The sequence below is a fragment of the Rissa tridactyla genome, chromosome 8 (genome assembly GCF_028500815.1).
Source record: "Rissa tridactyla isolate bRisTri1 chromosome 8, bRisTri1.patW.cur.20221130, whole genome shotgun sequence".
NCBI lineage: Eukaryota > Metazoa > Chordata > Aves > Charadriiformes > Laridae > Rissa > Rissa tridactyla.
In genome coordinates this window covers 1,343,080-1,479,392 of record NC_071473.1, presented here as the reverse complement: position 1 = coordinate 1,479,392, position 136,313 = coordinate 1,343,080, and the positions used below count along the sequence as shown (strand labels likewise).

The 136,313-nt window shown below is 46.2% G+C and overlaps 1 long non-coding RNA gene across 1 annotated transcript; it reads left to right on the top strand.

The window, feature by feature from the left end:
- Nucleotides 1-41,092: 41,092 nt before the first annotated feature.
- On the top strand, nucleotides 41,093-134,360 carry LOC128913934 (uncharacterized). The gene is made up of 6 exons (XR_008468122.1): nucleotides 41,093-41,183; nucleotides 119,710-119,759; nucleotides 123,539-123,745; nucleotides 124,096-124,209; nucleotides 129,903-131,107; nucleotides 131,932-134,360. It is a non-coding gene; the product is annotated as an uncharacterized LOC128913934 (long non-coding RNA).
- The last annotated feature ends 1,953 nt before the right edge of the window (nucleotides 134,361-136,313 follow it).

The window sequence follows — 136,313 nt, the reverse complement described above, 5'->3', positions numbered from 1 at the left end:
TGGGCATGCTTTAGGTGCAGAGTTTTCCGCAACCAGCTCTACCAGTATTATTAATATATTAAAAAGAACCTTTTTCCAGAATATCCCTCAGGAGAGCCTGGGGAAGATCAGGGATTGGGAGGGCAGTTCTTGCATGTTCATCCATGTGCCTGTGCTCCCTGTTATCCCGAAGGACCTCGGGAGGCTGCGCGATGCGTCCCTGTCTCCCCGCGGCGCTGGTGACGCTCCGTCCCGACAGGTGACACCCCCGGCGTGGGGCTGGCTCCGGTTACCCCCCCCGCCCAGAGGCTCCGTCCAGTTGTCACCACTTGTCACCGGTCAGGACCCAGCAGTTCACGGGCGGCACGAAGATATCTGCGTGATACAGAATTTGGCATGTTTAGAAGGGAACTGGGTGACTGCGATTATTAAGGTGAAATCAAATGCATTAAGGCAACTATTTCCCTCACCGTTCGTAATGAGGAACCTGGCAATATAATCTTCCCTTCATTCTCCTGTTTCACTGCTGTGCTGAGACATGAAATGAAAGCTATCAGGAGCTCCAGGAGCCTTTTTGCACCATGTATTTTTGTTGTCATAAAAATCATAAAATAAGTACTTCTGTCGTGTAATTTTAGTTAAAAATTTTCCTGGAGAAAATCTTTCCTTTATCAGAGCTGCTAAGTGTTCCCATAAATGAGAATTAGGCTCTTAATTCATCAAGGTGCTTTGAGAACTCGCCCTGAAACCTCTCATGCAATACGTACGTTTCCTTCTCAGGTAGGCTGCTTCCCTTTCACTTTCCTATACGGTCTATTTATTTGTTTACTAAAGCTCATATAATTTATTTTAAATCCTCCCAAAGAGCTAAGGGATTAGGAAATTATGGGTTATAGCAAAAAGTTTAGATCATATTTAATATCTTAAATACTTTCCCACTACAGCAGGTTAAATAGTCACCAGCCTTTACCTTATAAAGCCTCATTTAAACCTAATGCTCAAAGATAAACGTTGTAGAAATTACCGTTTAACACTTTTGTTTGACATGGGCTTACGCTGTTTTCTCAGCTGAGGAAAACGAGGAAAACCGAGTTGAAACGGTTGAATTCCATTATCTGTGATTCTGCTCTTTTTTAAAAACTGATGATCTTTTCACAGTTTGTCTAATGACTCCCTTGAGTTTGTTAACCTTTGTAATTATTCCATTTAATTTTTCATCTATCTCTTAAATCAATTTATATAGTAGATTCAAGACAATTTTTTCATATTCTAGATGAAGCTCCCTGTTCCCACTAGAACCTGGAAGTTCTAATTAAACCTCCAAGGTTGAGGTCTTCTGCCGTGCTTTGCCAACGCTGGTCCTAGACCGATTTAACTGCGATAACCCCAACTGGCAATGTCCGCTGGGACACTTCAGAGGTAAACTGGGGGGTCTCAAAGGTACTTTGGTCAAGCAGAAGTATACTTTTGTTCTCACTTTCCAAAGAGAGAAGTGAATGAAAGGGAGGTGAAGTGACTTGGGTGAGATAACAGGGGCGATCCAGAAGTCTCCTTGTGAATGGTGGGGCCTCATTCACTTCAGGGGTTTTGGAGCTCATCTTCTGAGTCAGGGCAAACGCGGCTCGGTGGCTGTATCTCCAGCGCCGGCGGAGGATGTGTACGAGCCTTTTCTCTAGCTTAGTTTGCCCGCTCTTCACACCGCTTGTGTGCGTGCAGGTGCTCAGCCAGGCGAGGTGAGCCTGCTCCAAGGGGAGACCCACCTTCTGTGTCCTGGGGGAATGAGATCCGAGTTTTGCCTCTACTTCTCTAGTTGGTTAGAAACGGAAGAATGAAAAGAAACCTGGAGCTGTGAGGTGTCCTGGGGTCTGACCTCTGAAACAACTAATCCGATGAACCATAGCTGAAAATGAGGGAATAAGAGCTTTATGATTGAGAAACCTGGGAGGAAAATTCAGGTGATGAAGTGAATGACAGTTTCTTCAAGTCAGACTTTTCACTGACTTCAGTGAAATCCCGCAGTGGGGCTGCAGAATGAGGTATTTTCAAAAACAGATCTCAAATGGCTTTGTCAGGAATTGGACACGCACGTGACACCACCATCTCTCTCCACTTCATGTCACAAGGCAACTGTGAAATCCGGTTCTACAAACAAGTCTAAAATAAGGTATTTTCATAATTGTGTGGAGTGCTATAATACGTGAAGCCTGGATTAAGACAACCTTGTGCTACACCACTAGGGACGTGGGTGATTTTGCTAAATCACTTCATGGTGTTTACTATCAGAGTAGTTGCATCTACGCTGTTATTAAAGGAGCTTCACTTCCAGCGGGGAAGTGTCTTCAGAAACATGAGTGGGACACGAAAGGATTCTCATGGGAATAAAATCTGAGTTCACTAAGTGGTAGAGACGTTAAATCTCCTAGCTTTTGAGTCCCGTTTTTTCTGCGAGCTCGCGTGCCCTGGCAGAGCAATGCAGCACCCGGGTGCCCCAATGGGTTAGTGCCGGATCCTCCGCTGGTGTCCCAGCCCCTGCCCCCAGCCCCTGCCCGGCTCCGGCTCTGGCAGCAGACGGCCTTCCCCCGGCTGCGGCGATGCGCAAGCACAGGGCAAAAGAAGTTGTATAGCACCTGCTTTTTTGACAGTTATTTCTCAATTGCCTTTGAGTAAATGTAGAAACAGTGGAAAGAGCTGGAAAAAGGTGGAGTATGGAAACATTGTTGCGTTGTGGTTTTTGTTTATTTTTTTTAGAGACTGATGAAGTGATCTCTGGTTAAGGCGGCTGAACTGGTCCCCGGGGTGAATACACAAAGCTAGGTTTGCGCTGGGCTTGTTAATGCTGTGAGGAAAACTGCTGTAAAAGATGCTTTTTGGCTGAATGAGGAAAGTCCTTGAGATACAACCAGGCTGCTACTGCTGTGCTGCTTTAGCCCGCTTTGCGCCCACCCCGGCAAGGATTTCTCATGGCGCCTCTGCCAAAGCAAAGGCTTGTAACCCTTAGGAACACGCTCTGTATTGCAGTGCTTTTATGGGCTCTCAGTTCATCCGTTTCTCTTCTCATCTGGCAAGGTGAGAGCGTGGTTTCCACTCCTCCAACGGGCGCATCCCGCCTGTGTGCGCAGCACGCAATATGCTAAAGCCCTTTATTCAAGGACAAGCCAGTGTCTTTCCTGCGGCGCGTTGCTTTGGACCTGCATGCCGAGAGTCCCCAAAGCTGCCAGCATCTCTTTGATGAAATGCCGAGCTCCTGTTAGCCTGGGGAAGAGCCCTGACTTCTCTCACTAATCCCTCCTGAGGTGATGCCACGCTCAAAAAGAAACATATGGAAATAGGGCTGTTCCCGGCAGCTCCCTCGCTGCTGCCTTTCTGCTGGTGCCAGGTTCAGTGGCGGGGAGACCTTGCTCATCTCCCCGCCGCCATCTCCTGTGTCTGTGGAGCTGTCAGTGTGGCTCCTCCAAGCAAATCATCTGTGTTTCCAGAGACAGATCCAGCTTCACTCTCCAGCAACAGTCAGGACTTGGAAACGAGTTGGCTGGTCCTTGAGATGATAAAGTCCCTCCATGTGTGATGTGCAGGGGCTGGGGATGCATTTGCCCCCAGCTCCCAGGGGTCACGTCACCGCAGAGCTGTCGCTCCTCGCGTGGTTTTCTGTCCCTCCGGAGTTGAGAGAAGCTGCCCCAGGTTTCCTCTCCAGTCCTTCCTGGGGCAGTGCTTTGCATCTTCCCGGCCAGACCAGTATCCCCCTCATCTCTCCTGTTTTGCACCTCACCTCTGCTATGGCTGACGCCGCTTGCCTGCCCACGGGCCCTTGGAGCTGCTCCAGAGGCGGGGTGGGAATTGCAAAGGGAATTTTTTTTTTTGGCAGAAGGCACCCTAACTGTGCCCTACAACAGAAGCAGAAAGTAATGTAGGCTCCAAGTCCATATCGCTTGATCCCTGCCTTTGGTTCCCAGCGCAGGGAAGAGCTTTCTCAGGGCCAGGACTGTCCTGTGCCGTCAGCCGGTGCCTGGAGGGCTGTACAGGAGTCGCGGCCGCCTCCTCTCGGTGCTGGACTAGGCAATGGGCTTTGCCCAGACTTTTTCTGCTTTACTCTTCTCCCCAAAACCCAAATTGCCAGCTCTGCTTCTGGAAGGAGAGCAAAAGAAAGGTGCTTTTAATTAATTGTTGCATAAAAAATCAGCAGCAGCGCTGCTAGGACGAATTTATCTTCCAGCTCTTCAGCCTGTACTTTAGTCATACTTTGTCAACCAGACAAAGCTCATCACTTATATATAAAACCCTTCTAGAGAATATACAAGTAAGGAGAATACTTGTATAATGAAATAACAAGTCTTGGCATTTCCTACAGAAGCAGCCAAACATTCAGCTGTGATCAGTTTTATTAAGAGGAGAAACTGCTAGAAACAATAGTGGCCCAAATAATTGATGAGAGAAGAATCTGATCTCTGGCTGGTGGCTGTAATAAATTTCTCTTGTCAGCTCAGCTCATTTTCTGCAGGTAGAAGCCCTGTGCAGTGATTAAAGAAGCAAAATATTTTAGGCACAACAGACTGTAACAATTCTCCCCGAGAACTGGACAAAAATAGCTGGGTGGGTAGATAAATGGAAGAGGAGGTGCTTTTATTTGAAGTCCATATTATATCAGGGAGCAGTTATTTTTATTCCTCACCCCTTGCAGGTGACAGTGAAGCAAAATGATATTTCTGGGACTTTTGCCTTGTAGAGAATATGTCCAGCCTTTTCATTAGCACCTCGGGAAGTGAGGCAGGGGAATGGAGACGCCTCTCCTTGGTGCGATCACCACGTGGGGAGGTGATTTGGGGCAGGAGGAGAGGGAAGGCCGGGCATTGCGGCAGAGGAGGGCAGGGAGACCTCACGAACGCTCCTGTTCTGGTTTGCTTTAACTACGGGTGGGCTTGGTGGCCTGGATCTCCTCCTCCTCCCCGCGCACGGGGCTGAAGGGCAGAGACGGGGACCAGGCAGGGCACGGGAGGACCCTGCCCAGGGAGGGGTCGGGTGCCCACGCGGCCCCGAACCTTGCGTGCCCTCCTCGAGCGCTTGAGGGCCTGTCGTCCCTGCCCGGGGGCTTGGAGCTCGGTGGTCCCCCAGGTCCCTTCCAACTCTAACCGCTCGATATCAGTGCTCTGTTTTAGATGCGAAGCTGCGTTTTGTGAGGGCGTTTGGGTGGCCTGGGCAGGAGCCACAGATTTTAATGAGTATTAGACCCGGGCAGAGAAAGCCCCCTTGCTTTTCATCAGGGAGATAAAAGACCAGCGAGCACCATCGGGCCTACAGACAGCCGCACTTGTGAATAACTCATTTAATCTGTGCAAGAAAATGAGTAAATAACAACACTGTCCTAAGAAAGAGTTATGTTTAATGTTTCATTAACGCTTCATGAATGCTGATGATTTTTTTTAATATAATCTGGCATGCTGGGGTCTTCCATCCCTGGAGTTCTTTCCAGATGGGATAGCGAGCGGGAAGGAAAACTGTCATGGCCATCAGCGCGTCGTTAGTGTTAATGCAGGAGTTGTCAAATGATGTCTGTTTGCTGCCGAAAAGCTCGGTATTGGCACGAGGCTGCAAAACTGTAACATTTATCACCAGCGAGTATTATTTGAAAAGATCACTTAGTATCTGTCAGAGCTGCTGTAATATTTTTTTTGCCCGAAGAATTTAAGTAGGAAGATGTGTGTGTGCGCGCCTGCACTTCTGATTAATTGTAATTGTAATCTCACATAATGCACTCCTCAGCTTGACATTTTTAAAGTAAGGGTAGGTTGGTTGATTCCTGAAATTAATTATAATTCAGATTTTGAGAGTGTGAAACAGATAGAGAGCTTTCTGTAAACCCTTTAGACACAGCTAGAATTTGGACTGACTTATTATGCGCTTCTATGCTCTGCTGCTCGTGTCATGAAATCTTTAGGAATTTATTGCAAGAAAATGGCTCCTTTTCACAAACTTGATGCAAGAAGAAGATGGAATCGGTATTTTAATTACATTTTGATAAAGGAAAACAAAGCCAGCATGTGCTGTGGCCCTCGGAACACCTGATGAACTGATTCTCCGGTGTCCCTAATTCGGAAAGCGTAAGAAAAAACTTACATCTGCATGAATCCATGTGTGAAACTTTTAAAAAGCTAAGATATGCCGGGGTAGCTTACTTGCCTTCCCTTGCAGGAATACATTAGCAAAGTCAAAATGCTTCCTAGCGCTTCATCAGGAATAGTCTTTCAGTGGTGGTTCTTTAGGTGTTAAATGTATCGATGCGTTTCTTTGGAAAGATTAAATTGTCTCCAAGTTCTCCTGAAACTGTGGCAGCAGAGATATTAACTTCCGAATTGGACGAATGCCCCACGTAAAGGTCTTGCCGTGGAGAGGATGTTCTGGAATGACAGCTGGCTGCACAAGGAGTTCCCGAGAAACAGCCAGGGCAGCGCGGGGGCTGCTGTCTGAATCGCAGTCACCTCTCACGTGTAAACATGGTGGACTTCGTCGTGCTGAACAATCCTCAAAATTAGCGAAGAAACTTTCCAGCTAAAGATTACAGCATAGTAATACCTGCGTGCTCAGAGGCCCCAAGGATGGAGGAAAACCATAGTGAAATGCTGTCTGGGCTCTTTAGAGTAACTCGGGTGTGTGATACAGATCTAAGAAACGTTTGTAGCCCTGTGATGGGTATCAGTGTATCTCCGTCGGGTGTCTCTATCTCTGTCCCTCGCTGGGAGCTGCAAGCAGATTGTTACAGAAGAACAATAGGATTTTTTTCATTAAGCTCTTCCCTGTTGGCTAAGAAAGATAAGGAAGCCTCCTCCCCTACTTGACTCATGCAGTAGATAAGATAAAGATCTCTCTATATAAAGATAAAACTTAAGTGCAGCAGAACTTGGAAGTGCCATTTTCTGGGAGACAAACCTTAGCAGGCGTCAGTTTGAAAAAGAAAATAGACATTGATTTATACTGTGTTATAGAGGAATTATGTTTCTGGTAGTAAAAGCAAATCCCAGTTGTTGGCTCCAGATGTACTTTCTGTCGGAGACTGCGGGCCGTAACAAAGGCATCGTCTGCAGGTTGTAATTCTCCCCTCGGAGGCTGGGGAAGTTTGGTGGCTTGCTCTGAGATAGCCTTCATGCCGTGTTAACATGCGTGGCAATCATTCGCAAAAATTGCTGACCTTAGCAGGCTGCGAGGCTTGTGTCGTACGTGGGTGAGCATTTCTTGAATTTCTGCTTTGTGGTGAGGCCAAAAAGACCTTTTGTGGATTTATTGTTCTTCAGCCTTACCAAATCACTGTATTGACGACATCCCCAGTCGTTAGGGTAACCCAAAACCCGGCAGGAGGGTTTTCTTTTCTTGGAACGCTCCTTCAAAACAGTGACAGAGCAAGAGAGATTGTCTGTTTTTCTCCCTCGCTGAACTTATCTGCCTTTTCCTCTTCATTATCTGCATTGCTGGTCTCTGTGTATTATCTACCTCGCTTGCTCTCGTGAATGTAGATTCTAGGGATTGTGTAACACATTTCCCTTGCCTTCAGAAATCCCATTGGTGCTGTGTGTAATATGGGTCAGATCGCATCCTGAGTTCGCGTGATGAGCCCTGACTGAAGTCTCGAGGGACAAATAAGCCAAATCCAGGCCCATATTCCTCTAGGAACTTGGTTGTAATACACTGCTCATTACGTGACTGCTTGAGTAACCTATACTTTCATGGTTAATGTTATGCAAAATATAATTTAGGTGTTCCACTGTCTGCTGTATCAGGGAATATTTCCCTTCTAGGTGAATAAATTCTTTTGTCTCTAACTTGAGTAATGCAGTTGCGATTTTCGCATTATCCAAATTCTTGGAGGTTTCTCCACCACCCTCCCCTTCATTTAGGCACTCTGCAGATTCTCTAGAGAATGAGAATTGCACCCTGAAACCCAGAGCAAGTTTCAGAGGAAAAGCACGTTAATATTAACTAGACTTAATCAGAATATGGAAACACATACAAAACTCTCTATTAAGCAGCCATATATTGAGACCTTGTCAAAAAATGCCCAAAGAGCCTTTAATGGAGAGGAGGAGATGAACCGAAGGGGCCTTGTATGCAGTGCAACGCTTGACCGAGGCGGAGACTGGGGTAGGAAAGGCATTTGCTCTTGGTGGGATGGGGTGGGATGCGCCGCGCTGCAGAGGTGTCACCACGCTGGAGCCCCCATGGTGGCAGAGCCGGGCTGGGGGCAGCTGTTGGGGCCATCCCTTCGTGGGAAATGGGACACGCGCCCTCCGCGTGCGCTCAGAGCAGAGAATTAATCAGAAAGGAAAGGTGCTCAGGTACGGTCATCAGGTATCTCCCCAAATGGGTTGTAATAGCAAGTGGCAGAATACGCTGGCAACAAAATCCAGAGATAAGTGCGTTCATTTTATCAATTAACATTGATTGGTGGAATCAAAGGCCCTGTATTGGTTGCAACTAATGCAGACTTTAAAGCGTTTTATCACTGGTAATTAAAAAATTGGCTAGATTTCCTATTTCAAATCTGTGTCCTGTATTTGTAATAAGCATTGTAAATAATAAAATAATAGTAGTAGGAGTTAATATTTATCACCCATCTTTCTTAGTTGCTTGGGTAAAATTGTACCGTACTTAAACAGGAGTTTTCCTCTCTAATTCTAAATAGCCAGTTTCTACCACCTTTTTGCGACCGCTCTTTAAAACTGTTTCATAACAGTATCCACCCACGACTTCTTTCAATGAAGTGAAAAATGATCAGGATTATATAGGTTTCCTTCTAAAAAAAAAAAAAAGGTTTTCTCAAATGCTGACCCTCGCTTTACTTCTCCAGAGAAACACAAAAAACTCCACGTTTTTTTAATTTTGGAGAAAAGCCTTAATGGAGACACATTTATTTATACAGCAACAACATCCTTTGCTGTAACGGCTTGTTTGCTCCGAGAACCAACTGAAGCTATCCTGACAAATGAACTCTTTTATGGGCGTGAGCTGTATTTCCCTTAGGGGTGTGTGTGGCCGAGTCGTACCAGCTCATCCTTCCCAACGCAGACCAGTCCCGCGCTGGGAGGTTCTGCTGGTGCGAGGGCTGGGCGGCGCGGGGCTGCTGCCGGCTCCAAGGATGCCTCACGGTGAGCGGCTCCCTCCTCTCCTCAACGCCCCGTGAAAGCATTTCCCATCTTTCTGGCAGTATCAAATAAGAAAAGTTTGGGTCACAGAGAAAGACGTTTTCAAATGACTCTTGGCTTTCAAACCTGGGCACCACCCTGTTCCAAGGGTGCTGATTTAAATGCAAATACGAAATTGTACTGGATGCAGCTGAAAAAATACGGGTGGCTTCTCAGCTGGAGCAAACCTGCACCAGCAGTGCTCCCCGCAGGCCTCTTCCCCTTGTCGCCTCCAAGGGGCAAATGTTTCTGCTCCTGAGCGTTGTTTGTTCCCAGCCCACAAATGTATGGTGGACACGATGATCTCAAAGGTCCTTTCCAACCATGAAGATTCTATGATTCTATGTGGAAAAAGCAGCTGCTTTTTCCTGCGCGTTGGCTGGGAAGGACTGTTCAACGCGTGGGTCCCCAAAGAATCGCTCTGAGATGGGCTGGTACCACTTGTCCCCCCATGTGCCACGTGCTGAGGTGACGCTCTGGTCTCTGCCAAAACGAACTGGACCAGGAAAGGAGCTAATTGTTGTACAGCCTCCACCTTGCCCACGGAGAAAGCAGCAGTGCTGCACGCTACCTTATTTTCTGAGCTCTTCACATACAATTTTTGTTTTTTATGTAGGTGTTGTCTTTTTGCGTTTGCTGTTTCCTTGGGTCCTGATACTCTGAGGGTAGGAATCTGCCTCCCGCCTTTGACTGCTGGGTGGCACCGGCGGAGCTTTACCCTCAGCCGGTGCGTCCAGCAGAAGCCACTGTGGAAATCAAGCTGTCAGCCGCAGAGCACGGCGCGGCCAGAACTGCGGCCCTGGCTTTTTCTCTCTGGTGTTGAGAGTTGAGCACTCGGTCTCGCAGCCTGCTCGGAGGAAAGTTTGCTGAGGTTGAGCACCCAAACCACAGGAACCTGGCTCCTGTCTTCCATAACGCAGCATCGTGCCTGACAAGTTGCAGACCATCACTGTGAGATTGTGAGAGAAGCTATTCTCCCCCTTTCTGCAAAAAAATATAATCCATAAAACAAAGTTTCCTCCACCCACCCAAACTGATAAAACAACAAACCACAAAAACTTGTAAATAAAACATGAGGCAGAGGAATTTTCAATGGCTTTGGGGGAAGGAAGAGACAATAGCAAAATATGTGGCAGCCTACAGCAAAACACCACATGGGCAGCAACGCGGACTTGATGCACAGCAGCAATTAAAATCCCCAAGGCGGCTCGTGAGTTCTGTGAAACCCCGCTGCAGGGCGGAGGTAACAATTTTGACGGGCCTTTCTTCCTAAAGAGCTTTCTTCTGCTCCTCTCCAAACAGTCAATTTAAACTATGTCGGCTTCGTGTTACAGCAGATACTTCTCGTTCTCCACCTGAGAAGCCCAGCACTTCTAGGATCCTGCTGAGCCGCAGCTCGACCGACTCAGGCCTTACGTCCACCTCTGATATGGAAAACGCAGGAAAGATGTGTTGATGGAGATGGAAGGGAAAAAAAAAACAGATGGGGGAGAGAGGCAGTGGTCCGGCAGCACCCCGCGCTTGGGCAGCACACGCATCTGCAGCCACAAGGCAGAGCAGAACCTGCCTGTTCAGCTGCGGCCGTTCCATTGAGCGGTACCTCCGACAACACGCCAGAGCTGCTCATAGGGATGCTCACTGAGTATCTTTCCATCAGGGACCGAATTCCATCAGAATCAAAACTATTTGTGAAATCATGGTGTTTAGTCAAGTTGGTTTCTTGGTGCGGGGAGAGAAGGGGAAATAGACAAGAAAACGACAGCAGCGTCAAAATGGTCCATGTCTGCAGTAGTAAAACAAGAAACTTCAATTACCCCTTGGAGAATTTAAAATTATATTTTTCCTTCCGCCATAGAAACTGTCGAAAATGAAAATAAGTAATTCATGCAGAAGCCAAATGTTTTGATAAATCCAAAGCAACTATTTCCTCCAAAATTTCTGTTGCAAGGAATTTTGAAATGTTGATGTTTTGTGTTGACGTGGAGCAGAAATTCACCTGAACGTATCCTCCATGAAACAAGGTGTCCACTTGTGACCCAGGGCTGCAATGAAATGGTCTTACAGATAAAATTTGAGTGGTCTGAGCACTATTGAGGATTTGGTGGGTATCACTTTAAGTCTTTTCATTAACACAGACTTTCTTATATTGAAGTAGTTCAGTCTTTCTGCAGCTCGTTTATCTATGCAGAAATGACCAGGACTATGTAGATCATAGAGCTCTAGATGAAAATCCTGAGAGGATCTAAAGATTTCAGGTAGAGTTGAATTACAAGAGAAGTAATTCTATAAAAGCAGGGTGAAATCTCGGTTCTGGGAAGCAAGGCTAGACATGGGCGTTTGGGTGGTTTTTCTGGGGGGCGGTCATGGTTCAGCACAGGTAGAAAAAGTCTCAATAGTTGGGTGGGCATCTTTATCTTAACTGTAAAAAGTGGGGAGAGGGAAAATCCAAGGCATTAAGAAAGGCTCATGTGTCTAAAACATGCACTGGATAAAATCCTAATCTGTCTTGTTGATGGGTATGAACACGTTCTCTCATTTTCCTCTTTCGTCTGTGTTGAAAAAAGATGTGTCCTTCTACCTTTCAAGAAGCACATACAGTAATCAGGATTATGTTGTTTTCATGCAAACATGGAAATGAAACGAAGTATTCCTCCTCTTTGTTCTGTTTCTGCAAGAAAGACAAAGCACATTGTGCTGTAGCGTCCTCCTTGTAGTACCTGCCGCGTGCAAGCGCAGCCCGGGGGTGTGTGAACGTCTCTGCATACCCTCCACCGACAGGGACAGTCCTTGGTGCGTGTTCTCTGACCGACCGCGGTGCACCGCTGACCCTTCGTGTGGTCTCCAAGCCTACAACTAGACTCCGAATCTCATCCCACCGAAGTCGATGGGATGGCAGGCTTTGCTGGGAATTACCTTCATTTCCCAGACCGGTATTTCTGAGCATCTCGGTGCTTCTCTCAGGCAGCACCTTGGACCGGGGAAGCTGCGTACAGGAGCGGGGTGCAGTTGGGGTGTCCCTGGGCATGTCCCACCAGCTGGGTATGGCTGGCAGACGCCCCGGAGGAGCCCAGCACTGACTCGATTCCTTTCTTTCCCCTAAGTGTCATCTTGAAAAGGGGCAGGTGTCTTACGCTTGGGGTCTCTCAACTTTAAGCTGCCCCCTCTCATGGTGTTTTTCCACAGCAAATAGCAAATCCTAGTAAAATGGAGAGAATATTTAACCAGATTGTTCCAGATTTGATTACGACGTGATCTATTCTGGGAACAACGACCATCATTTTAGTACATATTTATGAGGATGGCGAGGGGCCCAACAGGAAGCATGACGTGATTCCCAAAAGCAGGGCAGCTCTCCAACTTAGTTTATATTAACTCACGTACAGCGTGGAGAGGAATGGGGCGGTCGGAGTGAATGGATACACGTGGGAGAGAGGTAATTTTCCACTCCCACTGCTGCGTCCCTTCTGGCTCCAGGCTGGAGCTCGGCAGCCCTGTTTGTCCAGACACGTCCCAGGTCGGGTGTTTGAGGATGAGCAGCAGCAGGGCGACCGTCCCCGCTGGCAGGGCTGCCCGCACACAGCGCACCTCGGTGCCGGCAGCTCCGGGGATGCACTGCCCGAGTCCCCGCGGGGGTTTGTCTGATGCTGATCCCTTGGGCAGATTGTGGCTGTGCTCTGCGCTCTAACCTGCTTGTGTGCTCTACCCAAAAAGTCTGATTTCCGCCCGCCCCCCCCCCCTCCTAAAAATGCTGGGTAGAAATATCATAGAATCACAGAACGGTTTGGGTTGGGAGAGACCTTAGAGGTGGCTGCTGCGTGCGAGGTAGGGACGGGCGAGCGCTCGGCCGCTCCATCTCCCCGGTGACTGCAAGCGGGGCCGCGGTCCCGAAAGACGCGTCAAGGCCTGCAGCGAGAGCGCTGGTCTGCGTCCTGCCCGAAACCAGGCTCTGGACCTTGCTCAGAGAAGCTGTTGTTTATGAGGACTGTGTTTATAAACACAGCGTTTAGAAAATCTGTGGCAAGTTTAAGAAGAACGTGGAGATGTTTGCCAATATTTGTGAAATGTCAGAGTTTCAGGGGCAGTTTTACGACTGCTTTCAATATTGTTTTTATCCCATTTTATAGTAAAAGCAGGGTTACCGTGTCACCTTATAAAATAAGTAGAGGCATCAGTAGACATTAAACAAAGAAGGAGTGCTTTTACTGGCGCAGGTAAGTCTCGAATCTCAAATAGGAAACAACATTCATTCTCAGTGCAATAAACAAGCAAGCAATAGAATGAGTGCAAAGTTGCACCTATTTTTTTCAAGTACTGGCCCGTTCTTTTAAAGGCAGTTCCAGGCAAACACAACCTGGGAATTCCCACATGCCTAAAGTAAGAGAGAACGGTGTTAAGTGTGGTGAAGATGTGGGAAACAGCCTAAGGCCCAATTGAAAAGAAGAAACCGCACGCTACGGTTATTGTCTGTCCTGGGATGTTCTGCTCTTTTCTCTGCTGCGATATCCAAATGAAAGCATTTGCTCGTAACCTGCAGCACTGCGCGTCTGACTCTGCTTTCGCTCATGTCTGCGGCAAGAGTGCATTAACAAAATATGGCTCCTCTCCATAGATCGGATCCTCCAAGCGCTCGCCTCCCCGAAAGGCAGGGAAAAGCAGAGTAGCCTCGTAGGCTCCGGTGACCCCTCTCCAGCAGAAAGCCTAATGCAATTAGTCTGCACCGGTGGCTGTTACAGTGAAGTCTTCCTGCCAATACAGTGCTCCGAATGGACGGGAGCCAGCGGGGATGCCTGGCTTGCCCTGCTGTCTCGGAGAGGACAAGTGGTGCTTAGGATACATCTGTACTGTGGGTTAACGTAGCCCGGGCAAACAGAAGTGGCTTTAAGGTAATGAAGTTGGCTACTACAGTCACAGGGATGGCTCCGAGTAGTTTTCGAGGACTTTGCCAACAGCACATCCAGCATGGACTTACCTATGGCTGGTCTCGGATAGCCCTTCCTCGCGCGACAGGAGGCGGGCTGCAGCCGGGGCACGGCGCGGTGCTGAGCTCCCGCCTCTGCCAGCACCGGCAGCGCTCGGGGGGGCGCCCAGACCAGGCGGGGAGGCTGGAAGGGACGAGGGTCTCTGTCAGCCACGCACACGTTTCCCCACGGCTCTCAGATGCTTTTCTGATCCTCCCCAGATCTTCCTTCGTGCTCCCAAATCCCACCGATGCCACTGGAGGAAGACGAGTCCCCGGGAAAGGCCTCCAACAGCGGCACAAATTATGCAAGGACTCAGACAAGTCCTAACCTGACATTTTTCAAAGTGAAATGCAAGACCCGCTGCTTGCTGATTGCTTTTGCCCTGTAACAGCAACTGAAGCGCAAACAACACCATTTGCCAGGGATGACGACAAGGAGAGAAATAGAGGGATGGGGAAGGAGTGAGAAAAAAGAAGTACTGAATCACATTATGGAGGAAAACAAGCTTCTCCATAGGCAATTTTGATGAAACTATTAATTTTGTGTGTAGTGCTTAGAAATTAGCATGATCTATCCACTGTCCGTGCCAGAGCTAGAGAGCTAATTACATGAGATACAGAGGAAGATGTAATTATCTCCCCCTCCTCAGCAGGGCTGGTGGCTGCCACCAGTGCAGGACAACGTGAGGGCCTCCAGCAGCCCACGGCAACGGAGGAGGCCGACAGGAGCCCCCGGGATGCTCCAGGCTGGGATGCTCGGGGCTGTCTCCCGCAGAGAGGTTTGGGCAAACGGGGTCCAGTTTATATAGCCCATCAAGGACTTTTCCCCTCCTTCCCCCAGCGGGCTCTGGAAGGTTATTCCTGGTGAGACTGAACCTGCAATTAGGTGAGGGTTTCTCACAGAGGTGACGCACCTCCAAGCATCACCCAAACCTTGCAAAATTAACTTCTGCAGAAAAGCTGTAAGAGTAGAGAGAGGGGGGGAAACCCCCCAAGATTGCATTCCAATGGAGCCGAAGACCATGGCCTCTTTAAATGTTATTAAGTCAATAATTAAGTGAATTTGGAGTGTGAACTGTGTATCCACTTTAAATGGATTAATGATATGAGAATTCATACAAAATTGCTGTGTTGATTTTATGTTAATGGCTGTTTGAATATAAGCTGAACTATTAACCAAGGATAAGTGGAACTAATGTGCCAGCATTACTATAGAAATATAATTGAAAGGATGGTCTGCAATTTGCCGAGGGCCTCGTTTCTCTGGAGTGGGTCGGGGGAACAAAGGCTCCCTTGGACAGACTGGAAGGGTGGCAGTTAGGGCGGGAGGGCCATGAAGGGAGGGATGCTTAAAGGAAGGCTGAATGGCTTAAATAAAAGCAGGAGGGAGGGGTATAATTCATCTGTCAATAGCGACACGGGAGACACCCAGCAGGGCGGGGGATCTCGTTAAGATCACCAGTTGGTGCTTTAAACCTCTCTGGACATTCCCAAGACTGCTGTGTTTTATGCCAGCAGCCGAGGAGCAAATATTCCCAAGATCTTGGAGATAAATTTGTGCTTAAAGCTGCATTTCACATGAGGCGACCTTTCCCCTCGCTCCGTCCCGCCCCCAGTGCAGCACGGCAGGGACAGGGAAGCTGCTCCAAAAGCGCAGGAGAAGTTGCGCTGGTTGGTAGAAGGAGGCACGGCAAGGAGGAATGGCATGAAAATGAGCAGAAGGAAACGTAAGCTGGCTGGCAGCGTGTTTTTCCAAACAGCAAAGTCTGGTCGATCGTGGAATCCCCATTACTCGAATCATTTAAATATAAGCTGGATAAAAGCCCTCAAGAAAATACTCCGGAGCGTATTCCTGCTTTGGCAGGCGGTTGACTAGGATGACCTCATAAGTCTTTCCAGCTCTTCGTTCTTGGGGGCTGCAGTTAAAATAAAGATAGGATTGAAACAGCTGCTGAATGACCTGCTTTGTTCTCAGCCTTTGCTTTCCCCTCCCCTCTCCGGCAGCATCCCAGGTGCTGAGCGGGCAGCCCCCGGCGCGGCAGCTCCGCGGTACCCGCGGGGGATCTTCAAGCCTTCCGTCTCCCTTCACCTCTGGCTTTTTTATGTGTTGGTGCGGTCCCTCTCGGTTTGTGTGAGTGGGGGTAAAATCAGGCTTTGGGTGCTGATAATTTGACATAACACTGTGATGATATCACGGGAGTCCTCTGCCATCAGTTGACTTCGGAGGTGCAAAAGTGTGGGTCTAAGGGAACTGCAGCAGACTTGCTAGCCGGGGGGAAGACGGGGAATAGTTTTCTGCCGGATTAGTGCGTGGAAATGGCGCAGTGGGTGTCTGCCGGGGACAGGCTGGGCGAGGGGGACGCTGGAGCCGGGGGCCGAGGGGAGGAAGGAGCAGCGATGGCGAAGGGAGCGGGATTCCCACATTCAGCAGCGGTAAGTGATGGGTCTGCTGAGGCGTGCCGTGCAGCATCATCCTTAGTTTGCCTATCTGAAACGTAGGGATAAAGACGCTTCCTCCGTACGCTGATTGTGGAGCTGCTGCTAAAAGGCCACCCAGCAGAGAGGGCTGCTCTTTGCAGGGGCGAGCGCGGTCCCCTCGGCCTCGCCACGGACTGGCTCTGGAACGGGAGACTCAACACGGCTCGAGATTTGGAGATCACAGAATCATCGAATTGCCCAGGTTGGAAGGGACCTTTCAGACCACAAAGCTGCAAGTTCTCTGTTGCTCCTTTGTGATCGCCGGTGATTGCAAAGACACCAAAGGGACCTGGTTGAACGCCCAGATGTCTGCAAGAGCCATTGATTCTTGACTCTAATGAGGGTTAAATCAGGCTCCGCAGATTTGCACATAAACCAGCAATACTCTGTCAAAAAAACCCCAAAAAACGGGTGCTCAGAATTTATGGGCAACATTATAAACACAGAATTGGGTAGGTGATTAAAAGCGTCGTTCATAATATGATGGTGCTGATATTTAAAGAAAATGTAAATAAATCCTTAATCATGTTTTTCATCCTTTTGAGGCTTGTCTGCCAGAACTACAAACAAACAAACAAACAATAGCAGCATATAGATGTTTGGGAAATAAGCTGCGTGATTAGCTAATCTCATCTAACCGAGGCATAATGATAAACTGGATCATACGTATTTTGTAGTTTATTACTATTAGTACGACTGTGTTTCAAGGTCAGAATTTTTATCCCTCTAAGTTAATAAAAATGCATGCTTGGAAGAAATTATTTTGTATTATAGTTTGTAGGAAATACCAATATTCATCTCTTAGGGGCATGAAAACTACAGCACATCTTACAGTTTTCGGTGAAGCTCTTCCATTATTGGTTTGGGTCTGGCTACGAAAACACCAAATCTTGATTTTTTTCACTCCGAAAGAGCCAAATCTCCACACTCCCAGAAGATTCAGTACACTTAGAAAACTACATCTTTGTGTGCAAATTTACATTTGCAAATTTACAAATGCAGGTTTGCGTATTTACATGTCCAATTTGTCAAAACCCTTCTCCCAGTAATACTGTCTACATGACGAAGCTATAAGGCTTTCGCCCGCCGGGTCTCTCCCCTCCTCTCTGGGGCAAAGCTCGGTGCAGCGGAGCAGCATTCCCCATTTGCGCCGGGATGAATGCTTCCTTCGCGCCGCGGTTTGACACGTTTACTCATCTTCCTTGAATATCACGTTATTTCGCTGCTAGTCCGATCTCGTAACGGACATACCAGTAACCCGTTCTGCACTTACAGAGCAAGATACCGCTTGTCAGATGGGAAGATCCGCGAGCAGTTATTCCCGAAGGAGGGGAGGAATGGCTGCAGGTCAGCCCAGCGGCAGAAGTGGGAGCCTCCGCCTGGGCGAGGAGCTTGGCAGGGTGGGATCGCTCGGGAAGAGCCTGGGAACAGCTTACTCTTGCAAGTCTTTATTTCTTTCACAGTACCAGAGCTACGTCTCCTTTCACTGCCAGACATATGGGCAGCCCCTAATGAGGCTTACATTATTGCTACTTAATATGCAAGTTGTTTTAAAGCAAGTGAAACTTGCAATGGTAATGAACACTTAAGCAAAACACATTTTTCTTCACTGGCCCATTACTATCCAGAGATAGCTAATATCTGCTAAATGATTTTTCTCCCAAAGATAATGCCCAGATAAGCCGTTAATTCCTCCTCCTGTGCAAAAAATGATGTCAGGTCCTCTCAAAGTAGGAGGTTGACTTTAAGACCACAGTATCCGAAAGCAAAATACAAAGTCTGGCAACCTTTCCCCTTGCCTTTGGTGCCTACAGGGGATGCCCGGGTTATGTTTTTGAGGTTTTATCCAAAGTCATCAGAGCTAAACAGTTGCTTTTTGTTTTGTTTTGTTCGTTCTGAAGGTTAAAAATTATCGGTTAATTAAATGCTTTCAGCAGGTAACACTTTCAGAGAGATGCCAAGTATAACAGGACTCCCGTTGTGGCCACCAGCTAGTGACGGTGCCGCAGCTGGGCCAGGGAACAGACACCCACACAACATTCTGTCGCGATGCTTTTGGGCAGGGGCACCTCCTTTAGGAGCGACAGTCCCCATTGCCTAACCGGTGTCAAAGCAGCTCTTCTTAGAGAGGACAAGGCGATTTATGCCTTTCCTGCTTACCCCTGAAAAACACAGCGGCTCTGATGGTCATATGGCTCTTCAAGGTCAAAACCGGGTGTCCCTAACAAAGCTCCCCTTTATGGGAGCTTGGCTGCTGCATTAACGACACAGAGATTTTGGCCCCGTCAGCCCCCAGTCACAATGGACCTCAGCAAAACCCTTTCTGAATGCCCGAGAATTAAAGCCCCCCGTTTATTTGCAAGCCTTTGTGTTTGGAAGAGCGGCGATGCTGCGGATGCACCCACCAGTGTGCCCAGCCCCTGGAAAGGCAAAGGAGAAGCCCAGCGTGGGAGCTGGGTGTCTGCAAGAATATGTATAATTTGCCCCCCCGGGTTCCAAGCTGGTTAAATACAGGCTCCTCTTTGCCCCAAGAACGGTATTTCCGTGACTCCGAGCTAGCTGTAGCTGCAGCCCTGAGGAGAGCAGAGGACACGCAGACTCAGCCGTGCGCGTGGGGACCCGACCTGCAGAAGGTCTTCTGAGAGGGGGCTTCTCGCCAGTCCCCCGTGTCTTGCCCTGGAGGAAGCAGCCGCAGAGGCTGCCCTGCCTGCCGGAGGCTCTGCGGAGGCGCAAATTCACCTTCTCTTTCTCTCTCTGCCTTTCCAGTTAGGACCAAGCTCCTTCCCTTCTCCTCCCCACCATCCCGATGGCCTCGTTCCTCGTCCTGTACCGACAAGCCCTTTGCGCGCACCTGAAAAAAATGACTCGTTTTGCTGTTCTGCTTCCAGATACAGGGAGCTTGTACGCCCCGTTTCTTTAATAACCTAGATGGTTAAATTAAAATAATATTAAGGGGCAGTTTAGTGAGGATGAAAAGGAAACGGTGCTGCCAACTGCAATAGAAAAATATCTTGAGTCAGGTTTTCATAAATTACACAGTAATCTTAAAAATCACAGTTAAAATGGCTAAATTGGCCCCTTTTTCCTTTGCATTCTGATTTCTGGGTCTTTAGGGTACAATCATAAAGTCTAGAAAATGACTATTAATAAAAATTAAGAGAGGAGCTAGCTGAGTTTCTCATGTCATCGCACGCTTCTGGCAGCCAAAGCTGAGGAACGCTCAAAAATCATAAGACTGAGATAAAAATCATGTGAGTTGGCAACGCTGACTCCAAGTCTCGCCGAGAGAGCCTGCACCTCCTTCAGCGAGGGTAACTGTGCTTTTGAAATTACACCATTGCAAAATTAATCAGGGGAGAGGATCAGACGGAATAAATGGAAGGGAGTTTTGCAATGGCGTAGATTTACGGCCGGGGGAGGCTGACTCATGCCTCGCCGCAGCTCTGGTGCCCGTCCCGTCATGCTGCTTCGTGCGGGGCTCCGGACACGTCTGAGGCAAAAGCACGTTGCACGTCGTGGCTTCCTTCGGGGGGTCGGCAGAGTCGGTGTTCCCTGGGTCAAGGAGATTAAAGAGTTCCTTATCGGGAGAGCGGCGCAGCAGCAGGGAGGTGAAATCTCTACGTGACCACAGCACGGGAAATGGTTGTTTTCTTCCCTCAATAAAGGAAAAGGCCAATTTTCTTCTTCATCCAGCCTAGGTAATATTTCTGAAGTTAGTTAAACTCACGTTTGTGGCCGCAGAGTTATACTTAGTCTGTCAGACCCTATTGATTTCCAAGTATCAACATTTTGTTGCAATATTGTTAAGTATATTATAGCTGTTCAAACAGTACTTTCCAAGGCTCTGTTCTCTGCTTGATCTGTGAATGATTTACAAACTGCTGCTGGTTTTGAGCTTACCATTAGGTGCTGGGTCATGGAGTTATTTGGAAATGTGTATGATTCAAGCAAATCATTGACAGCACACGTACAAAGGGAGGTGTTCAAAAGCACAAAGGATATGCCAGTGACAAACAAGCCTTGAAGGACCGGAAAAGCATGGCTTCCATGTCCTATGTGTGCCATCTTCTAGGTGATTTGCTTACTTATTATTTGTGGGCTGTAATCAGCCACATTGTTTTTCACTTTGTAATTTGATGGTCGCAACCATCCCCCAACAGGAAGGTGATGGGGAGCGAAGAACAGATGGCGAGTCGCAGCACTGCAGCCGGGCAAAGCCCGTGGCTTGCTCCTTGGGGGCCCGGTTTGAGTTTTTCCATAATTATGACTGATGCTTCGACCAGGAATGTGGAATGAGTTTTGACTGTCATCAGCAAAACCAAGGGGCTGTGAGCTCCCCGTGGGTGGAGGAGATGTTTCCAAGCGTTTTAAGCGCTTCTTCACATGTCTGTAGTAAAGGAGCCTGAAATACAGACTTGGCTATTGAACACATTATCTTCTCAAAGTTGGCAGGTGGGGAAAATCTAGTGAAGGTGCCCAAGGTGATTCCGTGATTCTAAGGTTACTCCAAACTGACGCCTCGGGTGTAATTTGGCCCCCTGACTCCTTCAGTTCATTTGGAGGAAGGTTGGTATGAAGCGTGCGGCCCTGACTGCGACTCTGCCGTGTGCTTTGTTACAAATATACCTTAAGCAAATGCATGGAGCAGGATTGGTTTTCTTCTCCCTTTGTGACTAGAGTGCTAGAAAGACAAAGAGAGTAGCTGTAAATGCCTGGCGTGGGTGGGAGATGGATGGGGCGCACCACGCTCATATTTGTTAGGGAAGAGTTTTGGAAACAGAGTGCACCTAATTCTCATTTCGTTGACATTGAACCATTCAGGAATAACTCCATTTCAATCGGCAGAGCACTGAGAGGAAAACCAAGTGGAAAATCTCTTGCCAAAAAAAAAAAAGGCCTTTCTTGGCAGACGCATACCAGCTGCGGCCTGTAGGTCGCAGCAGAGCGTATGCTTTTCATTAGGAAATACCACTTCGTCCTTTGTTTTCCCAAAGTGGAATTCCCCAGTGAGATAAACCAACTTGTATTTGGCCTCACCGCTAAAAAAAGACAGCCTTGACCTTGCCGGCGAGACAAAAGGACGTTGTTTCTTTTGGGTTTTGTGACATGGGTGTGAGCGATGGTCCAGCCACGCAGCGCCTTCCCATCACGGTGGGAAAACGATGGGAAGGACTCGGACGTACCGTAAGCAATGCTCAGAAAAACTGGTCCTGGAGGTCCCATCCTGTTAGGTAAATTAAATGTCTCCATTTTCTTTCATGGACTTTGGATCCAAAGTTTGCACAAATCCACGTAGTTGTCTGTTAAGCTAATGTAGCATATGGCAATGGAGGTATGCAAAAAATGTGACACCACGTACGGTGCTGCGGTGAGAAAGCGCTCCACGTTAATATGATCCCGTCACGTGCTACAGAAATGAAAAACTTTAGCAGATGTCACCGATGTAACTCTGGCTGCAAAGATAGGAATAACCAATGACTTCATACGTCAAGTCCATTCACTTCATTGATACTCACAAAATATTAAATACAGGAAATAACAAAAATACGAAACAAAATTGTACAGACCTTTCAATGACAAAGCATTCTGGTTTTCACCAGGAAATGCTGGGAGGAATCCAGCACTTTGTAAAGCCAGCCATAAACATATAAAAATACATGAATGCCAATGGAAATTATTGACTGAACAATCTCCTTTTTGGTGGGAAATATGTTTTATCAATATTTATACTGATCTTGAAATATGCAAGGCAGAATGGGAAAACCAGTCAAAACTGTGAAAAATGTAAAGCATGTTTTCCACTGGCTGAAAACCAGTGCCATTTTTTTAAAGAAAATGTAGTCTCTGTTTTTTCAGAGATTCATTTGGCTTAAGGCCAGAAAGGACCAATAGATCATTTACTTTGACATTTTGTTTAATGGAGGCCAGTTACCCCTATATTTAGACTGAAAACTTATATTTGGTTAATTTTTTTTTCCCAGAAAAGCAACTAGCATCTAGTTTTGATTTGCTGAGAACTGCAAACCCACCATTCCCTCAGTATTTTCTGCAAGCGATTTGTAACTTTCTCTATTAAAATGTGTTCTGAATTGCTCACTTCAAATTGCGTGGCTTCACATTTCAGACCTTGCTTCTTGTTATGCTTTGCTCTTTTAGATGAAAGGGTCCTTTGATACCCAGTGTTTTCCTCTTTTGTGTGTACAAACGCACTGCAACCAAGTCACCTTTCCATTGTCCCGCTGGTTAATGAAACTGATTGAATTCCATAAATATATAATGCGTAAAACATTTTACTGAATTATTTTAGACTCTTTCTTTACTCCAGTTTTGAGCAGCCTTAAAAAATGCAAGTGCTAAAACAGGATAGTGTTGCTGGTGCTGTGTGCTGAGGTAAAAATCCACCCCCTGATTCTCTTCTTTAAATGTATCCAAAGGTCAAATTTGCTTATTTGCTTTTTTTCTTCTTTTCCTAGAATGAGAGCTCATACTCATTTGCTTAACTCTGTCCCAACTCGGTGCTTTCCACGTAGGCCTCCTTGCTGCAGGTATGGCCTGCGTTCCTCGGTGACAGCTCTGACACTTTGCATTTGGCTGGATTAAAACGCGTCTTGTAAGTGCCCAAAATTGCTAAATGATGCACATTGCTCTCCACGATTAACCTCTTATTTTCTGATGGTGGTGGTTCCTGCATGTCGGAATGCTGAGGCTTTGCAACCATTGACCGGTTGGCCCGCAACCGTACCGTGCTACAACCGACCTCTCACCCACGGATGTGTCAGAATGCTTCTGTAACCAGCACGTTGTGTGCTGCTGCCTTCTGGGACACACCAAACTCCAAGCCTGTTGCATCCATGTAGTTATCTTTACCAACCAAACTTGTAATCTCATCAAGGAATGACATCAGATTTATACGATGAGGCCTGTTTTCCATAAAACCATGATGACTGGTGTTAATTAGATTTCTCAACTTATTATTTTAATTAATTATCTTTATTAATTGAAGCTTTTATCAGCTTTCCATTGCCTTGCCAGGCTCTGGTGCTGGCCAGCTGGCTCACGCTTCAGCTCCACTTTTGACTCTTGGAACCACGCTAGCTGTCACCCAGTGTTCAGGAATTTCCTTTGTGTTAGCATATTTATTAAAAACTAATTTCAACAGGCTCGATCTTCGTGGCCCAGACACTTAACGACACTGGTGTTCTCTGTGCCCTTCCTCTCCAGTGGCAACAGCTTGCCTGTAAAGTGTCGGGAGGGGGAACTGCCATCACGGCACTACGTCACCCAGGAATTCCTCTACGTCATGGCAACTTTCACGTTAAATTGGCAGATATTATCACCTTCGGGCTTTTCAGCCATGATTGAGCAATTGTTCTAGTTTTACTTCTTATGCTATGGATAAAATCGGATGGAGAAGTATTTCACCTAAAACCTCAGGACAGATGTGTGTGATACACAGGCATTAGCAACACTAGTCTCCAAAAGTCCTCTCTTGTGTACGGGCTTCCGTAGTTCTGCCATAGTCAAAGCGACAGTGAATTATTAGAGTTTGTCCCATGTGCAACTTGGGGCTAGCATTATTCCAGAGAGGTAAAAACCCAGGAATCTCCCAGTTATCCGTGCAGACTGACAGCCATTACTCCACCAGCACAGGCCATGAGACTGCGTTCCTGGGGAGCAATATCAGTTGTGTGGGGGTTACAATGGAGACTTGCCTGGTGTGACGTTTCCATGTGAGCGATGCTAAAAACAGCCTTAGGCACATTGCAAGTCTTTTCCAAACAGAGCTTGTATTTAATTTGGTGTGTTATGGAAAACTCTGGGCAAGTTTTCCACTCGGATACATTATATTTTACAGCATTCTATATTTTTTATCATTTATCTTTAAGAAAGTAAGTACAAGTCCTTATAACAATTCAATACCTATCCATTATTCCCAGGGAGCCAGGGTTATATGCTAGAAAGGTAAACAATTTCTTTATCCATTGTTGGATGCTTAGATTCAATGATCAAGCAGCCACTTCAATGGAACATTTATTCTAGTTTATATGACTAAAGGAGAAGGAAAATCGTCATGAAAGAACACCATTTGGGTCCAACTCCCAAACAGGATGGAACAGAAATTAAACGCAAAATTGTCCAGATTGCACCAGGATCCATCCATCTACAGACTAATATATCTCCTTTTCCCTCTTGGAAGCACACACTTGGAAGTCTACTTCCATTGTGGGCAGACTTGCACATGGATCTAGCATAGAACGTGATGAAAATCAGCTGTGTGAGTGAGAGTGAAGAATTTTGCCCAGTAGGCAGGTAATTTAGTACAGGTCTAAAAATCTCTGCCTTGGGAATGAGTCGTAGTCTCACCAGCGGTACCCCCACCCACTATATATCCCTGTTGCCCATTGGTCTGTGAAGACCTTAAGTATAAGCAACGGATGCTCTGACTTGGACTGTACTCATAGAATAGTTTTAAATCTGGCTAGCAAATGCCAAAATCTTGGCTGAAAAGTGGTGATGTAAGAAGCAAACACATCTCTCGTTGTTTGCATACCCAGAGGTTCGCTCAAATAATTGACAATAATGTCAAGCGTATCTTATTTATGCTAGAATTATTTTACTCACATATGTCACTGAACATAATTGTTTTCTCAGTGTTTTAAGATTCCTCCTACAGACAGGGAGCCATGGAAATGTCTTTCCATCACGAGCTGAGGAGTAGCTGGAAGAGGCCGCGGCTCCAGAGAGGCTGGGACGCGCACAGCTGTTCTTCTTCCAGCTGGTTTTTGTATGTTCTCCGGGTGGAGCAGACGCTGATAGCTGTTCCCTTATAAAATATGTAATAGCATACTTTATGACCTAATACATTTTCCAGTCCTAGGGCCTGATCCAGAGTCCACTTAGCTCTCTGAGCAGCCTTCCAGTGGCACCAGTAGAGCTCTATCAAGTTCTTAATGAACCAATGCGAGTGAGAGGTAATTTAGGGCCATTATCTTCGTAGGGTTGCATATGGTTCGGTGATGCTCCAACGTTTGACTCCAGAGTTCTCTCCCTGCTGCTTCACTTGCTTTCACAAGCTGTTTTTCACCAGCCTTCGGAGATCTATGTACGACGGCTCTGGGGCTCTTACGCTGTCTGAGGCCACTTGCCACCGAGCCGCAGACATCGCACTCTCTTGCCTCCTTGGCAGCCCTCCCCGGGAAAGCCCCAGGCCCAACAGCGGTTGATAATGGCCGGTGACATTTTGTGGCACTCCGTCAGTCTTGTCAGTCTTGTCAGTCTTGTCATACTTCTCCGTTTTATGCGCCGTCAACCGCAGCTTCCTAATTGTGACTTGATATTTAAGTTCATTGGCAAAGGCTGTTTGCTCATGGGCTCGTGTATCCACTTCAGCAGGCTCAGAGCACGGAGCGACAGGGAGGGCACGCTGGAGCTTTGTGTGTGGAGAGCGCAGCAAATCCTTTCACAAAAGGCTAATTTCCACATACGGGGCGTAGCCTGAATTTGGGACGGGGGGAATGTAAGGGAAGGCAGGAGCCAGACTGCTGGAAACGCACTGAGACCGAAACCAGCCAGAGGGAAGGGGGAGACTCTGCGCTTGCTCCTGGGCCCGGGGTTCAACGTCCCGGTTGAGACCCATCTCTGCCTTCGTAGGTTTACATCTGTACGTTGCAAAAAATAATGGCTCCGAAAATGGGATCCAGCCATTCTGCCAGCAAGTTTTGTGTGTGTCACTCATTTATGTGCACGGGCCGCAGGAACAAACAAATATTGCCTTGCCTCTTCTGCAGAAGAGGAGCTTGTACCGGCTTTTCCCTACTTTGGATACGATCCAATATGGCTAAAGTGATTTCAAAACCAGCACGGATGTGCCAAGTACATACATATCTCACGAGTTTGATGTGGTTACGCCGGGGCCTCCAGATATTTCACACCTACTGGATGTTTCTGGGAAATGTTGTTTCCACTCCTGAGATTCCTTGGTTTTGCTCTTGTTTGTGCTTGTCCCATTAGATCAAATGAGGCTAATGACTGAGGGATAGCCATGCTTCCCAGGGATTTGAGGACTTAAATGCTTGAAAGCTATTAGCAGACAGGCTCTGCTGTGGAATACATTGAAGCCTTTTGCTGCAGGGGATCATCCTAAAGGCTGTAAGAAAACAACAGCTCAGTATTTTGACAACATCAGCTCACAACTTTGTTTTAGCAAGAACAGTCTTTTTCTGATCCTTATGTAGGTCATGGCTGCGAGTTAATTTGTTCCATGTGCCATTATGATGTAGGATACATTCAGAGAAACAGGGTTCTCCCAGGGTGAGAAAAAATTATGTTTACTAAGCAGTTATAGCCAGTTTGTTTTTTTTCCTCCCGAATTTCCCATGTGCTTTCCCATGCTTTGCTTTGCCCTCCTCCCTCCTCCTCGTTTCCCTGCGTTAGAAGCCCCATCGCTGGCGGAACCAGTTTCATTCCCAGTACTCTCCCTAGCTCCGGGTCTGGAGCAGCCCCATCCCAGTCCCGCCAGGGCCGGCGGCTCCTCTGCAGCTCCCTCCGACCCTTCTTGAACTTGCCTGTTGGAGCAGGGTCCGCACACCACCCCCTGCCAGGCACCCAGCTACGATCGCCCGCTCCTCTGGGTCCCTGCAAACCCACCCGCTCCTCTCCCACTCGAACGGGAGCAGGGAGAGGCGGGAGCAGGGATATCTCCCACGGCTTCCGGCTTGGCCTGAACTTCACCCAAACACTGATAAGAGAATCGCTGGTGTTTACCCTGTCTGGGCCGCGCACAGCGGGTTCCTCTCCCGCCGGCAGCCGGAGGAGCGGCTGGGCTGGCCGGGCGGATCCGGGCACAGCATTACCCTCGGTGGTGGTAAAACCGGGTTCCTCAACCCAGATAGCAAACTCTGCCGAGCAGGGGCCTTGGGCTTTGGGCACTGCATAAGCTGAGGCGGCGCCTTATTTCAATAAAGCACGTGTCTGATCGGTAGTTTTTCAGGCCGGTTGGTGGGTGGTGACAGAGGGGCCTTCCCGTGCCGCCTCCAGCGCTGTTGCAGGGGATTCGCTCTGATAGCACGTTATGCGCGCAGAAGAATGAAAAACCTAATTAGCATCACCTGTGACGAAAGCTCAGTAATCACGACTGCAATCTCAGAACAATTAATCATCCACCTACAATAATAAGTCACCAGACTCACTCTTCTATTTCGTCTCTAGGTTCTTCTGCAGGTTTAAAAGAGCTCCTGGAGGAAGGGGATGATGTGGGGTGTGGGATCCCGGCTCGCTGCAGCGGGCTGGCTGGTAAACCGCGGCGGGAGCACAAGCACGGGGACCAGCCAAGGTGGCTTCCCAGCTTTCGTCCCCGTCCCCTGCTGCCGTCGCTCCAAATGTCACCCACCATTTTATGACCTCTCTGTGTGCCTGAAAACACTGTTTCTGGCAGCTGGAACTAAACTCGTTCAGCCACTTTGAAGGCAGCAGAGCCCGGAGAAAGGATAGCTTTCCCATAAATACAGATACATCTATGCACACAGTTTGAACTTCTGTCTAAAGAGGTTTTTCAATTTTGTTTTAGAGTGGTTGTGCTAAAACGCCACAAGACAAAAGCACCGTAGTATGAGTCCTCGCTCTGGAAAAAATTATTGAAAATGCAGAGAACGTGGCTGACCCAGTTGAAAGTTTAAGGCCGTTGCTTGCAGTGCTTTTTCAGCCTCTAAACCAGCCACACAAAGATGCGGGCTGCCATCATGCCGGGTGCCTTATCATGGAATCTTCAGAGTTGGAAGGGACCTCTAGAGATCATCTAGTCCAACTCCCCTGCTAGAGCAGGGTTGCCTAAAGCACATCCCTCAGGGCTGCATCCAGGCGGGTCTTGAAAATCTCCAGAGAAGGGGACTCCACCACCTCCCTGGGCAGCCTGTTCCAGTGCTCTGTCACCCTCACCGTAAAGAAGTTTTTCCATGTATTTGAACGGAACTTCCTATGTTCCTATGTTCCTATGAATGGCCTATGCAGTAAAAAAGGTGGTGAGGGATCACATTTTCTCTGTTCGGCTTGTAAGCTCATTGTACGGCGCTTCCAGGAAAAGCTGATTTTCACAGCATGTGGGAGACCAGGTCTGCAGCTGTTCCAGAGCGATGGAGCTCCACCTCGGTCAATGGATCTCCCAGGGCTTGTGGTAATTAGGGGTGGCACTGAGCCTCCCACACTCCCACGGGGAAAGCAAAATGTTTAGTTTCTCTAAAGCAAAATAGCAATTTATTAACTGTTAAATTCTGCAAAAAAAAAAATCTTGAAATAAATGAAGTTGATGTGCTCTTGACACCAGCAAAAGGAATTTTATCGCTTTCACCCTATGTGTGAAAATGTACAGTTTTACGAGCGACAGAAGTGTGTGACCAACCGGGAGACAGAGACGGCGGGACTTATACGGGAGAAACAGCGCTATGAGAAAATGTAAATATTTAGAAAAAGGCAAAATAGAGCCAGTAAAATCATCTTACATTTGAGACGTATGGGTACTACCACCAAGGATAACATAGAGAGGGAGAGGGAAAAAAAAATGAATTAAATTCCACTTATAGGGACTTTGGAATAATCAAATAAAATGTGTGTGGCTACACAGTACAATTTGGTTCTACAGTTTTAAATTCAGGAAAATGTATCTCAGGATCCTATTAGCGACGGCATCTCATGCCTGCGCCCAGCCAGGTACTGCTGTTACCCCTCGGATCTGGCTCGGGTTGGCCCCAAACCGTCACTGCTCCAAAGGCAAACTCCCACCGCGCTGGCTGGGTGGATTCCCCGCTCATTTGCATGGAAATGGGAGGACTGGAGGATATCGTCCACGGGTTACAGTGTCAGCTTTCCAATCAGATCATCAAAATTAAAAAGCAGCTTGATAAACCCAATTTTCCAGCTGAAAACACAGTACTTCTGATAGCTGTAATCTTTGTAAATGATTTCTGACCCAGTTTTCACAGATAAATGTCCTTGCAGCACGGGCATTTTTTCTTTCTTTCTCTTCTCAGTGCCTATTTGTGGTTTCTCTCTCAGACATAAAACATTATCATGTAAACGACAGTTTTCTTAGAAAGCAAATCCGCTGGGATTTTTAATTAGAATATCTTCATGATCATCTGAACCAAACTGTAGCACACTGTGAAGTCTTGAAGTGATGCTGAACAGTACGGCTCAGGTTTATTTCACGTTCGCTGTTAGAGCTATTCGGTGAAGACGGTATTTCAAAATACAGGGCTCAGTCGCATAAAAGTTCTTGCAACTGTGAGAAAGCGAGGGGGCTTGAAACGTATACAGACACCTTCTTTGGAAGAAGGAGCAGGGCAAAACACGCAATGAGAAATTATATTATAAAAAATCTTTAATTTATTAAGAGGGCAGTTTTCAGATTGCAGTGTCAAGGTCCTTCATGTTTATGAACATTTTCTGCGCTCACCTAATAACTGAGAGTCAAGGAGAATCTATCAAATTAATTTTAGTTTTGGCTGGAGAGTTAGACTTTTTAAGTAATGCTAATGCTTTTGTCCAGACGTTAATAAATCTGCAATAAAACCCAGCATGCAAAAGACAAATGAAGGGATATTTTTGTCCTTCATTCCCTTCCTCTTCTTGGAAGGCTGGAAATATTATTTATCTGTGCTGCTGGTGCGAGGGACACATTTTTGAGTGCACGGGACAAGATCCAAACGCACAGTGTGGGTTGGAGGGACAAATCGAAAAGGAGAAGGTTGTCCTGTGTCTGCAGGGAGATGCCAGTGTCCCACCAACACGGAACAGACTGGAAATTTGGGAGAATAGCGTCGCCTTTGCAAAGCAGAACTGAAGCTGTGGCTGGGAGCTGGGAGGGAGCATCCGGGAGAGGCGGGTCCACACGGATCCTCACCTTCAGCCTCTCGAGCGTTGCTGGAAGCTGGAGCCCCGGTTGCTGGCTGTGGGGCAGCCTGGCTGTTCCCGGCAGCTTTCCCCGAGTCGCAAAGCGAGCGGAGCCGCTGGCGCTCCCTCCGGAGCGGGTGCTGCAGCCAGCCCCTGTGCCCAGGCAGAAATCCGTATCACCCCGGTGAGAACCTGAGCACCCGCAGCTCCCCTGTGCCTCCCTGGCAGCCGACGACATTAATCACCTTGCACAGGACCCTCAGCGTCTCTCATAAACCCAAGTGAGGATAAACAATGAAGTTGAGTTTGGGTTTTTTTTGCAGAAAAGTGGATGTTACTGAACGTGAAGCCCAAAATACAGTTTAGTCTCCTGTTATCACCTCTGCAGGGGAAAATGTAATTATATTGAGCTCTAAGTAACTTAGTTTGGGACAGGTTATGTAGTCTCTCTGCAGTATCGCTCCGTTCCCCGGAGCATTAAAAAACGAGTGCTGGTGCCCAGCCTATTGCCATGGCAGCCCTGCGAGGGTTTATGGGCTCCATCGCGCACCAGAGCCTGCCGGTCATTCCTCCCTAGCTTAATAATGGAAACGGCACTCTGTAAGTCCGGGGCTAATACAATATGCAGAGATATAGTGGAGCCTGGGCAAACGCTTAAAGTGAAGGGAAGTAGTGGACAGCAGCCAAAAGCCCGGCTTTTCTCCATTTTCATTTCCTCATACATACCGATACTCAGCATCCATTGCTCTCTCCTGCAGCGTCGCAGCTTTGCCGGGAGTGCGGTGTCTGTTCCTGCTGTCAGCGATGGATCAGCTCCTAATGAGCCGCGTGGAGACAGCACGTGGATTTTCCGAGGTGGCATCATTCGAGAAGCTTCCAGCAAACTCTGTCTCAGTTTAAGTGACTGAAGGATTAACAGGGTGAGACACGGCAAAGAAAGCAAGCCCTGGGATTTGAAAGCAACCAAAGCAAACGCCTTCTGGAAAATGGACCTGAGGATCTTCGGTACCTTTGAGTAGTGTATTTTTTTAAGAGCCAGAGTGCTACTTCTCCTAAAATGGGTTATGAGTGGGGTTTAGGAATCTTTTTCTGGACTGCAGCTTTCCATATAATCCATTTTCTCCCCACAGATACAGCATATATTCTCTTTCCTGAGCACAGTGAGTGAGGAGTGTAGTCGCAGGGTGAAATCTTTCCAGCATTATCTGATGTAAAATATGCAGCTGGATTGATTCCCAGGTCCACACTCATCTCTTTTGACTTGCAAAGCCATGGCAAGACTCCAGGGGAGAGGTGGAGCACCCTGGAAAAATGCAGAGTGCTCACTACACCCAAAGAGCTTAACAGTCTGGAGGTATTGCCCGAGGAGTCTGCTGTGCAAAGGAATTACAGTACGGGAGGCAACAAAAAGACAAAGACATTTAAGTTGACGGACAGAGACATTTATAAAACAAAGCTCCTTTCTGTCTTGGTGTAAATTCTGTCTCTGCTGCTCTTTCCTCGGTCGAGGTTATGGGCCTAAATGGAGCAAAATAGTTAGAGCAGGTTCCTGCAGAGATGTTTATGCGAATGAAAACTCCAAAATACCAGGTGAGACCTCGATCCCGCAGGGACGGGGACACGCCTGGAGCTGTGTGCTGCGGCGCAGTCCCGGGGCTGGGCGCAGCTCTGCGGGAGAAATGCTGCCAGGAGGCTCTCATCCCTCAAGGGATGCTGTCGCCCGCCACGAAGCATGAGAGAATTCACGCTACGCGTTCTGCTCCTGTGAGAATGCATGCAAAGAAGAGCTGAGTAGGAATTTTCCATCAAAATGCTTTTTCAAAAGAAAATACAATTTCTATATTTCTATATTTCATCCACCTTTTATAAAAGTGGGTGAATTGATGCCTTTTTGCAGTTTTTCACCGGAAAAAAAAATCGCCTTGAGACTTATAGACTCCTGCTGGCTTGATAAACACACACATACATTCTGGCAAATGGTACAATACTGACATGTCACCTCATTGTCTTGTGAATAAGTAGCAGATCTCTGCGTATCAGTGAGAAGCAGCAGATGATTCTCTTTTGGCTACTTCACGCTAGTGAAAATTTCCCTGCTCGAGCGTCTTTAATAGGCACTTCAGTACTTTCCCATAAATTGTTTAGAGTGTATAGGGTTTTCTCGATGCTTTGAAAAAAAACGTGGAGGAAAGGAACCCTTACCTGGTACTTGTTGATATCGCACGAATTTTGCCCTCCTAGATAACGCAGATCAGACCCAAAGTGTCTTGTGGGTCTTTACATGAGAGAGCCAGCGTTGGGTCTGTGTGCCAAACTGCACATCTGGCTAACAGGTACCGCCTTTGTGGGAAAAGGCACATTCCATTCCAATTTATAATATACAACAAATGCTTATTGGGTTTTTTAAAACAAAAAACAAAAAACAAACCCCACAAGTATTTGCTATTCCAAATATAAACTGTGGGAGGAAAGAAAAAAGAAAAAAAAGAAAAAAAAGAAAACAAAGGAAGAAAACCTTGTTTTGTTTTTCTGTGGAAACCGTAATCCTACATGATGGAAACAGTAAAAAATCAAGCTGATAAGGATTTCTGATGATGGGATAACCGTAGGTTCTTTGTTCTGAATATAAATTGATACATTAAAATGTGCTTGTAAGAACTGCAGCTTTAGTGTGAGTAACCAAGAATAAGAAACTCAGCTTCATAAAGTGACACCCAATGTGAAAGCTGTCCAAAAGACATTGTTCTATAGATCCTCCAAAAAAGGCCCATTTGCTTATGAAGGCAAAAGAATGGGTAAAAAATGCAGAAGCTTCTTGTTCAAAACCGGGTTTTTTGTACATGTTTCAAAATTGGTGCTTCTTTATTACAAGCCTTTATAAACTCAGTCAAGCCAACTCCAATGGAAATTAGCTTTTGCTGCTTTTATTTTCCTTTATGGAACGGTGTGGGACATGAAAACACCCTTCTGAGCTGGTGGAATCATTCACTCTTGCTCCAGAGAAAACTCAGGGGGAAATTATCGCCCTCGCCACTCAACTACAAAGTTGAAACCAGGATTTTACCCACTTTCCCTAGATACGGATATATTTGCAGATTTGCTTTTAGTTCTAGTAGCGCATCGGGAGTAGCTCTACCGGCTGTAGTGAGAATACTCCGTCTCTACCCTGCGCGCTCTATAGTCCAGCCAAGATTTTGATAAACACAATTTTAAGTGATATAGATTAAATTTCCATTAACTGATTATCACTTAACTTATGCTGATTTGATGTCAGTATAGTTCCAGGGATACACAAACAGAATTTGAAATGATGACAGTCTTTTGGGAGATCAGAACTGAAGGCAATTTTTTTCCGATGTAAGTAAAGCTGGCTTGAAACTAATTGTATTAGGCTTTATACCCTTTCTGCCACAGCAGCTGAGGATATGAATGTTTTAAATTAGCGAAGGCAATTTCTTAGTGGAAACGAGCTTTGGTGGCCGGTTAGACAGACAGGTAGGGAGAATAAGCTCAACAATTTTCATGAATGTAGACGGCTGGGTAAAGAAGAGAAATCCTATTAGTACCCGGTTAAAAGAATGGCTGTATGATGAATTCAGTGCTCATTAGAGGATCCAGAGGGACCCCTAGCATGGAGATGCAAAGCCATAGGAAATTAGGTCCCTGAACTCTAGTGCTCAAGGAATCACTGTTTTTGTGGAGGTGCTCCCAAATAATGGTGAGAAATTGGTCTCATTTAGATTTCCATAAATCAAGAATAACCCCAGAGCGAGGAGATGGAGTCATCGTTCTGAGATCTTTCGACAGGTCCCATGGCCTCAGAATCGGAGCGCTTTCTCTGTCTACACGGATCGATTATTGCCTGTGAGCCGGGGAGATGCTGATATCCTCATTCCACAGATTGCACCTGAGACAGAGACTGGAGTCTTGTTTCCTAACAAGATTTGAATCTATAACTTCTATTGCTTTCATTACAAATCAAGGGAGACTTTAGATGCTCTGTACTGGGCTGTTCTCTCCAGAAAATACGTGCTGGAGGACGGAATCGAGCTGACATGTTTTGCATCCATGGTTACCTCCTTAATGACAGAGCCGGCCTCCCTGGCCGGGGAAGGCTGTGGCTCTTCCTCCCCGTGCGATAGCCTGCAGAGCCGACGCGGGAGGGAGGTGGGAAGGGAAGGGAGGGGGAGAAAGATGCTTTTATTTTCACTTTATTGTTTCGGGAGGCGATCAGATGCGGCAGGGTTCTGCGAGAACTGGGTAAATAGCGGAATCCATCGTCTGATGGCAGCTGCTCGGTTGCAGTGTCTCACTTCAGGGCGTTGTTCCTTTCCTGTGTTTCCAGAGAAAATTCCTCCCAGGGTAATGATGAAAAACTAGTCACAAATCAACACAACTCAGAATATATGAGAATCATAAAATATTGCAAAATAAAGCACACAATACAAAAGCCCAGTGCTTTCATCGTGCAGGGAAAGACCTCCAGAACACCAAGGAATTTTGGAACTATTTCAGAGACTCAGAAATCGTGAAACTTGGACATTTTTCCTCTCAAGGCTTTTCCTTCTCTCTCTCCTCTCTCCTCCCCAGTGAATCACTCCAGAAGAGAATACATTACCTGGAAACACAGCGGGAGTCTTGGCCTTAGTATAAGAGCGCAGATTATAATGAGTATCCTACTAAAGAAGAGGGAATAGAGAGCATCAGCAGCCAAAAAAGATACGCGATTTGTGGGATGTGATGTAACGCAGGCAAGATGTCAGTGACGGGGTGGAAATAAAACAATGTCAGTTGCTGGGAATTAATTATTCTCCTATAAAAGGCAATCAGTGGAGCAGCGCAGCGGCAGCGGCGCCGGAGAGCGGCCGTTCCGCGCTGCCCGAGGGCACCTGCGCGGCTGCGTCAGGGAACCCGGCGTCCCATGGCGGGGCGGGCAGCGTCTCGGCGCTGAGGCAAAATTGCGCTTGCCATTATAATCCCTTTATATTGCAGAGCTTATAAACCCAGCCAGAAAATTTTGCTTTAGGCTGAAACTGAGCTGACAAGGTCTCAGCACAAGAGCAAGTGTATCCAGGGGGGAATACTCCTCATTGTGCCAAGAACAAGGTTTGATTTAATGAATGAGAGGAGGTAAGACTATAATTATTCTCTTAGAGGGAAGGAGAACAAGCAAAACATTAAAATGTACACAATACCAATTAATGTGACTTTTTGGAAGCACAGATATGCATTACATCAGTGATAGGTGCACCTGCAAGGCAGCAGAGCTGTTGCTCTGCCCCGTGGCAGAGTTTCACGCACTGGTTGACACCCTGAAATGTCTGATAAAACGTCCTCATTGCGCCCAGGCCCGAACTTCTGTCCCCACCTCCAGAGCTGGGCTCACTCAGCCTTTCCGTTGCACCCTCAACTGCTTAACATTCACAGCAGCCATAATTTCGCCTTCCTTAGATGGCAAAAGGCAGAGGCAAAGAATCCCACCACGAGCGTCCACAGAGCAAGACTTGTCATCACACCTTGCTGTCACCACCATCCTTTGGTAGCGGTAGCAGAACAGTCCATACACGGTGTTGGAGACCGAACTGCCTAAAGCCCTTGGAGGTCTGCAATGATACTCCAGTATATTTTACAGATAATTTGGAAACAAATCTGTGTTCTTAATCACGACCTTCACTCCATGCTGACAGTGCTTCCCGTCCTAACAGTCAACGCTCATGAAAAAGCAACCATTAACTGGAGAAGAGGTGAAACGGGGACGGGAGCAGATATTCAGTGGGGTGGGCAGAAGGGGTGTGACGTTTCCATCTGTGTCTCTTCTAAGCTATCACATTTTCCCCTCTTTGCAAAGATTTAGCCTGAAGAGGTGGGTTCAGGGAGTCACACTGTCAGTCCCCGGCTGAGCATTAGGCTTGTGGTGTTAGGGGACACGTGGGGCTTCGGGGGGCTTGCCAAATGTCACAACTCTAAAATGAACTACTGCCGGCACAGATGTAACATTTTACAGCAAAAAAAGCACAACCTAGTGGAGTGACTTTTCTTAGTGTTCCCGTCTTCTGGGCTTACGCTGCCAGTGAATGGGGTAGTTGGTAGCCAAGGGAGACGACGAGTTTGGCTAGGATTTTTGGAGAAGCTCAGAGGAGCACCATTACCAGTTATCGGGGATTACAAATCATTGCAGCTGTAATTTTCTTACAGAAGAAGGAGCTGAACAAGTCAGTGAAAATGAGGCGTTGAAGTGGCAGCACTTTGACTGCCCCTTTGACCTGCTCCTTACCAGCTCCCTGGTAAATGAGCAATTCCTCGGTTAAGAAGTCAACTTTCTTACCTGCAGGAAATGCTGGAGCTGCTAGAAACAGGCAATTACTGTGAAAGAACCGAGTGCCCGCAGGTTCCTGCTGAGGGTAACCCTGCAGCAACCCCTGTCCATCCCCTTTGAAGATCGTGGCCTCTGGCTTGCTGCACGGAGGCCATGGACTCGGAGATACACCGCGCTCTCAGAGACCGCGCTCCACACACCGTCTTACTCTTTCACCAAAAGCTGCCTCTGAAATGCTAAGCAGAGGCAGGTGGTTACACCAAGGTGTGCTTCGCTGCTTTGTAACATCCGCGGGTGTTATTACATTCGCAAGGGTGAGACCATACGACTGACTCACACCGTCCTTGGATGAGCAGTCAAACACAAGTTCAAACTCTGGAGGGGAAAACCGGTTTCACTAATCCCCTCTCCTGTTTGGGCTTGAAGGAAGAGCTTTCTGTAACTCCTTAGCTTGCAGGTGCGAGGGCTTTTTGGCTTGTGCACAGCCCGAGCGCTAATGCATACAACTACCATTTTACAGCCTGCTGTTTGCTTTACTGAATGGTGCCGTACAAACTAATTATGTCTGAGCTCAGCAGAGCATGCATTTACCTACTATGTGTGGTTTTACACACATTTTGGAGTCCTGTGTGAAATGTGCTTCAATATTTGCCAATCAGTAATCTAAAACCATCTTGGAACTTTTTCAAAGGACCATAGAATCATAGAATCATTCAGGTTGGAAAGGACCCTTGGGATCATCGAGTCCAACCATCAACCCCACTGTACAGAGTTCTCCCCTACACCACATCCCCCAACCCCACATCTAAACGGCTCTTAAACACATCCAGGGATGGTGACTCCACCACTGCCCTGGGCAGCCTGTTCCAGTGTCTGACCACTCTTTCTGGGAAGAATTTTTTCCTGATGTCCAGCCTAAACCTCCCCTGCTGCAGCTTGAACCCATTCCCTCTTGTTCTATCGCTAATGACCTGTGAGAAGAGACCAGCACCGACCTCTCTACAATGTCCTTTCAAGTAGTTGTAGAGACTGAGCAAAAAAGCTAGCAAAAAAGCTTATTCTACCTATGTACACATTTCAGTCTACGATTTGGTATGGACTTGATCCACCTATATATCCTTCAACAGCTTTTCACTGAAAGGGTCCCTAAAGGCTGCCACCAGCTTGGTCACACCGGGATTTGTCCCCGTGGAGTGTTACAGGCTGGGATGGTCTGATGGTGACAGCGCTCAGAAGCGCGTCTGCAATGGTAACGCCCTTGCACAAAACACATGGGGCAATGGGGCTGCTCGCTTGAAGATATCCACATCCCCGTGGGTGCCATTTGGACCAGGCTACACATTAGGTTAACGTTAAAACCATGGGGAATAAATGTCAGATATCTCCAATGGTGTGTCCTAAATTAAAATACCATTTTTAAATGGAGCTTCAGCTACTCTATCTTAGGTGAGGACAGAGTGGAAATATTTTTGTGAACGATGATTGACCTGAAGTGCTACCAAAGGTTCCTCTCAGACACGTGTGCAAAATCCCTCTGTTCCCCTCTCTGAGCACAGATATTTCAAGGTTCTAAATGGGGAGAAAATCTCTGGAGAGGAAGATATTGCAAATAAAATTTAATCTATAAACGTCTCTCTCTGAAGGCGCAGTCCAAGCTCTCCATTTTATCTTCTTGACAAAGCAAAACAACTCAATTTTGAACTTGCTCACATTGATTTTACATCAGGGAATTCCACCAATTTCTGGGAAATTATTGATCTAAGTGAGATCAAAATCCATCCTTTTCTTTCTTTTCCTTCAAAATTCTTTTTCATCTATTGATTACGGTTGTGTGATGTGGCTTATTGACTCCAAGCTAATAATGACCAAGTGCTTTGGGACAAACCAAACTAGCTTAATGGGCCACAACACCAGAATTGATCCTTATAATGACCCAGAAATTAATTAAACTAATCGTTCCCATGTAGCCTTGTACCAGGAAGCCTCTAGCATTGTCGCCCACCTGCCTACAGGATTTAAGCCAACTCAAGTTCCAGCTGTTGAAAAATATGAAGGGATCGTGCATCTCTCACGGCCGTGAGCGGGGTGAGCCTGCAGTGACACTCTGTGTCACCCCGACGCCACCGGGTCTGTGTAGCGCAGTCCGGATTAAGCCAACTGTAAGAAATAGCAGCTTCTTGCCCTCGTTTGTTCTTTTTCTCTTTTCTGGGGTCAGATGGTTCACGTTTCTGAAAGGGCGTATTTCTTCTTGATCACTTGGAGACAGTAATCATTTCTCGCAGCGTTTACAAGTCTTGGCGTTTTTAAAACATATTTACAGTGCTTGACTTCCTTAGGGAGCAGATCCAGCTGTAGGATAAAAGCGGCAGCCCAGGGAGGGTGTGTGCTGGGTACAGTCGTAGCTTGTTCTTCCCAATCCAAAGGGAGAAGGCTACAGATGTCCAACGAGGTGACCCCTGCCAGGCGGCGTGCGGGAGCTCGCAGGGCAAACCCCCGTCCCAGGTGAGACCTGAGCTGTGCTCCCGCAGACGCAGCTCCGTCTCGGTGGGAGAGCGAAGGAGTCCGGAGGCCGTGTGACCCCCGCCATGTGAGATGAGAGTGTGCGGCAGCTGGTGGCACTAATGGGGGACGAGACCCCCTCCCTAAAGCCTCTGGATAAATCCACACAGATGTACTTTATTTTTACGGGGCTAAAAGATCTGCTTTCTTCTCTGCTCTGACTTCTGTCCATTTAACTTCGCCAGCTGACCACCTTCCTCCTGGCTCACCCAGGCTACAGCAAGCGGGGCCCCATGTTTTTGTAAGAATTTTTTTTTTACAGAATCCCGTTTCTGTAATTCTACGTGAGGCTCTTTTTCCTTCCAGTAAAACCACTGTAAAACAATAAATTTCCCCCCCATGCTGTGGTGGAGCGGAGAGCGAGGTGTGGTCCTTAAAGAGGATTCCAGCAGGGGGGTTTAGCAGTGAGCACGCGTGTGGGAAACACTGGGGCTGGGGGAGCAAAATGCCTTGTGGAAGGGTCATAAACCTCCCTTCCCTCTTCAGCTAGCTCGTTACCCTGACCGAAGAGCACGCTCCGTTCCGTATCAACGCCTAAATGATGCCCCTCTTCCTCTGCCGCCTGGTTTTGGCAATCCCCGGCACTCCCCTCGCTCTCAGGGAGACCTCTTCCTCTGGCACACGGAGGAACACTCCTGAAGTTACCCAAGCAACCCAGCTCACACCGCCCTGCTGCTCTCTGCAGGGTGAACCAAACCTGGGGACCTTTGGGACGCTGTCTCTGTGGTCTGAGCTATCCCACTAAGATCTGTCATCTCTGTCCTGCGTGCCGCAGATCCACAGAACCCGGCACCGCTCAGGGACCCCTGGGGACTGGGTTTCCTTGCCGGGTGATGAAACCCCAGAAAATAAGAAACTTGAAATGGAAAGGGGAAAGCAGAGCAGCACGTGGCGCGGTCAGTCTGCAGGGGAAGAGCAAAGTCTGGCGGTTGTTTCTGTTTGGAAACGGAATCTGTTTCAGCTGTGGGGCTGATGGCAGTCACACGTACCAGGTTTCAGAAAAAGTCATCAGTCTCATCCACTTTCTGCCCGCTCTAGCGCCTGCAGCCCTCCTCGGGAAGGAGCAGGGAAGGGGTTAAGTGCTTCCCTTTAGCAGAAGAGCCGCAGCTGCACGCCCTGAGAACATGGGGGTGTCGGGCAGGGACAGCTGTCCTGAATTACCGCATTCCCTCACACATAAAATGACTTTGCTCCAGCGAGCTCGCTTGACTGAAGCTGGGCTGCGTGGAGCTTGGACTTGGTGAGGAGTTGGGGTAGGGAGAACATTGTGCTTTCTCCCTTCCTCCCTTTTTTTCCCCCCTTATGAGAGCGGTTGGTGTTAGGTAAAGCAGCAGAGTCTGGTTTTTTTTTTTGGCAGTTGCTTTCCTGCAGTGCTCTAAGCCCACTGGTCTCATTTTTGGGGGGCTATTTGAATGCTGGCTCTAGGAAGCTCTGTTTGCTTCCGCTGTGTGTGCCTTTTCCACAAAAAAGAAAAATCAAATGGGGAGAAGACGCCTCAGGAGGTGAAACCAGAGAAGGGCATGGGAGGAAAAGAAACAACTGCTGATGAAACAGCCCAATAGGTCTGAGATAAGTGAAGGTATCTTAATAGAACGCTTTATACAAAAATGTCTCGAGACCTCAGATTTCTGGCTTTCAAGTGGTCCTTGTTGATGTCTAGATCTTTAAGCAAAGAGGTCCTTTCCCCGGAGTAGGACTCAATCCTGGTGACGAGACCTCAGCGTGACCCTCCTGTGCTCTGTCTGTCCCGCAGGGAAGGAGGCTGGTGTCCACCTGGCTGCGCGTTTCTGCGAGCAGAAAGCAGATTTTTTGAAAGTATTCTGATATCACGGAGCTTTATAAGGTATGGAAAAATCCTTAGAATTACTGAGAGGCTGGGAAAAGGGCTTTATTTTAACTCTTCTGGCCAGATACACTCTCTGCCTGCAAAACACTCTGCACGGTATGAATGAAGAGTAAGTGATCTTGCTTTTTTTCATCTCTTGGAAGGAGCAATTGACTGTATAGGGCTCATTAATTACCAGTGCGCACATGTAAGAGAGAAATAGGGAGGTTCTTTGTCTCTGGGCAGAACAGCTCTACAGAAGGAAACAGATGCTGTATGTGTCTAATCCCACCCCGGGGCGGGTGCCCAAGGAATGGGCTGAGCCTTGTGTCTGTCTGTCTGTGCGCTGGAGGCACAGGCCAGCTGTGGATTAGCCTTGGCAAAGAGAGAGAAGAATAATTAGGCTTTGGAGGGCCTTTTAAATCCTAGACCACCCTTGCCAACTGCTGCCTTCAGCACAGGTCTGCATTTCATCCAGCGCTCAAACGGAGAGACTTGAGTGGCTGAAGAGGCTTAAAGGGAGCAGCCCGTGGCAGGGCACCGAGGGCTGCTCGTTAGGAAGCAAACATGAAAATGCCGTTACATCCCTTAATTCAAGGGCACTAGAAGCGACTGGAATCGATTGCTCAATAATGCTGAAGATAATAAAATTGAGATCGCGTCATGTCTGCCGAGGCTGGCCAGGACACGCCAGCCAGTGCAGAGCCTCAGCTGTGCCTGCGGTGAAGAGCGCTCCTCAGCTCCCCAAACCCTTTCTTCAGCAAGTCCTGCTGCTCCCCAAGTGCTGGGCTGTTCCTAAGTGTCCATCTTGACGCAGGCACCTCTTGTGCCCGAGGGGCGCGAATAACTTCAGCGGGGAGGACTGCTTCCCGGAGAGGCCGGGCAGGGCAAGCGCCCCGGGTGGGTGACCCTGGGGGGATTAACGGCAAAGGTTTTGCAGGTTTTGGTCTTCGGCTATATCGTAACTCTCCTGCAATGACCAAAGACCTGTTTTAATTTTCTTGCTCGTTAACATGACTCATTTTTAAAAACAAAAGGAGAAATCTCATTTCTACTCCTAAATCTTAAACTGCAATTACCAAAGCCAGCTCAAGCACTAGTTTGCCCAGTTCTCACTCAGGGCTAATGAGCATTGGCCAATTAAATCCCTTTTGCTTTGAAAATTCCAGTCAAGATACTTACCACAAGGAAAAACGGTTTCTGCTGTCTTTTAACCCTATTTTAAAAAAAATTTAGAAAATATTCAGTTTAATTTGGCACTAATTCATTTTAAGCCAATTTTATATAAGCCGTTTGCAACTTTAAAATCTTCTTGTTGGAAAAAAGTGATCTATCACAGCTGTTGTACCACCACACTCCAAGAGCGATTTACGTTCTGTCTCTCTGTGCCTGGCAAAGGCCCGTGTGGTACCGTCCGTGTGCTGTGGACATAAATTAATGTGTGAAAAGCTTGTTTTATTGATGTTGCTGTTTACCGCTGTTGTTAGTTTTCTCCAGGCTGTATGTATGTGCGTGTAAAGTCATAGCAGCGTTATATCCTGAGAGATGGGCTTGGGTGTAACAGAAAAACTACCCCAGATTTAAGCCAAAGCCAAGAGATCGGGGCTTGTGACTTGTGGAAACCTGGCTTTGATTAAAATGCTGTTTGTACAGCGTTAGCAGCACACATCGCCTTCTCTGCCAAGTAGTTTTTTGTTGCCAGCTTTGCTGTGCTGCTTGCTGTATTGGTGTCACTGAACTATGGTTAATTAGCTGGAACTCGTACGTATATTCAAACTTTTGATTGTACAGTGACATTACACAGAAAGCTGGCTTGGGTGGTTTACTCCTGACTTACATCCATTTCTAGATGACGTTAGCTGGATTGAGATCACTTATCTGGTAAATGCGCCCCACGTCCAAGCTCGTGAGTTTCTGAATGACTCCTGCAGATGATCGTGAGCGAGGTGGCGATGAGGTGGCTCCTGGCCCTACAGGCAGAAGTCAGTGGGACACCTCTCCTCAGTCATGCCCACGTATAGCTAAATAATATTTCAGAAAATGCTCAAGCGTGTAATTAACGGGTCCCAAGGAGAAGGAATCTCTTGTTTGACTTGATATAACGAGGACAGCTTTTTGGCCTGTTAAAATGGTGGGAAGTCTTCCTGTCCCATCAAAATGACTAGGCTGCCTCGGGCAACCCAATTTGGTCAGAGACAGGTGCGTGATGTGTGTGACTCCAGCGTGTGTGTCTGGGATTCACTGGGCTGATTTTCCTGGGAAAAGATCCGAAGGGTCTCCTGGGCCATCAGGTGTAGTCCTGAGGAATTACCCCTGGCATTCTCCGATGCTTTTCTTTCAAGCTGTGTTCAGCCAGAAGGAGGATTTTTATTTTTCTGGGGGGGGAGAGGGAGGAGGATGGAGGAAAGACATCACTGTAGGATATAGTTTGTGCTTCTGTGTGAAAGAGGTACAGACATCCATACAAAACCAGTGACTGGGATGCTCCTGGCCGCGGCCCAGGCTGCGGAAGGAGGTGGGGAGCGCAGGGGTGAGCTGCCTGGATGCTTCTGCTGCACCACCCCCGGGATACATCACAAAATACCGCCAGCAAGGAGTTAAACAAAACACAGAAAATAATGCTTCCCTTATTTTTCGCTTTCATTCCCCTCCTCCTCCCATGTGCTTTTATTTTTGACTTGAGCTAAGTAGAAATGTGAGTTTCTTCTTTTTTTCTTTGGCTGAGCTTATGTTGTTATTTGATTTTTATACGATCCTCAGGTACCTAATGAAATTGCCACGTGCTCAAGGGAAAACAAGTTTCATAACAGAATGACAGTAAAATGTTGCTAAAATCCTTCAGGATAGAGGAAGGATTAGAAGAGGAAAATGCAGAATAATGTAGACGTTAGCTTGAAGACAACAAAGGGTTCCTAGTCCACTGACACACCAGGATCCAACAGAAGTATTCATAATTACTAATAACAAAAGGCTGCTCTATTATAACAACTCCATTCAAACTAAAACACATGTAAAGCTTGTGTGCTAGTGAGTGTATTTTGATGATAGGTCTGGTTTAAACCTAATCTGCTGAAATCCAGACAGGATAGGAACAATGCTTTCTCTAGGGATCAACAACTTTGTCCCTGAACAGACTGCCTTGTATAAACACCCATAATTGAGTTAAAATTCATGCAGACAGCTTGGATTAAAAAGAAACAAATATCAAGCAAATAAACAAAAGTCATGAGCAACAGGGGCTGGTAAAGCCATCGTGGGGAAAAATATTCTTTGAAGCATATGCCAGTGTATACTAAATCAAGGAAATTAATATTAAACACTACAGGTCACAATAACGAACAGATGTTCCACCTTCTGAGAAAGTAACTAGAAAGCCTCCTTTCAACAGTGGACATCTTGTTTAGTGTTTTGGGGTTTTTTTTAAATCCTACTTTTTAAAAAAACCTGAACTGTTAACTTAGGTATTCACCACCGCTTTGGCCTTCACTTCCCTAAACGCTGTACACAGAAAATGCTCCCGGCTTGGAGCTCGCAATGCTTTCGGCTGGCGCTAATTTATTCAGCGGGGAATGAAGGTGATTTATCCAGAAGACTTAGGTAGCTGGAGTTACATGGGTGTATTTTAACTCGGTAAGGGTAGAAATGACGTCACTCAAGTATTTGTTCCCTTCCAGTGTCTCCCAGTTCATCCGAAGGGACACAAGCCTTGTCTCTGGGAGCTGGTAGAGTGGCCCGGGAAAATCCTAGCCTCTGCTGGAGCTGGTGGCCTCGGGGCAGAAGTCCTTCCCCATCAGGGAGGCTGTGCTCAGCCCTGCAGAACAGACCTCTCCTGCCCTGTGCTGCCTTTACTGCGCTGTCTTGGGGTGATTGGGTTTGGATTTTTTCCTGTTTTCTTTGCGCTCTCCCAGCGAGATAGATGATGGGGAGCTTTGGAGAGGTTGATATTCCCCATGTTCCCAGCGGATGTTGAACCACTGAATGTTCCTTCAAATTCCTGTTCCTTCCACGTGCCAAGGTGGTTTTTTTCCCCCCTTGTTAAAGGTTCTGTGAAAGGCTGAGTGTGAGACACCCTTGAGGACTGACTTCAGCCTTCTCTTTTTAGGGCAGGCTTTGAGATTGTGGGCACCCTCTGCTACCTGACAGGTCAGCTTTAATGTGAGCACTTCCAAGAGATTTCTCTCCCTTTAGATGGAGGGATGTGGAGGAAATCTGTAGGAAGCTTTCCAAGTTGGCGGAGGAACATGGAAAAAGATAACTGTGGCTCTGAAATCCAGCATATGGCCAGGGCCGGCGGGCTGCAGAACGCGCTGCGGGTGGACTCGGGGCTTTCTGAGCCAAGAAGCTGTTTGTTTCTCCTGCTGTGGTGTTCACAGAAACCAAACTCTATGTTTGTAAATAAATGAGATTATACCAAATGTACACCTGACACCTACTTGGTTTCAGTAACAGAAAGGAAAAATAAAAATTACAAAGCCTGACTAATTACAGCAGTTCAGATAATCTGCTTGAAAGGAAGTTTAATAACTGTTGAAGCAACTTCCTATTTAAAGTGCTTTCTCTTTCAAAACCTCTGTTCAGTGGATTTTCATGAATTTTCCTGCCGGGACCCATTGCAGTGAGCACCACGACCGTGCAGAAGGATCCCTAACAGCCTTTTAGTACAGGTTTTGCCAACTTCTCCTCGTTCTTGACCTTATCTCCAGCCCCCATCAGTGACCTTTGGACAAGTCTCTACTGTGACTCAAACCGTGGTTTAAATCATGTACGAGAGCTTTCTGAAATAAGACTGAAAAGAAAATTCCGCTAACCTTGAATTCAAAAAGCATTCTCTAGGGGCTTAGTATTTAGCTCAGTTTTCAGTCTCAGCACTGCTTGCTTGTGTTGGAAAAGTTATTTTTGGTTGCTTTCTGTGCTTCATTATAATTCTGAAAATGACTAATTTGATGTGACATTTACTAATGTAGTATGATCAGACATAATTTGATCCTATTAACTTAGATCGTACCATATTAGCAAACATCGGATTCTATTTGAGAAATTTACACATGCTGCAAATGTGGATACACCTTGAAATCATACTGTATTAGTATAATTTGTCAGCTTAATGTTGTATTTGGTAAAGAATGTCAGAATATACTGCAATTTATAGCTACCTACTTATAAATCTGCAAAGATTCAGATTGGCTGTGCTGTTGTCATATGGTTTTATCACTTAAAAACCAAACTTCCTCAACGATACAAGACCACTGCAGGTTCAAATATTTGATGTCTTCCTGTTCTTTGGGAGTGCTCTCACTGCCTTGCGATGGGTGGCTGAAATCGAAGTTAGCGAAGCAGAGTAAAGAGCTTATCCCCACCCCGGCCACATGTGGTGGTGGCCAATGCGGCCCGAGAAGTCTGCGGGAACTAGACAGCAACAGATAACGGAGTGGTGCAGCTGCATCAGCTCTAAATCATCACATTAACCTGTATGATACTGCTTTTTGTTTTCCTGCTAGGCATCAACCAGTTTTTTTAGAAGACTAAGTATTTGTTGATATTATTTACGAAGGAATTGAAAGGCCAGTTGCCTTTTATAACCTTGTGGAGTTGAGATAATAACTCTCATGTTCGCGCCTTCCCTTCTGCTCTAGAGCTGTGATTTCTCTTTGCCAAGCCAGGCTGTAACTGGAGGCTTATCTCCTGTGTTCCTAGCAGAGATTCGGTCTCCTTGTCTTCTTTTTTTTATCTTTTTTTTTTTTGGTGAGGAGGAGGAGGTTCTTTTTCCTGGTCTTGAGGCGCACCAGCAGAGCATCAGTGCGTTCCCATCCAAGCCAGCTGGCCATTACTGCTAAGGAGGCTTTGGGACAATAGGGCAGCAGGCTGGAGGGACAAACTGAGCATCCCTACAACAGCTGGGCAGTGGCTTTGGGTCCGCAGCTGAATTAGGCTGCAGTTGTGTTCTCGGGGAGTACGTGCCCCTTGCTGGTTTGGGTCGATCTCTCCTCGTGGCACCCCGGATTCTGCTGCAGGGTGTTAGGACAAAAGTAGGGTTTGGGCAATTCTAGATCCTCCAGATCAGATGCGTCCCTTGGAATCAGACTTGGGCAGGACTAGGCTGATGGAAGTGTACGTTAGCATTTCAAGGCATGAGCCCCATTTTGGGAAGGTGGGGTTGGCGGGGTGTGTGCCTGACCGTGACAAGGGCCTTTATCTACTTGCAGCCTCCACGGGGGCCTCTGCAACATTGCGCGTCTGCTCTCCGAGACAGCCAGGGACTAACTGGTTTTGGCTTTGATGATTTGCATTCCAGGTGCCCTCCGAGCTCTCCACTTAAAAAGTGAAAGAGGCCATGAGCGATGTCTAAACAGTCCTGGAGCTCCTGCTTTCCAAAGGGTTTTCCCCCGGTCTAGATGCGTTATGGCGTCATTGTGGAAAAGGGCTTGTAGGTGGAGAGAGGAAGACCTGAACACCTGAGTTTTGGTGCCCAACAGCCACAGTGAGTGCTGGGGCTGAGCGTACGGCGGGGCAGGAGGGACTGGGGTGTGGGCTCAGGACCAAAGCAGTTGGCCGTCCGGGGTGTCTAACAGACAGTGCAAACTCTTTCCCAGCTGCACTGGAAAGAATGTAAAGAAATAGCTAAGATCTCACTGTAAAAACTCGGGTTCTGACTGCCGTGATGTACTGGACCTGCTGTGCTGGGGTGAGCCAGGACGGGCTTTGCAGACACGAAGCCCCAGAGGTCCAGGCTGAGCCACGGGGCATCAAGTGGCTTCTCACACCTGACTGCGGGGCTGCTGCAGGACCTCGCGCCTTCCTTCAGGCTGCGGGGCATGGGGGATACGTGGGAGCTCGACTGGGTTTCGTCTGTCAGAATACACAGGACCTGTAGAAAAACCTTGCATTTTTCCATGTTTCAGAATCTTTTTGATATAGATGTCAGGTTACCCCGCTGATGAAACTTTTGCAAAAACCCTCAATGAGGTTATTAGAACACCCTCACTAAGCTACTAAAATTTTACTGAATAAAAAAACTGAGCAGAGCACGTACAACAAAAAAGGGCGTTTAAGCTCTTTTCATTGACCGTGATTTTGAAAGAATACATTCAGTTTTAACCAGACAATGGTTTTGCACCAAAACTGATAGTGTTGCATCTTTCCCAAAGGATTCTTCTCTTTTGTATTATTTTTTTCATGCTCTAGTTGGAAAATAACAATCAAAAGCAATTCCAGGCTCTAAATTCCTTTTGTTTCCGCCAGATTGTTCTGAACACTGAGCAAATCCAGCCAGTTGTCAGCCTGAGTTTCTGGTACTCTGATGCTTTACATCTCTGAAGACAATGCTGCCTCCTGCTCGGCTCTTCAGATAATTTAGAAATCTGGTGCTGGAACTTTATTTCATAGAGGAAAATAGACGGGGTTTTGTCAGGTGATTCCTCTGTCTCCAGGCGTGCCCAAGAATAACTAAGAATTCTTGAATCTAAACTGCCTTCGCCACGCCGTTCAGCGATGCAGACGTGTTAAGGAGCTGTTGGTACAGAATATCTTTCTCATTGTAGCACATAATCACACATGGAATAGCTCAGGCATTTTTGCCCATAGTGAATTCCACAGATGAACAGAAATAGGCAAGAACTTGCCTCTAACGTGCACCAGTTCTCCGAATTTTCATTTCAGCAGAACCTTTGCTTTATTCTTTCTGACTTTGCCTTACATACATAGCTAGCTACAGGTATGTGCACGGTCCTTCAGGCTTGGTACGTATTTTAGGTGGAATGGCTATTTCAGTTTAAATCTAAGTGCATTATTTTGGTTAGAGGCTTTGTTGAAGTTAGCTTTTGTCCACTTCTTGTCTTGTTTAAGATAACAGTTCTGGTATAAGTGTGGACAAACCTAAAGTGTGTCAGCTACGGCGTAGGTAATGGTAACTAACAGGGACAGGCGTTCAGGAGGAATGTCACAAGGTGGTTGTTATTCCTCTAGAATGGTGGCTTATAATTTCATGTCTATGAATAAATATAAATACATGAAACGTGTTTATAAATACAATGTGTAATTTTCACTATGAATTTATTATTTCCTTGAGGGCATGTGTCTTTCCAGTCCCCTGGATTCAGGGGTTCTCAGAGCATCTGCTGGGGGAAGGCTGCAGCGCGAGTTGCCAGTCTCGAGGTCAGGCTGATCCTTTCGGCTCCTGCTGGGACAGCAAACTCTGCGCTACGACTCCTTCGTAGGTAGGAGAAGGCACGCGTCGTCCTTCAGCTTTTCTTTCTAATGAAACAGGTTCTTTGGTCAGATGGAAGAGTAACAGTGCACCAGAAAACAAAATGGTTCTAACCGCTCTTTCACTTGTTCTGGTGTGCGCTCTCGGAGTTTATAAAGTTCTTTCTATGAGATCTGTAAAACTCTACTGGAAACTTCTTTCGGGAAAATACACTATTAAGAGAATATTTTATCCAGATATTAAAAAGTTGGTTTGGGGGTTGAGCGGTATCAGATCGAGTGAAGATACATAATAAATTTGCCCTGTTAATGAAATGTAAAAGAAAGCAAATGATGAACATAAAGCAAAGGCTGTCTTTTGTTCTTAAAACAATCCCAGTGCCCTGTGAATTTTATCATGGGATTAATAGTTCATCTGCTAGTAGTTCAATGGAGAGAATATTCACACAGGATTTTGTTTTATTCTGGTGTTCCATCAACCTTTGTAGCTGTGACCTGCTGTTAAATACAAAACAGGTGTTGGAGTGGAGTTAGGTCTTTGGATTACCTAGACGTGGACTATGAATTGGACTTTGTGTAACTAAACTTCTGTAGATTCGCACTGAAGTGCTGCTAGTGACCATTTAAATACCACTTCAAAGGAAATCCAACCCGTACATGACAATGAGCAGGCAGGGCTGGGATTTGGTAATGGATTGTATGTGTTGAATGGGCAGCCGTGTGGAACAGTGCGGAATTACAAAATCCCCGTTTTGGACTGTGATTCTTTGTCTTGTGCTGCACTCAGAAGGGTCTTCAACTAAAATTCACTCTTAAATAAATATAAGATTATATTTAAGAATATTTATTTTAAAACTAGTGTTTGCTTTTGAGCAATGATGTAACATTAACTGCCTCTCACGGTAACATCTTAATTATCATCGTATGAGCAGTGTAATAAAAACCCACTGGCAAAATCTTGGGTAGTTTGGATGGATCTTCAGTCTTCAAGTTAAGAAATAAGATTCCTTTCTACTTAATGTTGTAGAGTGCGAGCAGAGCCCTCTTCCCACACAGCTACACCCTTAAATCGAAGTGCCGTAGCCTGTTCCAACATTGCAGTAGTCGCTGGTGGTAGCAGCAGGGATGAAAAGGTGGGAAGGATTTGTGTAGAATCACACCTTTCTGACCCCGCTCCTGCCTGGCTGTACCCGGACCTGCCCCCGATGGCACCCTCTTGTGAGGGGGCAGCGGTGCCCTGTGCCCGTGCCCCGCCGTCCCTGCGGAGCAGCGTTCCACCAGCCGCTCCCAGTCCCTTGGCTGAGGGGTTTCAAGCTCACTCATATTTCTGGCTGCAAAAACATCAAGTCGGACTTGCGTTGGTGAGGGAGAGAGCGCCATCCCCCCTGGGGCACCGGCAGTGAAGCCTTGGGGGAGAGGAGCTGCGGATGGGCAGAGGTTGCGCTGCCCTGGTGCCAACCCCGCTACAAGAGTCAGCGCAAAAGCAAAAGGGAGTGAACCCGCCGTTCCTGTTGCCTGCCCCTTCTGGAGCCACGGGAGTCAGTCTCTACATCCCTTCTCCAATTCCTCTCCTCCTTTCTGCTCTCAGAAGTCACTACTGGCAAGGAAAGTGGGGTAGGAACTCCGATTCCTTTTGATGCAATTAAATCAATTCCACCTCTATAGAAAAGTCAAGGGGACTTTACGGACTTGTTTCTTCTTTTGAAGCTGTGTTTGCTCAGTTTTTAAACTCTGTCCTGCTCCTGCCAGGCAAGGCGCTGGATGGCTCCGTCGCTTTGTAGTGCTGCAGTCTTCAAACGCTTCTTCATTGCTCTTAATACTTTGGAAATGGACTGCGGTAACCTGCTATTTGCTGGGCTGCAAAAATCAGTTTCTTTGTTTGAAAACTGCAATTCCCTTACAGTAAAGGTACTACTTTGGCCCAGTATTCAATAGCGGTGTTACAAGAAAGGCAGCGGGTTGAAATTAAGTTGTGAATGATCTAAAGTTTTTGCAGTAAACTGTAATTAATTTCTTTTTTTCTTTAAAGTTGACCTACATCTTTCAATCTGGCTGCAGGGCAAAAATCTGGTAGAAGTAGAATTAGGTTCTCAGTTGAACTAAAGTCACACACTTGAATATTCACTTTTAGAGGTGCATCTTGTTTACGCGGTGACTCACTAATTGAAATCCTATATGCTCGATACCAAATTTTAAGTCAAGTTTGAACTATTCTCTTTTGAGGTAGACTTAGCTACCCCTGCCTGTTAATACAGCTCGCTTAGCCCGATGTGGAAGCCAGCCCCACATCATGCTATCCAACTCGTACCAGAGCAGGGTTTACACAGCCTGTTTGGAACGCGTCCTCTGGATAATCCCGTTGTCAAACAGCACGCTGAACGGGCGCAGTTGTGCTGCCTGCATGTCACACTGCAATCCAGTCAGAATTAAAACATGCCATTTTGGCGTTATTTATACCATTACATATAATATTCCGGGGCTGATCTGGATGTTTTTGGAGGAAAGTGACCTTAAGCACCTGCCCGCTTTCTTAATACCTTCAAGATCTGCTTGAATCTGCACCTCTGCAGCTCTTCTGCGCGGGTAAGGCTCAAACAGCCCGCGGAGCCGAGCTGGCTAACCTGTACCCAAGAACAACTCCTGCCATTGCAGTTCACTTCCTGACCTTGGGCAGCTTTTTCCATCCAAGTCTCATAATTAATTGTGCAGGGTCTATGCGAGGACACTACAGACCCCTCTGAGATGAGGCGGCTCACTGGTATGAAAGCACCCAACGCTTTCCAAAGGTTAAGAAGCTTTGAACTACTGGTCAGAACTTCTATCAAAACTGTGCCAGAAACATCCTGCCCCAGGCCTTCCTGCTGGGTTATAAACCTACCTGATGCGTGAGCCCAGCTCTTTTAGATGGCAGTGTTGATTTAGACGTTCAGGGATCGGTGTGCGCGGCTTTTTCTTAGGGGTTACAAAAGGTGTAGCTGGACAGCTGAAAGGATGGAGGCTTATGCAGGCTGTACTCACGGCTGCGTTTTGGGCCAGGTGAAGTCTAGGGAGGACAGAAGAGTCTGCCACTTCATGGGGAGCAACTGGGCGCTCTTTGGGAGAATCTTCTGGAGGCAAATGGAGAGCTGTCTGCACAAGGAGGTATGGAAAAGCTGAAGAAGGGAGCTGGGAACTTGCAGTGTAGAGCAGATGCCAAACTAGCCAAGGTGATGAGAAAGGAGACTTTTGCAGGGACCTCTGCGGGAAGCTGTTGAGGTTATGCATGGAAGGTTTTGAGGGAGTCAGCTTATTAGATTCAGTTTTAAAGTTTCTTATTTTAATCTTTTTCTGTCTGAGCTGAATTTTCCCTTCTGTTCTATCAATCTGCAGCAGTGGTGACCAGGTGCTTTTGGGACCACGTTTGGGAAGAGAAGACACAGGTTAGCTTCAGGGCTGTGCCAACCTGGGTAACTTGCAGAGAAGCTGGGAATCGCTTTTGCATCCTCAGGTAGCGCATGGGAGATGCTGGCTTAAGGGCTTGGGTACAGTGCATCCCCTGGGGAGGATCCGGGGGGGAGCTACAAGGATGTTGAGGGGTCTGGAGAACATGACCTCCAAGGAAAGACAGAAATAGAGGTTCTTTTGCCTGGAGGGAAGGTGGGGAGAGACCTCTAGTTGCACAGAGTTGTTGTTAAGGAGAAAGGTGGTTACTTGTTCATGTCCACAATGAATAAACCTGGAGATATTCCAAGTGGTTAGAGCAAGGAATACTTCAAGTTAGGCAGTAGGAAAAGCGTCCTTTGCAGAAAGGGTTGCCGAGGGATGTCCTGTCTGAGAGAAGCTGTGGAGCCTCTCTCTTTGGCAGCTGGTTAACGTTAGGTCACAGATGACATAAGCGTGATTCATGCCTCATTGCTGTATCTCTGTGACCTCTCCAGGTCCCTTATGGTCCTATAATTCTGTGTTCTAGCAGAAAAGCAGAAACGTGGATGAAATACTAGTTTTAGAGCAGCACAGATATTGATTGTTTTTTTAATTATTTTTTCTCCCTCCAAGGTCATGGCCAATGAACTCAGGAACACTGGACCAAAAGCGATCCCCTGCATCAATGAGTCAGTCAGCTGCTATTGAAATGCTGGGCTATTTAATCACTCTTGAGATCTTTATGGAGTTGATCTCTAAATACAGTTAGCATCTATCACGGATATATTTAAGACAGATGATCGGTGAGGTGGTAGAAAAGAAACGCGTATGATGTCGCGTCCTCCATTCACCGGTCAGTATGCTGAAGCTAGCAGAATTACCGGCAGAAGTAAGAGCATTCCTCTGCAGAACTTTTCACATGCAAATGTCTAATTCCTGGCTTTATCACAGGAGCTTTAAAATACAGTGAACCCGCCAATGTATTCTCCTTTTAGAAAAGTACGTGATGATAAATGCTGTCACTTGAAATTATTTTTTTAAAAATCATTACAGCTGGAAAGAATGAAATTTGATTCCACCTGATCTCAGATGTTTGATATTATGCAAGTGAGGCTTTTCACGGGTGCAGGCTTCTTTGGTTTTATGGTGTGCTTTGGTTAAGACGTATCTAATGTAAACATTGGATGCATATTTTTCAGATGTAGATTTTTCTTACGTGCAGATAAGGCAGATCTGGATTTAGTGGAGCGAAGTCAAATGCGCCATTACCTGCGTCACCCCAGACAGCTGGAGAGACGCACGTTTAGGATTCTTGGCCACTTGGATTTCAGTGAGCTCTTTTCAGCAAGAGCATCCTTGTTTGTTAGAAGTTGAATAGAGGAGGAAGGATTGCGGGAGGGCGACTCTGGCAGGGACGAGGTAAAGATCATTGTGGCGCTCTCCATAGATTAATCCATTAGTCTCTATTCTTTGTGTTTTCAGGACGTGAATGCTACAATCCATTTTAATGAGAATTGTTTCAAGTACCAGCTGTCTAACGTGAATTTTTGGTATGGTAAGAGTTCGTGTGTCTCTTGCAGGCAGCAAATTCTTTCCCATTTTAGAAGTAACTACATTCAAAAATGTGGCCTATCTTAATTTGAATTCAAAGCCAAGAGGTGGGTCCTGACCAAAATTAAATTGCTTTTCTGAATGAATGGCAGTTGGAATCATTATTTAGTCCTGAAATTGGCTGGTACGTTCAGAGAAATTAAGGTTTAGAAGAGGCTTCAGTAGAATCGCTTCAGGAAACTGAACATCCTCCCTTTAAAAAAGAAAAAGTGAAAGCATTAATGGCAAGATAATTATTTCTAATTTGAGATTAGATTTGCTTGTTTTGATCTAGAAAGCTGGTTTGCCCTACACCCTCTTTTAAATGAGCACTGCCTTGAGCTATTTTTCTGCTCACGTAGACCATCGCGGTAATAGCTACGCAGATTAGCTGCTTTCTCATGGGGGGGAAACTGAGGCACGGACAAATGAGATGCCCTGGCCATAGCTGTATGAGACCTGTGCGAGGGCTGGGAATCGAGCGCAGATCTCCTTGGGACGTGAGGACGAGACTTGGGACGTGAAAATAAAACGTGCCTCTAGGCCGAGCGGGGGGATAAACAAAAATTGGATCATAAACTCTGTCCTGACTCTGTCATCTCTGCTCCTAATCCTGATTTCCACTCTCCGCTCCGAACGCCAGCGTGAACAAGAGGAAGACTAGCATTTTCGCCAGGGTGTTTGAGTACCATAAATAATTTAGAACTTTACTTCTGCGTTGCTCATGTGCAGTCACTGCTTGGGAACGACTCAAAAGAATAGTGAGGGTGGTGATTAGTTTCTGGGGTGACTGCATGAATCGTGACGAGGCCTGATGAGTTTCTAGATGCCTGCAAAGGTCTGCAAAGGTAGCCCTTGAACTGTATTTTCTCCATGTCGTCGTTTTCTGGTACATCCTGAACCCCTGCCCACACACCCCTTGTGTTGCCTCTGATGGAGGGGATCCTGCCCTGCTGTGTCACGGCTGCGGCCAGACAAGCGGGGGACTGCTCCCCCCTCCCTACTTCTTTCTTATTGTTGTTTCACTGGTTCGGAAAAACTAGGATTTTCAACAGACAGTCCTGCGGGATGCATCTCTGCTTAGATGAAACAGGCGTTTGAAGACACTGGCTGAGGCCGAGGAGATGAGTGCGTTCCTGGCTGGCTGCGGCGCCGCAGGGAAGCACGCGCTGTCTCAGGATGAACGGAACGCGGGGCGAGGTTCCGCGTGGCGGCTGAGAGCAAGGACAGAGCCGCCGCTGGGGTGTAATATTTAGTGGCGATCCCCTTGTGGCAGCGAGGTTGCGCCTGCCCGGGGTGGGTACCACGGTCCCTTGGCGCTGCCCACGATCTCCCCTTTTTCGTGAAGGAAGTGGCGCTTCTGCACCTCGGAGCATGGAAAACGCTCGTGGCAGAGCTTTAGTGCAAGAGAAAAGGCCTCTGGGGGGCCAAAGCAACTACACGAGCCCTGTCAAACGTGCGTGTGTTTGGTAACCAACCTCAGCACACGAGCTGGGGAAGGGACATGGGAAAGGCCTCGCAGGTGGGCGCTTCAGCCATGCCGAGTGCCCGGACTCGGCTGCGGTGGAATGACAGCTCCCAAGGTCATGCCAAAGACATGTGAAACTGCACAGAAATAACCCCAGACTCTAATCTCTGACAGGTTGCGTGGCAAGCTCCAGTTGTATAAGAAACCCAAGGTAATATGGTACTTTCCGTAAAGCAGAAAACCCTTGCTGGGATGCGCAAAGCTTCTGAAATAATCTCTTCCTTTCTGCTTTTCTTCTCCTTTCTGCTCTCATTTCAATGGCCATTAGATGATACGTTCCCCGCTGGCTGCAAACCACTGCAGGGATCCTTGCGACGAAGGCCAGGCGTTCCCACAGCAACTCTGGAGGCTTTAGCAGAGCTTATTCACTCCGAAGCGTTTCTTCGAGGCTTTTCAGCCTTTCCCTGTGGCAGTCCTTTGCCTGGTGCTCTTGCAGACGGAGTCTGCTCTTAGCGTGTTTACTGATTTCCAGCTTTTCCACTGGCAGCACAAATTCAATCAGAATTTCATATTATTTCAGCAGCCCACAGCAAAAGTAAATGCCAATAATATTGGAATATGATAATAGCTCTGTGCACAGGCTTGCGAAAATTGCTGTAGCAGCTTGCACGCTGTTACCTAAAATCTCTTAACTTTTATGCATGGCCTATCCAAACAGGGTGAAAAATACCTCCATCCTCAGAGCTTCTTAAAGGCTAGATTAGACAAACATCTGCTAGGAACAGATTTGACGTTGATTTGGGGCCGAGGACACATATTAGGTGACTCCTCAAGCACTACTTCTCTAGGATTTTATGTTTCTTCAGAGGGTAACAGAGGAAGGAGAGTTTCCCCTAGGATTTGGTGGTGATGGTGTGAATAGGTTTCTGTCACTTAACAACTTGTGTGAGTGCGGCTGTTCCCAAGCGCCGCGCAAGGGAGAGGAGCCGTTCCCCCAGCTCCTGGACGTGGCCCACAAGCCTTGCCCATGGGGCTCCCCTCCTTTCCCGGCGCGGAGGTTGGTTTCTGTGAAGCACCCTGGGGCAGCGCTGGTGCTGCAGAGCCCTCGCCCCTCTCCAGGAGCCCGTCCCCCTCTCCCTGCTCCGTGCCTGTGTTGTAAGGGTGGTGGAGGCAGCCAGTGGTCCCAACGTCTCTGTAGGAACAGAAACAAGATCAGAGTGTGGCTTGTATCAACTGGGAGGGGGTGCTTTGGCCGGCGGGGCACAGGAGGCCAATGGTGACCCAGAAGCCTGCAGCACCGCTGGCCTCTGCAGCAGGAGCCCTGATGGAGCAGCCGAAGGCTGGGGTGCGCCGTGCGTAGGGGCGACAGGGCCAGCAGGTGCCTCCAGAGCCCCCAGCTCGCCGTGGTTGGGGAGGAAACAGGAGAAGGCCAGCAGTGGGCTGCTGGGCTACTGGACATAAGCTCCCAGCTTTTCTCCCATGCCCTGCCCGAAAGCAACCTCCTGACTACTGAAATCAGCCTTTTGGCGAGGGAGCGCGGTGTCTTGCTGTCTGCAGGTTGTTGCTCCTTTGTGTCTGGTGGCACTTCCACCATATCCCTGAGCTGTCTGGGAGAACCGGTTGTGTTTGTCCCAAAGTACTCCCCTGCTCCGCAGCACGGAGCCTTGTGCTGCCACAGAGGAGGTCAGGCACTTGCCCTCCTTCATTCCTCAGGTCTGGGAGGTTGTGGGCTGGGATGAGGACGCACAGTGCGTGGCATGCAGCAAACGCAAAACTGCCTTGAGGAGCGTGCTTCAGTATGCCTCTGGATGGGTGGAGATAGGTCTGTCGGACTGGTGAGGCAGTGAGATGTCCTCTGCAATGGCGGTGAGCATTGCTTCCTGGAAAGAGCAGAGGCTTGGGAGCACAAAAGAGTGGGACCAGAGGCATCAGGGATATCCTTTCATGGGTAGGAGTAAATCGAAGGCAGAGGTGTCTAAGCTGAAATAAACCGACAGTAGGACAACCAAGAGCTGTGCAGGGTGCCCAGAGACACAGAAACCCAACGCAGTTACCATCACACTGAACGCAGCAGCGGGTACAGCTCCCTCTGGATGCACGGGGCTGGCTCGCGTCGGTGGGGTTTTGAAGACTGTGGCCGCAGGAGGCTGCGCGGAGGGCAGTGAGAACTGGCCCAGTGGGTTTTGTGCTTTGCTCGCCATCAGTCCTGGGCAGAGCCGGGCTGTCAGACTGAGGTGGGGAAGGGACTCCTGTAAGTACTGGCAGAAGGGTTCTCCTGCGCTTGCCCTGGTGCCCTGAGTCATCTTGGTGTTAACGTTGCCGTGTTCAGCTGGGGATCTGCTTGAGTTTAAGGCTATTGGACTGCAATGGTTTATCCTAAGAGGAAAAATGCATTATTGTTAACCTATTATTGATCTTGTTAATGATAGTAATCGATCTACTAACAATGCATTGGAGCTGTAACTTACGAGTTTGCGGCTAGAGATAATGCTGCCTCAAAGAGGCAGCCACGTGAAACACTCACTGGATGGAGGTTTTATTTCTGAAGAGATCACCAAAGGTTCGAATGGTGGTGACAAGTAACTGGTTCGCCTGGCTGGGTTTATGGAATTGCTGGAGAACTGAAACTATTCTGTAAAGTAAAAAGGTCTTATGTTCCCTTAATGAATATTTTAGCAATTCGTGTGTAATTATTTGAACTTCCTAAATTGTGAATTATGCTGCGACAAATTCATCCTTTCCAGTGATGCAGGAGCTCTGTGGTATTTCAGAGTGCATTAACTCCCTCGAAAATCCCTCACTCGTTCCTGTGCAATTTATTCTCCCGTTTTCTGTAACAAGTTAATCTCTTCTGAACGAAGTCGGGTTCCTCGCCGGGTGACTGCGCGGCAAAGGCTGCTCCCAGCTCCCCCGTGTGCCGGGGGGGCACAGCCCCACGCCCTGGTCCCCAGCATCGCCACTGCTGCCTGCTCAGGTGTGCGTAGGTGTCCTGGTTCCGGCGGGGATAGGGTTAATTTTCCCTGGTATCCCATGCCGTGTGAGCCGTGCCCGCCTGGAGCTGCCAGGGGAGGGGGCGGGAAGTCGCCGCTCGGAGCGGGCGGGGGCGTCCCGGGTCCGGTGGGTGAGCGGCGGGGAGCGGCGGTTCCGTGATCGCGTTTGTATATGCCTCTCTCCGTGTGATTGTTGCTGTTTGCCTGTTCCCTTCGCTGTTCTGTTAAACTGCCCGTGTCTCAGCCCCAGAGTCTTGCCTTTTTCCTCTGATTCTTCCCGTATTGGAAGGCCCGAGCGAGCGGCACGTGGCTCTTTGTTGCCGCCTGAGGCCACACCACGACAATGGGTCTCACCTCCTTGGGGTTCTTCAGGACAAAGACAGACAAACCTGACCGTTGGTCTTCAAAGCTTTGCCAGCTTGGGCAATGTCTGCACGTGCAATTGCCTTTAAAATCCTCGGGGAAGTCACTGGGCGTGTACCACTGCCCAGCCCCAGAGCAGGCGCCCACCGTGCCCGCTGCCTCCCGCACCCGGGGAACTTCTGCTCTGTGGGTCCGACATAGCGGCGCCTCGGTTGGAAGGGACCTTTCAACCATCTAGTCCAGCCGTCAGCCCAACTCTGACAAAGACCGGCACTGATCTAAACCGTATCTCTAAGCACTACGTCTGCCCGTCTCCTAAATGCCTCCAGGGATGGTGCCTCAACCACTTCCCCGGGTTGTTCATTCAAGTCAAAGGAAATCTTTCCTATTGGCACTTTGGGGGCAGAGGGGACTTATTCAGAGGTCACTATCTAGAGCAAATCCAGACTCCTGGGCAGGTGAGGTGTGTGCTGCATCCTTGATGTTCTTGTTATTGAAAAAGGCTGAGAAACCGAGGTAAATGACACAGACCCCGGTGTCCTACCTGCAAGGCATGTAGGGCGCTTGGAATATATAAGCGTTTCTGCTAATGATGCGCCATCATTCTAAATGCTGCAAACAGCTGCAGGTGCTTTATTATTCAAGACAAATCATCGCCTTCATTTGTTTCCATCAGAAAGCGACTTAGAGAGCACATCTCTGAGGATGGGAAATGAAGTAAGTGACTCTTTTGACAAGAATTACATATTACTGTAGCTTTAGCGTTATCAAGATCTGGTTTATCGGGGTAACAAAGTTATGTGTTTTTAATATCGGACTGAGATATATTTAGTTTGGAGGGAGTGTTTTTGGGAAACATGAAGAGAGAAAAGAGAGTGATATAGGGGAAAAAACTTGGAAAACTTTCTAGAAGCACTTTCTGGGTGAAAAAGATGCCTAGCTTTTGAAACTAGAAAAACGGATCCATATTTTGCTATCGGATACTTAAACCGGCACTTGATCTGACACATCTGCTGGGGTTTAGAAAGCACAATTCCAGGTCAACAAGAGGCGGGAGGTTTGCGTTCGGCTCAGCCTTCAGCCGTGCGCTGAAGTGTTTTGTTCCGTCCCGGCCTGCAGCCTGATTTCCAGCTCCCAGCTTTACCAGGTACCGAGTGCCTCGAATACCCCGGTGAATAGCAATTAATGACACTCAGCCACTTCAAATGCTGGGATAAATTGCAGCATCTCCCAAAGGTGGCTATTAGAGCTAATCAGAAAATGCTGTACTTCCTGCAGAAAATGTCAACTTCTTGTTTTTGTAAACCAAAGGCAATCAGAGTAAGTTCTTTCTCCAAGGAAAGCGCCTTTAGAATAAAACCGCGTACTTTTCATAAAAATGCTCTCTGGTCAACCCCCGGATTTCTGTCAAAAGGTTTTTGGCTGGCTTTAATGATTATTGCTAATATTGCCAAATACTGTGATCCAGTTGCAAGGAATTTTAATAGAGGCTCATTTTAAGAACTGCATCCCCTCAAGCCGGCTCTGCGGTTAAGAATATTATGGCCTGTGAGATTCTGGGGAGACGTATTGCAAAGCAGAATATCAGTGTTCAAAAAGGATGACACTGTAAAAACCTCTTGAGGCTTAGAATTTATGACCATCTATACCGCAAGAGAGTTGAGTCAAAGGCAATTTCAGTGCAAACAAATCAAATGTGATTATTTCACTGAACTTGAACCAGATTTAGATGTTTTTCAGATCTGGCACGAGTTCAGTTCTTATTTTGTTAAAATTGCAAAGTTAAATGAGTTTAAAGATTTCCTGCCTGTGAATTTGGCGTACAGAAGCGAAGCGCATAAGCAGGTGCTGCTGCTGAGCACTAACTGCGTTTTTTGGAAGTGCTGCAGCCTTCATTTTATGTTGAAGGAGTGGGAATAAATATTATTATTGTGCTAAGAAATCTCTCTGGCTGTTTCTGGAATCCAGCTATTTGCCGTGTTCTCTTTCTATGACTTATTTTTACTGCTTGGGACTGGACATCCAGAGGGTATAAACGTATTCTTATTTAGTATCGCTAACATTTTTAATTATTTCTGGTACAATATTTAATTGCTAACGAGTTTTGCCTCTCACCGACACTTCTAGGGCAAGTTAGGCTAAACCTGCAAAAGGGGTAGACGGCAGTAACGTAGCGCCCCGGGAACGCTCTTTTAGACGTAGCGCACCGCCTGCCGCGGCAGAAACACAACTGCGCACCAGAAGAACTGCTCTGAAGAAGCAAGTACTCACGCTGCTTCCTGGGAGCTGTAGTTATAAGGTGGTGTGTACTTGACCGTTTTATCAGACTATTTTCTAGAGACAAAATGAGCATCTAAACTTTCAGCCAGTAAACAAACCCAGAACTCTCAGACTTCACCTCTGGCTTAAACTACAAGAGGAGGAGCACATATGTAAATGGCAATAAAGTTTTGCCTGTATTCTGTTGAATTATTCCATATCTGAGGTTGTTTGAACCACTTACTGGACAATATAAGCTTGAAAGGTTGATTTATTGTTGTTTTGTTTTGTTTTTTTTCAAAATAAATATCTCTGGCAATGACACTGCCTTCACACACAGATCTGCTTGGCAGAGAGGCAGTAGCTTTGGTCCAAGTTTTTTAATGAATATGCTAAAAATTCACTGAAGCCAGCAGCTCTGAAAAGCAGCTGCCAGCAGAGAAGGACACCGTAAATAAAGGAGAGCATGGACGTGCGGGCTCCAGCCGCTGGCTCCCGCAGCCGCCCGTCCTGCGGCTCCTCGGCGTGTGGGCAGCGTTGGGGTGGAATTCGTGTGCTTTTGTACCAGGCAATTATCAGTCATTTTCGGCACGGCTGGGCGAGCCAGCGCGCGCGTTCGCTGCCAGCGCTAATCGCCTGCTGCCCACCAGCCGGACGGGGGCTGGTTTGGGTACCGCGGCTCTTTATTTGGGGTTTATGGGCCTTCCCATTGCCCGCCCGCTTCCAGGGGTCAGAGCGGGCGCTCCGCTGTGTGTGCTCTCTAGTGACGGGCTGCGAAAAAGGGATTTCTGTGGGCGGAAACAAGGGAAGGGTATGGTTTTTTAAAACTCAGATTCCCCTGTCCAAAGACTACAGATTTCCTGCAGTGCCAGAAAATAATCCCAACCAAATGAACTCCAAGGCGGCTCAACCTCTGTCCGGCTCGTTTATACCGAGAGCTGGGTAAACCATGCAGTGAAAATGATTTCACTCTATTTCGGCTTGGTTTTCTGTCCCTCGGATGTGCGAGTTGACCCTGATTTCAGCGAAGGGATTATTTATTCCTTGGTATTCACTGCGTAGATCTTGTAAATAAAGCTCGTAAACTGTTTGCTTTGACTATTTGCTGCTTGTGAGATGTGAATGTATTATTATGTTTAATCAGAGCGTGCTTGGAAGCAGAAGTATTTTTTCATGAATAATGGCTTTATCCAAATATAATGAATATGATTCTTCTGAATTCAGTGGATTCTGGATTAGGTCCGAAATGAGCGGCATATAGAAAGCATCGGGGAGGATTTATTTCAGTGTGTGCATTTCTCATTTTTTCTTTACCTCAAGGTATTGTCATATCTTGCACCTTCGTAGGTACAGGAACCAGACACACACGTAACTTTGCTACTGGCTTTCAAAAATAATCAAGAAATGGAATGACTTTCAAAAACTTAGAATACATAATTTGTTATGATCCAACTGGAGGCTACTATTTAATAGCGGTGCCTGTTTGGGGGTAATTTTGTCCGAGCCATCAGGTGGGTAAATGCATAACATTGAGAAACACACAGAGGGGGTTTCTTAGAATACATAAACTGGCCGATTGCGCAAGGTGAAGCAGTGACACTGGGGAACATCAGTCAGCCTCAGGCGGTAATGTGCACACCGTCTTCAGCTGCTTGCAATTTTGGCAGACTTTTACCAGCTTGAGAGGAAGTTCATTTGTTGTCTGTCTTGGACCAAAGTTTCCCGTGAAGGTTGGCCAGAAAGCCTGGTCAGAAACGGTGGTTTCTTCTTGAGGTCAAAACTGAATGTCCCCATGGAGGTCTAGCGTAGCCCTTTGAAATCTGGCAGATGATGTGCCCTCATTCGGTGACGTACTTGTCTCATGGAGAATAGGCGTGTGTTGCTCAGATAAATACTGTAAACATTTGCAGGTTTAGGAGGATGAGGCAGGGCTTTCTGGCCATGCTTTGAGTGTGGTGGTGGAATGAAAGAGCTTCAGCAGTGCCGTCCAGCCGAAAGTGCTCCAACTTCACGACAGTCTGGCTGAGAATGCTTTCGTTCAGGGATGAACAGGATTTGTCTTTGTGTTTCTGTTTAAAGAAACGCTTGGGTTTGGGTTTTTAGGACAAGGGTGTAGGGACTTGAATTCTGTCTTTGGCAAGCTCACAGCAAACGTGCGCGTGTTCCGACAGTCGTTTGTGTCTCAAAGCCGTGGCGCTGCAGGGAGATTAGCAGAGCCAAGGGTGACGGAAAGAGCGGTCAAGGGTGAAGAGGAAACACGACCAGGAGTGGGATACGGGGAGCTGGGCAGGTCCAGGAGGATCTTCTAACTTGTTGCAAGGTTCAAAATTTCAGTCGGACCAGCTGTTACTGCACTGGCACAACCTCCCCCTTTGCATGGAAGTGGGGCCACGCAGAAACATCAGCGCGCGTAGCTCCACTGGGGAAACAGGCTCAGGAAACAGGGAAAAGGCTCCCTGGGCATCGCGTTCTCCCTGCGGCCGGGGTTGCAGAGCCGTCTGGCGCTGGCTGAAAACGCTTAAAGCAGAGGGCAGAGACTTTGCGGACAAGGTGGGGAGTGCTCTCCTCTGGGTAGCTCCTACGTGAAGATGCCCTTTTTTCCACTGGAATTTGGATCATGTTCTTCACTGATTAGGTTTTTTTAATATATTTTTCAATATTTTTCTGAAGCGTTAGCTGCACACGCAGCACCTCTTAGTAGTTTCTTAATTGAAAAGAGTCAGTTTAGCTTTACAGAAATTGAACTTTCTTAGAGTCGTACTGCCTGGCATGCAGGATAAGAAACACCATCCTGTATAATGTGCGTTGATTCCTGTTGGTCACTAAGAAACCAGGCTGGAAGAGACTGCCTCTTCCTAGGCAGGGGTTTCCTGGTCGGAGTAGACCTGGCTGGAAATGAGCAGGACCGTGGCATTCCCGAGGACGGTCTCCCGGCCCGTTTGAAACGGCAGCCTGTGTCTCAGCCGTACCGAGTCGGTGCACAGGAGGCGTCGCCTGCAGAGGTGATAAATCTGTCAGCTCCCACCACAAGGGGTATGAGGAGAACTTGCTCCATGTTCTGGCACGCCAGCTCTCCTGTGCACTGTGCTGGCTAAATTTTATTCCTTCAATTTCTCACACTCCTGGGTCTTAACAATTTCTATAAAAAAGCAGATTTATTCCCAGCGTGTACGTTATATGAAACTACTGGTTTGGTTTTTTAACGCAGAGTTGGCTGATATTCTGAATTTGGCAAAGTAAAGCAGCTTTTTAATGAGAAGGATGTAGAGCTATCGGAAGATTGCACGTGTGAATGAAAGGAGCCTGGAGCTCCCTTCCAAAGGCAAGACATCCTCTTTATTCCTTAGGAAATTGACACAACTGGAGTAAACCTGATCCCACTGAAATCAGTGGAAGTTTTCCTACTGGCTTTGCCGGCAACACTTTCCTTTATTTTACATCTAGGGTACAGTAGAGAGAACACTTCGGGGTACAATACTCGGAGTTTTGGGTGTTTGGTTTTTTTTTTCCTTTTGCTGGGGAGATTTTGCATTTACTTATGCCATGGATTAAAAATGTCATGGCAGAGCACTGTTTCAATCAACCGTTTTAATGATGTGTGATTATTCATAGCTTTCTGAAAATGTCATAAGTGGTTCCACTTCACATGATAACATATGCTTTCTAAACAAATACCGACAAACTATCTTGATTTGCAGTTTCTTACAGTAGAGTTACAGGCTCCTGAGTAAAGAAGGAAAACAATATTTGAGATACGGAGAAAAGTACAAGTCCAAAGAGATTAATCATTAAATAAATGCAGATGTCTCGTCTTCCAAGCTGTTGTCCCAGGATTCCATCTATGCTGCTTATCTGCTCTGATCTGAAAAATACCTGTTTTGCTTTTCTGTATGAAATACATTATAGATCTTAAGTGTAACAGATCTCCCTCCTTAAACGTTACAGCAGGCTGAATGGGGGCAAAAATGCTATAGTGATGCATCCAAAAGAAATGTGGGGTCTAAAGGGAAGATGCGGTTATCTCTGGCGTTGGTGTGAGTATCTCGAGCTTTATGCCAGCGATACCACGTAATGCTGCTTCCACCACGCTAAGATTTTATAAAACAGTCAACTCTGACCCAAAGATTGCTCCTGTCATCTGCTATATATAATACAGGAGGGTGACAGCAGTCAGGCTGCTACAGAATGATGAGCTGAAAATCATCTGTGTGGCAGTGACACCTTCACCCTCTTTGTCTGAGGGACGGCCGGCCGGAGTCGGGGGGAAGGAGGTGGGAGGAGCGTCAGGACAGGCTGCACGGTCGCTGCTGAAGGGCTCCGTAATTCTGCCTCCTGGGAGCGGAGGGTGATGAATTAAATGTCACCAAGGGCACGCGAGAGGCAGTTGGGGGTGCCAGGAGGAGCCGCTCAATGATCTCATCGCTCCCCGAGGGCCGCGGCAGCCTCCGCACCGAACTGCACCCTGGGCCAGACCAAGCCGAGATCAGCCGTTGCTAAATGTTGAGGAGGGAAAAATTAATCTCTTGGTTAAATATCTCGCTTGCACACCTCGGGGAGCAGCAGCGTTTCCAAACAGCCTCATCTGGACCGGGATTTTTTCCAGGTGTCCTGTACTTACAGGGTTATCTCCACGTGCTTCACTTCCACAGTAACGTCCCCCTTGTGGGATTGAAACTCGCTCTGTTTGACGATGATGGAAGTGAAACGCTTCTTTGTGTAACACAAATAATAAACATAAAGCCAGCCTCGACAGCCTTTAAGGCAGTTGTGTTGTATCGCAGCTGTATTGTTTATATGAAATCTCAGTGCTTCTGCAGGGACGGCAACCCAGAGCCGCTGTGTGGAAAATACCCCTCCTTGTCCCTCTCATCGGAGTAAATTGCAGTAAGAGAAGGTGTTTCTGTTGGATGAAAAACTCTCCCACAAGCCCAAGGCAGGGGTGAAAACACACCACCAGTGGTCATATAACCTCCAACTAGATTTCTGAGGAAAACAGTCCAGGCTGAGGGTGCACTGGCATTTGGAGAGCAGGATTCTGCGTATGCCAGCTCGTTACTCGGTACCGTTGTGGAGCATGGACAGTTGTTGCTGGAATGCTACAGGGAGAAAATGTCACCGATACTCGGTATGTTTATAAACACACGGATACCTGCAGCTGATGCCCCTGGCTCCCGAGAGCTTAGTCTGTGTGTTTCAGCCTAATTAAACGCAAGGGTGTCTCTCATTTTCAGTGCAAGTTCTGCTGAGGATTCGTGTGACGAGCGCTGTGGCGTGTGGGTTGGATGGCCCGGTGGTGGGAGAAGAGATCTGTAAGCCCTAGTTACACAAGCCTTTAGAAAGGTTACGTTTTATTGCTGTTCACATTTCATCCAGTTCTTACTGTGGAAACGCTGTGCTATAGAAAAATCGTTATGCAGATCAAGAAACATGAGCGTGTTGCTACCGTAGGAGGAAAAATATAAATAATTAAATCGTGATACCTCTTTCACAGCCCTAATCTCATTAATATAAAGCCATTTTAGAGATGGAGAAGAGCCGATAACAGCATTGGACTCGTGAGATATTTCTGGTTTCCATCCATCAGGCAGGTAATTGCGGGAGTTATGACTTTGTTAGGCAGAAATGTACAGCTCTAAAGAACCGATAACTGAGCATCTCTGCTCAGCAGACAATGGAGCAGCATCCAGTAATTGAATACATCAATAAGCTTTCACATCTCGTATAACTTCAGTGCCCTGGACAGGATAGCATTAGACATAATCATATTTTGATCAGGAGAAAATAGAAGTTGGATGAAATAATATCAATTTTATTTACAGGGCAGAGAAGAAGCCATCCAGTCTGTGATAGAAAAAGGATTTTTTTATCTGGCTTTGATCTGGCTCCGGGCTTTGATTTGGTGGCAAATGGGTCTATAACTCATTTACACCAGCTGCCAGGCTTTTTCAAAGCACAGAACATTAAGCAGAATCCTGCTTCAAGGAATAAATACACAATCAACATAATAAATGGTGACAAAACAGCCCCAGCTCATTCTTTACATTTTTAAGTTGCTACAGCCCCCACGGAACGCTGCAGATACTCGGCTTTAAAACTGTGTATTGAGTTGTGACCCCCTTGGGCCGAAGAGCGTCTTCTGTGTGAGACGTTAGAGTAAGAGTTTAAGGGGAGTGGAGGGGTTTGGGGGGTGGTTTTGTTGGAAATTTTGTTTGCCACAGCGCTTGCGGTGTCTGGTAAGGGGAGGAAAAGATTATTGGGGAAAAACCATTTATGCTGGGGTGAAGCAGGGCACTCTTCCCGGTGAGGCTGGCAGCCTGCACGCTCCCGTCGGGCTCCATAGTGCCGATAGCGCCGATGTTCAAGTGGGATTAGAGGTGGAGCAGGAGAAATGCCGTCTCCTTGCGCGCAGCCCGAGCGCCGTGCTGCTGCGCGTGGGGAAGGGCAGCAGAGATGCGCAGTCCCAATCCTGGGAGCTGCCCTTGCTCCCTGCTGGCCTGGGCTGCATCGGGTGCAGAGGGCTCTGACCCCCCCAGACCACGCGGAGCTGGGGCTGTGGGTCTTTGGGCTGCGCGTTGTGGGGAAAACTGGGGTTTGAGCCCAGAGCGCCCTTTGGGCAGCCCCGTCGGCGCCGCTGGCTTTCCAGCGCCCCTGTGCTTGGAGGGACGCCTGTTCTCTTCGAGGCACTCCTGGTCCACTCCAGCCGTAACGGTGCGCTTAACCAAGGGCTGTGCGGTGCGCTTTGTGTGGATCAACGGCCTCTCGTGGCGCTGCCGCTCTGCTGGGGAGCCAACGGCTGGCGTTCGGCTGCCGAGGGCGTCCAAGGCTTGGGCGGTGGTTTTCAGGCTGGGAGACGTGCACTGAGTGAGGGTTTCTTCCGAGGTTGTCAGTGGATTTACATTTCCTACACGAGGGTTCATAAACTGAGGATTTTTTTATTATTATTATTTGTGCATTTTATTCTGTGCTGGAAATAAGCAGTGGGGTCTTGCAGGAGGCAGTGGCTGAAAGACGGAGTCGGGCGAATGCCAAGAAATACGGCACGCTTTACATTTGAGGTGGAATATCCCTGATAACAAGCTTTCAGGTAAAACAATAGGCTTCTGTGGCTTCCTCTCAAGACAGAGCCAAAAAGGTTTTACCCTGGCACAGGTTGTGCTCTTACGCCAGGGCACGTCGTTAGGCTCACGAGTAGGAATTCAAAGTGAAGTCTGATGGCCCATGTTACATGGTTACAAGGTCCGACCAGAGGATCCTCTTAAAATATGATTGTCTACATTAAAGCGTATTTAATGATGTAAACATAACACCATGGTTATCTGTTCCACTGCTTTTAGAGCTATGCTAATTGGACGACATCCGTTTTCTTTCTTTGTGCTCTCATCTCGGTTTCGTTCTAGTCCGAGATGTGGGTCGTTATCTCATGATACAGACTATTTGCCTTGGCAGATTCTAGGGAGGAAATAGGTCAGTTGCTGGCGCTGTTTTGGATAGGCAGCACAAGTCTCTGAAATCTTTTCCACGGTTCCTGCTTTTTTTCAATAAGTAGCTCTGCTTGAAGTAGCTGGCAAGAGACAAATCAGGATTTAAATCTGGGAACAATAATGGAGATGCTTCTGCATCAAATCAAAGTATTATTCAAGGGCTGAAGTTGTTTAACGTGGTTAGGCTTTTTATGTCTATGAATTAGCAGTCTGGTGGGTGACAAGCTTTGGAAGTGGGGTTTGCTGTCCGCACAGCCAGCTTCAGGGAAAAGGCTTATCTGGTATATAAAAGGCCAGAAAACAGAATATAAGGCTCCTCTGGGCTGCTGGATGGGAGGATGATTACTTTTTGATTGAGTTTTCTTGTCTCTTTTTGGCTAGATTGTGTCTTATGTTATTTAAGGGGTGGCAAATGAAGTTTTCAATGCCCTGTTTAGAAGAAAATGACTCCAGCCTGTTTTCCCGAATCCCCAAAGGCAATTACCGAAACTAAGAAAGCACTCGGTCTCAGTGAGCACCAGCAGAGTCTGGGAGAGCACCTCAGGTACCGCCATGTGATCTGTAAAAACACTCATTCAAACAGATAAAACGCATCGAGTCCGTTGCGATCATTGTGTCTGAGCTGTGGTTCCTGCTGCCGGTGGGTGTTGCAGTGCAAGAATAATTGATTATAGCACCGGTCTGGCACATCCCTGCTTAAATTGTAATGTATTAGCCACCACGAGCTCCCTGGGCCCCACCAGCAGAGGTGGTATTGCAAAACAGTGAATCAGATTTTTGCAAGCACAGTGTGAGTGGGTGATAAAAACTTGACTTTTGAGAGTCTTATTAGCAGGAGTGCGTTTTAACTGTACGCACTCAAAAGCAATGTGCTGTCATGCCAGGGCTTTCTGGATTCATTCATTATCTATCTACAACTTTGCTTTTATCAATAGAAGTTTTCTCAGTACCGTATGCTCACTTCTTATATTTAAAATCCGACGATGTGGTAAAATGGTTGTTCCAGGTTTTCTACTTGCCAGGATGTCCTTTTACCTCATTAGTCTGTGCAACAGATTAATTGGCTCCAGAATATCCTGGGGATAAAAAGCAATGTCAGCTATGTTATGGCGTGCTAGGCGAGGGACAGCTCGCAGTGATTTATGGCGAGACTTGTGTTCCCACAGCCCCCCCCGCGCTGCGGAGCGCTGATGTGACGTGTCTGAATCCCGGGTTCCCACAGAAGGGAAAGACTTTATCTTGGCCATAAGATAAGCCCGCTGTCTGTCTCGAAGCAAAACGTTTGCCGCTACGTTATGGATTCTTAAAAATAATCTGGCACAACGTGCATTTGAGATTGGGAAAAGATCAGGGTGGTTTAGGCGCTGTGGACCAGCAGAGATGAAGCACCTGCGCATGGGGGTGGAAAGCGGCTCTTGGGTGCCGATGGCAGAAGGAATGGGTCATCCCTGGCCATCCCACGGGGAGGGGGTTTCTCCTCATCGCCATGCGAGCTTCTCGCAGCCAGGGGTGGATGTGGGTTAAGGTGTGAATCTGCATTTGAGGGAACAGGCCCTGAAGGCTGCCGCCTCACTTAGCAACTGGGGAGTAACTCTCATTTGGGCACAACAGTAAGTGACACTGCTGGCGGCGGAGGCGCGGGTAGGGGAGGGTGTCTGCGAGGGTCCCGGTGTCTGCGAGGGTCCCGGAGCTCCTGTTCCAAGTCCTCAGCCGCGACGGAGCCAGAGACGTGGGTGCCCGTCCCAGAAGTGCCACAGCGACTACTGTTCATCTACAGAGAGTACCTCAGCGCTTGTAATAGCCAAGATTAAATAACATCAACTTAAATAAGGCAAATAATCCCCATGAATAAAATTCCCTTTAAATAAACTTCACGGGCTTTTTTTTTCCCCATGTACACGTTTTTTCTTAAATAATGGGAAAATCAGGATGCGTGGTTTAAAAGCTGGATTCTAGCTCAGGCAATTACAAAATTTCTGACCATTTCTATAATTTAATGAACGTGCTTTCTGAACTGACAGTTTATATGCTGAGTTTAAAGTGGCTTGAAATTAAAATTTAAAATAGGACATTAAGCCAGGAAATAAATCTTAACAATGGTAATAGTAATACTGTATTGAAACTGGTTAAGAAATCACAGAGCTGTGGACATAATTAATAGTTTTAATAGCTACATTAATACAGGTTTCACGCTAAACGTTACACTGATGTTTATTTTCTCACATCTCTGGCAACGCGTTTTATCAAGGCAACAGCATTTAGTCTTGTTTTAGGTGGTCCAATACCTAAATCGGCACAAATCTTAACATTCATTTTGGCTGGAATGATCATAATACGGCGGGTCAACGATCAGCTTTGCTTAGACATTTATTCTGTTGGATTACTTTCATGTTATTGATTTGTCTATAGTTGGTACAAATTTTTCCCAATGACGTGAGTAAGCTTGAACAAATGGGGTGTTTTTTTAGTTTGATGGGGATTTTAATCTCATTTCTGTCTGCCCTAGGTGATACAAGTGCGCTTAAAATACTGGTTCGATTTAGTCTGTATTTTGTTTACAAGTGCTTCAGACTGGAGGATAATCTGTAATTAACGGAGTATTTTACTAACGTTCTACTTAGTCATTATTTTAAAGGGTTAATTTTAGTAAACCAAAGAATGTAAAGATCCTTGTAAATAAAAATCCAGCTGTAATATTCTTCTAGTATTACCCTTATTACTCATTCCCGCAAATGCTTTGAGGCTTTTTTCCTTTTTATTTCAGCACCTAGCAAAGTCACGCTCTCTTTATCCTTGCTGACTGCAGAGACACGGAAATCACAAAAATCCAGACTTCTTTTAGCAGAAAGCAGACTAAGAAACCTTTTTTTTAAAGAACGGACCTTGCAGATTTTTAAATTTCCTACAGTTTGAAATTTTGAAATATATTTATACACACTTACCTATTTGTTTACACGAGTAGTAGGCAATTGGGGGGCACCCCATGACCGAGCTAAAGCGCAGGTGCCCTGGTCTCTGTAAGCAAAGGTCACTGGTCACTTTGGGAAAATCGGGGCAAGGTTTTCAAAGGAAATGTTGCCTAGGATTTTAGGAACTAGTAAAATTTTGAGGAGTCTTTAGAATAGGAAAAAATAAATATGCAATTCTGTGCTTACTTGCTAGGTATTTGCTGGGGAAGGAAAAAAAACCACCCCAAACTGAGGTAGGAGTTGGATTTCTGATCTTCCTTATCTCTCTGTAACTGGTCCAGTAAACACCAGCCGCATAAAAGCAGGAGTTATCAGAGGAGAAGCTTTTGCCAGCCACACCTCTTAAATGAGGGTCATCTGTCTATAAACCAACTCAGTCCCCCCCTGCTGCTAAAAATTACTGCTAAATTTATATACATACATATATATATATATAGTCTTGTGTCACTTTAGAGGGGAAAAAAAGTGCTTTTCAGCTCTAGAGTGTGGGTTTGCCTTTGGAGGCACAGCAACGTAACGTGCTTCTAGTTTAACTGCTCCTTACGCGCACAACTGGGCATGCACACAGTTAAAAATTAAACTAAGTACCTGTCTATTATTTTTAATTACATTTTTCCAGACCTGGAACAGAAAAATAAAACATCCAGCCATTTTGACCCTGATGTTAATTGTTTTCAGTAAAAAAACCAGTACCACCTGTCAACTGTAGCAGAAAACATATGCTGGGTACAATAGCACACAAACCAAGTGCGACGCAGCTCATCCTCAAAAGCTACCCCCATATGATTAATCTTTCTCTAATGAACATACAGCAAACATTGCCACAGAGTACGGTTTCAGTTTTCAGAAGAACATATTTGCTATCTGGTGTGAAAAACGCATTTTCCATACATAAGCAGTCCACAAATGATTTCCGTGCACGGGAGTCAGGAAATGAAAAGTTGTCTTGTTTTTAGGGAGGAAAGCCTGTTTATTGGGATTTAAGTCTGTCTCTCTTTACATAAATGGGAATAATTGTCAAGACGGCTGTGGAGCCAGGACTTCATTCTTCTCCAAAACCCCTCTAAAGTGGTTCCCTTTATGTACCTCTTTACCCAGAGGCTTGGAGTAAAACAGCCTTATTACGTGCTTGTGACGAGATAACATCTAGAAGCACGTGCTCGAGGCAGGTCCCCCGCCTCTGGAAGGAGAAAGCGGGGCTCAGTTCCCATTGCACAGCGAGAGCATTTTGGCCAGAGGTAAATCGTTTCAGTCGCGTCTTTCTCCTTCGTCAGCAAGGGTGAAACCTCACGGAGAAATTGGACTTTCCCCAGGTGGATTAAATACAAGATCATCACTTCAAGAAATGAAACTCTCGCAGCGTAAAAACATTTTTCTGGGTCTTTGTTGTCCCAATTTGTGAGGCTGAGTAGAGAAAGGGCAAACAGGGAAAAGCAGTAATGGAGGAAGTGGAATCGCAGACAAAGTATATATAAAAAAAAAAAAAGAAAAAATACAAAGAAAAGAAAAAAGCCTACATTGTCAGGTCTTAAAGACTGTCCTAACTTACGTGCTAGTGTAGCACCAAGTGCATTGGGATTTAGGTATTGATTTAAGGGAGCTTTTGATTCCAGATTGGTCTGATGATGACATGAGATTGGAGGTTTCTTTTGCTCCCGTTACCGTCACCAGCGTCTGTCTTTTGGAGTGGTGCTCTGAGGAAGCGTGTGGGTGTCTGCAGCCCCTATAGATGTAATTGTGGCTGGGAAAAGGGACTTTTCTGCTCCAGCAGATGCGGGACCGCGTGTGCGCCGGTGGTGGCTGAGGGAGGTGGGCTGCGAGGGACCCCCTGCCTCTGGGTGAGTCGTGGCATTTGTGACTGGAAACCTGAATGGCCCCTTGCAGCAGCCTCGGAAGAGAACGTGTGATAGTAATCAACCGAGCTGCATTCCTGCAGATTATTTTTGAGCAACTCTGAGCGAATTTTCACTGGGTAGTAAACAACCGTTCCACTGCCTGTCAGACCGTGGAAGTCATCGTCTTGATTAGGGAATAAAACCAAGAATTTTTCTGGCAAGTACACTTGAATTCTGAACGCTGATGCAAAACACATTCCCAAATTCATGTTGTTTGAGTAGTTAAGAAGCTTTTGAACAGCATTTGTTGATGGACATCAGCAGCACATGCAGGAATTGTACTGTGTTGGGGACGACATCTTATTTTGATACTGATCAAGGTACATCTTGTGTAGCAAATACTAAAACATAAGGTGTTATTCAAACTTCAAAGCAAACATCAGCCAAGTTCACGCTTTATTCAGTGTCACGAGTTACATTTTTCAAAGTCCTAATTATGTTTCTTACGGGTTTTTCTACCACTGAAGCTGTGGAAGAAGCTGACTCCAGGTACGCACAGCTGCCACCACAGCTCGTTTCTTACGCGCTGATCTGCATCCTGTAATGGCACAATCTGGAAGGATTTCACACCGCTGTATTTTACAACTCAGTTAAAATGCCCACTAAGAAATTCATGAAGCATATTGTCCACATTTACTAAGAGGCTAATGGAAATTTCTGTCTGTAATGCAGTAGAAACCCTGTGTGTTATCCTTAACACGTTCCCCGCAGGGAAGTTCTCTAGATGTTAATGTGTGTGAGCCAAGGGGAGATGGGTTCAGCTTCTGTAGACAGCAGCTAATTCCCTCTTTTTTCTTTCTTTTTTTTTTCTTGTGGTTTTTTTTTTTTATGATGGTCCTCATAGATTTTTCCAAGAGAAAATTACTGACTTTGCAACGCCCCTTACTCCCTCTTGTCCCAGCCCATCTAACTTTAGAAGCCTGAACGTACGCAGTTTGTATTTCTTTAATGAGTTTGTAAAGAGAAGCACTTACAGGCTTGTGTCAGTCAATCTGCGCCTTTGTTCCAAAACCAGAAAAAACCCAGTCCCAGGTACACACGTGTTGCTGTGCATGACTCTATGATCTGTTCCACTGTGATGTTGTTATCATACGTCTATGATTCTATCTGAGGCCAACTAAGCCCCTCTTCTATGATTTAACCCCAGAAAATGCCACATGATAGTAGGACAAGTTATTTATGTTCTCCTTATGGCATAGACTCAAAGGATGCATGACTCCTATTGTCCTTGTTTGCCACCTGAGCTTCAGAAACCGACCTGCGCTTCATGTTGGAAATGTAATGTTCCTTAACTGTAATCTCTTAATCCTGGATTAAGCATCTTCCGTATCTCTAGGATGACATCCCATCTCAACATTGCAGCTGTGAACTTCGTGAATTTACCCGAGGGACAGCTTGGCACTTCATCTGTTCATGCAGTTGTCCAAAACTACATTTAAATGTCCCCTTCCTGAAGCAGCCAACTGTGAAAAGCTTTTCTGAATTGTTCTTTGTGTGTTTAAGTTCTCCTGCTCTGCAATATTCTTCATGTCCCACACAGTGGTATTTTCTGGGCCTGAATCAATATTTTTTCAGTGATCAAGTGCTTTTGCTATGAAAAGGCTTTTAGTACTGTTATGAAGCAGTCAATAACCATGACTGACCTTTCAAAACTCGCAGGCCTTTACTCCAGCCACTTTGAAAAAGTGAATCTATATAATCTACTTCTGTTTCTTGATAAGTGGGCTTTAAAAAGAGTATGTAAACAGCAGCAAAGACCTGGCCTTTTGGCGGAGCCTCTTGTATCAAATGGGCTCCTTTCGTTTGAGCGTGATGTGGTTGTCCTATGCAGAAGCCGATGTTCACTAGCAAAGGAGACAAAAGTATGGCAAAGCCCTGCTCCTGGTCCCAAAAAACACTTTATTTAGAAAACTAAATTTACTAAGTGGTTTTGAAAGAATTTCTGAGCATTCCTGGAATATTCTGCTTTGGTTATACCCAAAGACTTCTTTGCGGCATTTGGGGGGTTTAAGCATTTGCTTTTACCCGGGCGGTAAAAGCGCCTCTACAGGCGCCTGGTCCCAGCGCAGCCTCGGCTGGATGCTCTCCCTCTCCCCTGAAGCGATGGAGGAGGCGTTGGAAGGGCAGAGGGGAGCTCGGCACCTGTGGAAGGAAGGAAGGGAGGGAAGGAGGTGCTGCTTCTGGAAGGGGGACAGATCTGCAGGGGGACAGACTAGTTTGCCTCTGGAGATCAAACAAGATGCAGAAAAACAAATTCCTCCTACAAGATAGCTTCTGCCACACCACTGGCTCTTAATTTGTGCTTTGGCTCCAATTAGGCATACAAGCTGTACAGGATCACATTCTGTTTCTGCAGGGCAAATGGGCAGCAAGCACAGAGGACTGCAACAGCCCAGTGCAAAAAATAGTAGCAACGTTTCTCTGAATTCTACCGAATTCCCCCACCGGCTCCTGGATGGACCGTCTTCCTTCTGCACCAGCTTTTCTACCGCCCTTGTCTGCCTGGTTCCCATAAAGGGCTCCCAGGTCACGCCTCCTCCTGTCTGCAGCCTTGGCTTTGCCGTTCCTTTGCAGTCTCATCAACTAGAAATTTTTTATTTATTAAATGGTTCACATGCAAGTGTGTGCTAAGAGCAGGGCTGGGAGAGAGCGCTATCCATCGGCTGCCAGGAAAAATAAACCTTTCTTAACAGCAGCAGGAAAAGCTTGCCAGCCTCCCCAGCAAAGGGAGCAGAGCTATAACGGGGTGCCTGCTCTAATGCAGCTCTGAAGGCTTTTCTTCATATTCTTCACTTCACCCTCCATGCTTCTGGCTTGCTTTGAGATCTGCATGATTCTTTATCATGGACAACGACTATGTTTTCTGAGAAAAATATTTTATGATGGCTGCCTCTTCCAGAAATAGCACATTTCTGCAAGGGGTCTTGCATAAATAAGGGTGGTTTTCTGCTTGCCAGTGAAATGCTGATTTACTGATGCTGAAAGCATCATGCTTGAAAATGGGTTATTTCAGTAATATTTCACAGTGGCAGGTACACAAGTAAAAGGGAATCATCGCGTTAGATATTAGCAGTAGGTATTTTATTGCTTATGCCTCCTGTAAAATCAGAGTCCTGTTTCGCTCAGCATAGACGAGGTATCTCCTCACAGAGAGCCCACTGATTAATGGACTGCTAGTCTGCCATTTACAAGCGGTGGCTCCGCTGCAGTTATATTGGCTGGATTTGCTTTCAGGGTATAATTAAAGAGAAAATAAAATATTACTGGAGACATTACTGAAGCAATGGCATTTTCTACACTCCCCTTTCAAAGCTGTGATAATTAATTGATACCTCATTATTAGATTATTATGAAAGATGGACTAGAGTATGAATTGCAACTAAACCTACAGCATCATCAACCAACACACTAGTTCAATGGTTCATAAACCAGCTGTTTAATTATCTTAACATGACAGATAATAAATATATGGAGTGGCTCATTCCTATCAAAGGTGATCATACAAACAAGCTTTCTTGGAAGAGAGGAGGTTTTTTTTGGCTGCTCTTTTAGAAAAGTTATCCCTTCTGCAAGTTGCTGGATATAATACTATGAGCTTAAATGGGAGATATGTTTTCAGAGCGTATTCAGAAGTTATTTGCATTCAAACTCAATACACTTATTTTTCTGCTGCTGTTTTATAAGTTCACGTCAAAACTTTGTATCTGATTTACCTGTATAAATCTCTGAAAAGCAGAATTACAAGAGTCGGGAAAGGCATCTTTAAAGGGCTTCCTATGGTGACTGTTGCTAAGGAAACCTTCATAGTGCACCAGGTTTTGAAATGCCGGTAGCGTCTGAAATACACAGCTGAATCGCATCCATTCTGACCAAAATGAAGGGTGACAGGTAAGGGGGCATAAGTCATAGTGTGTCCCAGTTATGGAGAAATAACAGATAGGAGTAGGATGCAAAAAATACCCAGGGATTCATGATTTGAGATACTAGATGCTTTGTGCTCCTGAGATTTTTTAGTTTCTGAGCGGAGGAAGGCTGCCTGAGTTTACCAGATGATATATTGACCTAGACATGAGTGACTAGCTAAGGGTCACATCAACATCTGGGTACAAAGGGAGTTTAAGTGCAGATTAGTGCATGTTATTAATTAATGTTGCAGTAGAATTATGCAACAGAACTGAGGAAGCTCTCCAAAGTGGGGCAATTAGCACAGATGCTACTAATGACGTAATGCCTTTGGGCCCAGGGCTGGCCATTTGATACTCGAATTGGTCTGTCGTTCCTTCTCCTCCCCCGTTTCTCTGCTTATCTGAGATGCACACACTGTGCGGGAATGGGAGTTACGTGGTGGGCCCTGTGCTACCACAGCTGGAGAACGAAGGGCCTCGGCTCCTCGTGGTGGCTCCTCCTTTCCCTCCAGGCACCGCTTCCTCCCATGGCCTTTCCGGAGCCTTTTGAGACCCGTCTGATGGGCAGAGGCCAGCATCCCTGGTCCAGAGCTGTGGTGTCCCTGGCAGCCACCCCAATCCAGAGCATCCTGGCTCGGCCCCTCCAAAGACAAAATTCTTGAAACAGGGAATTGCAATGGAAATGTATTTCTGCTGCCCTCCCGCATCCCTCCTCTGCGGAGTCTGAGCACACGTGGAAGCAGGTCCGGGAAGAGAGAGGGCTTTGGCAGCTGCCTAGAGAGAAGGCGGCTGTTTAATTGTGCACAGCACTCGTGCTTGTCTGAGAGCACACCCGGACTCGCATGTACTGGAAATCTTTTTAAAACCAGCCTTAGTAGCTTAACAAGGAATAAAACATCTACCAGCGTATCCTCTCTATGTGTAAACTCTAGGTAGAAGTTTGCGCTGAGCGAGGAAATAAAACTTCTGCGGGTTGGGGAGGTAACAGTTCCATCTGGTCGGAAAGTGGCCGTCAGAGAGAATCTCTTAGAAAAGAGGTCGGGGTGTACTTCCAAACACGGCGTAATCCAGGCAACTGGGACGAGTGCTGTTTCCTGGCTGTCTGTAGAGCAGGTTTATTGATCATTGGGAAGTTTCGCTATCATGGAGACAGAAACAGCACCTCTTCAGCAAGGGATGGCAGCTCGGGTTCTTCAGAAAATGCTTTTTGCCCATTGCTTCCCCCTGAAATACTGAACCGTTTCCTCAGAGATCGCGCGGTGTCGGTGTGCAAAATGCCCCGCTCCAGCCTATTTACCTGAGCCTGGAGTTGTGAGCACGTGTTGCTGCTCACAAGGACAAATGCTCATAAAAGCTACCTTAGAACACCAGAACTAATTCCATACGTTTTGATCTTTCCTGGTTCATTTCTATCCTAATGTCATTTCACATAAGCAAACACCAAAATAAAATTCATGACATCTGAGAAGCGTGGCGAATCCTCAAATATACTTACTCTACGCAAATGTTGAAACGCATGTAATATGAATAGAAATTCCAGGGACTTGCTAAATAAATGATTATAGCTGCTTTGTAGTATGTAGCACAGATTTTGGGTTCTGTAAAGCATGTTTATCTCTTAGATGTATAACTAACCATTTACATGCGTTAAGTAGCTGACTTTGTGCTCGTGCAAATCAGATACAAAATCAGAGTGTTTGCTGTGCATATCATGACTCCTCGCGCTAAAAAGCTTGGGGTTTTGCCTTTTTTCAGAAGCATAGATCATATTTTCTTTCATACCAGTGGAATCAAACTCATATTTCTGCTACTTCTAGGAACCATGCATTTTGTTGTTTGTTGCCAGCTTTCCTCCGCAATGGTATTTCTCTCCTTGAGAAAAGCTAAAAATAATTTGCAAGACTGATCTGCTGACTGTGAAAAAATTGTTGCCCAGGCAACCTGATCTTTTCCCTAACTGTGGCTTCAGTGTCCGATGGTTCCAATAGGTAAAACTGTAAAATCTTCAACGTTTCCATCCTACAGGAACTCCCCCCCTTGCGAACAAGTTTTCATTCAGAATTATGATGGAAATGAACCTGGCTTTCCTTTGGGGAAAAACTGGTCGAATTTTGTTTTGGGGGTGGAGAAAGCGAAATGTTGGTGGTTGTTTCCAAAACAAAATGGACGTGGTCTTCAACTGGAGGGGGGTCAGAGTTTTCTTCTGTGCCGGGGGGGGGCCGAGGCTGGAGTGTGCGGTTTGCAAACCCCCCAGCGGTTTGCATCAGGGATGATGATTTTGGCAGCAAACTGGTAGTGATTTCTCACACTGTCCCTTACCGGAGTCTCCCTCTGCTTCCCCCAAAACTTCCCTGCAATAACGCTTCCCAGAAAACTCCCGTTAGATCTCCTCCCACTCCCGAAAACTTGGCCAGAGAGCAAGCTTAAGAAACGTTGCAGATTAAATTCTGATTTCCAAAGCGCTGTGGATTTATGCCACGAGAATCAGCCGCAGGCTCTCAGATGTCACCGTCAATGAGCAAATGCCCATTGACTTCGTGAGAACGAGATGGGCCAAAACCCGCCAGTTTCAGCTGGTGCACAGAGCTCTGCTTTCCGTAAGGGAAAGCTCTGGCGGTTGAAGCATCAAGAATCCTGCCCCTTTTTTTTCTGGAAGTAGATTAAAGAAACAAGATCAATACAGCATGTAACATGTCCTGAGAACTTACTAGCTAGTTATCCACCTTATTAACAGCAAGAATGAAATAAAGCTCAATTTAATTCTGCATAGTTTATTCAAAGTGAATAAATGAGCAGGCAAAGATTGCTGTGTTTATACATATTTCATAGAGGCTTTTGATAAAAAGCAGAACTAACCATTTAAGTTTAATTGCATCCAAATAAAGAACTATTTCCCACGGCTACTGAATAATACAACATTGGTTTTGTTCTGCTGTGTTCAAAAACAAAGGCATTTCATAGTAGCTTGGGAGGTAAGATGCAAAAGCCTTTATTTCTATGTACCAGGGAGGGGGGTGGAAGGAAAGTAATTACAATGTGCCATTTCAGACAAGACTTGCTAAACCTCAGAGATACTGGGAGATAAATGTGGTTTGAAATGAGAATATCAGATAAAGAGGCTTTAAAGAGTTAACGTTCCTGCCATACGGTAGCTGCATTCAGGTTTGTGCAACTAGAGGCAGTTATGATTTTTTGTATTGATAGCTTGTAGTGTGGAGTATGAAATTCCCCAAAGAATCGCTCTGTACAGAGTCAGTACGAGACTCTACACTGGTAGGTCCTCCTGGGAGCCGCAATTGTTGCTAACAAGGCATCGAGAAGTGAAACACTGAAAATTGGGTTATACGCACACTTTCCATAATACCAGGAAAACAAACAGGATGTTAGAAATCTGTACCATTTCTATGAACCTGAGCATATCTCGGCACCGAGCGGGATTCTTTCCTTTGTTCCTTACTTATGCCGTTTGATACACAAGGATCTGAATGCTGAACTGTTTTATGGGAGCTACTGGTAATAAGACAATTTTTTAAGCAGAAGGGAGAGAAAGAACGTGTGAGAAAACTCTTGCCAATAAGCTTGCTTTTGCAGGCAGTCTTCTCTTTTGGCAAAACACCGTTTTCATATTTTAAGGTGAGCTGTTGAAGCACCAGAGCCAAGTCTGTCAGCACGAGCAGCACGTGTGTTTGTTTTATGGTTGAGCCTGAGCGTCCCAATGTAGGAAATGCAGAGGGTGAGACAGGTACGGGACCCAGATTTCGGTCTGAAAACAATTAGGGACACAAGGAGAAGACTGAGGGCTCTGACCTGTGCTCCCTCTCCCCTTTGACGTCTGCCTGCCAGGTGTCGCTGCTCCGGTGGCAGAGGGATCCGTGTGTCCCCTGCCAGGCTCTCCGGCCCGGTCCCTCCTGTCGACTACAGTATCGCTGCTTTTGGGTCATGCTGGCAATGGAAGCGCTGAGCCTGAAAAGCAGACGTGGTGCCAGTTTTCCTGCTCCTGTAAAGAAAGCCATTGTCTCCGGAGCTGATGCTCCGTGCAGGCACCACTGCTGCCCCGGGAGGGCTGGAGCCAGCTCCTGGGGATGGTGGCACAGCGCAGCGGAAGGGCAGGCCACCGTGGCGCTGACACCACCGGGACAGGAGGTCCTGACACAAAGCAGGTCTGACCCAGGAGCCACGAAATCCTGTTGCCTTGGTGCAGCCGCAGCTCCCGGAGAGCCTGGGACTGGCAGCCCAAGCCCAGCGAGGTGCCCAGGGACCTCCGTGGCGTGTCCACCGTGGAGCTGGCTTACGCTCTGCCTCAGAGCATGTAGACCGACGGGTTTTTCTTATGACTAGGCGTTGTATACACTCCTGTCTATCAGTATCTCCATGCTGTGCCTCTTTCTCTTCATTTAGTTTCCTTTTTAAGCCCCTGCTGGAGAATATAATTGTTAGTCCCCATATTACAAACATTTTACTGATCCTTCACTTTAGTAAACCAAAGCCCAATGGAATCGTCGTTATTAACTATCCATTTGATTGTTCTGTTGGATGCCAACATGGTGGTGTACCTTGGCCTGGGGATTGCAACTAAGAAATGAAAAAAAAAACCAAAACCCCTGACCCAAAAGGCTTTTATTCCTCACAGAAAATATCTGGTGCTTTGGGCTGATCTATTGAGACGAAGGCAGGCTCTATTCATAGAGTGTGTTGCCTCAACTGGAGATAAATTACACTCTTACTGAAAGACTCTTAATTAAAAGGTGATGGAAAATTTTACTTGCAAAGTCCAAAGTGAGCCCTATAGCGTAATAAAGCATACTCACTACTAAAATTTAACAGATTGTCTGTAGCATTTAAATGTGTGTTTAAAAAGCCACTATCAGTACAACTGTTTAATCAAAAGTATTCTGGAAATATTGATTAGTACCTCCGTTCTTACAGAGGGGCAGACCAGAACTGTAGAGACAGAGGCCGTTAATGTTTTTTCCACGGAAGTCTGCAGCAGGCGAGGCTGGCGGGCCGCAGGCCGGGCTGGACGCTGGCGTCGCTCACAGCCAGAGCAGCTTGGCCCCACTGAAGCCAGCGCATTTAATGATAGGAGGGGACTTTGCTTCAGTAACTTCCGTGGCGGTACTGCTTCTCATTCCCTGGCCGTGTGTTTAATGACAATAAAGGCTAAGTATGCTGTTACTCTCCTGAATACGGAGAGAAAATATATCACCTCTGTCCTGGTATACTAGCAAAGCAGCCCTTCACACATCGACCAGAAGGCTCATGGCACGCTGCAGGGTATTTCTGTCCAGAAAACACTGGGCATTTTACAATAGTGTGCAAAGATGCGGGAGGACTCCGCTTGGGAGAGCTGTCCCCAGCGTGCGTAAATTAAACTCCCTCTCAGTCAGAACGGCTGGGTAAGCGCAAGGATTGTTGAGATTCCGTGAGAAGTACGGGTGCGCTCGGCAAAACAGCGAAAACATCTGTGGCATCGAGGAGATAGAGACAGACTTGCAAAACCCCACAGTTCCTAACTAAAGACACACTGTCTAGTAAAGAATACACACTGTCTTCCTTGGCTTGCTTTGACTCTGGCTACCGTCAGCCAGTTCCTTACGTTCAGCGCGTCCCCTCGCCCCACACGCTGCTGGCCCCGGGGGGGCTCCTGGGCCGTTTTGCCCTCAAAAGGCAGGGACGGCGTCGGACTCGCCTGAATAACGATCCGCGGCGAGGCCAGTGCCTTCGTGCCGGTATCACTGCATGAATTTCAGTGGTTGCCCAGCTTACATTGGTTTTCAATTTTCTCTAGAAAAGTCTTGAAGTTCCAGTTAGTAAAAGAATTTTGTTAAAAACAGAGGTACCGTTCTTGGACAGAAGATAGAGCATGGTCTACTATGCTGTCTAGCAATTTAGAGATTGCTATAATTCAGTCCTCAGCCCAATTAAAGAGGGGACTTTATTCTATTTTCAGTATTTTTATTTCACTTTGGTGCACTCAGAGTTGGTGATTGTCTAAAGAAAAAAATACTTCGGCACCAGCTTCAAGCTCCAGCCATTTGAGTATATACCCCTATTTTTAGCAGATGCAAATGGGTCAAATTCAGAAGGCTCTGATTCAGATGGTTTTAAAACATAGCGTAGAAGTATTAATTTTTCCACAGGGTAGCAAGCAATTCCCATCTCAGAGAGATGGATTTTACTCATAGAAACCAGAAAGAATAATAAATAAAACCATTTTAGAGAAACAGCTCTGACCAGCCCCAGGGGACATTTTATGTCCACTCTGGTCGCTAATTCTTTGTAGTTATCTGAATTGACCCTAAAATGTAGATATTAACATTAAAAAAATTACAGAACCAGAACAAGAAGAACGACGTGCCTGTGAGACCACAGACAGAAACTGTGGCTGTGTCGCTCGTTACCGACTATTATATTTTGTCCTACTGGTTCTTCTTTTAGCGGTGATGTGTAAGCTGCCTTCCAAGGACAGGGGCAGGGTGATAAAAGAAGGAGCAGTGTTTTCCTTCCTTTGGGCTCTCGTCTGGTGTGCGGGCAGCGTTGCTGTGCCCAGGCTCAGGACCAACTGCATAAATTTGATTTTTCATAGAAACCTTGATCCCTTTAAAGATTTCCAAAATGTGGCAATTACTGGTTTGAGGAATGCATCAGAAAACGCATAGATTTTTATCTGCGTAGAGTTAAGGATGCTTGTATTTGTGTAATTAGCACCTGCCAGTCTTCACAGCGTCTTATGAGCTTCAGAATGGGAATGCAGGGACCCTGAACTGGTTTCTCCAACAAATGGCTATATCGTTTAATTTAAACAGCAGACCTAACGAGGATTTCAAACCAATGAAGGCTTTATATGTGGAATTGTTGGCAGTATTTTGCTGTACTTTTTCTGCTTGTACCTGCCTCATCCCCACAGTCCTACAGCATTCCCGTTTGTTGTTCTGGAGCAGTCTTTTATTCTAGATCTTCCCCATGTCCCAGGCTATGGTCTTTTTCATTTCACGTGTTCCTGCAGCCCCGCTGCCACCAGCTCCAGCAGCTTTGAGAGGTGTCAGAGGTACAGTTCAGAGTAGCTGGATCTGAAATATTTGCCAGGAGTATTCTTCAGGTGCGATGGCCCGTATCCTGACAAATCAGCCTTGGATTCACTCCATGTACTTGCACAGCAAACAGCTTATCCAGAAAAAAAAAGACTCTCTCCATTTAAGAGGTGCATTTAAGCATTGTGCCTGCTCTTCTGATTAACTGCTCGTGTCTCTCTGTTTTGGACTGCCCTGTGCTTGTTTTAATTCTTTCATCTCCTTTTCCACTGAACACCAGAGCACTCTGTGCTGTTTCCTTTTCGGTGCCAGCTGTCGCTTTGTCCCGGGGCTCTGTGGCAGGGACAGACCTGGGGCCAGCAGCGCGTGGGCTGTCGGACCCCTCTGGACGGGGGTTCATAACGCTCCAGCTGCTGCAGGAGGGATGTCGGTGGTGTGGGAAGCGGCACTGCGCGTATGGGAGCGCAGCCAGGTTATAGCTCCGGGATCCCTCTGGGACTCTTCAGGGTACACGTGCTGCTCTTCACAGCCGTACTTGCCGGAGCCGCCCAAGGTAGCAGCGGGAGCTGAGGGCGCTGGATGTGCTCTCCTCGCGTTGGTGAACGCACCCAGAACATTTAGTTCTGTTTTCAGTTAATAGTTAGGATGTTCTTCGACTTCAGAGTATGAATCCTGTTAGATTTCTTTGGGAAAGAAATGGGTTCTCTCGGGCAACATGAAGCTTTTTCAGCACGTGTGGAGCAAGGAGGTTCCGTCCTGCTCCGACTGTTGTTTGAGCGGACCCTCTTGAATACACCCGTCGTTCACATGCTCCTTCAGCTCGTCATTAAAGCGCTCCATGTGGCTACTGCACCAGGGCTTCTCAGCATTGTGGGTATTGCAGAGGACTTGGGCTTTTCACAGCAAGCTTTGGTAGGACAGGTTGAAGATTTTGATCTTCATGTGTCAGTGTTCCTCTGACAGTGCTCTGTTCACATTGGTCTGAATGAAATTTTGAGGTCTCATCTAAACAGAGAGCACAGTGCAAAGCCCAGCTCCTCCAGCAATGACCAGACTTCCTACCGGGAAGGTATAGTTTGTTTGTATGGAGATTTTTAAAATCTGCTGTTTGAGACAGGGTCTGATGTCAGCTTTGGTACTCTGCTGTACCTGCGAATGTTCCTGCTTTGTCTCACAACGTGTTGTAACTCCAGTGCGCACATTTAGAACCCAGTGCATATATTTAGAAATATAAATGCTCAAAATACTGTCAGAGGATGAACACCTCAACAGTGACCCAGGAGTTACGGATGCCGGGGGAGCTTCCAGCCGTGCAGAGTAACCAGAAGGAGCTTTCAGGCTGAGGGATGGAAGATCGTTATGGGTTTAGGCTGGTGGTTCGTTGAACGTAACAGAACAACCTTAAACCTAAGTGGGTTTTTTGATTTCTGTAAGCGTGAAGGGATGATGGCTACAGGCCGGCAAGCTGTGGGTCTTTAATTGACTTCAATGGGACTGCTCAATTGTTTGAAGTTAAATATGGGATTTACCAATTGCAGACACTAAAGCACGTGGTTTGAGCTTGCTCTGCTGTCAGAGGAGCTCAGTGGGCTTTTTTTGATCCCTGCCTGGATGTCTGGTGTCTAACTGGAAACTCCTGCAGTTGCAGATCTGCCTCACTCTACAGCGGTCGCGCTGAGCTCTGACAAATTGTGCGTCTCTGCAATTTTGTCTTTTTCTGCCTGTACAAACACAAAACAAGATGAAACCAGTAAAGTCATTTTCATGTGTGACCTAATACAGTTTCCACAGAGGCACTAATGCTCTTTCCTCCCTCACACCATATGAGTTCCTAATGAGACATTAATGAGACATTAATTGCTTATGCAAATTTAGAGTAGTAGACAATGAGAGTTGTTGTACCAAGAGTTTAAGGGCCATATAACTACTGTGGATGTTCACATAATTCCCATTAACATTAATCGGAGTTTCATGCAGATCAGAGCCTGGTATCTTCCAAAGTTATAAAACAAACCATTGAATACTAATAGGCCAACTTGTAGCCATGTATCTTTCTTATAAGCGCTTCATTTTTTATACTGGTTGCTAGCGAGTCATCTAGTGTTAAAATGCTCCAGATGGCATTGGAAGTAGTCTAAAATACAAAAGAATGATTTTCACTTAATATGTCACGAATGTGAAGCTTTATCCCACATGATGATAAATAAAATACAGGAGCCGTGTATTTTAACCCCTTGGAAACTTCTGTGGGGTGTTTTAAACTTTGCTGGTAAAGCGGATAGAAGAAAAGGTACCAAAGTTGCATTTCTGAAAGCAACTCGTGGTGATGTTGAAATGAATTGATGCAGTGACTGTAGTCAGGGTCTGCTGATGAGGAACTGTGAGAGCAGTGACTAAAACTCTTTGACCAACCAGCTATTTGACACATATGCTGGTAGCTCCAAGGCTATCTCGGTTGTCTGCCTTAATAACATCTCTGCTCTCCTTTCCATCTCTCCCCTCTCTCGCTGCTCCCACGTCGTTTTATTTAACACGTTTCCTGCAGCCCGCTTCCCATGCAGCTCAGTGCATCCTTGGCCAGGAGGGCAATAACGCCTCTGTTTGGAGCTTGTTTTTGTCGTGACAGATTGATAGACAATCCACGTTCGTTCCCTGCTGAGAAGCCTCGTTTGGCCTGTTTAATGCCAAGTCTTTTTAGAGTGAGTGCTGGGAGTCCTTTGCCCCGCTCCACTGAGTACTAACTCGGTGTACACATCCCCGTCTTGTGGAAACGCCAGGGTCGATGAATTCAGCAAGCCAGGCGCAAGCTCTCCTGTATTTACGAATGCTCATGTGTTGTTATGAGCCTCTGGCCACCTGGGAGATTCTGCAGTTGTCACAGGATCATTAAAATGGTAGAAATCCAAAGTTGGGGTTGTGACAGCGTGCAGTGATTGGCACCTCGCGCTCACCCACCTGCAGACGGGGCACTTGCAAACCTCCCCGGCTGCATCGCCTGCTACAGCCAGTCCGCTCCACTTTAAACTGCTTCATCTGATTTCCAGCCTCTAGTTAGACCCTGCGATGCTGTAATTCCAGGAACAGATGTGTCACTGGGAACCTGGGATGTTCACGAGGTCAATTAAAATCACCTGCAACACCGGGGGAGTTAAATAGAAGGTTTAGCAAATGCATAAGATGATAAGCTATAATTGTCTGCAAATAATAAATATTTTTTTTAAAAAAAGTCTAAAATAATGTTATGTATCAGTTAAATTTCTCGAGCAGGTTAAATTCTGCGAGAAGGGGAGTGCTTGGCAGCACAATCAAAACATCTCACCTATAGCGGTGCTTTCATTTAGAACAGCAAAATAGTGGATTTGCCTCATGTTTCAATGCAGTTAAGAGTTCTTAGAGCAAGAAGATATGGCCATTAACTGTTATTTTCTTAATAATAGCATCCCATTGTTGAGCAAAATGCTTACCCCAGTTGCATTCAAAGCACTAGAAATCCAAAGTTGAGGCAGCATAAAATGGGTTCTCATTGCATTCAGATGGTAATGTATGGCAATTCTTCTTTTTGCAATCCTAGCATGTACTTAGTATGTTAAATGAGGTGAAACAGAAAAGGGGAGGAAAAAAGGTATCTCTGGAAATAGAGTACCCTCCATGGCACGCTTTGGGTAGTATCAAACAAAGGGAGGGTGAGAAGCTGCGATGTGATGAATGAGCTTTCTGTGGCATTAAGGCAGAGAATAGTACTTTACAAACAAATATACATATAATATTAAATTAATAATAATAACAGCAATTTCAGGGTTGTTTTCAGTATAGAACATTTTGTAAACAGTAACTGATGAAGCTGTAAAGGTCTGGACTGCTGTGCAAGGGGAAGACTTGCTCTGAGACCTTCAGGCAGTCTGTAGTTGTTCTTTTTTTATTTTTCTCTTCTCTGGCAAGAGAAATTAATGGGGAAGTCATAATGACCTGTTTACCTGACCTGTATTTGATAGCCCCAAAATATGCTCTATTTCCAAAACACGGGACACTTTCAGGTTATGTGTTTTCCTAGTTTTAAGTGAGGAAAGCTGACAAAACAAGGAAACGTTTACATTCCTCAGCACAATAAGGCAATCCTTTCTCTTGGTAAACAGCTGAGACGTCTTTCCTATCTAATGCAGTTACACAGAATGATGGGAGAAAAGTACATTGGAGGGGGAAAAATAAAAAGTTTAGCATTTACTGAAAGGGAGAACATTACAGCAACTTGGGTAATGACAGAACAGCCCTCCAAGGTGCCAGCTCCAGAGGAGCTGCACAGTACAGTTCTATTAACAGGAAAAGAAAAATGAGGAGTTTGTCCTGGATCTATGAAAACTCATTCATCAGGGGGAGGATTAAGCCAAACGGCTCACGAACATCGTGCAAGTCCTTAGAACATGCTGTAACCACCGACAGTAAGTCGTTTCAAAGACTTCATCTGTTCAGTCCTGGGGTTACCTTGATGCCACCCAAGCCGGATGCCTCCCTGCCGTTTAATCGCCGAAATTTTACATGAAAAATACAACTCCAGGCAGGGAGGAGATAAGAAACGAGATTCATTTAAAAGAAGAGGATGACAGTGTTTCAGCTTTGCTCTTGCTCTGGTGCTGGGGATCGCTCAGCTGGCATCCAACCTGCGAGACCGGGCGGGCAGAGGGAGTGATGGAAACACGGTCAGGGAGGAACCGAGAGCCAGCGGCTGCCTCTCTTCTCCCTGTATCCACCCCCAAAGGGTCCCTCCCGCGCTCCCAAGGATTCGTCATGCCTTTGTAACGTCTGGGCACTTTGATATTTCTCAGCGAATGCTTAAGGTCTGCTCTCCCCTTTCCAGATTTCAGCCTGGGGGAATAACCCCACATGCACAGGCTTTTCTTAACTCAGGGGGGCTGAGAGGGCTCTGTGCTGGCGTCTTATGTGTCTGACCTGCCTCTTCCCATCTCCTAAAAACATTTTATCTGTGACAGCAGGTTTCACCAGGATAGATCCCTTTAAGTTTCCACTTAAGGAAACTTCATACTTTAAGAATGAGAGGGGAAAAAAATTTTCTATTTTTGATAGAATAAGTGTGGAAAATGGCTAGAATGTGATTAATATTGAGAATAGTAATTAAAACATTGAAGACAAATTAACATGTTTTGATTTACATTATTCACAGCTTGAGAGGTCAGATTGCAACAAACATAAAGGGCTGAGTGTTAGAATAAAAGATCCTTTTAATGGCAGTAGTGAGAGTTCAGTGTGCAAATATCATTGATTGTTACTGTTATTATTATTAGTTCCCTGGAAAAGAACAGTATAAGCACTTAATCTCCAGAAAAAAAGGAGAGAGAGAGAGAGAATTTCAGAACAGAGAGGAGAAGGTGGCACGTCTGCAATTTACTGTAATTGGTTTTCTGTTCTGCATCCCAAAGTGCAGAAATCCACACCCTACTTCCAGAGAAACAGGATGTTAGTAGTACACAAACAGTCATTTTCCATCTTTTTCACTCCATGCTCTGCTTTTTCCATCGTTTCCCTCCGTATCTGCAGGCGGCACCGCAGTGCCTGACCAGAACCGCAGGTGATGCTTCAGGGCCAAATGGCGAAGCTGTGCCGAGGCAGGGGAAGGCGTTACCCCTCAGCGATGGGTTTGAGGGGAGCAGGGGAAGGCGTTACCCCTCAGCGATGGGTTTGAGGGGAGCAGGGGAAGGCGTTACCCCTCAGCGATGGGTTTGAGGGGAGCAGGGGAAGGCGTTACCCCTCAGCGATGGGTTTGAGGGGAGCAGGGGAAGGTGTTGGCCCTCAGCGATGGGTTTGAGGGGAGCAGGGGAAGGTGTTGGGCCTCAGCGATGGGTTTGAGGGGAGCAGGGGAAGGCGTTACCCCTCAGCGATGGGTTTGAGGGGAGCAGGGGAAGGCGTTACCCCTCAGCGATGGGTTTGAGGGGAGCAGGGGAAGGCGTTACCCCTCAGCGATGGGTTTGAGGGGAGCAGGGGAAGGCGTTGGCCCTCAGCGATGGGTTTGAGGGGAGCAGGGGAAGGCGTTACCCCTCAGCGATGGGTTTGAGGGGAGCAGGGGAAGGTGTTGGCCCTCAGCGATGGGTTTGAGGGGAGCAGGGGAAGGCGTTACCCCTCAGCGATGGGTTTGAGGGGAGCAGGGGAAGGTGTTGGGCCTCAGCGATGGGTTTGAGGGGAGCAGGGGAAGGCGTTACCCCTCAGCGATGGGTTTGAGGGGAGCAGGGGAAGGTGTTGGGCCTCAGCGATGGGTTTGAGGGGAGCAGGGGAAGGCGTTGGCCCTCAGCGATGGGTTTGAGGGGAGCAGGGGAAGGCGTTACCCCTCAGCGATGGGTTTGAGGGGAGCAGGGGAAGGTGTTGGCCCTCAGCGATGGGTTTGAGGGGAGCAGGGGAAGGCGTTGGCCCTCAGCGATGGGTTTGAGGGGAGCAGGGGAAGGCGTTACCCCTCAGCGATGGGTTTGAGGGGAGCAGGGGAAGGCGTTACCCCTCAGCGATGGGTTTGAGGGGAGCAGGGGAAGGTGTTGGCCCTCAGCGATGGGTTCGAGCAGAGCACAGGCCGAGGGGGCTTGAGACGTGCAGCAAACCCCTCCCGGCACAGACGTGCTCTCCCCCAGCCTGGCGAGAGGAGCCTCTTCCTCTCCTTTTTGCCCTTCCGCAGTGTGCCGCGTGTGTCTCTCTTAGTCAAACCTTTTTCCTTCCGTTAGACGTCAGTCTCCCCAAACTCAGACAGGTTCCGGGCCGGCTCCAGCCCTTCCCGAGGTGCACCCCCCTGTCAGCGAGCGAGTCTCGGGGGGCTCTGCTGGGCTGTGGGGTTTGCAGGGCTCTGCCCCAGGGTACGGCTGGGACCACCTGCGAGCGAACTGCAATCCCCCAGCCTCCTTTCGCGGCTTTATACCTCTTACAAGGCTCAGAAAATTGATTTAATTTACTCTTTGGGCAGATAAGTATTCCATTAGTGCTTACTCTGACCTTTGCACACAGCAAGGTATTTGCTTTTCCTAATTCTAGCATCATTAGCAGTGAGTAAGTTTTGAAATCTTCTTACACCAAAAAGCAGTAATGGTTATCTGCTATACTTGCTTAATGAGTCATAAAATGAAATGGCAGATGATTTGTTCTGCATACAATTAATCCAATAGTTAAGTAATGGCCAGGACTGCTGAAAAGGGACAATAAATCTGGTAACCTAGACAACGTCTCAAAGTATTGGCTTTACTAATCACAATCAATTAGTTTTTTTCCCCTAAGTCAAAAAAAAAGGAAAAAAGTTTTAGCTTTTTTGTTCCCTTTGTGAAGTTTCAATAGCAATTAGGCTCATCTCTGTCATTCTGAGGAATGCTGGCCGCATTGATCTTTGTTTATTTTAATCATGTTAAAAGGGTTAAGCCAAAGACTCAAAGAGCGTATAGCAGAGCGCCGAACGCAGCAGAGTGCTTTCAGCCACTAATGAAAAGAAATTGGTGAACAAGATTAGGTGCAAGTAGGCACTCGGGTCTGTTTCCATGATTTGTGTGTAATAGGGGCTCACGCAGGCAGCAGAGACGAATCAAAGTGAGAAAAACTAAATTAATCAGCTTGGCAAATTATTGCTGGTAATAAGTGGTAGTATTCCTAATATTATTGATCCTGTAATTTTTTATGGGCTTCACTCACGGGACAGAATCCGATCATTAAAGGCATTGTACTGTGCAGCTGTATGTAGGTAACTGTAAAGTTATTGAACCCAACGGATTCCTACCTGTTAGGCAGGAAAAAAGTTTAACATCCTGAGCACGTAGACAGACTTCGCAGCAGCCGGTTCTGTAGGGAATGCGCCACCGACCTGGATGTTGATGCAGCTGGCTTTCGCTGAGCCGGTTCATGATATTGTGCTCCTTGCAGCGGGTTTCGGGATGCTAAGCTGGGTGCCAAGTCCAAAAAGGGTATTTCAGCAGCCAAATATTACTATAACCGAGGCTACAATAGAAGTAAATGAATTTACTGCAGATGGAAATTTAAGTACGGCATCTTCCTGGCTGAGAAGAAAACTTGTGTCCTCCCTACCCCAATCCCATGAGCCGCCTCTCCAAAATTGTCATTAAAATGTGCATATTTGCAAGGCTGGGGGAAATTTATTAAGCAGATGAATCCATAAATAAACAAACAGCTGGATGCAGACAGAAATGGGTTCCTCTTGTCTGGTGATACTTTATTGCCGCTTCTATTTTAACTGATTGAATTTAACAAATCTGTTGTTGTATACCACGTATAAACGACGGTTTGATTCAGACTTTAATTGTGTAAGTTTTGCTAGCTGTGTAAATATTTTAAGGTTTAAAAATTACATTTTTCATAACTGTGTGTCAGAAGAATTAGATTCAAGTATTGCTCAGTATTACAACAATGCAGGATATAGAAAGGAAAACTAATAGACTACATTTGTTCTCTGGAGAAGAGCAGTTGCTGTGAAGGCAGATGGCTATTTCTGAGAAATGATTTTTAATAACTAAACTGTAGAAAATATTGCTGTGTGTTTCAACATTACTCGTCCCTCATGCTCTACGTGATTTTACTATCAGAAAATTTCTCTGTGTTCCCCTCGGTCTGTAATCCCGCATCCTGAGTTTTTTAAAGGCCTCCGCCGTGTTGGTCTCTTCATTCAGCCTGTGCTGCACCACCCTCTCACAGCGGCTTTTCAACCTTGTTCCCAAGCCGCATGCAAATAAAATAAACTACATTCTTCCCCCCTTTTTCTGCCCATTTCGCTCTCCGCTTCCCAGCCCCAAGCGAGTTCTGTTCACTCCTTGCCCTTGCAGCCAGGGAGGCAGCTGAGCGCGGAGGGCACAAACCGCACTGCTTGGGGTTGTTTGAGCTGAACCAGACCAAGCCTCAGCCCTGTGCCTTTCCAGTGCAAGGTGGAATCAAGGAAAATAGAGTTTTGCAGGGAGCTGTCGCTTCATCACATCCTCGGGATGCGTGGACACTGGCTGATTTCTTCTCGTCTTGGGCTTTCCTAAGGTGTTGGACTAGCTCCCAAGCAATCCATTTTATGTGTGACCTTGGGCAAACCACTGAAGTTTTTTCAATAATTAATTTTCATATCTGCACAATATGCTGCGTTATCTGTTTCAGCCACGATACCACGTAAAGAACTGCTTTTCACCATGTGTGTTCTAGATCATCGCTGCCGTCGTTGAACTCTCTGAGGCTGTACCTTCAGTTGATGGGGGTTTCAGGGCAGCGCAGGCTCAGGAGCTGTGACACGACACACCCAGAGACAGGATGGTGAACTGCTCGAGGACCGAGTGGAAAGGCATCGGCAAATGGTCAAGATGGGCAGCTCTGAGGCCGAGCTAGCAGTCCATAGCTTGACGCTTAGTTGATACAATTTACTAAAAGGATCTTTGATTCCTCGAAATGAGGATTAGAATAACATTGCAGTACTTTTTTGCCCAGGAGCAAATAAAAAGAATAATTGCTTTTATAATCAAGTCTGTTAACAGCGTTTTTTGCTCTCGCTTTTGAATTCATCCAATTTTTTTGCAAATTGGAAATTTTTACTGCAGCAAATGCTGTGTTTATAACATGGGGGGATGCTCAACCTTGATAATGATCCACCCTTTTAAAATCATCCAAGTGTGTGACCAAGAGGGGAACAAGAATCTCACAACTTGACAATGAAAGCTGCAAATTTATGTCTTCATCTGAGGAATGGCCTGGTTGTGGCCTGCTTTTACATGGAGGTACTTAAGCTGCATTTGAAACAGAACGTGAACTCACGTGGAATTGAAATATTCCTCTTATTTCGTTTATTCTTTTTGTGCTTGTGCAGCAGTTTAAAGATGCAGAAGCTTACACAAAGCTGCATCAGGTGTCCCAGAGCTGGAGTTGTTCTCCTGCGCTCTTCTCTATTGTCAGCTGCAAGAGCTTTAAAAGTTAATGTCCGATGAAATTGTTCTGCTATTACTACTACCTGAATCTAATTTGCTCTGATTTATACCCTTATAAACCAGGTCAGGACTGATAAAAAACAAGACCAATATATTAAGTTTGTATAGAACGGTCTGTGGAGATAAACATTCAAGAACACGCGTTCCAGCGCACCTTATCACCAGGCAGATGTTTATGTAAAATGAAAAATGGGCACAAACGTTCACACAAAACATAAATGAAAGTGGATGGGTTTTGAGGGGAGAGCCAACAGGAGGCGAGTTGTGAATGCAGGTTACTCTGTGTTGCGTTTGAAGAGCAGGCTTAGGCACAGCTGCCGGTTTTCGACTCCCTTTTCTGTCGGCGTTACATCGGGACTCACTCTGCAGACAGCAGCCCCTGGAAGCGTTGGGCAGCTGAATGGATGTGTCACCGAGACTTTCATCTTCTGCACTCTACGCAGGCTTTCAAGCCACCAGCATTTTCTTTTGCTTATTCCGATTTAAAAATACATACTCTCCAGGAAATCCTACAAATTTATTTCAGTTAGGGTCTGGATAGCTAACTCTTCAAAGGTTACTACCGCTACCTCTGGCCTTTTGAGCTCGTCTCTTCCTTTCCTACATCTTTTGCACTGGCTCAAGATTAGACCGTGAAGTTCATCAGCAGTTTATATGGTGGATTTTAAGATTTCTATTTTACTTGGATTTTTTCCATTTGAACAACTGTTGTTTGGAAGAAATTTTGTATTGAGCCATCGTCAGGGCAGACGCTGGCAGGAGCAGAAAGCTGATGATTGCTCTTAGGAGGATATGGATTACTGAACTCTGAATAATATTTGGAGCAGGGCTTGGCTTCACATCTTCAGGGTGCGAAGCGCTCAACTCATCTTGCAAACCCCTAGGGCTCTTACAGCCTCCGGTGCAAAGCTGGGATATGGTATCTGCTTATTTCGTCCCAGGGTTGCGGGGAGAGGCTAGAAGTGCCGAGGAGCTGGTGGGAATAAGAGGATTGCGCGGAGGCCTAGGGTTGTCTCCTTTGCTCGCTCAGGGCTGCTGGGCCGCGTTCGTCGCGAGGTCGGTGCTTCCATCAGCTGCAGCCGAAACGCTGGGTGTGGTGTTGGCTCCGGTAACGCCTGCAGGACTAGGGCGGAGGCTGACAGCGGCATGGGAAAACAGCACAGACTTTGTTTTTTGGAAGACATGGATTCCTGTGGTATAATTAATGTTTTCCCACTCTAATGTATGCAAAGGAGTGGCCAAAGAGGAAGATCCATGAGCTACTGGCTCCTGTTCAGATGCGGCTTTTCAATTTCTGCTGCTCTTTATACTGAACCTCTGCGTTTTCCAGCACTGCAAGTCGTTGCGTGTCCTGCCTCCCTCGCTTCTGAACCTCAGCGTTTCCAGCGGCCGCTCCGCCTGTGCTCGCAGGCTGTTGTTAGCTCTGCCTGCGCTGTCCTGCACACCGCAAAGACGAGACAACCAGCAGACCTGTCTGCTGTTCAGTAGACGCAGTCTATGAGCTGCAGTCAAATATGCCAAAGATTTTGCGTCTTTGCTGATTTTTGCTTCTTTGGGTCCAACTCCACGCTCCCCCACTAAGGAATACATAACGTAACTGCGCAAATAAGTGTTTAAATCTTCTACTCATGTCTTTAATTGCGAGTTTGCGCCTTGAATCATAAAGGCAGTCTTGTGGATTAGGCTATCCTTGTCCTTATTGACCCGGTCTGTTGGCTTTAAGTGCTTCTGAACTTGCCTTGCTGGATTTATTCAGGCAATTTCTGGAGAAATTATTTTGCAACCTGAATTTGCATAATGGATGCAAAACATTACACGTCTCCTGTAAAAGAAAGATCAAGAAATTTGTCACAAGCTCCGCGATTGCACATTTCAAAAGGTTATAAAGCTGCTAGGTATGTGATAAATGCTAGAAGAAACACTGGCTGTGCTGTAGCAAGAGGGAAATTCTTCCCTGGAGGAATTTTATAGGGTTCCCAAAGCTATGCGGTGACTTTCCAGCAAAGATTATTGTGAAACATTTGTTTGGGGATCAAGTTGTGTTTTTTCAGCTGGGAATCTGTCTTGTAATGTTGAACTGCAACCAGCAGTCAACACTGACACTCGATACAGCTACTTTATGAGTCTATCATGAGACATAAGAAATCTTTATACTTTCCTTTGTTTCTCTTTAAAGGTCATTTTCTTTGCTTTTGCTCAAGCAAGCTGTCCTACAGCCCACTGAAAAAACTGGGACCGGGAGCTCTAAATTGCATGGGTGGGTCCTGGCTGGAGGCTTCTCTCCAGAACCAGGGGGTCTCCTCTGGCTCCTTGCGGTGAGCGGGGACCCCGCCACAGCTGGACTGCAGAAGCAGGGACCACCGTCATGTCTTTAAAACACTCTCTCGTGTGACAGCTGAGGATAAACGTGCTTTTTATGACCCTGAGATTCCTGGTTGGGGCGTCTGGAGCTGGATCTGGCCTGTAGGTAAGAACAGGAGACTTCAGCGTAGTGCAGCGGAGCGGGGCTCTGACCTGAGCATTGCTCTGAGAGAGGCTGAACATGGGAGAGGTTCAACGGCGAGCGGCTGCTCCATGGAGATGGAGTGAATAACAGAGGGATCTTCCTTTTTGGTGATTCTTTCAGTGAGAAAGCTGAGAAAGACAGCATGTTGGCAGCCACTGTTGAAAGGCAACCAAAAATATGTGCGAAGAGATTATTTTCTGCATTGCTCAGATGGCAGTGGAGCCTCAGGATGAGTCCGATAGCGACACTCAAAGGAAGGCAGAGCCCCCTCAGCCCCCAACTCGTGAGGCTCCGGGATCTGCAGGACAGGCGAGTCTCAAAGCAAGGTGATCCTGTCGTAAGATAACCGTATAAAGGTACGGCTTCAGCTTTTTTTGCTGAGCTTTGCTGCTGGAGGGCCATGTTGGAGCAATTGCAGGGCTGCAGAAAGCACTCACTACGGAGGTTACCTGGTTTTGCAGTCTGCGGTTACCTGCGCCGTATTGTTTCTGTGTCCACTTCTGCTGTATGCTTTGAACTGTGCAATTTTCAAATTCTTCCCAGCATAATAATGGGGATAGTGTAGGACAGAGTTTGTGCTGCACGTTGACGGCAGTAGACGAGTGAAATTGCAGCTTTCATTGTCTGTGCTCCTGACAGTGTTTGTAAGGTCCTTTTTGAGGAGAAGAGAAGCACTGACGTTGTTGCAGACAAATACTTCTCTCTAAAAGAGGCGCTGGTGAAGTGTTGAAAATGTAACTTCACGTCCTTCCAAGCTGCCCCTGTTTAAGAGCTGCACGTTACCATTTTCCCTGCCGTCTGTTCCTGCCAAGCGTCCCCAGTTAAGCAACCTGAATATTCAAAGATCTGGATGAGCAAAAAAGAAACTTGTTTCATTCGACATGAAAATGAGAGGGGAAGTTAAAACATACTTTCCATGCTGCTAGTACACGTTTCAGTAAAACGTCAATGGTATGTATGCCTGACTACTTTCCCGCGGAATAATTTTCATGAAATTGTTGACATTAAAATTCATTATACTGTTTTGACTAAGCATCACCGGGGATGGCACAATCTCTCATTATTCCCTGTTCAGCACAGACATAGCTCATAATATGGATATGCAGATTTCTAATGCAGCAAAGGAATTGTAAAATGGAGCTATATTTCAGCTATCACAGGATTTAGCAGGCCCAGTGAATTATGTCTCGTAGCCACTTTGCTTTCCCACTATTTTTTTAAAGGCCCATCCTGTGCCAACTCATATGTTTTATATGAGACACAGGCAAGCATTCCCATGAAAAATTGTGCCCACCAGCCCAAAGCTTTGCTTTGCAAATTTAATCTCGAAAGCCACCCCAGCCCTGGGGTGACGGCTCTGTGCTGTGTGTCCTCCCCGTCCCCCCTGCCCAGCCCGCTGCCGTCGGCGGGCTTGGGACCGCCATCTGGGAAGGACCTGGAATGAGATTGCTCGGCTGGGCTCATCACTTGCTGAGGAGGGGGCTGGAGGGGGAGCAAAATGCATGATCCATGTGTGTAGGGTACGTCCCCAGTCACAAGCAGGCATTTTAGGCTGTTCCCAGTTACTCAGGGATGCTGGCTGTGAGCCGGCTGCAGAGAACACCGCGGGCTGCATTCACCCGTGCTCCCTCGCGTGTGTCCAGTGTTGGCTTGGGATGCCAGAAACTCCCAGGGACTTTTAAAAGGAATTAATTTTGCTGCTAAAAATGGGAGCTTTTCTTTCCTTGGTGAAGATAGAGGAAAGGGAAGAAAGAGGGCGATGCCCGCAGTGCTGTGCAGCCGCCGGCCAGCCGGTGTGCAGACTGTCCTGGGGAGCAGCCGCGCGCAGGGAACGTTGTGAGTCTGCACGTAACCGGACGCTGGGAATTTTCCCAGTGAAGTAAATACCTTTACCAAACAGCTCTGTGCTAAGCTGGGAGGGCGCACCATTGCTGGTTAACTACCAGAAGTCTCCATTTCCTACGTGGAAAATGGTCTCCGGCTATTTACTGCAGTCCATATACAGGTGATTTAAATTGTTGTGTTCTGCGGGAAGCTGCACAGCCTTCAAAATCACCATTGCTCCCGGAGTATTGTGGTTCTGTCTACCTCATGAGGCTCCATATAGACTTGTCAGTAAAAAATCTGAGCAAGATCCATTTGCTTTTTGTGTCCTTTCTTTGTGGATGATGGATTTGGGGACTGTAAGCCACGCCATCCTCCAGATTGACCCCCAGCGCCTGCTCTGGCAGCCGGGAGCTGGGGTTTAAGTTATCATCCCAGACTTTCCTATCTGGAAACCGGGGGGCACAGCTCTGCTCAGCCCCTGCCGCATCGCTGTGGAGGCTCCTAAAGAGGGGTGCAGCGTCTCCGCGCTGCTGGAACAGCGCAGGCGGGGGAAAGCAATGCAGGGAAGCGTCCAGCCCTCGCTCTGTGTCCTGCGGCATAAACCGCGCCAGAGGAAGAGAAGCAGCAGAGCTGAACTTCCCATTTCAAGGATTTGGTCTGTCAGAGTAAATACATAGCAATTCATAAAAAATGCATTTTAGATGCTTTTCTTTCCAGGTCAAATGTTGCATAATATCACCGTGCATTTGCAGTATCAGATTCCAAAAGCTTAAATTTTGATAACAAATAGTTTAAAACAGAACTGGAAAAAAACCAAAACCCAACCATTTGTCCCATGTCAATTGTACAGATCTTGCAAAGGTTTGGGAAAATAAAACCTTTCATAATATAACAAAAAGTAACATTACTGGAGTAGATCTCATGGATGATTACTGTGGCTTTTAGTGACAAGGGTTAACCAATTTAGTGAGCCGGGTCTGACAGAGCTTTGCGGAATAAGTCTCTCAGTGCTTTAGGACTAAATGCTTCACTTGGATTCTGGGAACCCAAAAGATTGATTTTGTTTGCCTTTTGATTAAGAGAACAGGATTTGGACACGAAAATCCAATTAGGTGATTGCTGGGGGTGGGAGGGAGGCAGGGAGAGAGAGAGATGAACGGCATACAAATCTGCAACCAGACCTTCTTCCGAGACCTGGGCTACATCTCCACTGCCTTTCAATTAATTGTAAAACAGCTGTGGTTCCTCTCTGTGCACTGAAACAACAACAAAAAAAATCAGAAAGTTTTAGGATTGCCAGGTGATAATACTGAACGTTCAAAAAAAGAAAACTTGAAACCATTGAAAATAAATAACAGGGAGTCTTAAAAAGTGAGAGAAGGCAATATTTTGTTATCTCCAGTATTTCTTGCAGTTAAGTATCTTGAACGGTCTTACGTGCTGCACTGTCAAGAAGCCTTGCAGCAAACCCCATCTGTCTGTCATTCATAAAATGAGATGTTACGGTTCTGCAGAACCATAAACCACATTGGGAGTTTATCCAAAAAACAGACGATAAAAGTCAAAGTATAATGATCCAAACACTTTCTAAGTGAAAGACTATTTGAAGCAGCTGTTTTCCTTTATTATTAGAGATAATTATACTGTCACAACAGCAGAATATTAACTTTTCGCGTGTCTGGTTCACCTGTTCATAGAGTGCCGCCCAAGTGCAGACATGCCAGATGCACCGTGCAGGAGTGGTGGTGAGCGGTAGGCTCCCTCCACGCCTGGAGATGGCTCTGCTCGTGAGGGCGATCGACCACCGCACCCATCCGAGAGCTGGCGAAAGTCTGGGGGAGGTGTTTTAAGAGAGGAAAAGGCTTCCCATGGACCCTTATGACTCCGTCCTTGCTGCATAATTTCCTTCTACGTCCCAACCGTGTAGTGCTCTCTTGGTGTGAAGTATGCTGGCTTTTCTTCTCCAGCTAAGTTTTTTTGGTGTCTGTCTCTGCAAATTCTTGTTCAAGTGAACAAAACACTGACCTGCTGGATGACTGATAAACTCTTCCGTCTAATGAGGGCTTGTGGGGGTAAGTTCTGTAGACTCGTGCGTGTCTTCATGGGGTAAGTTGTAACAGCAATACAATAATTGCTATTTCTGTACCCGTAACCTAGATTTAGGAGAGAACGGACAAGACACTTCCATTTCTGTTGAGAAACGATTTACTGGTGGAATTTCAGGGATTATTTTACAGCAATAGATTAAAAGACAACTGAAATACAGTTTTAGTAGATGAAAGACAAATGCATACATGAAGAAACCATTTCAATTTTTCATCTGTCCAGTTAGGAAATAAATCAGGTAGAATTTTTCACAAGTGAGACCTGAGCATTGCTGTGCACCGCTCAATTAAAATCCACCAACTTTTACGCTAATTTCCTTTTGAACCAAGTTTTAGGGAAATAGCTATGTTTCTCTTTAAGTGCGTCTTCAAAACTTTCTGTGGTTATTGAGCTTGCAACATTATCTCTTATCTGGGGAATGCTAACCATGATAAACAAGGAAATAATCAGGGCCAAATGTGAGTTTTGGCAGTTGTGTTGGATTTTCAACATTTGGTACATTAGGGACGTGCACAGATCAAAATCCTGGAGGCTCTGCAAACATTGTAGTCCAGAAGCTAATATGTATTCTGAAGCTTTTATTTTCCTTTGTGAACATAACCTGGTTGCCAGTGATTAGCGGTTGTAATGATTTCGACTAGAAACCACTAACTGCAGTTAAAAAAAAAGTAATATATTTGCATATAGCAAAGTGCATTCACAAAAGCAGTAATTTTTTAAAGGTAGAACTTCTCTTTTGCAGTTCTAACTGGAATTATCCTCTGTATACCCACGTAAATGTGTGTGCGCATGCCTAGGAGTGTGCGTATGGGATCCTCAGCTGGCTGGGTCACGGTACCGCGGTGTGAGCCTGGCAGAGGGATGCTGCGTGGCCGCCCTGCGACAGCACAGCAGGTCACCAGGGAGCTGCCTGAAAAAAATACTACATGTTAAAGAGTTGTATTTATACAAAGATCAGTGGGTTTGTTTTATTCCTGTTTTGAAAAGGGCTGAAGACATCTGGACCCTGCTAGAAAGGAACAGGCCAGACAAGAACTGGTTTTAACACAAGAGAAAAATTATACAGTTCTTGACTCAAGTACACAATTTGTCTGGCGTGACTCGAAGAAGCCTCTGAAACTCTCCTCTGTCCTCCTGTATAAAATGAGGATTAAAAGTTGAACTGTGTCAGCAAATGGCTTCTCCTGTGACCTGCACAATACTTAGAGGTGATACTCAAAATACTGTTTCAGGTAAACCAGGGCAAGCTATGGCCAGGCAAGATAAAGTTTGTTTTTTTTCTTGGACTATGTAGTTTATTAAATGAGGAATGTGTAAAACGAAATATAAAAAACAAATTCTTTTCTAAAGGATAATGCCATTATGAACTGAAAACTCAAAAAAAAAATCCAAGTTCAAGTTGTTTTCAAGATAGTGAACTTAAAGTTGTTAACAAGGTATTCTTACACTGAGAGCCCCCAGATTATGCGCTTTGTTTTCGCACATTTCTGAGCAGGGCTAAGAGCCAGTTTGCCGTAGGCTTTTCAGCCCATCAGGGTTTTATGCCCTCAGCAGCGCCAAGTAAAAGGGGTGTGTGTGTGTCTGTGTGTGTGTGTGTCTGTGTGTGTGTGTGTGTGCGCGCGCGTGCGCTACTCGTGACTGTGACGTCTTCTAGGCAGCGGCTGGATCCCAATAAAAGCTGATCTCCTCTTTGATTTACCTGGTAGACTATGCTCTAAAGAGGAAAAAAAATACTACATGTTAAAGAGTTGTATTTATACAAAGGCAGCATTGGAATCAGCTTTTTTTAACTGTCATTCGAATGCAATAAGGAGCCTAACTTATCTACAAGAAGTCAGCATTATTTTACTAAATCAGCTCTTAATTGATTGTGTCTTGTAGTATTGGGCCCATTTTTCTCTTTCTCCTTTGTCATCTCTTATGCAAGTCAATAATGTACCCTCTGATTTTTAAAAGACTGCAAATCACTACACTTCTGTTATTTACCAGTCATCTGAAACTCCCGCCCACTACGTATTCTCTTCTAGCTGTTGCACTCACAATTACCCAGCATATATGTCAAAATAGTTTTTCACATTTTCTTTAAACAGCAGCAATTAATTGCTGTAATTCTACACGTTCCAAAAAAGCCTAGGAGGTATAAACTGAGACTTCCTCACGTTTGCTAAGTGTACATGGCAGATTGTACTGACATCTTAGCAACAAAATTAATTGAATCTATTTCTTAAGTGGTTTTCACTATAGAAGGAATATCTGGATGGGAGGAATGCCTTCTGGTTAATACAATGTACTTAATATTTTCTGGCTATTATTGAAAAAATAATATTCAAGATAACACGATACCGATATAAGTGAAATGGGCACCTTCATAGTGCCATTATTTCAGTATAATTAAGGCCTATTGAAAAAAATTAATGAACCTGTTACAAAATAATAATTCAGATCAATATTCCACTGCGTGGCTTTTATGACTCAAGGTTTCTAGGATATTCAAGTGCATGAATTTAATACATAAACTGATAATGCAGGTTGGGGAAATACAGTAAATATACATTTACTGTCATTCAGGCTGATAAATTTCCCATAGCAGTACAAGGCTTGTGTACGAGCTACGCACGCCGACCAGCAGCACGTACTCCTGGATCCTGGAAACGGTGTGATTTCCAGGCTCGGGAAGGTTTTCCAGCCATTCACTTTGATTTCAGCCAGCTGCCGGACACAGTGTCTCTCCCAGACTGTGAACTTCAGCTGCTGAAACTACTGCACGGCTTTGGCTTTTTTTCTCTCTGTAATCGCTGGAACGCCGTACACGGGAAAGACATTTAGATGATGAAAGGATCCTGTCTTTTGAATTGGCAGTATATTTAAATAGAAAGAAAGCAGAAAATTAGTTTTTCTCTGGTCTGTTTGTTGTGTACATTCTAAGAGATAGTTACATTAAAGGAGCGTATGCCTTAAGGCCTCAGATGAGATCAGGGCTCCATTGTGCTAGTCTCTGCAGGTGCCCACACAAAAGAAATAGGCATTTATTTTTAATTATTTTCTTCCCCCCCCCCCACCCCCGAAGATAAATAGTCACACCAAAAGGGCAGGAGGAAAAAAGAATATATAGAGATGAGAAAACCTTCCTGTGGGGGTAGTGGCAGGGTCAGGAATGGAGATCATGGGATGGACACTCTTGGCCACCAGCACGCCCAAGGGTTGTCGTGGCCATAAGAGCTGGGGCAGCTGGGGAGCGCGGCCGAGCGGGGCTGGGAGAGCAGCTCTGCCACCTCCTCAGCACTGCACCAGGGAGGAGAACCTGGAGCCCTGCTCTGAGCCGAGACCATTAGCAAACGTAGGCTTTCCCACGCCCTTAGCTCCACTAGGATTCACACGATTGCCCTTTCCCTTTTGCAAAACCCAATAGCTGAGCCCTGTCTTTGCGGGCTCCCAGAAGGAACCTGGTAGCTCCAAGGGCTGTGGTTTCAGTGAGGGTGTGCTGGGCCTTGCTGGGGTCTCACAAGGAACACTGCAGGGCCGAGAACAAAATGGGGACATCCCTCTTCATCTGAGCTACTGACTGGTGGCAGGAGGCAGTAGCACAGGTCTGCAGGCATCAGTCCTCGACGTCCTTCAGGCCCAGAAGCCCTGGAGGCAGCAGGTGGGACGGTTATGTGGGGGGCCGTTTCTCAGAAGAATTGCTCGTTCCAATATGTACCTAGAATACAATACCAATATGTATCTAGAAAAAGAGATTTTTATGGCCAAGAAACATTTTCTAGAAATCAACCATTCATCAGAAAATTCTTGATACGCTCTGTTTCTGGGATTTAGCCTTCTTAATCAGAATGTTTTGTTCTTCTGTGATTCTGCAAAATGCTAAACTACTGTTTAATTTTGTTTTTATAATTCCACTGTAAACCTTTCCAAAATTCCTAAGCAACAAAAGCCAACAAAGCAAAACAGCCCTATGCTGTTTTCATTTAAATGTTTCTTAACCAAGCAGATTTCCAGTAAGTAGAATCCAGAATTATTTTGTTTTAGGAAAGCAAAACAAATCCATGAGCTAAATAATCTCTCATTTTCTCCTCCATTTATTTTTTTTTTTAAATGACTGGGAGAAATCGTAAACCTTGCACTTTCCCTACAACGGGAGGGAGTTCAACCATTTGGAGGAAATGTGTTAAGCTGATGGCGATGGATTGTACTGACATTTGCATAAAATAATTTATGTACATACGTTTCAGGGTGAAAGTGGAGCCAAAACGTTTAAATAAATCCAAACTGCTTATTAGATGTTTCTGAGACATCGATATCTTTGAATATCCATGCCATTTGTCAGTGAGTTGAGTTTGTGTATTTTATTTGTATGGAGCTGGGAATGTATGAGCCAGAGGAAAAGAATTTGTTTTCGGCAAGGAATTTGTTTCCTAATGTAAGAGTTCAAATCCTGTCACCCTACTGACCATCAGACACGATCCAATTAATGTCATGTTTATTCAGTGTTCAGAATGAGTGGAAAAAAAAGAAACCCAAGAAAAAAAGACAAAAAGAAGACAAAAGGAATCTTCTGGCCTTTTTCGACATTTGAACTCTATCTTCCACTCTGCTATTCAAATAAAGTAACAGTGGATGTTTAAACGGATTTCAATCCCAAACACTGCTTGTGTGTTTGTTTAATTACATTTCTGGGAGGTTGCAGCTCTCCAGCAGATCTGGACTCTGGTTTCGTAGGCTTCTTGGATTCTCGGCTTTCTCTGACCCCGCCGCCTTCGGTTCAGTTCAGTTACTGGACACAGAACAAGGCCGCTCACCCCTGCCGAAGCCAGCGCCAGCTTTGCCCCTGACGGGACTGAGCGGTACATCAACATTTTCCTCTTTACTTTCTCATTCTGAACTTTGCGTTACAGCTCACAGCAGTTCTCAAACACCCCGCTGAGGTCTGGAAGGTGGTACTCGTGGCTGAATGCCGTGCAGTGTATGGCAATGTATAGCAATGTATAGCAAGCCCCTCCGCTTGTGGCCTTCCCTGGTCACTGCTCTGCTCAGCGCCTGCTCTCACGTACAAAAAGGGTCAAACTTGGGCATCTTTAGGTTAAAATCTCTGATGGGATGAAACATATCGTGACGGTATCTGTGGTGTTTCTCACCAGCAGTTGACTGGACTGATTTCCTTTTAGGACATTAAACATAAAAGGTTGCTATCACATTATATGCACATACTTCTTGCTCACAATTATACCCGTATTTCAACATAATTAAGTTCACTAGCCCTTCATGTATTTTTCTTCTTTCTTCATTTGCATGGGGTTTATCACATTACCCTGGCTCTCTTCTAAAGGTTCTTAACTTCCATGGGAAGGGAAACCCTTTTATGTTAAAAACGCATATCTGGGTCTTTGTAAATGGTATATGTGTTTCCTGCTGAGGTCTGAGTAAACTTCCTCAAATACAGTCTATTAGCATTTTAATAGTGTGCTCGCTCTAGGAAGCCTTTTTGTTTCACTGGCTAAATATGAAAATATTCTGTATTTGCAAAACACTGATTTGGTGCCATTTACCCATCAGAGATGATCCGCACCACATGGAAAGTCAGGCCATCATAAACATTAACAAGAAATAAATAGCTATCAAATGATATACAAACCTCTGCTTACAAATCCACACGCTGACACCTTTAAACAGTTTCACAGTTTTCCACTCTGTGCTTATATTTGAATTGCAAACGTTGGTAAACGTTGATGTCTCAATACTTACAATGCAATTTAACACCTCGCTCTAGGAGCACACACGCGTTTTCAAAGCTAGTTGAAATTGGGTTTTCTCAATCTCCTGGGCAAACGTTCTCCCCCAGATTGTCTTACTATATCAAATCTTTTATACTCGTGAGATCATTTTGATTCCCCTTTGCCCGCACAGAGAAAGATTGTGTTCCGTGAAAGATCACCCGGGGAACTGCCTCTGTCTGATTCCTTCTGGAAATGGATATGAAGAGGGAAATTCTTCGGCTCTGCACGTCTGCTTGCCCCATTTACCAGTATCAGGGCAGGGATTTCTTTTGCCCAGGCTGCTGCAGCCCCGCTCTTCAGTGCAGCCAGCCAGCCAAGAGTGGCGGGTTTGCATCCGTGGGCAAAATGCGTTTGGTTCTGTTGATTGTTGTTTCGCTCTTTGGTTTTGTTGATAGTCTTTGGTCGAAATTGTAATGGTTGCGTTTGTCTCTTGGAGGTTCTTTGTTTCAGACCTATCCAATGAACAGACTGTTTCGTTTGTAGTCGGAGCAAGACGAGCAAATGTGGAAGAGCTAGGCATCGCTTTAGCTCTCCTGTGATGTGATGGCACAGAGCCCTACGCATTATATAGGAGTTAGAAGATGAAGCAAAACTTTGTTTTCCCATGTCTCTAATTTGTATGAAAAGATATCATTTCTATAGAAAAATACAAGTCTTCCTCTTGCTCGCTGATTCCCCAAGCTCAGCTCTGCTGTAGGCTACACTCAACCTTGAATCGATAGCTGAAATAGAAAGGTCCTAAAAACCATCAAAGTAACAAGTTATATTTTGCAAAAATGACAAATAACTTTGTCCTAGCAGAACATGCAAACAACTTTACAAGCAAAGCAATAAAAAAATGCATTGTTATTGCTTGAATATATTATAGCCCTCATTTGAAAAGAATCTCAGTCTGGTTTGAAATCACTCTGTGCATATGTTACAGAAAGTCTAGAGACATTTTGTTCTTTATTAATGAAGCATGAAGAAAACGGTACTGAGCATATTTTCTTAGAAGTTTCAGCTTCCCTATGTATGCTATACATTATGTCTTCCCTAATTAGACTTTTGTAAATTAAAAGGCTCAAGGGGGGCAAGCAGACATGACTATTTCTGTAATGGCACTGTTTTTTCCCCAAAAAATATTCTCTGTTGTTTGGCACGCTTTACCCTGAGATCATCTTTCTGGCAGCTGAATGGAGACAGGAGAAGGCTTGTGAAACAAACTGATCTGTTTGCTTGCAAATGTGGAAAGACTATTGGAAAGCCTGCATGTTCTGGGGCTAGAAAAGGTGGTTTCTTGCTTAGCTCTGTTTATAAATGTGTGATGTGTAGTCTAGGAGCCCTTAGAGAGCGCAGATTTGGCCATGGTGTGTGTCAGGGAAGATGCTGGGAAGCTGTCCTGCACCCTGGAGCAAGCCAGCCCCGCTCCTGCGTGACGGCGGGCAGATCTTGCCATGGGGGCGAGTCTCTGTTGCCGTCCTCTTTTCTTCCTTCCCCAAACTGTCGGTTCTTTGAGATCATCCCTGTGCTCTTTGGTAGGGGCTGGTAACGCACTGCTGGGTCCCTTGAGACCTCTCCTTTGCTGGAAGGACCTGGGAGTCAAATACTGAGGCTTTGGCCTTAAGACAGAAACCTAACTCACTAGAAAGCTAGAGGCTTTGCCCCTGAAGAAGCCAGCACGTTTCTACTGTTACTCCTAATGGGTTCTGGGGGTGTAATACTGAAGTAATGGGAGCTTTGACATGGTGCAGGTCAGGACCAGGATTACAGCCAGCAGTTCTAATCTGGCAAAAAGAAAGCTCTATAGCGTGGTAGCTCAGGGTCCGGTTTCAATCCTTAAGAAAAATCTGGGGGTGAAAATGTCTGATTTGATCTCCTCAAGAAGGAGAAACTTTTCCGCTGCGCAAGCACCAGGACTGTGAGCTCGGTGCAGGGCAGGTTTCCAGCTGTGGGGGTCAGAGGCGCTGGATAAACGTCGGAACTCCCCGTGGGAATGGCAGCGGCAGCGTTGCCTGGAAGGAGACAAAGTCACTTGTTTTCCAGCTGGAGAAATTATAGAAGGAGGGTTCAGAGCTCCGTGGGCTGGGGGCAGAGGGGAGGTGGCCGCCCGCTTCGGGGCTGCAGGCCGACCTCCGGACCAGCAGCAATGTCCCCTCGCTGCGCGCTAACGAACGGTTTGGAACGGCCGCCTATGGTTTGGGTTTGGGGTGCTTTTCTGTGCAACATGTAATCCCCGCAAGCTTGCGCCTGTGTTTATAATTCAAACTATAATGAAAAAGGAAATTAAAGTCTTTCTAATTTATCAAAAGAATGAAAACTGCATTGAGAAAGGGGAAAGAAAGAGTTTTCACTCTTTTGGGATTTGAGAAAATTAGTCCTGCAATATTTTTTCCTGACGAAAAGGAATATTAGATATATTAACTTAATTCTTTTGTCCTTTCCTCTTCAATGTTCTAAATTCTTTGTATTTAGGAAAAAAAGGTGCTATCCAACTCTTAAACTGATACTGTATTTCTCATTTTATAGTATTTTAATGCATGTTTTGTTTTTTTCTGCAGAATATTTTTCTCAATAAGAAAAACAGGGTTCTTATAGATAAAAATAACTGTTCTATAAAAAGCAACAGAAATAACAAACTGACCTGTGTGGAAAACCTTCATGTGTGAGAGGCAGGGGCGTGCTTGTGGATATATATTTATATATGAGATACATTTTAACATTCTAATTAAGCTAGTACTTAATGTTTGTAGCTCCAAACTTTTTTCAAATATCGTTGGCTGATAAAAAAATTGAAAATTATTCCCTGAAAAGGGTGGAAGTTCAGATTCCGGAGTGTTTGGTGCTTAAATGCACAGGAGAATTTTAGGACTTTTAAAGGAATTTTAAAGGACTTTTTTAGGAATTTTAAAATTTGTTATTCCTCTTCCTTGTATGTGTTTTCTGTCTCTTTTATTCAGACAACTGTTACTTTTATTGTTTATCCTATAGGGAAAATGGGAATACAACATTTGGCTCGGCAGGAGCGGGATGCTGGTGCTCCCGCAGCATCGGGGCTGCTGCCGCCTCCGGCTCAGGCTCCCCCCGTGCAGCAACCCCGGGAGCTCAAACCGGCACGTGCCGGGGAGTGGGAAAAGCAATGGGGATCCCCACTCAGCTGGCAGCGACCTGAGACACTGACAAATTAAAAGACTTGCCCAGAGGAAATCTGTAGGAAAACTGAAGCTAGAAACCAGTTGTCCTGAGGCCAGAATTGGTGTCTCTGCCACAGGGACTATCAGCCACCGGCAGGGACCAGTACGAGGTGTAAACAATTCTTCATCTTTATTTCCTCAGCCGACTGGACCTGGGGAAGGAGAGACCTTCCCCCCCAAGTACCCTAATCTGCTTTACTGTGTTGTGCTGGGATTTTTGGAAGGTGAGGAGGAGCGAGGAAGGGCAGTTAAGCGCTGCATCAGCCACTGGTAGAGGTGTTTAGGGGGCTGCGAGAATTACTGACCTTATTAAAAGAACAGAAAGCCTCTTCAGGCTGAACACAAAGATGGTGACGTGTCTCTCTTAGCAGTCCCGGGGCCAGGCTCTAACAGCTTTCTGGGGATGACCTCTACGTTATGACTGCTGAAGGAGATGATAGTGGCTGCTGGTACCCCCAGTGACAGAGGGGACGTTACTGGAGGAGAACTGGGCACTAAATCAAGGGGACGTGCCCTGCTAGAGAAGAGCGTGGCTGTTTGCCATGACAGCTGGGTGGTCCGAGGCAGGACGGGGCCAGGGCATTGGGCTGGGTATTGCTGCAAGTCCCATTACCAGGAAGGTATGGGGCCAAATCAGCACGTCTTGGAGACAATACACAAGACTTGATAGGGCCACTATTTTTACGAGGCAGATTTCAGGGAATAGAGCCTGGTGATAGGGAAGAGATGAAAACTATCATAGAAATTTAGTACATATAATCAAAACTTTTATTTCCTCATCTTGGAGCTCTCAATTTATGACCAGAGCTGCCAGGGGGAGGACAGCAGCTCTGCACATGAAGTGACCTTTGTAAGCCTGGCTTTGAAAGTTTGCCTTCAGAGGGTATGGAAGAAATTCCCCTTTTCCACTCCTTGGAAGCAGGGAAGGGTGTTCTCTGATGAGTCGTATTTTGTCAAAAGGCTTCTTTCCTTAGTGCCGGGTCAGTATTTGGCAACTTGGTTCTCTGGCCTGTCTTACCGCAGGGCAGCAGGAGAGGGACCAGACGGTGGGACTGGCACCCCTTGGTTGGCAGGAGCAGGGCTGTCACCAGTCCTCTGGTCCTGCAGATTTGAGTTGCTTCTTTCTCTTGGGCAGAAGTCACGCGTGATTCAGAGCTACAGGCAAGCAACTCAGTCATTTCCTCAAAATACAAGTTTTGAGTGGGCAGAAATTATACTCAGATTTGAGCTGAACTAAGTAGAAAGCTTTAGCCAGAAGAAAATGTGAATGAAGGCATGGTGGTTCAGTTCAAAATGAAGCACTTTGAACTTTCCTTTTGAGGAAGCATTGAGAGCAAAGTAAAGCAATATCAAATCAAAAATCCCACAAAAATTAAGCTCCGTTTCAGGTTCAACATGGAAGTATTTTTAAGATCTTGTGGAAAAGTACAATTTTCGTTAGGTCAACCCAAAATCTACAGCAGTCCTCGCCCACTGTCTTGATCCAGCCACTGGATCAAGAAACCAGCTATCGACTCTCAGTGAAAGTCCCTCCACTAGTTCAGGTCCACATGTTCACATGCAAAAAATACCTAAAAATAGCTATTTCAAATGGACATCCAGGCTTGCTTCAAAGGATCATAAACTAGACCTTTTGCAAGAGCCTTCATGACACTGTATATAAGTGCTGGGTCTTCCCTTCATGTTTCAAGGGCTGTTTGCAGCCTTTGGCCACTTGCCTTCTGCTAACTGCCCTTAGCAAAAACCCACGGAGGTCTAAACACCCAGGATTACCTGAAGCCGTCCTATTCTCAAGGGCGAAATTCCAGGTTACGGCCAGCTGCTCCAATATGCCTGGCTTTGAGATGACAGAAGGGGCTAGAGCTTTTAATGGACATCTCTGAAAATTAGGTTTGAGATTCAGAACCTGGGAATGAGACCTCCGAGCCATCTGAACCAACTGAGACATGTCCCTGATTTCCTCAGGTTCAGGCTCTTGTCTTTGTTCTTTGCATCATCCGCCCGTCACAGACTCAGTCTCAGCGCTCAAACTCTGCTTTTAAACTCTTGCTGCTTCTGTACGGAGCTTAAAAGTAAAAACCAGCCCCACCAACAAAAAAGCACAAACTGTGTAAGTCCTTGCTCCTGTATTTGCAAACCTCTGTCTCAGCCCGCCCAGCGTGAAACCACGGCGGAGGTGCCGGTGCGTGGCCGAGTCGTGGGATGCGGCCAGACCCAGGGAACGGGAATTGCCTATGTCCCCGCAGGAGATGCTCATGTGGCCGGGAGTGTGTGCAGGGATACCTGCAGGGATAAAAACAGCTGAATAAAGCTGTTAACTTACAAACAAACGGACCATTGAACTCACCTAAAAGTGACATAATAGAGAAGCAGCCAGGAACCATATCGGCATTCAAGTGACTATTTTTAGCTTGTATTTACTAATTGCATAGGAGTAAGAGAAGTAAGTGTAATTACGAAGAGAAATGTTCTTGGTAAGCGGAATAAGCTGTTTCTGCACGTTGTCTCCTTCAGAGGAACCCATACATTTATATCCAGCGTTTTTCTAAGAACACAAGGGTAAGCTTGCTAAATAGGTAGCAATTGGTACGAAATGGGCAGCCCATTAAAGCTGAAAGCACTTGTACCTGCTTCCCTCTTCATTATATTTTTTGCGTAATGTAGATCGCAGAAGTGCAACAGCCTGACAATTTACTTGATTAAAAGTGACATTGTAAATATAGTCAAAGGCAATTTGTATTAGAAACTATTTTTGATAAGAAGGTTGTCATGTGTAATGTTATTAGCCTTTACGAGATGAAAGACAATGAAACTCTGATTTGCATATAATTCAGCTTAGTATTTTTTAATAAGGTTTTGTGTATTATCCAACCATGGGTTTTGATTTGCACAGATGGAACCAAGAGCTGGAACATTTTCAAAAAATGTAAATGTAAGGTTTGTATTTTGGGCTGGTTTCACTTTTCGGTTCAGCAGCATTCACGCAGGCAGGGCAAAGTAAAGCAGAGGTCAAAAAAAATATCCACGAGCTATATAATGTCCTCAGAGCGTGCTCAGGGCTCTCACTGATTTCACTGTCTCTCTCCTGGCACAGGAGTTTTTTATAATGTGTTAATTAAATGTAGTGATCATTTCTCACTATGGCAATCTGCAATAAGGCGTGTGTGCCTTGGTAGGCAGAGATTTATCGTCACTTTGGAAAGGGCCACAGACCATTTCATAGAATGGTTGTTCTTGAGTCAAGATGAATGAGTTCTTGAGTCAAGATGCAGAATGTATATTGCTGTCCCCAAGGCTATGTTTGTATCAGTCTTTTTTGGTTTTTTTTTTTTTAAAAAGCAAACCAAAACATGACCACCCCCCCCAAAAAAAAAAAACACCAACAAAACAAAAAAGAACAACCCAAAACAAATTCCTGTGCACACTTCAGAGAATCAGCTATTCCAGACAACAGTCCGGGTTCTCAGTATCATCACGAAGAGCTAAATATTAGTCATATTCCATGTACTATTGTAGAGACTGAAACAAGCAATACCATCATCTCTGAAAGCCGTACTTGTCAGGCTGTGCAGCAAGTGTCTTTCTGTTACTCCCTTATCAGATTTGCTGTGTTTATTAGTCCAAGGACATTTTTTCCCCAACTGCCAGCACTTCTAATCAAGTTGGGAAATATTAAAATCAAGCTAATGGACCTGACATTGGTACTCATGGCTGAGAAAGGCACTGCACAATCCCCCTCTCTCTGCTGGGTTGACTTGGCAGAGGTAAAAGGAGTAAACCCTTCCTCCCGCCAGGAATATCAGATAATTCCGTTCCAGTTTTACACTCTGGAAGTGCACAGCATACGTATGTATACTCAAGACTTCAGACTTCCACATCAGAAAAGAAAGAACAAATCCAATTTTCCATGGCATAGCAGGTTACTCACTCTGGAACAATTTGTTGAATTGACTCACATTGTTTCTCCACTCCCTGCAAAAGCAGTCCAGGAAATTAATTGGCTATAGATATACAACAAAAATACAAGAAAAAACAACCAAACTAAAGAGCTTCATTCTTTATGTTTGAATAGATAAGCCAACATCTAAAAGACACTCGAGAAACAGGTCTACAAAGTAAGTGAGAGCCACTGTTACACCTTTTCCCAGCTCTGATCCCACCCCAGAAGAGGCTGTTGCCATTCCCTTTGCTATTTTCTTGAAGGGCTGGCTGTCCCCCACAGTGTGGGGGGGAGGGGGACATCCCGCTGGCACACCACCACAGGACAGGGGTGACTGTTCTCACCATCGGTGTCAACGCCTCTGACCTGTGCAGCCACCCGACCCAGCCCTTTGCACGCGCCTGCTGGGCACGGGATTTGCACGGGCAGCTCCTCCAGTGCTCAGGAAAGCTGTTTGGTTCCTCATCTGAGCTGCAGCCCGGAGAAGCTGTTTTGGAGACGGACGCAGAGGGGAGGAGTACAACCTTCTAACGGAGAAATAAACTGATTTTCCTGGAGTGTGCAAGTACTCAAATGAAGATTCCTTGGTGAAATACACCTATGGAAATTGGTTTGGAAAGATTTCCCATTACACAGATTTGTCATCAGGTGCCATTCTCATCTCGTTTATTATTCTGCTCTTCCACTCTTCATGAACCTAGCCAGCAACTTCAGCAATGCAACTGTGACCCACTACCACCTGCCTGCTTAGAAGGAAAAAATAAATGAGACAGAGAAATTTTCTCCTCATTTTCCTTGTCCCTATCCTCTCCATGTGCTCCTCGCATGTCAGCATTGCTCTGTGCAAGTGTCACTGGTTGAAGGGGGAATCGGGCACAAGCATGTGCAAATTTAGGTATGAGTTCGGTAGGACGTAGAGGAATGGCAAATTCAGCAATGCAGGCTTAAGCAAATAAAAAAAATGAGCAAATGCAGGAGACAGACTGAAAGGGGAGCAATGCCTGATGCTAAATATGCACTTAAAATGAGTGGGGAAAAATATAAATATTACTAAACAGCTGCTGCTGGACTACAAATATGATGTCCTGTGAGAACAGCAATGTGCACCTCTTCAGTACCTGGTTCCAACATCACCACCTGTTGTGGTCAGGGAGGTTGAATTAAAACCTGAACAGGAGGGAAAATGACTACTTAGTATGCCCAGATTTCAAGGCACAGAGGAAGGATAATATCCAAGTCATGTCTGTTGGGCAGAGACCAGGAAAGAGAGGCTGTTGGCAAGACAGCGTTAGTTCCTCAATTACAATCCCAGGGGAGATGCCTCCAGCCGTTTGGTTGAGCAGAGCAGCCTCAAAATGTCATTGCCCATGATTGCTAAAAGCTGCACGCTTCACGAGCCATCCCCTGAATTTCTGCTCTACTTTTATCTTGGGCTGGTTGCTTCCTACCCCTGATATGAATATTGAAACAGAGTGTAACAGAGTGAGCTGGAATAGATGTTGGGAATGCTGAAAGGGATAAAGGTGAGTTAGGATCTTGGTTGGGGGTGGGGGGGGGAACTGTGAGAAGCAAGGTGATGCCAAAGTAACTGGGTGTGAAGTTGGTGGTGCAAAGGAAACCGAAGAGGAAATTCAAGCTGTTCGCACCCGGAAAAGCTGATTGACAGCAAAGAGGATGACACAGGGTGAACTGATGGTAGAAGACAACTGAGAGACTGGATTAATGGGTGAGCAAGGCAGCTCATTTTGGGGTTGTCACAAACACAAGATGGATAGAGCATGGAAATATTTATCAGTCAATGTGTTATTTGGGGAAATTGTGAGGGAAGATAATAGACTATGGGAAGATAATTGATAAGAGGGGGCTGGAGAAGAGGAGAAAATGGGGTGGAAGATGCTGAGTGTCAGAACCCACCTGAGCAGTAGAAGTAGAAATTAAATTAATAAGGTTTGGAAGGAGGAGGAGTTGGAAAGAGGTGGAGTAAAAGGAAGGTATCAGAGATACGGGAACAGCACAGTCAGACAACCAACAGAAAAAGAGTATTTGGGAACAGAACTAGTAATGGGTAGAATAACTGAATATGGAAGAAGGAAAAATGGTAAAGGCATGAACTGGCATGAAAACATGGAGGGTATAAAATGGAGGATGAAGTTTATGGGCTATACTAGGCAAAGACTTTATCAACAGAAGATACACTTGGCAAAGGAGACAAGAAGCTCACTACAGAACACTCTTCTCATGTCTATTTGGGTTTTTTTTAAAGAAAAACAACAAAGCAAAATTGAAGAAAAAAGGCTTTTAAATGCCACGGCTGTTTAACAGAATGATTAAGCCGTTATTTTAAGAAAATACCATGCCCTTGCAAGGGTATGTGGAGAAATCTCAAAGGGACTTACATTGTGTAGGACAGTAGGTTGAGAGTCATCATGGAGGACAAAAAACCTCTTAATTTTAAAATATGGAATTTAAAAATGAGGAGCTGGCCTGGATTTCTAAGAGTACCTCCACACTGCAGTGTAGTATCTACTTTAAGAAGAGCTGAAAAGGTTTATTCAAGGGTTATGAAAATTATGTTCCCTTTAAAGTTATTTATATCTAAACACTCAAAAATCATTAGTCACTTTAAAAAATCTTGGCTACTTTTTGTATACTACATTTTTCTTTGAGTACTTGTATATTATGCAAAATATACAGTGTTTCTGAGCCAAGGGCTTTTGGTATAAATTAAGTGGGTTCTAAACTAAGGCAGATTTGTAAATAAATGTAATTTATTGCACATCTTACGCTTTCTCTCTTCCCTTCCAAACTTTAGTCAAAAACATCTAAAACACTGAGGATTGTTGGACAGAGAAGGACTCTTGACTCCTGCATGAAAAGATTTCCCCCATTTCCACAATTCCCAGTTTGTATTTGCAGGCAATGGTACCGGGCATCTGGATCTCTGATTTTTATGGAGCCAGAAACTTTGAAGGCAGTGAATGACTTCCTATCTGCTGGAAAATCCTGCCCATTCTCACTTCATGAATCTACAACAGACAGTGGGTTCCTTCATGGCATTTCTGTTTATCCCATATATAATAAGGCTCTGTTGATTTTTGAAGCTCCCGTTGATGAAGCCAGAGCATAACAAGATCTTTCTTGTAGCTTAGATCCTGCCTCTCCAAAGAGTGTGTAATTTGCACAGGAAACTCTGCAAAAGGAAAATAAGTGTCTCCCAAATTAGTACCTGTCGAGGGAGAAATGCTGATCCTCTCCATTAACTCTGCAGCCTCCGGCCAAACGCTGAATGCGTATGATGCGGACATGGGGGTGGTTTGGACTGATGGGGATTTTTGTGGTTTGGGGTTTTTTTTATTTTTCTGTCAGCTGAACTATCCTTCCATTTCCCAGGCTATGAAGTGGCACAGAGTAAATATTATCCAGTAGTACCAGACAGAAATAAAGCAAGAAGAAAAATCAAGAAACAGACCCATTTATAAAACACACCAGGCTGAACGCAGGCTGGTGGCACTGCTGCATGGTGGAGCTGTACCTTCAGACCTTCTCAGCCCTTAAAAACACCCTCTTTCTCCTCACAGTGAAGGTTCAGTTTTGACAGTTAATGCACAGCTCTTGCATACACCCAGATGGAAATGCAATACGTTTTGATAACCATATGGTGCAACATGAAAGATAGTCAGGGATAAAGATTATAACAACTCAGAAATTAATTTAGTGTTGAGCTTGATCTGGATCCCACTAAACCTCAGTGTAAGCTTTTTCAGTGGTGTCTGGGTCGGGTCTTTCTCTGCTCTTTGTGTGTGACTTAAGGTTATTTTTCAAAGGTCAGCATAGCTGAGCATAAATAATAGATGAACTTGAAGCATTGTCTCCCTTTAAATCTGCCTCCAAATCACCTTTTGGGATTTCGAGGGGTTTTTTTACTGGTTTGCTCTGCCTAAACCAATAATTAGATAATGCTCCACTTGCAACTGTAATTTGTGCTGGTAGATAATGAATGGTGAAGTGTTCCTCTGTGAATGACCAGGTGAGACTGATGACATGTATCTGCTGAAGTGAAAATATAGCATTTAAATATAAAATAAAGTATAGCAGATTATAGAGGGGCTATGATTCTAAGGCAGTCTGTATTCTTTGCAACCAGGAAAATAGCATTGGTTATCTAGAAAGCAGGTAATTTTTCCCGAGGTTTTGGAATACCAGTCATTTTCAGATGACTTTGGATCCTTCCTAAGAGCAAGGTGTGGTGATAAAAACACAGGCCTTTAAAAACAAAAGACAGGAGCATTGCACAGGTGAAAGCAATTGCCAATAAAGAAATATTAGCTGAGTAAATATTACCACCCAGCTCCACTTAATTAAATGCTTTGCTAAACACATGCAAGTACTTTTATAGACGCTAAACATGCAGGGGAATGCCAACTGACTTAGTGGATTTTTATGTTGCATTTTCTGGGCTGAAGTGTCCTCACAGAGCTGCTGTGTGGCAGGTCCCTGTGCCCCTTCCACCGCTGGAATCACGCGTTCGGTGCGTCTGCATTAGCCTGGGGTGAGGGCTGGGGATCCTGCCAGCTCCTCTGTCTCTGTCGCAACCCGTCTGTTAATATTCTGTATCTCCCAGCTCACCCCTCCGGGCGCTGCGGGGCAGCAGCCATTGCCCTGGGGAGGAACAACCGCATGGCTGAGGTTTGGCCCTGCCGTGGGGGCCACCCTGCCTCTGCCGGTTGCCATGACCGTGGCACTGCCTTTTTGCCTGGAATATCTCTTGGACACAGGTTCCCTCTGTGTTTTTGCCTCCTGTTTTCAGCTTGTCTCGCCCCGCCGGCCCGGCCACCTGCAACTGGCGCAGCAGGCCCGGCGCTGGGGAAGGGCCGCCCTGGACAGGAGCCAGCGTTTTGACTGAGGAAGATCGATTTAAATGGATGTTCATCAGAGCGTAATGATCCTTGTTAGCTCTGCGCCGGGGGCAAGATCGTCTCCTGACACCTCTGCGGGTATTATCACTCTCCGGAGGTAGAAGACAGCAGGAGAGAGCCTCATCCAAAATGGGGTTTGCAGCCTGACACCCCGGCCCTGTTATTAATCACGATTCACCCGTCTGCAGACAGATTGCCACCTTCCACGTATTTCTAACATGAGGTGTTCGGAAGGTCATTGGTTATTCTTTTCCCTTCCAGTTTTATTATGGGCATTTTTGTTCCTGAGGATTTCTACATTTTATTGTAGATGGTCGTAATCAGCTTGCCTGCTGTCTTCTGGCTCAGTAACTAGCAGGGTTAGCTGAGGCCGCCTATTTTCAGAGAGCAGACTGTACCTACCGCCCAAAACACACCAACAAACTCCTTCCCAGTAACCTGCATTTTGGGGAGTCATTTTCTGCAGCAACTTCAGGTTTTCCGTGGAGTCTCATTACTGCACATTTTGAAAATCTGCACAGATGCCTGAGCAGGCGTTAGGAACCTCAGAAAATCCAACCTTTAGTTTTGTACTTGGTGTGACTTGACTTTTTGCAGTATATGATAAGGTGGTGAGACTAATTGCTGTCAGAGTTGAATTCATCGGAGCTCTGCAGAACATACAGATTTGTGTGTAGTGTGGCAGTGGAAAATGTTCTGCTCTGTGTGCAAGCGCTCGCAGATTCAAGTCTCATCCAATTCAGAATTGGAGGTCCTCTTGAACCTGTAAACTTTTCAAAGCTATTAATTTTTTCTGTTTCTAATTACAGATCTATACAGCAGGATCGTGGTCCGTAGTGCTCGCCTTTCTGCATCAGGGGTATGTTCAAAAGGGTGTAAGTATACAAATGGTCGATAGGATTTGAGGACTGAAATTACTTTCTTTGAAATCTTTACCTCCCACCTTCTCTGGGTTTCTTTGTACATCTTGGTAAAAGAAAGAAGGTATAACAGGCCTTTTTGCTCCTGTCCTTTTTTTTTTTTAAATCAACAGTTGAAAGTGATTTGCTCTGATTAGGCTCTCAAGAGTGCTTTATGTTACAAGATTGCTGGATTTAAAACAGCGGAAGAATTTTCTGTGCCACTTAATCCCAGCCGAGTTCACATTTTGCTTTCTAATCCTGAAAGACCCATTCTCCCTCCCAGTCTCTGCCGCCCCTCCTGCCACTGTGGTGGTGCTGTGATGCTGCATCGGGTGGGAGCTGCTGGGGCTTTGCAGGACCGCAGGTGGTATTTTTGGAAAGCTAAGTCAACCCTTCACTCCTCTGAGGTGAACAGGTGAAACTTCCCCATAATTAATGGCAGATGGGATTTTCAGCTCTCGCGGTCAAAGCCGGCAGGACAAGGGAGGACTCCGGGTGTGGGGTGGCCCATCAGCAGCACCGTCTGCTGCCTCTCCCGCGGGGCTGGCACGGAGCACGCCCGGCTGAGGGGCAGGGGGGAAAGCAGAAGTCCCCAGAGCAAACTGCCCGTCGCGGGGCCATTGGGAAGCAAAAGGAGGTTTCCCCTGCCTTTGCAGATTTATGGTGGGAGTTGGTTTAGTCCCGGGACAGTCTCGAGGTACTCGGTAGTTTTGTACCCTGCCCTCCCCCCGGCTCAAATACAGCCCATGGGCCCTGTGCAGTCTTTAAGGGGGAAGGCAGGACTTCAAACTTGCAAACTGTAAAGTCATAGAATCATAGAATCACCTGGGTTGGAAGGGACCTTTCAGATCATCTAGTCCAACCATCAGCCTAACTCTGTCAAAAAACCATCACTGATCTAAACCATATCTCTAAGCACCACGTCTACCCGGCTTTTAAATACCTCCAGGGATGGTGGCTCCACCACTTCCCTGGGCAACCTGTTCCAATGCTTAATAACTCTTTCAGTGTAAAAATTTTTCCTAATATCCAATATAAAAGTCCTTCAAGATGTGACAAGTGCCAGCGTGCGGCTGCGTGCATTGGTGTCCGGAAGGCTGGCAGCGCTGTCCTTTGCACCCAGAGTGCTCCCGGGGAGGTTTAATGTCTTCTGATAAATGAAAGGCATTAAGAAATGTCTCCTGCCCTTTGAAGATACAACCAAGAAATTTCACTTAGCTTAAGCACAGTATAATGGGGTTGTTATTCCCAGAGATTACCCTCAAAATATGCCTTTTTAATGGCTTGAAAGTGCACTGCAGAAAAGTCAGCAAAATGGCTTGGTAATAAACAGACATTTCTCATCATACAGCAGAACGGGGAGGCTTAATTTCTCGGTGGTTAAATAGTAGCATTAGCGATGAGCTACTCTGTGATTTTGTTTGCAGGGTGAATGAATTTCCAAATATATTTTTACTGAGGAAGAGCTGTCTCACCATTACTGATAAATAAATGCAAATGTTAGAGTCATAATCTTCTTTAACCAAATAATGCACAATAATTAAGTTTTAAATTATTGATGTTATAAAAGGCAAAACAGCCGCTAGGCACCGGAGTTTCCATGACTTCAATACTGAATAATGAAAACTCTTTTTTCCCATTTTTGTCAAGTGCATTATTAAAATGCAATTCTTCATTTTATTTTTTTTTGTCTTTTGAACTTTGAAGTCTATTTAAGCAAGGCCATTGGGGAAAAGTTAATTAAATTGGGAAAGTTAGCTGGCATATTTACCATTTCAGGGGCCATACTGTATTTTTACAGAGAGGTGAATTGAGTTTGCATTCACAAGAGTAACCTATGCAAAGTCAGCCCTGAACAGCAGCAAACCACAGAGGCAAAATGTGGTTACTGAAAAATATGTTCATGGCTAGAGAGGTTGGTGTTTTGATTTCGTCTTTAAGACTAGTCATTCTTTTTGTATGTTGATAAATAGCTATGAGAAGCCCACTTGGGTTGTATCTGTGGGACAGCATTTCCTGTCCAAGGAAAAAGAGACAGTTTGGGTTACGCTGGCTGTTTTGTTTAGCATAGAAAAACTGTAACAAGGCTCAAGAACTGCAAGCTGAAAGCACACAAATTCAAACCAAATTAGATGTTTTAATTATGCAACCGAGTACTGAAGAAAGGTCTGAACGCTCCACCTCCAAGTGTCTTTGTGTCTGTAACGCAGGAGTCCAGAGCGGGTGGCCAAATGGCCCCCGGGGACTGCAACCAGGACGTGCATGGGGCATCCAGGGAGGAATAATATTTTAGGATTTATGGTGCAAAGCTATAGAGTTTGTGGCGGCTTGAGAAGGTGGGATCTGGGACGAAGCGTGACGGCAGGGCTGCGGCAGGGTCTCACCAGCTGCTTGCTCACAGCCCTGCAAATGAGCAGTTGCACGTCCAGAAGCACCAGCCTGCCTTGGGCGGGACGAGGCCACCGGTAGGAGCTGCCGGCTTTCCGACGGCAAAAAGGCTCAGTGCCTGGAGGTAGCGGGCACAGCTATAAATCTCTCATGGGAAATAAGTAACGTGTTGGGAATCTTTGGCAAGTTTAATTTAGTAACCATGCCACAACCTCAATGGGGGTTTTGTTTGTTGGAGACTTGTTTATTTTTTCTTTATTTTTCTTCATAAGTCTGCTAAATTATTTAGGGGATGAATTTCAAAATTAGAAGATGCGGCACTAAAAAGGTGATGAATATTTTATGAAGGGTTCTGGGATTTTCTGGTATCAAAATACATGTTGCAGCCCTGGAGGCTCCGGTAGGGAGCCACAGGAGCCCCTCGCTCCCCCGTCCCAGCCGCGGTGCCCGTCGCGGCCACAGCAGGGAGCAGAGGGGTCCCTTTGTCCCCCGATCCAAATCGTGTCAGGGCTCAGCACTTTTCCTTTTTGGTGGTAAATAGGAAAAGAGTATTTTGTATTAGTGGAGTTCCTACATATTTTGAGAGTGATTTTTAGATGGCAAATGTGGGCCTTGTTTTATATACACCAGGGGAGAGGGAAAGGGAGTTGCAAAAGCCGCTTGAGAGTGCTCCCAGCAGCACCAGGGGATCTGCCGCCGCTGGAGAGTCCGGGGGGTGGTGGGGGAGCAGGAGCCTGCACAGAAATGGGAAGCACAGTCCGGTAGGGACAGAGTCCTGGGAGGTTTCTCTGCAGAGAGAGGAGCAGCAGGAATAAAACGCCTGAGCCTTTCTGGAGGACGACCAGCAGTATCCTGGAGGTCTGTCTGCACCTCGGTGGATCCCTTAGCGACCTTTCAAGTCAGACAAGATCTGCAGTGAGTACTAATGGCTACAGTCAGGCTTTCTCCAGCGCAATTTACCCGTGTCTAAATGTATGTAAAAGAAGTCCTGATGACACTTTTTCTTATGAATTAGCAGGTCTTGCTGACACAAATCAGGAAGTCAATACAATATTCAGCAAGCACATTAAATCTCCTTCTAACATGCAGCATGCTGAGACACTCTTCGTTATTACCTTAAAGTACCAGAAGCTGGAGGAATGCCAGCTTCTCCCCTCTGATGGCAACAACAATGACATAGGCAGAAATAATTAGCTCTCTGCTACACGGCTGGCATGGATGATGCTGTTCTTCAAAGCATGTTTCTCTCCCTTTAGCTGCTATGCAGAAATCCTTGATAATTAATCAGCTCTTGGTGACACTGCAACACTAATAAATCCTGAAGAGCTGCGTTTAATGTGTTGTGCAGATACACAGACCCGGGTGTTTTCAAGACGGTTGTGCTGCCGACGGAGCCTGAGCCGGGGTAACAGCACAGCGCGGCTGCGGTCGAGGGGCTCGGAGACTTGTCCACGTGGAGGATCTGCCGGTGCGGGCAGTGGCAGAGCAAGTCCTTGTCCTTGAACCTAAGAATGAAAGAGCCCTTTGGGCTTCCTACAGTCTTTGACTACAATAGGTAAGAAGGAAATCTTTTCTGGCAAAGAGAGCCTACTCTGATTCAGTGGATTTTTAAAGGAGCTAAATTATCACCCCAAAATACAAGCTGAAACTTTTTCTCTTGAAGTTTATCAAAATCTGACTTTTCTTTCTTTAATTCCCTGTTTGATTATTATACACATCTACCTTCCCTGCTTTGTTTTCCAAAGCAGGAGACCCTTGGCTCTGGGCAAGGCTGATCTTGATGGGATGCTCTGGCAAGAAGCTCTGGCAGCTGCCTGGGGCCCTCGCCCGCAAGAGCATCTCCCTCCCTGCTGTTGACCAGGCTCTGGGGGCGGACTGCACACCTTTCTTCTGTTGTTTTTTCAGGAGTGGGTCCTTAAGAAAACGCTAATGAAAGTTCTGCTCTGAAGGTCCGATTCTGGAAAGAGAGAACAATTTCTTGCTGAGAGATGACTTCATGGAGTTCATGTCCTAGGACAAGTAAGCTTGCAAACTCATATGCTTGGGGTGAGAGAGCACCTCAACCGCACCCAAACACGTCTTTAGATAGCTAAGGCTGTTCATGGGAATCCTTCGTTACTTAATGCCACAAATCAAAGCGTCGTTTCACAGCACCACAAAACAATTCCTTTGGCCATATCAGGAGGAGGAGTTATTTTTTTCTCACCAAATATGTTGCAGTTATAATCTGTAACAGAGAATAATTTATTCCTCCATTGCAATGCTGGAGATGCTTTCTCGCTTTTACAGCATCAATTTCTCCTGCTTTTGGCAAATACTGTAACAAAGAGCAGGAAATGGTTTCAAATGTGTCCATCCTACTGACATGGATTGTAATGAGAGTAGAAAGTGGGCCAACATTAGCTCTCATAGTGTCAGTAGCAGAAGCCTGAGTGCCAAGCCATTTTAATTAATTATGTGCTAATAGTCTCTGGGCTGATGCAACGTTCAGCATACTCTATGTGTACAAGTTATACTCATCAGTTCCATTTTTCCTTTCTGAATAAAAATTAGCAGTAATCCTTCAATTCTGTGGAAGCCTTCTGTTGCAATCCAAAAGTCAATGCAGCATTCAGGCTTCATATGTACTTCACCATTCCCCTAGGCCGTTGTTTAGATGGCGTTTGTGGGAAAGTTAAATACCATTAGTATCCTGTGTCCTGCTTTGGCACAGCAAAGTCACTCCAGAGCTGCTATGGGTAAGGTTTACAACTACTCTGGGGCTCCAGGCAGCCAAAACAGCAGAAGCACAATGGCAAATAGGATCCTAATAGCCAGAAATCCATAAGAAAGATTTTTATTTTGGCAGATGCTTTTTCAGGTTTGGGGTTTTTTTAATGTCATCTCTTTCCCTACGGGATGGCTGTCTTGGTCTCTTGGCCATAGGCTGATGGAAAGTCCCTTGTTGCAGTGAAGGGAGGGATGTCCTCTCTGGACCTTTTCCCTGTGAAACCAAATATTTCAGAAGTGCCTGGACTGATCTGGAGAACTCTTAGTATGATTAAATGTAGAATTGGAGGGAAAGCAAAATCTGCCCGTGGTGCTGTGGCAAAGTCCCTGGAATTGATGGAGGTTTCTCTGGTAGAAGACAGTCCTGGAGGAAGGCAGCTCACCATTCAAGGCTGATTTGGAAGGATTTGGGAATTTGCTGTCTGGCTCCTATTTTAATTCTTGTTTAGCTGTAAATACTCCCTTAACCCGGAGTGGATGGCAAATATCAAAGTCAGATGATTAAATGATTGCAAGTGCTAATGAAGTTCCTAAATAAGCAAAGACATTCAAATGCAATGGGCTTTAGAACCACATCAGGTCTTTATGAGATTGCAGCTTAAAAATGAGATACACTTTTCCCCCAGCTTAAAAATGAGATATAGTTTTCTCCTAGCTCACCGGAGCACGGCTATTTTCAGACTAAAATACCTCTTCTGTCCAGGCGGGAGAGCACTGCAATACTCAGGGTATTTAGTAATATAGTAAATGTACAACAGTCATGGTTATTTTGACTATTCTCTCTTCCACTTAGTATTTATTTGGAAAAGAGAGATTGTAGCTTTCTCTGCAGGTGCCATGAGATAATGTGTGTGATAACCCCATTACTAGATTACACTCGTAGCTTTCTCATGCAAGATCACGTACATACAAACCAAAAATAAATTCAAGCTCTTTTCCTTTGGTGGGCCTACTTTTGACTGGGAAGAACACAGAGAGGGCTCTGGTTAAAAACCACGTATTCATTCCATATAAAATAAAGTCTCTTCGATTTTAATCACACCCCTACCTCGAGGACCGTGCTTTTTCCTCTGGGTACACAACCGCCCCAGTGCTTCCATTTTCTCCTGAGCACATGGACCTTTCCATCGAGGCAGGCACGGTATGTGCCGACAAGACCCTGAGAAAATCACTGGCCCACTCATTGCGGGAGAGCTGTAATTTCAATTAAGGCTGCTCTCTCTGCTGCTTGAAATGAAGACGAGTAGAGCAGGAGGCTGACTTTGGAAGTTTCTAGTGGTAAATATCCGGAGACTACTATCCCTGTCAAAAGGGATGGATGTTTCAACAGCTAGTCAGCCAATTTCACGCTAAAATTAAAGTTGTCAGTCATCAGGTGGCCTGCTTGGTAGATAAGTGATATTACAGTTTCACATACCCAACCTTTTTCCATTGGTCAGAATTTGATGCAGAATCCTTGCTGGCATGCCATTGACACATAAAATGTAGCAATTATTGCTAGCATTTTTATTCTCAAGGTTTTTTGGCACATTGAGCTTAGATTCCCATTTGCTTGGTTTAATACATGTAAACAATCCAATTTTTCATCAGTTCTGCTCAAGAGCTCATCAGTGACTGCATATGGGTGTAATCAAGTAAGCATCGTTTACTAAATTCAAAGCTTAGTTCTTTTCGTTTCCATCAGTTACCACTTCTTTTTACATTTCCTAGAACAGCTCCACATTTTTAAATAGCATTAGTCAGGATTCTTTTTTGTTTGTTTTACTCTTACCGTTATAATTTCAGTTCTTCTTTTTTTACTGCTTGAAATGTAATTCTACTTTCCCCACATAATTCTTTTGGAAAGCCAGATGGACAGAAATGGTCCCATGCTATGCTGAAATACTCCATCTTATTTATACAAGATAAATCTTGCTCCTAAGCAATTCTGAAGAACGTGCTCATTATATAATATCTACTGAATTTGTCATTCAACTCGTTCTTATTTCATCTTTCATCATTCTGCTGTTCTTCTCTATACACATGTACTGGAAAAGGGGAAAAAATAAAAGCTGTAGAGAAGATGATGACAGGAATCTTGTGAGATGGATGAATTTGTCTACCACTGTTTTGCCCCCATGATGACAAACAGATTTTTTTTTCCTCACCCTTTTTTCCTCTTCTCCCTGAAGTACACAGAGCTCCCTCGGGTTAAGCAGAAAAGCTGCTTGGTGGCACCGCTGGGGAGCAGAGCACAACGCCTGCTGCTCAGTGTCAGGACTCCCAGCGGACTTGCTGATTTTCTGTGCTCAGGATTTCATGTGTCGAATTACTCCTGATGTGCGCTTCTGGAAATTCATCCATGGAAAAAATACGTATATTTCATCAGGAGAACACACTAGACTTTTTGGGAACGTGGATTCCTAGCAAGATTATCTGCGGTACATTTCTGATATCTTCACTTTATTCAGGTACGGCTCTTCAAAGCAGCCTTTCAAAGGGCAGAAATCCCCAGTGCGGTGCTCAAAGACTGAGGCTTCAAGGCAGAGGGAGTGAAAACCCTCCCGCCGCAGTTAGACATCTCAGCAGACCTCAGCGTTTCTGACGCCTTCTGCAGTGCCTTTGCTGCGCTGTTGTGCTGATCGTGCCCGTGAAGACAGACTGTGCTTTTCATTTAGTACAGTGGCAAAAAGCCATTAGCACTAAGACGGTGGCTGGTTTTTTGACCCCTTTGCCTTCTTTGTCTTTCCAAGCTTTCTAGCGCGGCCTCTTGTGTTCTCCATGCCATCACCAGTCTCAAAGACCAAGGAGCGGTTGGGCTGTGCAGCCCCAGCAGAGCGGCACAGCCTTTCCGCCCGTGCTTTCCTCCCAGCCCACGTCCCCAGGAGCGAGATTGAACACCAGAGCCTGTCCTGTGCCCGGGCGGGAGCAGACGTGCTGGGGAATCTCCAACAATTTAACTCTTTGCCACAGATATTTTCACGCACGCCTGGGTCCGCACTGTCCTTAATTGAAATCATCCTGTCGTTGGTTGCTCTCATCCTATCCTTTGTGGGAGTTCCTTCCCCTCCCTGTGCTTTCTGCTGGCATGTTTCCAGCCGAGTGTGGTGTTATGGGAAGCAGCACGCTGTCTTCCAGTTTTGTCTACCTCTTTGAGCTGAAATATTAAACCTTTTCCCCATAGGCCTTCCTATTTCTCCCATTTACTGCATAAATGCTGCATAAAATGCTGGGATCTCCTTCATCTGGACCCAAGTGCTTCGTGATGACTATTAAGAGATATCTTACAAATTACAAACTATCTGTTCTATTGTAATGGTAAAGACTTCTGCAGTATCACTTTTTTCCCTTGAGAGGGACAGAGAGTCTCCCCATTTTTACTAGTTTTCTTGACTTTAAGGTGCTTGAAATTCTGCTTCCAACAGCACAAGTTAAAAACTGAGTTAGAAAAAGCACACCAGTTCCTCCTGTCCTGTAGGATCAGACTCTTCAGCTGACTTTGATCATTGTTAATTTATTTGTTTCACCACAGTTCCTCATTTGATCTTACTATTCACATGTTTTCTTTGACAGGCTGTTGTGCAGGACTGCTGTTTCACGGTTCACTTACAGTAGCAGGAAATTACGTTGTCTCCACAATGTTCAGAGTTTCCAGCTCCGAAAGGTCATCAGTAGGAAAAGTCTGTGTGAGGAAGTACGTAAAGGTGTGGCACCGATCAGCTAAGTCAGTGCCACTGGTTCTCAGCGGGCACCCGAGAATAGCCATCCCTCCTGGTTTTAAGAGGGAGGAGGAAAGACACCTCATAGCTCGTGAGTTTCCGTATTAAGCAAGAACAGTTTTGTGTCAATTAGCAGAAGTACAAAATGAGGTCGTACTTTTAAAATTACTCATTTTCACCAGTCAGTCCCAAGGCCCTGATTCAGCAAAGCCATAAAGCTGCACTCGTGCTCTCCCAGCAAGCCTCAGCATCCCGGTCACAGCACGGGCGCCTCGAGAGCACGGCTCTAACACATGCCTTCATTTGCTATCATGATTAAAGAAAATAACCCAATCCTTTTGACTGCTGCTTAAAATAACTTCAAAGGGCTTTTTACATGGAGAATTTCTTGTGGAGGCACGGTACAGCCAAACAGCATTTTAAGAGTCCTCATCTCAGAGATGTGGCCGTGTTGCAGCATTGTAACATGGAAGAGGCTTTACTGTAATGTTCTAGAGGTCAGGTTGAAAACCCTGGTTTGCTTCTTAAATCCGATGTTTATAACTTGATAACGAAGCATTTTTGAGCAATTTTTCATTGCAGTGGCTTGTTACTTAAGTGACTGCACAGATAGTTAATTCAACTTGAATGTTACACTAAGGAAAAATCATATAGTCTACAGAGCAATATGGTTGAAAATCCTTTTGCAGTAAGACAAGGACATAGTATTTATAATATTGGATGAGCTCGTCATGTAAAAATGGTAAAGTAAACATAGAAAACTACCATACTGTTATGCTATTTCCTTCCCAGTCATTATTTATGCACCTGTTGTCTTAGACTCCAGTTATTTGTTTAGTAACCGTATTTGTTAATAACTGTAGTTGTAAAGGTACCTTTACCTTTACAGATTGTTAGGCTTGGATTCAGAACAGAGTGAAAACAGAGCTTTATCTATGTATACTATCTTATATCAGTAGGCTAAGGCAGACGTTTTTTTAGTGTCCCCCCTCATCTTTAGCTATGGAAAAACGTGGATTAGTCAGAGGAGGTGGTGAACAGCACAGTGGAAAGTTCTTACACATAAACTCTGGAAAAAAACGTGACCTTAACAAAACAGAAGTTGGACGCACTTGGCATCCTGTAAATAGTTTGGTTTTACAGCTGCTAAAAGGGCGGAAGAATAGATTGCAGTCCCTGAGCTAAAGCGCTGCCAGCGCCCAAATTGCTCAGGAAAGTAATAAGTGAAAGACCTTCCTTTAACAGGGTCTCGGCGGCCATAGGAAGAGGCAGGAGAGCGCTACAGTTGCTTCCACGTGTGGCTAGAAGCGTCTGTCAGCTGCAAGGCCAGTGTGCGGCCAGAACTGCCACAAGCAAAGGCTATTGAAGTGCTCGGGACCAGAAGATGTTCTTGCAACACGGACAATGGTTAAACAACATTAACAGCGTTAACACATGAACACAGTGAAGGTTCCTTCTCTGAGTTTCAAATGCGAGAGTGTAAGGTGGACCCCTCACAGCTGTGGTAAGTAACAGCCAGCAGTGGTGGCGGAGGTCTCTGAATGGGCAGGTCAAGACCCAGGAGCCAGGCAGTCAGACCTGGGGCACTTCTGGTCTCACCGTGCCCATACAAACCTGCCCTCTTGCTGTGCCGAGGTTTGCATTGTTCCTGGCCAAGCGTGAGGAGAGAGGCTGTTCACTCCACGGAGTTAAAAACTGTGATTGTTGTTACTGCTTTGTGTAACAAAAAGTACAGAGAATTGTTTCCAAAGACTGTGTTAGAGCTGTGGTTTGATCACGCTGATAGTTGGTGCTTTAAAAGCCATTGGTATTAGTAATTACTCCTAGTTGCTAGGACATTCTGAAAAACTTTTCTTGCCTCACACCATTTGTTGAGAAAGAAGACTGTTCTCTGCTGGATCTCCCGATCTGAAAAGCTCTTCTCTCTTAGAATTTTTCTAAGTAACATTTCAGATGCATGAGACAAAAATAAGCAAAAAGGGCACTGATCTGTTTGTTTTTTTAAAAAGTTTAAATGCAAGTTAAGCACCTCTTTATGTACAAAATGAAACTTCCTGATAGCTATGGATGAAGATTCTTTTACTGGTTTTCAGATTTTTTTCCTATTTGCCAAAGTGAGTTGACATTATCAAATTGCATCTTGACTTTGACAGAAAAACTGTCTCCTGCCCAAACCTGGCTATTACCTCAATATGATGATAAGGTTTTCATGTCATTCCATTCTTTGAGAAACAAGTGTCAGCTGACTTTGACTTACCACCGAGTCAGAATACCACTTCACTTCAAAAGGAATCTGCACAGAGCCGCCGACACGGATGCCGCGAGTGGAGCAGAGGGACCCCGCCGTGCTCAGCCAAGCTGCGATTTCACAACAGCAACGACGTGCCCATGTTAGTGGAGAACAGATAATTCCTCAGCATCCGATCTGTGTCTCTAAGATCTCTTGCTAGGTAATTTAAGAAATGAATTATTTTTTCATGAGCAAAAAATATTAAACAGGAATTTTGAGTTCTGTGATTTTAAACACTTTGTTAAAAAAACAACAAAAAACTCCAAAACATAACCACAAACAGCCAGGCTGACTTTTCTTCATGATTCCAGTTAAGAGCTCAAATAACTCTCTTGAACAGGATTTTCTGGGGTCAGTGTTTCTGTCTTAAGTGAATTCCCCCATTCCATCAATGTGTGCTGGCAGCACAGAACCCCCCCCGCACCCCGGGCTGCATCCCCGGCAGCGTGGGCAGCAGGGCAAGGGGGGGGATTCTGCCCCTCTGCTCCGCTCGGGGGAGACCCCACCTGGAGTAACAGGTCCAGAGGAGGCCCCGGAGCTGCTGGGAGGGCTGGAGCCCCTCTGCTGGGAGGACAGGCTGAGAGAGCTGGGGGGGTTCAGCCTGGAGGAGAGAAGGCTCCGGGGAGACCTTCCAGCCCCTTCCAGTCCCTGAAGGGGCTCCGGGAAAGCTGGGGAGTGACATTTTACAAGGGCATGTGGTGGTAGAGCAAGGGGTAATGGCTTCAAACTGGAAGAGGGGAGATTTAGATGAGATCTCAGGATGAAATTTTTCCCTCTGAGGGTGGTGAGCCCCTGGCCCAGGCTGCCCAGAGAAGCTGTGGCTGCCCCATCCCTGGAGGGGTTCAAGGCCAGGTTGGACGGGGCTTGGAGCAACCTGGGCTGGTGGGAGGTGTCCCTGCCCAGGGCAGGGGGGTGGGGGGGGACATGAGTTGGTCTTTAAGGTCCCTTCCAACCTAAACTATTCTATGATTTGTATCTCCTCAGCCTCGCTGACCCTTCGCAGAGGATGACGCTGATGTCGTGCAGTGCTGCTTCACCTGGAAGCCATCTCCCACCATCAGCCGAATCCCTCCCATCCTGCCTGATGCCCAGCCCTCCAGCAGCACGCACGCAGCCCGCCTGCCTATCCACATGGCCAGCCTCTGCCTGCGGCCGAACGACGGGAACGTAACTCCACTCACCTGTGACTGCGTTTTACAGCGCTCCCTCTCTCACCAGCACTGCCTGGTTCCACTGCCGAGAAATTAGATCAAATAAAAGCTCAATTGTTTTGCAATGAATTGCAGCGAGGCAGCACTGTCAGTTTAATTAGCTCTTAACTCCAAGCTCGAAGCCTCTAATAAAGGTGCTCAGGAGCAGACGGTTAGCGGAAATAAAACAAATGATGGCAGCGTTGTTTCTAACAGGCTGGTGCTCTTCAGAAGGGAATGGTGCACGGGGAACCTCTCTGCGACTCACCAAGCCCGTAACCAGCTGTGCGATCCAGAGCACAGAGAGCGGGGAAATCGGCTGGAAAAGATCACACACGTTGCGTTGGGCCTGGTACAAATTACTTTAGGGGGAAACTTCCTCCCATATGAAAGTTCAACTTAGGCTGGAACACAACATAAGCCTTATTTTTCAATGTTTTCAGTGGATTTTGACAACGGAGACCCTGTGGTGGCCTGTTAAACCATGTAAGATATAATCTTTAAGGATTTTAAAGGAAAGATTCCTAGAGGCATGTCCTGGATAATAACAAATCTCTCAAGAGGGCTTGAATCTGCAGAAGAGGAATCAACTAAAACCAGACAATTCATGGTTGCTTACTTATTGACATGGGACTGCTTCAGCCCCTGCTGTAGCCTGGAAAGGTGGGAATGAAGGTGTGAATTTAGTTTCTCTGACAACTTTGATATGTTTTTTTCATAGCTGATGGAAATCTGAACTATAGGCAGTGCAGGGTAAAGTGAGGGTGACCGAGCACTGGCACAGGTTGCCCAGGGAGGCTGTGGACTCTCCATCCCTGGAGATATTCGAAAGCCATCAGGACACGGTCCTGGGCAACTGACTCCAGGTGGCTCTGCTTGAGCAGGGGCCTGGACCAGATGACCTCCAGAGGTCCCTTCCAACCTCAACCATTCCATGGTTCTGGGGACTGGAGCAGCGTCCAGTCCAGAGCAGGCTCAGAAGCGCCTGTTCACTCCTGTACTAATGAGCTGCTCTGTTCAGTCCCCATTTCCTGAGGAGGATCTGCTTTTCACTGGACAGTCTTGGACATAAGTGACCATTGTGCTGGCAGCTGGATGGTTTTGGGAAGTACAAATAAATGTGGCTGCAAAGGAACAGAGAAGTCTTGTTCTACTTTTATCTCTCTTTTGTCTCCCCATAGGGAAGGAGTGAGGTGTACACAGCCAACTGGGTCACCTCTGTGGGTGTCAAAGAGGGTGAATAATTGCTAATTTTTATTTGATTCATTTTACACCTTTCCTCTCCCTGGCCACCTGAAGTTCTACTGAGCAGATGATAACTTCCCTGGAAATAAGTCATCATAGCAAACCCTTCCGTGAAAAGTTTTTGGGCTGTAGCTTATGGTACATAGATCATTTACAGCATTTGCTGTTAATGATAACTGTTTTTATTGGGCCATTCAGTCTTGGGCAATACTATGACGCCCTCACTGGAGGGACAGTAAATACATAAATCACATGTTTACAATGATGAATCAACTATTATGACTTTTAAAAACTTTGTTTTCTGAAAGTATTTGCTCTCTTTGCTTGAAACATATTGTTCATGCCAACACATTTGCTAAGAAGTTTGCAAAAAAACCAAAGACAAAACAGATAAACGGAGAAAACACATATGTTTTAAAATGGGAGACTCATTTTTCTAAGAACATTTGTATGTTTGTCAAAGTCCCCAAGTACGAGCAGTTTTTTTCATTTGACTGAGACAGACTTGCAGCCCAACTAGACTTGATGTGAATTAGTAAGCGAGACCCTCCAAAATCTGCTGCTACAGGAGAAACATGTCGCTGTATCCAAAACATCCAGAGGGGAATTATGCAAAGAGATTACTCATCACCGAAGCAAAGTCTTAATTGCAAGTTCCCAGCGCTGATTGATGTCTGGGCCACAGCACCAACTCCTCTCCCTGCGCGCGTCCCCTTTTGCGATAGGAAAAGGTTTTTGCCTCCCCTGCAACCGATGGTGGCTGAGACTTGACTCTGATCCCACCCCTCAGGAATATGCATTGCAACAGCACAGAGCTGAGCGGAGGGTGGTCCCGTAACACCCGCCCAGGCTGGTGGCCAGCAGGACATCGAGCCCACGGTCAGGAACTGAACTGTGCACCCACCTGCCAGCTCTGGCTGTAGCGGCCGTGCCCCTGACGACGTCTCTTTTGCTGGATGGGAGTAAACTAGACACAGTCTGAATTCCTGCACAAACGGGGATGATTCAGGATCGCTCTCTGTCACAAACCTACTGTGAACTTTCAAATATTGACTGACAGCACCCATTTCTGGAACACACAATAAAAGCTGTAATTAAAAAAAAAAAAATGCTTTTACCTTTGTGGTTGCAGAGAAAGGCATGAAAATGTGACACTGGCGTAGGTGGATGGCTGAGAAACAGAAATAATAACAAAAAAAATTAAATTAAAGGAGGCACAGGTTGTGTTAGTCTCAAAAATCTTATTAATTGAAAAGAAATTAGATGGTCAAGTTCTTGAAGCAGAGGTCACTGACTCTACTAGTTTGCCTTTCTGACAGTTGGTGTTGACAAGAAGCTCATAAAGTTATACACAATTTTAGAAAAATAAGTAAGAGATAATTTAGTATTTTCTCTAACTTAATAACTGATTATTTCTGGGCTTGAAAGCAAGCTATAAAGGAGTTAATGCAGTTGCTGCGGAGGGGAGTCCATTGTCTGTGCTTGGTGCTGCTGGACCCGCTCCTCCGTCCCCGCTGCGCCCCAGCTGGCTCACGCCCCGTCTGGAAGAGGAGGGTTTGTGCCGTTACTGCCTCCCGCCCTGCTTGAACCACCCGTGCGCAGCCCCCTGCCCTGCGCGGGGGTCCCCTCCCGCCTCGCCATCCTGGCGACGGCACCTGCTGGGCTTTGGGGCTTTCCTTCCCCCCGGCGCTGCCTAATGCAGGGAGCATCCCGGGATCCATCCCGGCCTCCGCAGGCGCGGTGCAGGGGCACCTGTGGCACGAGGGCACACGCAAGGGCAGGCAGAGCAAAACCCCAGCGGGGAATGGCCAGGGGGGTGTTCAACAGCCACCCAAGGGCTGGAAAAGAGAATTCATGAAGGAGGGGGAAAGGAAAAAAAAATAATAATTTGGCTCTCCTGAGCCCCCCCAGCAGGCTGGAAGGGGTTCCCTGGGGCAGGGACACGCTGCTCCCTTGGGAAAGGGCTGTGCTCCACGGAGCAGAGCTTGTCCCTGCGCCCTGTGTGGAGGCCAGGACACCCCGGGAGAGGAAGGGCAGCAGGGGGGAAAGAGAAAGAAAGTGAAATATGGAAAAACAAAACTGAGAAAGGAAGCTCAGAGAGGGAGCAACGAGGGCAGCGCTGTCAGGAGCTGGCAACCCAAAGACATCCATCTTCCCCATGTGAGGCAGAGGGGAGCTGGTACCACACAAGGTGGCTAAAAGCAGAGTCTTTGCACCCTGTCCTGTGCCCTCCCGCGGGTGTACGAGAGACCTGCAGCTCCACAGCCCTCGGAGCTGACACTTCCCATCCATTCCCGTCCAAGCAAGCTGCTGGGAAGCCACGGAGCAATGCCACTTGTGCTGCCATCGCTCCTATTTTCAGCTCCATGAGCTCCAGAGGAGCGAAGCAAGGCGAGGGAGGATGGGGGCACCGGGCTGCCTGGACACCCCAGCACAGCCCTGATTTACCCTCCTCGGGCTCGGGGGCAGCTGATGGATGAGGCTGTGGCTGGGTTGCTCTGCACGAGTAGCGTTTCGATTTGGAGAATTCACTGGTTTGGGCTTGTGTGTTTTATTGAGTAGCAAAAAAAACCCCAAAACCCCTTGGATTTTGTGCTGTACAAGCATTTCTGAAGAGAGGTGTGGGGCTGGCAGCAGACTGCAGGGCGAGCGAGAGACTTTCCGCACACACTCCATATGGGATTGGGGTGGCACGTGCCCCTCTCTCCTGCATTGTTGCAGTGGGCCATTTTGCCTGCTTTTTGGGAGGTTTCTTTTCCCTGATTATGTGAATAATTAGATCTGTTTCAGTATTTACAGGAGATTGCTAAACACTTAATTTCAGGCGAGCCAGATCGCGTGGGGTGATGCCACGAGCCATATGGGTGGGAGGGAGGAGCCCAGCTCAGGTGTGTCCTGGGGACATTCTCAGCCTCCTTGAGGGGAGTTAAT